Raw genomic sequence first — 137,796 nt, 5'->3', positions numbered from 1 at the left:
GTAATTTGAGTTTATACCTCCTGGGTTCTCTTTCCCTCTCACACATACTGGGTATTTCCTCTGGCGACTGCTGCCTTTCTCATCAGCGCCGGCTCTTCTGCTCCGTGTCACAGACGCTACGGAGTCGTAGAGGAAAAACAACAAACTCCACAAGGTGATTTAGCAGCTGTTGCTATGGAGGGACAAGTGATTACATTTCATCACCGCTGGAAATATCCATAAGTGTGCAGCAGCAGCGTTTTCTTTTCCAAGAGCATCTCCCATCTGTAGCTAGTTATCCCCTGAAGAGGACTTTAGTGTGTGTGTGTGTGTGTGTGTGTGTGTGTGCGCCGGTGTGTTTCCACCCAGCCAGCAGAGTTGGATTATATGAAGTTGGGACTTCCAGGGATTTAATGTGCAACATGTGCCCAGTAATTAGGCAGCATTCCCTGTTTCCTGTGTGTTGTGAATGTGTTTCATGTAGGGTAAAGGGGAGTGCGTTCGTGTGTGTGTGTCCGTGCTTTGATGTCCATCTGAGGACTTTGGGCCATATAAATTTAATGGATAGAAAGGAAGGCATTTATCACATTTTCTTTGACTGCAGGATTTAAAACCCGCTCCCAAACTGCCGCTTCCTACTCAGCAGTTGGGCACAAATAAGGTTTTAATTGGCCATTTTTTGACCTCAACCAATGGGATTACACTGTTAACACAGTTGGCTGCTTCTAGGCGAGGGCATGGACACCTTATATCCTATTTTTGTTCATATATATTAAGCCCAGACGGCCCAATGCAGATTTAGCGGCTGGGAATTTTCCTGACTTAAAATGAAGGAAAAATTCAGGAATAGGCCGCAATTTATACAGAAAAGGTGAGACAAAATCCTTCTAATTAGTCAGTTTGTAAGGTAATTTCCAGAGTAATCTGCTATTTAGTGAATTTAATTGGGGTCTTCAATAACACGGTGAGGGCAGGCGTTGAAACTGGGCCTTCTTATTGCTGCTTTTGGTTTTCAAAATGAGCCCCGACTACTGGTCTTTCCTGCTTTAATTGTAGTCAGTTTACCCAGCACCCCCCCCAACACACACACACACACACACACACACACACACACACACACAACAAGCATACCGATCAAGGCTCCGCCCACCTTTGTATGTGTAACTAATGTAAATTAATCTTTACATTCGAATGGGATATAAATCTTTTTTGTAAAATCGTATACCTAATTGTTAGTCCAATTTAAGCATTTCCTTTGTTGGTTGATAATGTTTATGTGAGTAATAACTGGGAAAAGATGCTTTTAGGTGCTTTTATTGCGTAGTTCTCTCTAACCCCTTTAACAATTGTGTCCATCTTGTGACTCTTTGCAGCCGTACGCATTTGTCAGCTTCTCTTTTTGTCCATCTTGTTTTCGTTTTTTATTGTTCTGTGTCTGTCAGTGCGCGACGGCCATCGTTAAAGGATTGACGTCACTAACGCGGCGAAGGGAGCAGCGCCTCGACCGCCCTGCAACCGCTTCAGTGGGTCACATGCATGTAAACCAGCTGACTGTGGTTTGTTTTCCTTCTTTGCCGTCCAATCGCGTTGCCGGCTTAGAGCCACCGCCCCCCCCCTCCTCCTCGTCGTATCTGGCAGAGTTTCAAAACATCAGCAGGCATGTCCATGTGTATGTTGTGTCAGTGGCAGCGAGCCAAAAGGGGTCACGGCTGCAAGAGGGCGGGGCGGCGTCGGAGTGGAGGGATGGAAAAGAGAGAGGGAGAGAGCGATGGAGGAGGCGGGGGGGGGGGGGGGGTTGTTTGTCAGAGATGAGTGTAGGTGTTCCATTAAAGGAGTATTGTCTGACGGATAATACTCCCGGGTTTGCTGGGATTATCCGTGCTGGTTTTACTGGGGGTGGTGCTCTGTCACAAACAGGCTAATATTACCGCCGCTGACGTTTCTACACAAGGGGAAGTTTGTTGACCGCGCTTATGATCGCTGATCACACACCACCGCCGCTGCCAAGAGCGCTTAAAGAGGGCGTGCACGTCATAAAATCTCACAAATGCTCGGCAGTGAGACTTAATGATAGTTTGCAAAACATTCCCACGAGAAAGACTTAAAAATGTGTTGTTTTTTTTTAAAAATTTTGCTTTCAGATTTCTTTTTAATATTTAGGACCTAATTGATTCATAAATCTACAACATCTTCCTTGTCTGTTTGAAGATAACTGTTCCATTTTTAATTTATCTAATAGCATAGTGTATTATACTCCAGTGCAGCAGGGGGCGCTGTGGATTCCATCCCCTCAGTCAATCTGATTTAAGTGGTCGACCTAAAGCAACACGAGCCTAAATTGCGACTCGGGAGCCATTTAGGAGATCCAATTGGACCTCCCGGCAAGTGAGCCGCTAAATTGGGGCGAGTTGACCTCCCTTTCTCTGCTGCTCCGGCACATTCAGATTTGACTATTTTTTTCCCTTTTTATTTTTTTTAACCTTTTCAGGTGCAAAATTCATTCAGATTCCATGGTAAAGTTCCCTTTTAGATGCATAAATACGGCAGCTGTGCTGTTCTTTCAAGGAGGTTTTGTCACTTCTGAAGCGGAATGTTTAAACATTAGACTAAACGCACCGTCTGACATCAGCCTGTAGGAATGCTTCGTGTGTGTGTGTGTGTGTGTGTGTGTGTGTGTGTGTGTGTGTGTGTGTGTGTGTGTGTGTGTGTGTGTGTGTGTGTGTGTGTGTGTGTGTGTGTGTGTGTGTGTGTGTGTGTGTGTGTGTGCGTGCGTGCGTGTGTGTTTAGCCACACCTCTCACACCTCTTGTTTCCCTCTGTTGTCATGCATTTAAGAGGAGCGCAGAGGTCTTAAGAGCCAGCGGCTGTTCTGGGGGGGAAAAAAGACAAAAGTTCACACCCTTTGCAAACAGAAGCGGGGAGAAGTATTTTAAAAACCAAACTAAATTTCTTGAATTAGTTAAACTCTTTCTCTAGGGGTCATTTCTCAGCAGCGGTAAAGAGGAATTGATTTTGATTCTTAAGGATGAAAGGGTTTCCATGAGTTTATCGACCGATCGGACCCCCCACCCCCCCACCCCCGGGCTCCTGCACGCTGCCGCTGGAAAAACTGTAAATCCCAGAGGAAACGTGCAGCTCTTACCTCATCTTTAAAAATAAGCTCAGGTTTTTTTCCTACATACTTCAGAGTAGGTCATGAACGGCGTTGCGCTCACGCAGTTCTGTCCAGAATAATCCTGCGTAAGATGTAATCTTTGACAGAAACGTCAAAATGACCGAAAATGTCGCCGTCCCTTTTAGTTTGCAGGGAGCAACTGCAGTTGCAAAAGCTAATTGGCAAAAAAGAGAAGCTCCATGATGCTTTTAAAGATTTTTCCAAGCTAGCCTGCGATGGGCACCCCCATTAAGGGGCCCAGATGAACACTGGGAGGAGTTAACCACGCGGCAATCAACTGATTGGATGTCAGAGAGCCGTGTGACACTTTTATACGGTGCAATTTACGGCCAGGAGATGGAGCGAGGACCCGAGGCCATTCGTGTTTAACACAAGCGTGAAGTGTAGCACGGATGACCCCAGAGGTGTTCCTTTGGTGACATTTTCTTCCTTTGTCACATGGCTCGTGTGTGTATTCATTGATGGATTTGAGATCTTTTGCAGCCTCCTGCTGCCGCCGTTTTTCGACGAATTACACGCTTGTTGCTTGTTTCCAGTGTTATATTCCAAGTAGAGACCTGTTAAATTAAGCAGGAAGTCACTGTGCTTGTGATGGCGGAATAATGAACGATGCTCTTATCTTTAGCTGCCATGCACTCTCAACTTTTCAGTTTAGGTCGAATTTTTCAGTCGTGCTGCCGTGGATGTTAAATTCTTTTTCTAAATTTGTGTTTTCTGACAGAACGCTGGCTTCATTTCCCAGAGCAGCACTGGTTTTTCGGGGACCATTCGCATTAAATATACCTCTGCACCCCCCCCCCCTTCTCCGCTGCGCATGCTGGCAGCGCGTGCTGCAGAGAGCGATTTTACTGGGCCACGATGCTCGTGCCCTCTCCCCTAGTTCCCAGTACCTCCATTGGGAGGGGGAGTGAACAGTTGGATGAACGCATGTAAATCACGGCCGGTCCAATCAAACTAATAACAAACTGATTTACGATAAGTTGTTGGCAAAGACAAAATGCGTTTGGTTGCAATTTTCCATCTTTTAATAACAGTTCTGGTCAAATTCTTTTTCTGCTGAAGAGAGTTTTTAAAAACTCATGCAGTTATTGGTGTGTTTCTAACCAAATCTGCTTAATAATTCCATTTTAGCGAGAGCTGCAACAGTAAGAGATGGCTTCCCCCCCCCCCGTTCCCTGTCAGCCCAGCAGATAATAAACTTGTAATTGAGGGGTGTAAATGGGGAAAAGGGCGACTGTGAAACATCCGGCGCTCTAATGAAATACAATAACTCACTCCCCCAGCGTAGCGGAGCCCTTCTGCTCGGCCTTTATAGCCCTCCGTGGCATGTTTGCTCCCCTTCCCTGCCGCCACTTTCGTTTCTACCTCTCGTGGCGGCCACGCCCTCCCGGGAATGCGCGCCTGTTGTGCCTGATGTATATTTTAGTAGCGGCGGCGTCGCGCTCATGTGCACCTGGCCAATGCTGGAACGTCCGAGAGAACTCCGCTGTGCTCTCTGTGGAATTTACAACTCTGTTGCCATGGCAGCGCACCTATCCTGTCTTTTACTGTTTGTTTTTTCTCCATACTTCATGACGAAACTGCGTGACGTGGTTGTAAATTGTTAGAGTAGCACAAGTAGCACGTAGGCAGCTGCACGTTGCTCTTATGGATGGAATAAATGGGCCAAATAAAGCAAAGAAGCCACTTTGATGGATGAAGATGAGAGGGAGGGGTGGGTAAAGATGGGGTCACGTAGAGAAAGAGAAGGCTCCTCTTATGAAGCGGTATCCTGCGCCAGTCGATATTATTGACCGGGGTTTCCGAGGGGCAGATGTGTTATGTAATCCTCAACCTTGTGTGAGCGTCGAGGAGCGCCATGTGTTCTGATAGTGTTTTGTCATTTTCGTTAACATTTTCCCATTTAGGTGGGAGCGTCCGCCTTGGACGGAATGGTTAAATCTAATTTTTAAGATTGTGATTGGAACCTTCACTTCCATTTTCTGTGTTTGAGTTTATGGTAGTGTTGCTATGGTGTCGCGTTACACCTGAAACCCGAGCTTAAGGTGTATGGTTCCCCGGGTGTTTTATATTAAAGGGATAATCGGGAAGTACGGACTTCTGTGTTTCAAAATAAATAAAAATCCATCTCTAACAATCTCAAACACAACTCCCTTTGTCCCGCTCGCTCACCAGAACCCGTCCATCTGCCCCTCTATGACTGCCTCGCGCCCCGCTGCTCTCCAACTCCCCCTGCTCCAGCCCAGTGGCATTCCTGCCTTTTGTGTGTCCCATCCCCTTGGAATTTCAGAGATGTCACTAAGGGTGGGTGGGTGAGGGAGGAAAGCAGGGCGACGGAGAAGTGCAGGACTGTTTATTTGTAGTTGGGGCTTGGCCGAAATAAACAGAGTAAGAAAAGAAGCAAAGGTTTGTGGAAGAGGTTGAAGGCCGAGAGGAGGAGGAAGTCAGATAAGAGGGGGAGGTGCGTGGGTGTGTGTCTCATCAGATTATACGGCTCCCCAAGGGAGCCGCCTGTATTGATGGATTGATTGCAGACCCCTCCCCATCCAGTGTGGTCTCCTGCAATCGGAGGCCATTGATCCGCTGTCTCTTTGGGATATGATGGCCTCTGCATATTTAATTAGGGCCTCGCTACAAACGAGGCCTCGGCTCGGCCCAGGTTACGTGGCGTTTTTTTTTTGCCTTTCATCCGAGTGTTTTTTTTTTTTTTTAACCAGTCATCAAGTGTTATTTTCATCATTGCTGGGCATTAAACGGGTTAATTAACCTTTACCGAGAGAGGAGCGGCATTTAAAAATCGCGGCTGTTTCCGGCTTTTCGTTTTAAACAAAGGCTCGGGCCCATCTTCACAGATGGCGTAAAAAGAGAGAAGACTTTGTATCGATTGAGTTTTGTGGTCTTTTTGTCCTTTTGAGCCTTCCCCGACTTCTTTTATTTTGAAGAAAGCAGCTCTCTGGGGTATTGAGGCCTCCATGGTAACGCATGCATACGAATGACTTGTTTATCATTCATGGTCTTTTCTTCTTAATTACATTTGTGTGTGAGAGAGGAGCTGAAGGAGTAATACTGTGACTAATGTGTTTATCCTGCTGTAATGAGGATAAATAAGTCATATTGATGAAGGTCAATATTGGAAGTCCCTGTCATCGGCGAGCCGGGTCCATTAGGCGCCATATTGTCCTCGTATCTGCACTATGACCGATAAAGTCGATCGCGAGATGTTCCGGTCTCCGTCTCTTCATTTTTCACCCATTACTCCGACCAACGGAGGCAGAAGCACTTTACACTCTATTCACATTCATGAAATGAGCTTTTGACCTGAAATTCCTGTGTTCGTCCAGGTGTTCCTGTTCTTCTGCGAATCCTGCTCGGTGCCTATCTGCAGGGAGTGCAGCATGGGCCGCCACATGGGCCACACCTTCGTTTACCTGCAGGACGCCGTGCAGGACTGCAGGGCCATCACCATCCAGCTGCTGGCAGAGGCGCAACAGGGAAGACAGGCCGTGCAGGTGAGACCAGAATCCAGGGGATAAAGGGGGAAATGTGCTCCTGGCTCATCCTTTTGTGTTTCAGCGTAACGTGATCTGCTTCTTATAGTCAAGGGTTCTGGAATCCAAAAGTGCTGTGAAATTCGTTTCAAATGCGACCTGCCGCTTTCATAATTTTATCAAAGGAAGTCTTCAGAGGTCAAACTGATTTAAGTCTAAGCCAAACAAAGCAAAGGGCTCTTCTGTACTATTCTCCAAGGTCGTAAAGGTCGAACCACACAAATCCGACCCCATCCATCTCCTGCAGAGATGGAGGAGAAGCTGCGCAGAGCAGATGTGTCTCTGAGACCTCCTTCAGCTCCCCGGGCCCGACTCTCGGAGGCCATCAGCTTGAATGTGTTTGAGAGTGACCAGTCCAGGGCTGCCGGGAAGCCCAGGGTTAGAGGTGTCCAGCTGGTCCTGAGAGGGGGCGGGTGCATGGAATGAGGTCTGGCAAGGGGCAGGGCTGAAGGTCAGAGGGGAGGAGGACTGAAGGGCTGGGTGGGGGATGGTGGCTGAGTTATTTAAAAGGTTTTCAGCTAAAGGAAAACTCCACATTTAAAAAAAAAAAAGAAAAGAAAGAAATGTAAGGCTTTGAACCCCCCCCCCCCACACACACACACACAAACACACACACACGCCAGTCAATTTCACACAAGCGCTCCCACTGCCTCACTTCATTTACGTAATTATAGATCGAGTGTCAGCTTCCTCGACCCCCCTCCCACAGGCCCAAACAAATATGCAAAATGGTCACATGAACAAAGCATGTGAAACGTGCATGGATGCACGTCCCAGTGCATTCCGACCACGCCTCTGTGTGAAGACTAGCATATTTTAGGAAATCAGGCGAAGGCTTTATTATTACTTCCTGTGGCAGTGCCGCTCTGGAACATGAAATACTAGCTGCCGTGAGGTCACGCGACGTGTTTACACACAGTATCTCCAGTCGAGTTTGACCTTTAAAAGGCAGACTGACACTTTGGACCTTGGCGGACGTGCGCTGGCCGCGGCACCCGTTAGATCCCAGACTCCAGGCCTTTCAGAGCGCAGCAAATAGTTGAATCGGAAAGCAAAACGGCGCCCTCTTTAATTGATTTAATGAAAAGGGTCTGTGTAGCCTAGTCACGGGGAACGCAGGCTACCATCTGGCAATAGGTTCGGCCACGTTTGGTGATCGTCCGTTTTGTCCCAGGTCACCATGGGAGTAAATGCTGACGCCAGATAACGTGTAAACACACACGCATTTCTCTCTCCCCGAGGTAGGAAATTTCCGCCCACTCTGCATCCATTATCTTGGCCGACCTCTGACCCTGGACTTGTGACCTCCTGGTTGGCCGGAGCTCTTTCCCTCTGCGGTCTGATTGGTCAGTGTGACCTGCTTTGTGTCCTAAGCCGTGCTGTTCTTGGAATGGTGAGGGGAAGGATGGGGAGAAAATGGAGGATTGTGAGGCGGAGTCACCTTCCCTCTGCCTTAAGTCTAAATAAATGGAAAAAAACAGGAAGAATTTTAAAATTTTCCATTCTCAGTCTCCTCCCCCCACCCAAAACTCCAGGATTTGCTCCCATGTTCTCTCTCTGGCTGCCCAACTCGAATGGCCGGGCTGGAGAGAAAAGGTCACTGTCGTCACCCTTTGTTCTTGCAGGAGTGGCGGCTGTGGGGGGGGGGCAGCACCTAAGACAGGGCTTGCAGATCATGGCCTGTTGAGGTTTAGCTGACCTCTGATCCCTGCGGCTGATATCACAATAAGAGCCTTATCCCACCTCCCATTGGTCCCTGTGAGGTCTGCCTCGCCCTGTGACCTCCCAGAAAACGCCACAGGAAAAAAAAGACAGATAAAAAAAATCTGGTGTGGCAGCGGGGGAGGGGCTGCTTTTAAGCCTAATTGTGGGCTGTAAAAGAACAAATCCTTAAGCCGCCGCTTTTCTCTATTGTGCCAGCCCCTAAATGAGCCAATTAAAACAATTTCACGTACTAGCATGTTGCTACAGGACTGAGCATGCGCTGCTGTCGGTGTGCAGCACAGAGGGAATCGGCTGACCCGGCTATCCAAGGAGTCAGCAAAAGTGGGTAAAGGCTATCTAGCATCAAAACGGAGGCGTTGTTCATTTATGTTCCAGGAAGATGTCACTTTGAAACCCTCGTGTTGCTCCACTTCCTGTTTCTGAGAGCGATCGCTATCCCCAACAAAGGGGCAGACACGGAGATACTTACTGTGTTTGTCCTTTGTAAGTAGAGATGCATTTATTTTCTACATTATATTACCGCCTCAGCAGGGTGAAGCCATCCATCTTCCTGTTAGCTGCTGCTTATCAGGATCACAGCGGGAGCTGGAGAGTATCCCAGCGGTCACTGGACGGGTCACCAGGACACACACGGGGGGGACATGTAAACTCCGTATGGAAAGCCATGTCTGGCAGGTTTCTTTGAGATGGACAGGACGGCTGTGGGCAGATGGGCCAGTGAGAGCTTGTTAAGATTATACCTGGTAGAAGATATCCTGCAGTAAGTGGAAACTGGTCACGGAATGCCCAGGTTTGACTGGGTAATCTGAATAAGACACAAATGTTCCTTTAGCTAACAGCACGCCACAGGGCTTTTATGTTGGGACTGATGTGGTCTTGTTTTCCGGGGAAGGATCCTGCTTTCTCTTGCTGTGTATCGGCGTTATCAGGTCGTCTACATGGACGGCCAAGCGTGCTGATGCAGCCTCCTTGTGCCGTGTCTCCTCAGATGAGCATGGAGAAGGTCCAGGCCATGGCCGAGCAGGTGGAAATCAAAGCCAAAGTGGTGCAGACGGAGGTGAAGGCGCTCGTCCTCAGGCACAAGAAGGCGCTGGAGGAGAGAGAGTGCGAACTGCTGTGGAAGGTGAGCGGCCATATTTTTGGGGGGGGGTGCTTCTGGAGGCTGCTTCTGTAGGCACGGCTGCTCATGAGATCACAAACAACTCGCGGCTCTGCGGGAAAAGCATCATAAAAAGGCCCCAGAAGGGAAACGATGCAACGTGGACTGTCAACAATAATACTTGCAGCACGCTGCTGACATACGGAGCTGTTAGAAACGGGGTAAAGGGTAAGTGATTTAAGACGAGGCGGGCGGCGGCGCACAGATGTAAGTACTTGTTCCTGGCCCTAATTATTGTAATGAAAGTGGGACTAAAGCTGGATTAGCGGTTGGGTGTCACGGCGGTGCGCTGCAGCTCACACTGGTGCATTTGTACTCGCGTGTTGATGTAATTGTGCTGCTCTGTGACATTTTACACGCCGCCTGTGCGCAAGCGTGAGCCCCTGCTGATCTGCTGCACTTTCTGGGGCATTCTCTACGTTTATTTTTTTTTTTGAAATCATAAAATACCGTCAGCAGTGCGAGCGAGTGGACTTTTGTGCATCTTTGGATAAATGGGTTAAGGCCAGACTCAAAACGTGCATCTGAAAGATCTTTTGTCACAGCCTCCCAGGTTTAGGGTTACTCGGAGAATGAGGGCTTGGTTAAAAGGAAGAGCAATCTTACCCGAGGCCCTTTTTACCCTCAAACCCATGAGTAATGGAGACAAAAAACCACATGAAGAGCAAACTTTTGGAACTGAATCTGCAGCCAGGTAGTAAAATGTTTGTTGACAGAGAGATGACACATTTAGTCCTTCCTGTCCTTTGACATGCAAGGAAGCTGCTTTAGTCACCCGCTTTGCATTTTTAAGGAAGCAAAAGTTTAGAAATAAGCATTTGGCACAGCTGTTTTAGAATGTAGGTTTGAGGACTGAAATGTGACAACGAGTAAAGGTTTTTTCTGTCTGCCTCTTCTGTGTGAAATTCATAACTTGCCGTAAAAACGCAGGAAACTAGAGCGGCCGTTAAAAAAACCATAATCCTCTTTGTTCTCACCGACCGTAAAGTGTAACTCTAGTCTCACAAATGCAAATTTCAGTTCCACTTACACCAGGATTGAACAAAAAGCCGCCTCTCTTGTGGGGTCTTTTGTTTCTTTTCAGTGCCTTTTTATGTCTTCATGCCCATAGAAGCAGTCAGCCTGTTGTTTTGTGCTCTTTGTTAACCGGCGGTGAGTAAGAGCCCAATCACTGCTCCTCGGGTTCTCCCATCCCCTCTGCTGGTTTACTGTAACTTTATCTGGCTTCTTACCTGACAGAAACGTGTCTTGCTAAACATTTTCTTCAACTATCACCTCAATTACTCACTTTACTCCTATTAACATCTGTTGATCCCTCATTGACCACATTGTGCATCAATGATTTGCAAGATTCATTTTATATTATTTGCACGACTATCCCTGCTTCATTTATAGCTATTAAACCTACATTCTAGTAAACACAAGCCACTGGTGTCCACTGAGGGACTGGTGCAGGACATCTCTCCTTCCAGTAAACAGGCCGCTATAATCGGGCCGTTGCTGCCACCCTGTGGCCAAATCTGTTAACAGCAGGCGGCGTCAAGGAGCGACTCGGTCTCACTGCTTGTTTAAATTCCAGGGTGATTTTCCCTTGTATTAAGAAAAGAATAGAAAAAAAGCCGACTCCGTGACCTACAGAGTAGTTTTAAAATATTCTGCAGTAGTTCGGAAGGACATTAATGATTTTTCAGTACACTGGCACCAATAAATTCACCACAGCAAATATTCGCAGTGCGGACTTTTTTTATTTACAGCTAAATTGTGTCCTTTTAGGTGGAGAAGATCCGTCAGGTGAAAGCCAAGTCTCTCTACCTACAAGTGGAGAAATTGCACCAGAGTCTGACCAAACTAGACAGCACCATCGCGGCCGTCAGCCAAGTGCTAGACGAAGGCCGGCACCTCGACCTGCTCCTGGCCAGGGAGCGAATGCTCACTCAGATCCACGAACTCAAGACTCTGAGGGGTCTGCTCCAGCCACAAGAAGACGATCGCTTCATGTTTACTCCTCCGGACCAGGTAAGCACTCTTGCAGACCCCCCGGGGTAAAAGTCGACCGCGGCGGTGTCACGTCGTCGCTGGTTGGTGAACCTCTACGGTTTGTGGTTTCACAGGCTCTCTACATAGCCCTCCAGTCCATGGGCCTCATCAGCAGCGGAGCCTTCGCGCCGGTTACGAAAGCCCACGGCGAAGGGTTAAAAAGCGCTCTTCGAGGCAAGGCCGCCACCTTCACGGTGATCGGATACGACCACGATGGCGAGCCGCGCCTCTCCGGCGGGGACGCGGTCTCCGCTATAATCATGTCGGTCCCAGACGGCAGCCTGTCCGCCGCCGAGGTGACGGACCACCAGAACGGCTCGTACACCGTCGGCTACCTGCCCAAATGCGAGGGAGAGCACCTTGTTTCGGTGCTGGTGTGCAACCAGCACATCCAGGGGAGCCCCTTCAAGGTGACGGTCAAGTCGGGGCGGAGCTACAGCTCCCTGGGCTCCAAGGTGTCAGCTTTTGGGTGCGAAGGGGAAGGAGATGGTCAGCTGTGTCGGCCCTGGGGAGTGTGTGTGGACAGGGAAGGATACGTGGTGGTGGCCGATCGCAGCAACAACCGTATTCAGGTGAAGCGCCGGAATTCCGCCTTTTCTCCGCCTTCCCTCCCTCACTTTGTTACACGCTAACTCGGAACTGGTGTCCTCCTGTAGATATTCAAGCCTTGCGGTGCCTTCCACCATAAGTTTGGCTCTCTGGGGTCCAGGCCCGGTCAGTTTGACCGCCCCGCCGGCGTTGCGTGCGACAGCCAGAGGCGGGTCATTGTGGCCGATAAGGACAATCACCGCGTGCAGGTACGGACGCCTCCTCCCCCAGCTGCGCTCCTCTCTGCCGGGTTCTCACGGCTCCCGTCTTTCCGGCAGGTGTTCACGTTCGAGGGCCAGTTCCTGCTGAAGTTCGGGGAAAAGGGCACCAAGAACGGACAGTTCAACTATCCCTGGGATGTGGCCGTCAACTCTGAGGGTAAGATTCTGGTCTCGGACACCAGGAACCACCGCGTTCAGCTCTTCACCCCCGACGGCACCTTTCTGAACAAGTACGGCTTCGAGGGGGCCCTGTGGAAACACTTTGACTCTCCCAGAGGAGTGGCCTTCAATCACGAAGACCACCTGGTGGTCACCGACTTCAACAACCACCGGCTTCTGGTCATCCGGCCCGACTGCCAGTCGGCCCGCTTCCTGGGCTCCGAGGGCACCGGGAACGGGCAGTTCCTGCGTCCGCAGGGCGTCGCCGTGGACCAGGAGAACCGCATCATCGTGGCCGACTCCCGCAACCACAGGGTCCAAGTGTTCGAGCCCAACGGGAACTTCTTATGCAAATTCGGCGCGCAGGGGAGCGGCTACGGACAGATGGACCGCCCCTCCGGCGTGGCCGTGACGCCCGACGGAATCATCGTGGTCGTCGACTTCGGAAACAACCGCATCCTCAAGTTCTAATGAGAGAAAAGCGGCGTCCTCTCCCTCTGTTTGACCTTCGGCGGTCCTGATTCCGGGCGAAAGGACACATCGGGGAGGGAACGAATCGGGCGCGACAGCGGGAGAGCTCGGAGAGGATTGAGAGCCCACGTGAAGGGAAATGAAACTGTCGATGATTACTGGGTTGTTGCAATCGCACTCTCCCAATCAGAAATCTGTGGTATGTATTTAAGACAAAGGGGACCTCTACAAACTGATAATCAGTAGAAATGAAGCGGCCATCGTTCCCTTCCTGGCTCTGGATTCTCTCTGCCGGCTCTCTTTAAGTATCCATCTCAGGGAATTTCTCGCTTTTCTTGAACTCTTGTCCCCTCTGCTCCACACCTACCTCATTTAGCTCTTTATGAATGTACTCACAGTCACCGAGCAGAGCTTTTAGTCCGTGAAGTTTTACAAAGAAGAAAACGTCTACCTCTATACTTTGTTATTTAAGAGAGACAAAAAAAAGAACAGACTGTCCAGTTGATGTTTGCACAGGATTAATGGAATTCTTGCTGTGCAGTTTGAGAGTGACCCTCCTGAATGTTGTTGCTGAGACAATACTCAGACCACTGTCGAGGCTGCATGTGGAGGGCTCCTCCTGAAGGGGGCGCCAGTGTCCCCTCCACCCAATGTTGTTGTTTTTTTTTTGTTTTTTTTTAAACTAGGCATTGCAGGTTTGGCCCGACTGGAACTGACACCGAACTTGATGGGAAATTCCCCCCCTGAATAAGGACGAAGCCTCCTTTAGCTCGACCGGCGAGCGAGACGATACAGCTACGGACGTAACGACCAAAATAATCCCCTTGAATTAAAATAGTCCCGAGTCCTCGTCACGGAGACGCCGTCTTGGATGGAACGTGACGAGCGCTCGGTCGAACTGCAAAGATTAGCATAATTGACTTTTGAACCCGTCTGTGATTTTTAACGTCGATTTGACGGCGGACACGTCACCTTTTGTGGCAGGTCGCGCCGCGTGACAAAAGCCCGGCGAGGAAACTCCCGATTTGGCCGTCCAGAGGACGTCAAATGGCATTAAACAGGCCGAAGATTCCAACCCTTTGGATTTATTTGGTGGCCAACGCCACTCCCTGCTGCTCCTGGGGCCAACATTTAATCCAGGGGCCTGGCAGCAAAGCCCTGCTCTATTTATGGATCCTCCGGAGTCAAGAAGACCCCTCCAGATCCAGCACCAGTGGGCTAGTTCCTTTAAGGACGGACGCCTACAGTGTAACTACTGGAGTCAACCAAAGTTTCTGCACAATGACCAACTGTAGATGGAAGATCAGGAAAGAAAATCCCCTTGAAAAAGCAAAGGACCTTGAAAAAGATCTTTAGTTCTGAAGGTTCACCAAACTCGGCCTTGAGTTCGTAGCACTGTCCGTGTTGGGGAAGGTCGGACACGGACGCCGTCATCCTGTGCAGCCCTCCTGTGAGGCGGGTTTTGATAGACCTGTTCGGTCTTTCTTCCCAAAATGTTCCTGTAGACGACAGGAGACTCCTGCACCAAAGAACCCCCCCCTCCCCCCACCCCTCCCGCATTTATCGCCTCCAGCCCTAGTTTAATCATTATTATAGCCAGCCCGTAGGCTCAGATTAGCGTCTCCTATTAGCCTTTGTATCCCGACCAACTGCCGCAGGAACTGTTCCCGTTCAGGTGAAGTGATCGTGGGGTTCTGAATCCCCTTTTTGTGTGTGTCCCACTGGAAGCACTAGACAATTAATGGTTATGTTAGCCACTTCCTTAGCCTAGCAAACAATCTCGGGACCTGTTAAAATACCCCGACCGGCCCTCACCTCTGAGGCGCGGGCCGGTCCGCACACGGTCAGGATTTATGACGTCATATCGCAGACTTCCTGTCCGGCAACGGTGATGTTTTTGCCTCTTATTTTTTGTGTACCTCATCTTCTAAATACCTCAGACGCAGACACTGGCTGCTACTCTGCATCTACTCAAATACCTCAACTTGTTTCTTGCTCTGAATACCTCATTTTGCGCTCTTTTGTTTTGCCGTACCTCGTCAGGTGGTTGTGTATCGCAGACTCGGAACCGTCTCGCGCGGCGGCGCCGGCGGCGGCGCTCGTCCCCTTAACTCTCGGACCAAAGATGACGGCTCCTGGCTGATTTTAAACGCGGAATTACGCCATTGCTCCATCTCCCAGCCCTCTGCTGCAAGCTAGCAGGCGGTCGAGGAACCCGTCAGTCAGATTCCCACGCGAAGAGCGACGTGCCAAAATGATCCGTGAGCGTTCTGTGCCAAACAGTGCTGGCATTCGGACCACGCCGTTGACGGCGCTTGATGTCACTGGACCATTTTTATCCTCAATGTGTAATCAGGCGGCGAGCAAGGTTCCCGCTCTCTGATTGGATGCACTTAAAAGGGCTGGGCCCCCGTTTGTCTTCACCCCGACGGCGACGGTTCCGCACCCACGCTGCACCAGGCGAGGGGAAGTGGGCGTGGCCTCTTGTAGAGTCAAGATCCTCAACGATCCACCTTTGAATGCACAAGAATTCAGCACAAGTTATCTGTAATTTTCACCTTTTTCATCGTCGTTTGAGACGCGTCCGAGCTGACCTCGGCCGGCTTTTCATTCAGGTGGCGCTGTTGCCACGACGACGGTGAGTCAGTTTGGGTCCATCCCCTCCTAAAACTAGTTTCACCAGTGATATTATTTGCTTTACAGTATTACACTATAAAATGTGCATTCACGTTGCATCTGATTTTTTTTATTTTATGTTTAACAATGCAGAGTTCTATCTTTAAGATCCTTAGGTCTTCACTCTTTAAGAGGGAAAAAAATGTATTTTAAGCCGTTATTTGTTTTTCATTTTGTTGCATGCTTTAAAAAGTCCTTGTATTATATTGAGATGGGTGTTGATAAACTCTGAACGGGGTGGATGGCGGAACATTGGGGTGGTTTGTACCGAAATATATACCCAAAGATCTGTGCGCGTGTTAGGGTTGATTTGGATGGATTTAACCTTTTGACCTTTGCGATTGTATTTCCTGTTCCTGGAGGCTTTGCAGAGCACAAGCTGTTCAGCCAGCCAGTTTTGATTTGGTTCTTCAAAAGTATGGAAACCGCAGCGCGTTTACCGAAAAAAGAACGTAAAGATGGACGACACGAACTCAGCAGACACTAGAGCAGGACGGATACCGCCCCCTGGTGGTTGCATGTGGTATTACAGTAAGCTGCACCTTTATCACAGTTAAAACTGGAAAATATATGTAGAGTTTTCGTGCATTTCCGTGAGATTAAGATGACGTGAAGTATTTTGACTGACGAAACATGACAGAAGTCGCAAGTTCACAAAACGAGCCGCTAATTTTTACTGTTTTCGGAGCAGAAGTGGCGTCGTCCATTTTTATCGAAATAATAAATTCTAAAAAAAATTGCTCGTGTTTGCGGTGTCACGTACAATCAGCTGCTGTCCTTCTTTTGAGAATCCTGGAAACGTGGTGATGGCCGTTGCTGTGTATGTGACTGCACTCCTGCTCAGTGGTTTTTTTTTTTTTTTTAACGTCAAATTTTTTGGGGGGCGCCCTGTCCATCCCCCCCCCCGGCCTCTCGGAACTTTAACAGAGAAAACGCAAAGGCTGTAGCTCTGTAACGATCGGAAACGCGAAAGAACGAAAGGAAAACGCGAAAGAATGAAAGGAAAAATGGATGGAAATCTAAAAAAAAAAGGAAAAATGAAATAAAACTCAGGTAGCTCTCAACAGCCTATTGAAACGTGTCCAGTTGTGAGGTTGTAGTGACTTTTCCCCTGTTAGGAATTCTCAGTGCTGATTCTTATTTGTGTGCCCATTTTATTACTAAAAAATCATTTCTAAATCTGGAACAATAAGGTTTTTGATTCATATCCCCTGATTTATCTGTCTTTTGTTTTTGTTTTTTGGTTTCTCTCTGGGTTTTTTGGCCAACTCTCTATCACAGAGTACAAACACCGCCCGCCGTGCGACGCACTTTGGCCCTTTTAGAATGTATTTTTGTGAAGAAAAGGGTCGGAGTTGCTCTCCACGACACACGCACGACAGCCGCCATCGATCTGTCCGCCGCGGGCATGCGCGCGGGCGTTTGTGCATCCATGTTGTCGAACCAGAAATCCACTGAATGTATCCTCCCAACAGTCCACGTAGGCGGGGGGGGAGCCGGGGTGGCCGGCTGAGTTTAGAGGGGTGCTGCTGGCGCTTCCATAGCCAGGTACAGGTGTGTGCATTTATCAGTCAATCCCTGTGTGTTTGTGTGTGTGTGTGTGTGTGTGTGTGTGTGTGTGTGTGTCCCCGCCCTTGTTACACACAGATCGTGCTGGGCTTTAGCGCAGATGTCAGGTCTTCAGTCTAAATAAGGCAGAGGAGACGATAATATATTTGGCCACCTGCTGCTCCCTCTGTACTCTGTGGACTTTAAACATTTCCTATGCAGTTTATTTTGGTTGCTTTTTTTTCGGTTTGTTTGTTTACACTTGATGAATAAAGTTGTATTTCTTTGACTTCACGGCTCGGGTTCATTTTTTCAAGTTAAAGGCTGTTGTCTTAATCTTTCTTTATCAGACCTTGCTCATAATTAAAGATGGCTTTAAAAAGCAAATACCTTTAGCATTTTATTAGTTTATACAATATAATTCATCCCAACCAAGTCTGTTGTCAACCCAAAGTAATTTAAAAGAAAAATGTTTTAAATTTAATATATGATAAGGAACTGACTTAATACTTACAGAAGCTTGACCTTAATGAGATGATGTGATGTGTTAATCTCTGATTCCTTATGGGGACCCGTAGTTATTTACTGCAGTTCTCGATCACCGCCGCTAGGCGTCAGCAGAGTTGCGTTTCAGATAAATGCAGCAGACTTGAAGATAAGGTGAAGGAGGCGGGTGTTCCTGTGCGGATGAGCCACAGCAGTCTCCCAAATTACTTATTTTTTTATACTAATTATTTTTTTTAATTAAAAAAATAAATAAATAGTGGACGGCCCTGAAAGGGCTCCCTAGCAGTGAGCTGGGAGAGCAGCAGCAGAGGAGCGCCTGTACCCCACCCAAGCAGATGGCTACGAGGACCTCCGCAGGTGTGTGTGTGCATGGGTGCCATACACTGTGTGAGCGAGTACCTGCGCTTGAGTCTCAGCGGAGCCAATTAGCTGCAGCAGGCTGGAGGCAGAAGCAGGCAGAGCCCGGAGATCCAGGCTGCTTCGCTGTGACACCAGCTGAGAGCGACTCTCACCTTTAATATCAGCACCCCTCAGAAAAGCTTTTAGTTATTTCAGCAGGGAAAATGGGCTCATGTCATCACCGCCTGGCCCAGCAGGCACTGGGTGAGAGGTCACCAGGCCTAATGTGCATGTGGAACCTGGAGCAAGCCCACGGAGACGTAAGAACATCCTCCACAAGGCCCACAGCTGGAGTAAGCCTTGACCATAGGCGAGGAAATTAGCGCGTGACATTAGTGGAACACCTGATTAATGAGCTTGTCTTCGCAGATGTGTTTTATATTCTGAGGCGTGGGCGGTCTGTCCCCGTGGACTGACGAGAGCAGGTGACGTCCGCCAGCCGAAGGGAGAAGACGGGTGGAGGGGGCAGACGTGACGGAAATGGAGCCGTTTCACCCTCTTTGAGCTGTCGTATTTGATTCAACCGACACCCAGGAATTCCCGAATGTCACGAAAGAACAACGTCAAAATGATTTATTGGTCTCGAGGCTCGTGTAGGCTTTTGGCTGTAGTCATGAGGTCAATATGGAACGCGCCTCTTGCCAGCGCTTAACTTGATTCCGATAGTTTTTCTTCTCCAGGTTTGATTTTACGCAGCGAGGGTATTTAGCCGATCCAGAACTCCACATTAGCAACACAGCTAAAGCCTCACCTCAGAGGAGCCTGAAGCCAAGGAAGTTTTATTGTTTTACGCCGACAACAACGGCCTCTTCCTGCTAAGGAAGACCAGGCTGACATGCTGACTCATCGATTTTAAGGTTTATTTTGGGTCCTTCCATAAAGAAGGAATGGACCGTTACCTGATCTCCTCGGAATAATTACGTCCACAGATGAGTCCGATCGTGACATCGTCGTCCCCGGCGCCATGACTCAGCGGGGGCAAAGCAAATGTGTCTTCATAACCTCAAATTCTGCCTTCGCCGACCGCCACTCCTGCGATCATCACGCATCAGAGGAGCGGATCACATGAACTCACACTGGAGCGGTGGAGCGCAGACTGATGACCGTACGGAGAGGCCGATGTGGGAGGAAGAGACGTAGGAGCTCCTTGACCTCTGCTCTGGTCTTCGTCCTACGCCCGCTGTCGCAAATTAGCCGCGCGTCCATCCCAGACTCGCGCTGTCTGAAAATTTCAAGCCCTTCATGCGTGCTAGCATAAAGAGGAAGAAACGGAGGGAAAGGACTCGAGGCTTTTTTCACTGAAGATACACATGAGAGAAGGAAACAACACCTGGGACCTACTGGGCTAAAACCTGCTAGCTGGTTTCATTGTTCTGATTGAAACGACTCAAGAGGCAAACTAGCATCGTATTATGCTGAAAAACACAAAAAAACAAGCTCATGAGCTTGTGCTAGCTAACAATGCTAGTGTTTCGGGGTTTTTTTGGTTAAAGCTTAATGGTAACTTCCCACAAGCTCTGAAAAATATATTCTAAAAAAAAAGAAAGAAAGAAAATTAACTTTTGAAATATTTATCTATCGATTTGTTCGGAGGCATTGTTGCCTAAAAGACAGAGTTTAATTCGGCAGCTTCGCGCAATGAGCCAATTTGTCGTTTCCTCGATTCCTCCCGTTTGTTACCACAACCTGCGGCAAATCTTGGGAGCTTAAAGACGCGCGTTGCCGTCGCTACGACGCCATGATAACATGATTTATTCATTTCACTTTGTCTTTCCTGTTGGTTTTCAGACACGCAGAAATAGCCAGAGGCCAATTTTGCATTTCCACAGTGTACGTCGCTCATCCTCCCCTCTTCCGCCGGTTCCATTGTCCTCCCTTTATCTCCCACTCGCTTGTGGATCTTTCTCCTTGATGACGGCAGCAGCAGACGCAGTCGAGGACATCAAAGTTTCACATCGGAGTGCAGGATTTTTTTTCTTTTCTTAATTTCAAAGCTCCGATTGACCCCTTTCATCCTCAGAGTCTGACTCTTACAACCAAATATGTTTAAAAAAAAAATCTTCATAGCTAAAATACATCATTTTATATCAATGCCTGGATCCACAGTGTGATAGAGATAAATGTCATAGATGCGTATTAAAGATGGGAAGTTCTTACTGTGCTGGTTTTGACCCCGGGGGGACGAGATCAAAGCATTTTGCACAGATTTCAAAGCGACGGAGGGGCCGGCGGCAGTTCATTGAACGGTGTCACTTTCCAGAAACATCAGATCTCAACGATGAAAGGAACCAGCAGTTTGACGTTTTATTTGTCACAAATTCAGGCCAATTATGAAGGCGCAGAAAGAGTAAAGAAGAAATGGAAAAGTTGTCCGCTTCAGCGCTAGCACGCCACGGCGGTCGGAAACGATAGTCTGGAAGCACCTTTGTCAGGTCTGTAGCTTCATTCATGGCACAGTGAGCCCAACAATGTGTGCTCAACGTTTTTAAAGCCACTAAAAAAACCTGATAAGTGGCGTCACGGCCGCGGCTGCCGTAACGATCGAGTCCATATCGGCCAGAGCAAACAGCCGTCGGTATCCGACACCACGGATCGACCAGGCGCTAATTCAGAAATCCAATATTGATAGGATCAGTTGCTACTTCATAGCTTGTGTATTTGTTTGCCTTATCTATTGTGTCCGCACCATATTTTTTTGTGCTTCTGCAATTAGCGTAGCCCTAAAGCAAAAATCGTGTCCCAACATGCTTCTTCTGTTCAAGCTGATGTTTGTGTTACTCCTCTGATTAGCACCTCCTCATTTACTTTGTGGGGTGTGTTTTAATCCCGCCCCTGCTCTGTCCTTCACCCACAGCTGGAGCTTTACCTCTTTTTCTTCTAGCGCCTTTGTGACATTTGTGTTGTTTTCCCGCTTGTTTTCCTCATCGGCTTTAAACGTCCCAACATGTAAATGATTTCCGCTCTGGATTCCGTCCCCGATGCAGCTCCTGATGCACAGTGAAGTCAGCTGTGCTGTAATTACACTCCTCTGGGGTTCTGCGTACAAGTTACACATGCAGGAAGGTTTCAAGCTGCAGGAAACTGGTGGCGAGGACGCATTTGAAGTGCAAATCTTATCTCATTTCTGTCAGCTCAACCTTCCTCTTATGTCCCCATCTCCGTCCCCAGAGTCCTCCTCTCACTCTTCCCCCGTTTTTTCTCTCACTCTGTAACAAAAGTTAATTTTTTTTTTCTTTTTTTTTAAAAAAGAGACCCTCTAATGAAGACCAGAGAGACTTCATAATCACAAATCATCATAAATGTCCGTTGGCGAAGACGGCGTGCCCGGGAGAAGGCTCTCCGCTTTAACAAATGTCGTTATCGTGATGATTTTTCAACTTAAGGAGCCCCCGAGAGGCTCCGGAGAAGGAAAGAGACGTTTCCTTACACCTTGAGATTGGTCTCGAGGCTATGTACAGTTTATTCTGGCATGCTGACTATCAGGAGATGAGCCGTAAGGCTGCCGTCAGCTACGGACAAGCGGCGTGACGCTGTTGAGGGACAGGAGTTGCTCCTAATGCGCTGCGAATGAAAGAAGTGTGAAGGCTTCCTGCGGCGCCGTCTCAAGGGCCAAAAACATCTAATGGCCGTTAGCACCATGACGACATCAGCAGCAGCAGTTGAAGCTAAAAAATTAGAGTCATTTGCACGTGAAAACATACATTTTGGCTTGATTTGGACATTTTTAGGGAAGCGCTACCCTGCCTGTAATTACCAGTATTTAGCTCTAAGGCTGCTCAGAAAAGGTTCTGGAGCCAATTGTGGGTCAGAGGTTACGGCGCCTGGAACCTTTGAGTGGAGATGTTCACCTTCATCTTCACGCTCGGCGTCCCCTGAAGACTGGAGGCCTTCGCTCTCAGGAGAACATCCTCAACAGGCCGTGTGGCTGCTTCAACCTTCCGTGTCTCATTGTTGACTTTGTCCTGTTGCTTGGTGTGATTGACAGCTGCTGGCGTGAATTAGATCTTAAAGTTGAGGTTTCCCCACCGTGGCATCCATGAAGGATTTCACCATATTAGTGGGTGAGTGAGGCGACCGAGGAAACGCCGATTCATCAAATCAAGACCAGTGGTCAGCCATCAATGATCTAATCCCCAAATTTAGTGTTTTTTTAGATCTAATCATTAGTCTGTTGAAGCGGATGCTAACGTTGATGAGGAACCAGCAGGTCACAGATGTTGTAGCTGACAGAGATGCTATCGCCCTCTTTTCTAATTAACAGCCTCTCCGACCTGATTGAGTTCAGTCTCGAGTGCTCGGGTTTCATCCACTCGGCCTGGAAATCGTTACGACTCTGGGCTGTCGGGGAGGTATTTTTGCACAAACATGTAGTTGAGACATTTTCTCATTATTTGGACTTTTCTGCTCATAGGATATTAAATTCATAGTGACGTCAACCTGCGTTGGGAGATGAGTGGTGAGGAAAGGAGGAATTTGGGCCATTTCTGCCACTCCAGTTGATTTTTACGGTCGCCTGGAGACGACCGGTGGGCCAGGATGGTGGAACCATACGTTTTGGGCCGTGTTTCCACTGAGAAGTCCGTTTCATTTGAGCCCAACAGGGTCCACTTGGAACTAAACGCCTTAGCTACAGGTGCGGTTTGGTGCCAGAAAAATCCAAATTTTGTCTCATTCCATGCAGGAACAAGAAGATCCCATGAGGACCTGGGCGGAGTGGTTGCATGTATCCCGTTGGCCTCCCTCTCAGGTTTTCTATCTCACGGGTTCTGCAATTTTTGTTTCTAAATCCCATTTCTAAATGAAATATTGAACCAGGCTCTGTGGGAGGTTCAGAAATGCGCCCAATTTATTCACTTTAACAAGAAACTTTTCTTTAGGTATTTCTTCCTAATGGTTGTAACAGGGATGCTGGTTAACCTCCGACCCAGTCACTCACACCAGTTACGGGCCTTTGGTTCAGTTGACCAGGCCGATGCCTGTTTAGCGCATTAGCATTTAAACCGCATTTGTCTCCGAAAAGCTTATTAAGATCGTCAGAAGTGAGGACGAAGGAACTTTTCCCGCTTCATACCCACGACCGGGCCAGACAGCACTGCCCCAAGTCCAGACGTTAATCAATAAAAGGTGACATCAAAAGCAGTGTTATACAATCCCCCGCTCTTCGCCCGAGTCTCCAGAATTTCTCACAGTGACAGAAGCTTCATTAGTACATCAAGGAATTTTGCAGCGTACACCCCCTTAACTGTTGTAGACAGAGCCATCTGGGAGAGGGGCGGCTTGGCTCCTCTCACATCGTCTGTCAAGCTTTAGCAAAGCCTCTTCGATTTGGCTCCGTCTCTGTGGGATTCTCTGAACATCCAGGTTCCTCTTTGCTTTTTATGTTTATCGTGGCGTCCGGCGGACCGTATGGCGTCCGTGGAATAGCTAATGTGACTCTTCATTAAGACCTCCACTCTGCAAGGATACACAAATGGAGTTTAACCTTTGGTTAAAAGCTTCTGTTCCACCAGCTGGGAATAAAGTCTTAAATTTGTATTTAAACTCCGCCTCTTAATGAGATCTCTTAGAGATTGTTGGCGAAACAATCGGCAAAAACCCTCTTGATGTTTCCTCCGACGAGGTGTGGCTGTGCGCTGGGAAAAAAACCCAAAACTTGTGGTATTTGACAAAACCTGGTGGAATTTGGAAAGCACTCGAGCAGCTGCGCTTGTGTTTTCCAACAGCAAAATGAATCCGGGACTCCCGGAGGTAAACACCTGCGGTTCGAGCCCACGAGGAAAGACCAAAACAGAAATTGGGAGGCTAAGATGCTAGCATGCTAGCTGGCTTAAGGTGCAGCTCAGATCCAGACCAGACAACCCCGAAAAACCTGCCGGTTCGATACACTTGGAGCTGGAGGTACAGGTGGTTCTCGCATCATTGAGTCCAGCTCTGACTGGTGTCATTAAACCTGGTACCCAGGCAGACCCAGGTCTGGTTCTGGTTCTTCTGCCTTGACTTTAACTCCTCTTGTATCTTTTATGCTTATTTACCCTTGTTTTTTCTCCTCAGGAGGCGTTTATTTTTAAGCCAGTGTCACTTCACTCATATGGTTTCTAATGGGCCATATGTGAAGTAACGTTTGCCATCCCCATGTTGGCAGCGCTCAACTCAAACAGCCAGTTATTTCGAGATTGGACAGTTGGATCTGCTCTTGTTTGAGACAGCTGTTAGCAAAGGCAGCACGTTTATCGGTTTTTGAGCGACTTCCCTGGTGGCCGTTTGGGGAACTGCTGGGTTTCGACTCCCCACTTCGTCCTTGCAGCTTTATAAAGTGGAACACGGTTCCAAAGACGGCAGAGCTCTATAAACGCAGGAGTGAAGAAGCTAGCAGACATCATGCTGTGAAACTGGCACATGGAGCGGGCCCCAGGAGACAATCGTGAAATATCACATCGTGACTTGCAATCACACTTTCATGCCTAAATAAAGCCAGACGATGACACCCAAACCTGTAATGTCACTTGGGCCCTGACCGCCAACCACCATTTCCATTAAATCTGCACACTTCTTGCTTCTTAGACTCGCTAATAAATGCTTTTCAATCACTGATTTCTTCTCAGAGGTGACAGCAGAAATCTGTCTCACCATCTCACTTGGAAGCTCACTAACCCCCCCCCCCCCCCTCTCTTTTTGTCTCCGGACAGTGCCGGTTGTCTCCTGAAGTCCACTTGGATGTGTTTCTCCTCATAATTGCCAAATTTGTGTCACGTTACAGCTTGGAACCCTCACAGAGCCAATGGCTGCCAACCCCACTAATGCCTAATGAATTATATATCCTTGGGAGACAGCAGTGTGTGTGTGTGTGTGTGTGTCTGTGTGTGTGTGCGTGTGTGTGCGTGTTGTTGATGATCATTAAGTCTCCCACTGCGTTCAGCATTCAACAAGTGTTTAAAAATGGATGACAGGCCGTGCGAGCAGTAAAAAAGAGGAGGGAGACGATGGCATCAGGGTGAGTTTAGAGGAGCGGCGTTGGTTTATCCGCTCAGGCGGGTGTCAGAACACGTCGGCAACCTTCACCCATTAACTGTCAGCTGCTCACTGGGGTTCAGCGAAGCTGGCAGCAAAACTAAAACCAACAGATCTGTTTTTGAAGCCAAACTATTAGAGGATTCTGTTTTAACACAGACGCGCATGAGCCCCACACTTTCCGCGCCTTTCACAGGAAGCTGATGAAAGTTGGTGGTCCCGCTCAAGGCAACTTCCTGTCGCCGCTGCTCGCTTTGCGGTTCCGGCTCCGGGGTTCTCCTTGATTTTACCGGACAAAGTCGATGTGAATGGAGGTTCTGTCGGATGCGCCTCAGTCCGCCGCCTCCACGTTCTGTTTCCTGGTTCCTCCGACTTCTTGAGGGTAGTTTATCATCACCTGGTGCCCGGTGGAGAGGCGTCCGTCGCGTCCTTCTACTTGGAGTCAGGTGGCAGATTGTACCTGAGGTGCAGTTCTGCCACCACAGGAGCTGTGAAATAAGCCAAGAACATGAAAATAACAGTGTTTACCTCTATCTTCCCGATGATTGAGGAACAGCAAACCTGGAGGAGGGCTGAAAAGCCCCATCGCAGGGTTAAATGTAAGCGACGTAATTACTCAGACTGATAGAAGAAAAAGAGCGGCAACACGCCGCAGCTGCAGCGGCAGCATCTTATCAGCCGGACGTTAAATATTGGATGTCCTCCGATACGTCGGCTTTTGAGGACTCAGAGTTTTCCCACCAAACCGCAAACGTGAATCTGCAAACGCGAAAGGAGAAACGAATGTGGCGATCAATATCGATGGCGCGCCCAAGCTTCCTTATCAGGCGATAGCCTCCGTTGGGGAGTGATAATGATTATTGTTTGTCCTCTATCATTGGCCAGTCCCTTCCTCGCATGCTCAACGTGCCCCTCGAGTACGTGAACACAGAGCACGTGTTCATAAATATGAACGACCGTTGTGGTTTGATTTGATTAATATTTAATGATTAGTCTAATGGATTCGTACTTAACCGCCGGGATGAGTAATAGAGCTGCATTAACACGCTAATTTCCTCAAAGAGGATCCCGTTCATGAAGAGGCTGACATGGGATCGGCTGTTCAGGGATGTGACGTTATTGATTGGAACTACCCAGCAGGGCGACGCTGGAGCCGGAAGATGTGGGAAACTTCTCTCTTAGATGGAGAAACAGTGGCGAGATGGTGAATATTCTAATGAAGATGGTAAAAATGCCTGGGGAAAAAAAAGCATCAACGGCAAAAAAAAGGGTGTGAAAAGGTGGTTTCCTTCCTCCAAATTTGATCTGATTTTATGGAAGTTTGGTTCTTTATTGATCTACTCGGACAACGCTAAAGCTAACTGAAAACAAAGGTTTTCGCCCGGCTGCGCTGCCTGAAGGACGACTCGGTTCTTCTGGTTTCCGAGCCAGGCGGCAGAGTCGTCTCAGATCTGTCTCTCCCGGCCGCATCGGCTCACTGGGAGTAACCTGTGTGCGCTCTCATCCGTCAGCAGTGTCGAATCACAGTGTCATTTATAATTCAGCAGCGAGGCCGAGCTGACGCACGCAGGGATCTGCTTCAGTCGCCACCACAATACCCCTCTCAAACTAAATCCAGGACGCGTGAACGTTGCTCGTCTTCCGCTTCTCTCACCCGCTTAAATGATGAATCCTCGTCGACTCAATTGGGCGAAAAATGCAACTTGGCAAGCAGCAGAAAACATGGCGGCCAATAGTAGCACTACACGATTTATGGGGGTGGCGGGTGGCGGGATGACCTGCCGGCCGTAATTAGGACGAGTTTGAACCTAAAGTGTCCACTAAGTCTCCTTAGGTGGACATCTTGTCAGATAGCCTGTCAGAAGTATTGATCATTCTTTATGGACAACAGCAGCGACGTCTTCACTGATATAAAACCAGCACGCCGAAACGTTTGTTCGCTCAGAGGCGTTAGCTTCGTCACGCTTGTGCCTGAAGATACAAACACTAACGAGTCGAAGCCGAAATGACCGAAATAGAGGCAACGGTCATGCAAATTAGCAGGAAGAAAGATCGAAACGACTTGCAGCGTGAGTTCGTAGGGTTAGCGTCAAAAGTGTGAGATTTGTCCCCCCCGTGTGTGAGTTGCTCATTAATAAAACCAACTATGGCATCACACCACCACTCATACCTTCTTCCTTCTCTGCTGGTGAGGAGTGAATCTGTTAGCCTGGGCTGAAACCTTCAGCTAATGACGGTGCACGTGGGCCTGTGTTAATGGATATTTACAACCTTGTTGAGGCAACAAATTGCCCCATTCATCAGGACCGCCGTCTTCTCATCAGCGTCCCGGGAGAACAGGATCCTGAGCTGGAGCACGACAACCCCGCCAAAGTGTGAATGGCAGCCTCCTCCACGACCGCAGTCCAATATAAACGTTATTGTGTTTGTTTAAAAGAAAAAACCCACTCTGCCCCTGCCTGCACCTGGAGCCTTCCTCCCTACCTCGTGGTTGGACTCCAGTTTGACGTTATCCTTCCAGCAAAGAAAAAAATAACTGATCGCACCTTTTAAATACAAAATCTTCGATTTACAAAGCTGGTTCCACTTTCTTCGGCCACGATGCAAAAGTCTCAGCCGTGACGGCGGCTTAGCGTGAACAGTCAGCTATTAATAGCCAGACATTGATTACCGCGCTTATTAAATCTTCTGATCATATTACTAAATAAAAGGTTTCGTGTGGGTGCTTCAATGCTGGTAATGAAGCAGCGTTATTGATTATCTTTTCCAAACTTGTATTCATTTTTATGCTGATCCTATCCATTGAGGAGATTAACAAGGACAGAGACCCGATTGCAGCAGATTGTAAATTTCTAAGGGACAAGGATCCGTCTCAGTGGACGCTGGTGCCGCTCAATGAGGATCTTGAGAAATAGAAGGAAAGGAGCAATTTGCACATGGAAATACGTGTGACTCTCTCCATCATAATGGGGCCCTTCACTGCTCCGAGGCGTGTGTCCTCTCAGCCCGCGTGTCAGAGCAATTGATGGGGGAGGCACAAGGTGTAATAGGTCTTCCTGTCCTGTCCAGATAGGTGCTTGATCTCCGGGGAGTTTCATTTGCATGACACCGAGGAGTCGCCCTCAGCCCGTGAAGGGGGGGGAGGTTCAACTTAATCTGACACGTCCTGCAAAAGAAAGTTTGAGCCAAGGATTATATTCAGTCTCAAATGGGGAATTTTAAGAGCCAGGCAAATGTGATTTAAAGATTAGCAGCCATGCTAGCAGGTAATCAGCTGTTAGCATTCACAGTCACGGTGTGTCAATACCTCAACACCGACGGCGAATTGTTGCAGCCCGATTGCTGGATTTTCATCAAAATTTGCATCCAAGTGTTGTTTTTATCACACTTGAAATGGAGCGCGAGAGCCGCTGGACACCCTCTCCAGAGACCACCAGCAGCGGACCGCGCGCTTGACGGCCTCCGGGGGTTAATGAAAGGATCTCATCCTGACGGCGAGGGGTCATGGGAATGCTCGCCATCAGGTGGAGGAAGACGTGGCGGGACGGGAGACAAGATGCAAGCGGATTCTAACAGCTCCTGTCTTCAGATCAAGTTTTCTGATGTTACCTGCATCTGCAGCATAAACATTAATGTCACGTAATGGAATAAAAGCATTTGCATACACACACACACACACACACACACACACACACACACACAAACGCACACGTCCTCATATAGAAGCTAACAGATGGGCGTGCAGTATGAATCTCCTGCTGTGCCTTTGGAGCCCGGAGTCGACTGAGAAAATAACACATGGAAAATAAATATTATCCACGCTTTTGAAGATGCAAACAAACTCTGGAGTCTAGTTCGGAGGGTAAATGGGTCTTCTGGCACTACTTGCGTATACATAATTGCGTTTGAGTCGGTGCCACGAAGACAGACCATATACAATAATACCCCTGTCCTGTGCATTATTACCCACTGTTACCCAACGGTGCTCTTATCTGTCCCTCGCCCAGTTAGGTGCTTTAACAAACCCCTTAAAGCTGCGATTTCACTCATTTTTACTGGTTGGAAGCTGAGTAGTCGTGTTCAACAGGTTGCTTAGTCTCAAATGTGAAATTAGGGAAAAAACAAAAATTCCACACAGTGGAAAAAAGACAAACACGCACATTTGATTAGCCTCCATACCTCCTACACTCCGTGGCTAATTAATTCTAATTTGAACAGCCGTGGCCTCGCCTCCTACACTCCTGCCTTCTGAGCGTGCCTGGAGAAAACGCTGCGCCTTGAGCGAGCCGAGGAAGACGGCGGCGACGCCGAAGCGAATCGACGAGGCTCGGTGCTCCTGTTGTGGTTGTTCCCATTGAGAACCATCAGCCATGAGAGGGAATGAAATTCTGAAAGGTTTTAACACCCGCTAACATTAACATGCAGCTTTCTCAGGCAGCTCTGTGTTAAAGCGATGCGCTGAAAGAGTCCGGAATTATCAAGGAGGCTAAAATTTGACCTCCCATCAGTTATAGATTATGGAAAATTACCAACTTGGTGTCATGGGTCACCTGTGGACTGTCCATCAAGGAAGGAAAACTGCTCATTAACACTCTCTGCTAGCACATTGCAGTTATCTCATGCAGCTATTTTTAGATGTCTGCAGCCAGGACGCTGAAAAGTTTCTGGTGGCCAAAGAGGCGGCTACGATCGGTCGAAAAGAACTTTTGCAGTTTATACACTTCTCTATTTCTCAAGTGAAGCAACATTATGTGCTAATTTCTTTGATATGTAGGTTGAACTGCATTCCACTGCATCCTAATGAATATTCTAACACTTTTATAGGCAAAGATATGTCAAAACTTGGTTCCTTCTTAGTAATATAACTATGTATATTAGGATAACAAAGCAGTCATATTTGGGTTTTAATAACTATTTCTTTAGCTTGTATCCTTTAGTGAAAACATTGTGTTTTTCATTTCTTTTGGCTGTGGCTATAACAAGTGCTGCATGTATCTGTCACCTAATTTGAGCTTTCCTCTCCTAACTGTTGCCCCCCAGTGGACGTTAGCCCCAGTTATTGGCCCCGCTGATGCTACACCGATGCTGCACCTACAAACCTCAATCCTGCGGCGCTTTAGTGAGCCGTCGGCTTCATTAATAAAAACATTGACCCGCAGCAGCTGATCAATAGCTCCTCACACGGGCCGACTGATCTCCTGTGCCTGCATCATCAGTGAGCTGGGTTAATCCCATGTGGTTACTGGAGGGGGGGGGGGGGGTGACAGGACATCTTAAGACCAGTTACCTGTTAAGCCCACAAAGACGTCGTGTTGCTGGACTTGTGCTGCACCTGTAGGTGCATAGGTGCACTCCCGACGCGCGTTAGGACATCCCATCAAATTCATCGTCATTTGAACCTGTGATGTAACATCTGAGGATGTTTTCTCCATATCCTGAACGCGTCGTTTGTCCTCGTTAGGACTGAAAACAGACAGGGTTCCCAAAAGATAACGGAAGCATGTATTGGTTCAAACACACACACACACACACACACACACACACACACACACGCACACACACGTACAGCTGATGATTTACAATGTTCAAACAGACAATAAAACTAAAGCTCATTGTTGCTGCTGTAATCGGAGGAAAGTCACTCATAACAGACACACAAACACTGCCAGAATCTACATCATGTAACACACACACACGCACACACAGAGTGAGCGGCGAGTATAAAAGGAGGGGCATCCTTCTCACTCAACAGAGAAGTGCTCTCCTCCGCGTCACACACTCATCTAACGAACTGATCCTCCTTTCTCAAGGTAAGAAAGCGGCTTTAGCATCGTCCATCAGCGCAGATACCAAACGAAGTGGATAACTAGATAACAGAAGTGGATAACTAGATAACAGAAGTGGATAACTAGATAACAGAAGTGGATAACTAGTCTAGTTTTTAACTAGATGTCTGTGAACGCATCACACTTTTGTGGATCGTATTTTTCACTGTTGTCAGACTTAAAATACAAATATTCTGTCTGCACCAGCGAGCCGACCTGGTGGCGTCGCTCCACGTTTAGGGTGGATGTACGAGCCAACGAGTGAGCCGGGGATTGGGGGGGGTTTCAGATGTTCGGACTTCAGGACCGCCAGAGACCCGCTCCTGTAATGGTCCTTAACCTTCTCCCCCCCTGTGTGTTTTAGATGACTGCGGGGTTGTGCGTGTGTGTCGTGCTGGCAGTCCTGTGCACCGGCTGCTTCGGGCTCCCCTTCTCCTCCCAGCTCCTCGAGGAGGGCCAGCGTTCCGCCCCCCCTCCCTCTGAAGGTACGGCGTTACTCAGAACCAGATTAACCTGGGCAGGGTCTTAATGATGGGCTCTGTGTGTCCAGCAGTGCTCTTCAAGGCTGACAGCCAGCGTCTGGAGGAATCCCACGTCCAGCACAGACGTTCTGCCCCCCAGCTGAAAGCTCTTCCTCTCTCTGAGGAGAACCCGGACTCCAGAGCCAACCTCAGCGAGCTCCTGGCAAGGCTCATCTCCACCAGGAAAGGTGTGTGTTTTGGTGTTCAGGGGTTGAGAGGAGTCCGTGCGCGACTTCTTGGGGAAAATGTCTGTCTAATTTTCAGAAACAAGGGCCACTTCCTTTCTCTCCCCTCCCCTTTGGGGGTCGGCTAATTACTGGAATCAGAGCACAAGCCCGCTTTGTAAAATGAATTAGCGGCTCCAAAAAGCTTTTGTGGTTTGAGAGAGCGAGTGTGTGTGGACCCTCCCGTCCATCCGGCCGAATCGCGGATTTTCGCTCAAGGGCCGCGGACGCTGGTCCCACCTCTCCTCGGACGGTCGTGTCAAGGGAGAGCAGGGAGGAATCGTCCTGCTTTGATGTTCATGTTGCTTTTATGTGAGAATCAAAGGGGCCAAACCGACCCGGGAACGCTGCAGTCAGCCAGAAAGTTGTAAAGTGTCAGAGGGCAGGTTGAGACTGCCATCGCCCGCCTGTTTGTCTTCTGTGCTCGTGGGCGTCTGTACTCGCACGCTTGCTGTTCACTTTTCGCGTCTCAGTGTGGGAGGTGTCGCCAAGCCTTCTGCGGTCGATCTTTTCGGCACACCGGGGAGCTGCAGCATGTTTATCCACGCGCGTGTGTGTGTGGGGGTGGAGTGCAGATCAGCAAACAGACTTCTGAGCAGGTGTAGGTCCCGCGTCCCTCTCTGGACGCAGGAGGCGAGGAGACGCTCCACGATGGCGGGAAGGTCGGCGGGGGGATCCAAATCCAGAGTTCGCTAATGATCACGTATTCCAGGGAATTGACGACCGATTTGTGCGTTTATTCGCGCGTGAACGCACGAGGAAGACAGGCTAATGATAGGTTGTCCTCTGCTGGCAGAACGTCCTCTTTCCAGCTGGAGAAAGCCTCCTCCTGGCACTGCTTCTGCCCCCCCCCCCCCCCCTGTTTTTCCTCACTTTTCCGCTTCTCCTCCCAGGTTCCGTGCGCAGGAACTCGGCGGCGAACAACAGAGGCGTGGGACTGAGCGCCAACCATCGGATAGCAGACAGGGATTACTTGGGTTGGATGGATTTTGGCCGCCGCAGCGCAGAGGAGTACGAATACTCTTCGTAATGCCCCCCCCCCACCCCCAAACCCCCTTCCTCACCCTCATCATGGTCACGCGAGAAAAACAGAAAAAAAAAAACAAGCACAAACATGCAAGCTGGCTGCTCACCATCTTACAACACGAGTCTATTTATGATGTATTTGTTGTATATTTGTTTGTAAAGCTGTAACAATGCAACACACACGCAGCAAAATTTTGCAGAAAAAGCTCTAACTCATCCCAGGTTTGTCTCATTCCCAGTCTCATCTGGTTTCTTTATCATTTCCAGGATGGTGTCAGGATCTGTTTAACTGGACTGAATAAAGATTCAAACTCTCAAATCTCCGCGCGTTCTTCCCGCTAAAAAAGGGTGCGACAATTTCAGCAAAAGCTTTGGAACATAAAGAACGCTTTGAGAAAATATTACTATATATACTATATATATTACTATATATTACTCTCTCTATATATAAAGCAGGAATTTATTCAGAACATCCACCACAGTCTTGGTCACAAACCATTTATATATAGATTTATTTTAATGCTACATTTGTACGATATGAAAGTTATCAGCCAAGCTAACGATAGATTAACTGGTCAGTTGGCATCATATGTGCGTAAATACATAAAAATGCATTCTTCCAAAAGCATAAAGGGGAAAAAAAGGAAGAACCCCCCCCAGTAGATAAAGGGTGAAGCCACTGGTTTTACAGTGTAATGAATGTGGAGGCAGCAGCGTGTGATGCAGAGGGAGAGAAAGGAGATGAAAGTCAGCGAATGCATCATTCAGGAGGATGGAGGACGCCTTCAGAAGAAGGACGAGATCATTACCAGCTCTGACGCGCAGCCGAAATTTTGAGTGTTTGCTGAAAGCGATGCCGGGTAAATAATTAAGACCCGATCGCCTTTGCTCTGACGCAGATAAATCCGGGGGCCCTGTTTGGTTTGTGGGAAAGTTGGCAGATGTTTTAAGATTTTGTTGCCTCGGTGCCGCCAACTGAAGCCCAACGCCTGCAGGGGTCCACCCCCAGGGGCCTTGGGCCGGAGCAAAGGGGAGGATTCCGCAGTGGTGGAGAATTGTGATGAAGCAGCCTATTATGCTGCCCCAGTGTTAAATGAAATGTGTGTGCGTGTGTGTGTGTGTGTGCGCGCGTGTGTGTGTGTGCGTGCAGACGTGTGCGGGTGCACGAGCGTACGATCGATGAGCAGAGCAGGCCTGGTGAATTATTCAGAGTGGTGGTTTTGGTTGCCTTGGGGGAAACTGGGTTTGTTTGTCTTATTATGGGTGTGTGTGTGTGTGTGTGTGTGATTTATTGAAGCCACTGACAGGGACTGAGGTTGGACTTGAATCATATATTTATGGAGGTTTGAGGGCCAGGGGAGTTGACTGAAACTTCCAGTTGAAAGCTCGGCTGAACGCCTCAGAGTTCGGGGCTCCAGGATGGTTTTACTGTCTCTGTTGGGACCGTTCCTAAACGTCCCCACGTGGTGATGAAAGTTCCTGTGACGCAAAGGTCAAACACCAAGTGTGAAGAGGGTATACGTGCGTGATTGATGGTACTGCTAAAGGTAGAACGCCGCTGACTGGCGAAGAGAGCGCCAGGTTCGATTGCGCGGCTGTAATGAAGATCCAGAGACGGCGGCGAGCAGATGGCCCCGGTCCTTCTTGGACCGTCCGCGGCGCTGGCTCGGATCACTGCCTTTTTATTCCACTTCCTGTCTGTCTGCAGCGCTTCCGCGCTTTAGCTTCAACCGTACTTTGAAGTTAGATCAAAGAAGAACAAGCTGGCATTTAAACCGTATGTTCGGAGCCGGAAAGTATATGTTTATTCGTGGTGACTGCTGAGTCAGCCTCAGAGCCGAGGCTAAAGCACTTAACTGTTACTCACATTCAAGTACTTGCTCATTAACTTTCCTGAGTCATTTCGCTTCATGTTAGCACGCTAACAGGGGCTAATGTGTGCTAAATCCATTTGCCAATGCCCTTGATAATCTTAAATTTGGGGGAATTTGAAGCTAATAACACTTTTTTGTGAAAGATCGGTACCCACTCTGTCATTTCTGAAGACATTTGCGTTGATGGACATATTTCTTCATGCTAAATGCTAATCTAATATTAGAATGAGACATTTCGGCTTGACACGAAACAAATGAGATTTCCTTTTTTCTTGGCCTCTGCGGCCCCCAGCGTGACATTCTGGAGTAATTGCTCATGTCTGGTTCATCCTGAGGTTTAATCAAGAACCTTCGTCATTTTGTCTGACAGATGTGGTTGACGGGAAATGAAACATGGCCGTTCTGATGGAGACTGACGCATAATTCGGCGCGTTTCACAAACTATTTCCAGTTATTGGTGAGCACCATCTGCTGGAGGAGGAAATTAAATGAATTCCTGTCTGGAACATGAGTCAGTCACAGTCTCAAGAAGGAAAATCAAAATCATTAATAGTTTACTGCGTTTTTAATTTAAAAAAACAACATTTGTCCAAATAGATGCAGTGACGTGTGGTTTTTAGTATCCAGATAGGTTAGTAACCAGTATTTGCACGTCTGTCAAATAAGTTTAGGAGCTTAAAATCATAATATAATGATAAATAAACACAACCGTAAATGTGCCTGTGGCATTTTTTAAGGTTCTATACAAGACAAACTGTTTCCTAATGTTAGAAACATAGCAATAATAACCAGTATCTCGCATCAATCGTCAACATCAAAGCCTAAAAATCGAAACATCAAAGACGAACGTCACCAAAACCAGCTTGGCAAGTTTGTTCTTAAATAATAAATGAAAACAAAACAGCAACTCTGTTAATCCGACAGCTGAACCAACCCCGTGTAAAACATCGTTAGCTTGCTCGCCATCCCGATAAGGCTAATGACCAAAAACATCAATGAAAGCCGCTCCGGGGCGCTGAAGACCGATGGTTTCAATTGAGTACAAACACCATCAGCGTAAGAAAAAGTTAAATACCTAAAGTTTTATTGACTACTTACAAAAGAAGGAAATAAACATGCAAAAGGAGGCATATTTAATCCACTTCTTATAATGACCTTCCTTACACTCCCACCACACCTTAAAAAAAGTTCCCAAAGTCACATAGAACCTTTAAGTGACAACAGAAAACATCAATAGATAAATAAATCCAGATGGCAGAGGCACTGTGTTGGGAAAATATTGCTTAATTGTTCTGACAGCTTCCAAAAACACACTGAGAGTGCAGCCTATTGATCGACCCCTTCAAGGGAAGCTACATCAGAGTCCTCCTCTGATGGCCAACTGGGAAAATAAACTGTTTATGCTCTGGAAAACCGCTAACAAAGTTCATCTCTTTAGTGACGGGGCGACTCGTCAAGCTCAGACATGATGGTTTAGGGAAGGAGAGAAGGAATAACTGGCTGGTTTTCAGGTTTTTGGTGAATTCTGCATTTATAATTTTAAAAAGTGCATCACAATCCATTAACTGAAGAAGAAATTAGACATTTTCAGCTGTGACAGGGATGCTACACAATTTTCCCATAGAGACATGTTTTCAGCCTGTAAAGATGAGTTTATGTGGAGATTTTCAGGCATTTGGGTTGAAGCTAATTAACTTTCCCTCAAGAGTGCTGCTTGAAGCTTAAGGCTAAGCTTTAGACACACAAAAACCATGCTAGTAGCTAGTAAGACATGTTTGCCAACTTTGTTAGCATTTGTTAGTCATAAAAAAAACATTAACAAAAAGCTAGAAAGAAGAGAGAAGGCATAAGATCAACAAAGCAGCTAAGCTAGCATTGAAAATTCAGTACCGCTGATATTCTTGCTTTATCTGGACGGCGTTGTGAGGGGATTGAAATGTGTTATCTGTGGCGTTAATGAGAAATTATTAGATGTCTGCAGCTTTATCGTACTCATATCAGGTCATTATTCTTTGCTACTGACGAGATTAATGCGTTCTCGGAGAGATGGCAGCAACTTCCCCTAAAATCAGCCATTTTAAATTAAATGATCTCATCAACCACAGGAAAGTGAATTCACCATAGCTTTCGCTTCTCCAGTCGTTCTAGTGAAAAGGGAGCTGAATTCAACCACCGAATTGGAGCACAAAGAGTTAATTGTGTCTGTGTGAAGCCACGGAAGCGATTGGAGGTCGCTGAGTCGGGCTCGTTGCCGTCGGCCAGCGTGAACAGTGTCGGCGTTGGGCTTCAGGCGACCGATCCACAGTCAGTCCTGCTCGGCTACTCCTGGGGCCCTGGGGCTTTCATGGCCATGCTAGCACCGACCACTGCTGGATAACTCCGGTTCCTCCTCATTCCATCGGGCCCAAAAGGGGAGCCGGATCTCCGCAGCCCACCCAGAGGCCCCAGGATGGGGCTGGGACTCACTGCTCTGCCCCCTGAAGCTCCAGCCACTCCGAGACGTTTCACCTTGTCCACCAGGTTGAGGTTGTGGATGGTGACGCTGACGTCCGTCTGGCTCTCGCAGTCCCTCCCCCTCTGCCTGCCCCTCATCCTCCCCGCCACCTCCTTCAGGATAGAGCGGGCCGGTTTGGAAGCCAGGAAGTTGTCATAAGAGGGGCTCTTAAAGTCGAAGCCCGCCGGCGTCGGCACGGACGACGCACCGGGTTCTGTGGGCGAGTTTGGGGGCGTAGAGGGACGCAGGGGGCCAGGGTTGGGGGGCGTGTTGGAGGCCACGGAGGTGCTGAACAGGACTCCTCCATTGCCATGGCAGTACTCTGGGCCCTGGTTCTGGTGGTACATGGCTGCTGAAATCCCTCTCTCTTGAAGAAGCCGGACTAAACCCAGGGAGGTGCTGGTGGTGCGTGTGGCGTCTCTACAAACAGGAATAAAAAAAGAGGGCGTCAGTGAGAGGCTGCTAAGGAACGAGAAGGTAAATATGGGATTTATTTGCCTGAGGTTAGTGGAGGATTCCGACGGCCTGAGACCGAGTCGGCGAGGCGTGCAGGGTGTAGCAGCAGGAGTTCCCAGGAGAGAGCTGGTCATCACACAGGAGGACGACGCTGGAACCGGGTTCAGACTGAAGAGAAGGAGGGAAGGCGCAGATCTGAGTCAGCAAATATCCCAGCGCTACCCTGAACAGTGCATCCTTGCTGCTTAAGGGGCGTGGTCTGACAGTTATGCCCCGCCCACACATTTCCACGGCATTTCCACGCTCGTCTCACCTCGGCGTGACCCGGGTCAGCTCATCGGTCGGGTGGAGGATTCTGCAGGTGGTGAAGGTGTAGGTTGAGCTGGTGTGGGCCATGCATTTCCCGGGGTAATAGGCAGCTGGGGGGGCACAGACACGCTCAGAGGACAGCGGCGCCACAGCGGCGCCTTTGAATGTGCGCTTAAGCGCAACCTCACCCAGGACATCGGTGTTGCTGAGGTGCGGCGACGCGGAGGGCGAGGGCGGCGAAGGCGGGGCCAGAGGCTGCCCGGGGTCCGGTTCACCCGTGGCTGACGTGGAGGGGACGGCTGGGGAGGCGGTGGCGGCGGCGGCGGTGGGCAGATTCTGGAAGTATTGCTCTCCAGGTTCCTCCTCCTCCAGGGCACCCCACGGATACGCCTGCGGAGGTCCGGTAGTTACCATGGCGGCAGAGGTAGAAGAAGCTGTGGTCTTTGCAGGGGGGTGCGGCTAAGTGTGAGTACAGACTCCAAACATCACAGACCTGCTCCAGCTCCAGCTCCAGCTCCAGCGGCCTGTAGCCTTTCGACACCACTCCTGGCCGAGCATCCAGGATCACGCCGAGGTGAGGCTGGGCCAACTGCTGCCAGTGGTGCAGCGTGGCAGAGCCTGGTGGAAGATGCACAGGTGAACCCCAGAGAATGCAAGGTTTTTATGGATTCTCATATTAGCAATGCTCATGGATGTGTGTAAATGTGATGTCATAAAGTGGATTATTTTAAGGCAATAAATAATAATAATGGGTTGCAAGTACCCGTATGTATGGTTTAATTGGCCCATAACCACTTCTCGCTAAATATTTAAAATGAATAACTGAAGAAAAATGATAAAATGATCCTGTTAAAGGTGAGAGTGAAGCAGAGGCAGTAAAAAGTGACAGATAAGATGACAAAAATGAAAAACAGGATCAATTAGAATGAGAAATGAAAGGTTTTATTAGTCAGCTGGGGGATTTTTTTTAAATCAAGGACAGAAGGTGGAAGAAAATGAAATGAATGACAATAATAAAAACAGACACCGATGGAAAATGATGCTTGTATGAGGAAGGAATAGGCAGAAAGAGTTTTAGACTCAACGAGATGACTGATGGGTCAACTGGACTTCAGTGCGATGTGAGCTGGTACCAGCAGAGGGCAGCAGAACACCACTGCTGCCGCCTAAATGACTTTTGAGAACAAACTGGGTCCGGTTGGTTCTTCTAAGCTCTCCAGAGTGGAGTTCAGGCATGATTGATGTGTCGGAGCTTTCTCCCACTGTGTGAAACCATTAAAGCTATAGAATGCTACTATTTTGAGGTGGTGCGGTCATTTGAGTAGCGGAGGTATTGGATTCTGGTTTACACAGCAGCGCACTCCATCAGGAGCGGATCCCAGCTGTCATTGATGATCGAGTGGTTTCCATGGACCCCGTGATCCGGATGGGGACCGTGTGTCTACAGCCACCCGCGGGGCTGCGTGTCTCTGTAATAGCTGTGCGGGGACGTGAAGCTACCCGACTTGTGGTGGTGCATCAGAGACCAGAAGGAGTTGAAGAGCATCAGCGACAGAGGTCTGTCCTCCCTGTCTCTCGCTCCTTTCACCTTCCTGCTTCCCGCTCGGTCCCTGGCCCACCTCCTCCCTCGCTCCCTCTCTATCCCGGCCACGGTCTTCCGCGCCCACCCCCAGCCTTTCTCCCTTACCCCCTCAGGTGCACAGCAATGACCGTTGTCCCTCCTCCTCTCGCCCTCAGCACCCCACCCTCGCTTGCTGGCTTTCTTGGTTCCCACCCCTCTGAATCGCTCGCCATCCCACTTCCTCCCCACCTTGCAGCCCACCCCCGCCTTCCTTTCTCCCTCACCTTCAAGGGGTTTGACAATCTGGAGCTTGTCGGGGAGGTAGGGCCCCCGCGAGGCCCAAACATGGATGTTCCCCAGAGACATGATGCTTTCTGACGGCGTCATCACGCTCTCGTGATCCAGGGTGTCAGGCACAGCCCCGTGACCTCCCCGTCTCCTGTCCCTCTCCTCCTCAAAGAACCGTCTCTCGCTGAGGTTGTTTTGTCGACGCAGAGACAGGCGGCGTAAGGCGAGACGCAGGTCCTCGGCGCCGCTGGATTTTTTCTCCCGTCCTTCCATGCTGCTGCCAGGGCAGAGGGGCAAAACTAAATATCACAATTCTAGAATTCTCTTAAACAAACGGTAAATATTGGACCCAAACCTGTCCTGATTGGACGCCGTCTCCATCAGAATGCTCTGCACCCTGTTGTCAAGTGCTAGGCTTTCCCCGCTGATGTCGCCACCATACACGCTGGAGTGAGGAGAGGACAGCCCGCTGGACTGGGGGGAGGTACGGGACGACAGCGACTGGTTGGAGCCCGGGATGTTGGAGTTGGTCGGAGTCACGGAGCGCTGACGGACCGTCTGGTTGACGTTCTTGACCGTCTGGAAGACGCGTTTCCGGTGGCTCCTGCACGCAGCGGTCAAACACAAGTGCGTCGTGGTTATGTCAATGTTTATGTCAATGTTTAACTGATGCATCCAGCCAAGAAACCAATAAAAAAGAGCTGCGAGCTGCCAAAGTTGTGCAACACACGCTGGTTAGCGTGGCTGTTAGTCAACATGCAAACAATGAAGTTTATGGAACTGCAACATTAGAACTTTAAAAGGTTTCAATTAACCAACCTGCAGGTTCCTGCATTAAAGAAATCTGAAGATATGTACTTAATTATTTAAAAGGAACACTCGAAGAATGCACACTCATGCTAGATGCTAACTGTCTGCTTTGCTCCGTGTTTCTACATTAACTCCACATTAAGCACCAAATCAAATGACAGGAGGCTGAAGGTTGATGAACAGCTACATTACAGGGTAAAATACACGTACTTTTGCTCCTTGCACTCGGGATCGTCCAGGCTCAACTCCTTCCTCATTGTTCCCTCAATCTCAGCTGCCAGAGAGTCCTGGAACATAAGAACCCATGAGGGATGTAAAATGCAGAAGTGAGCACACGCAGAAAGGCGGGTGCGCTCTCACCATGGGATACAGTCCCAGCGGGTGGTAGTGCCGAGGGGTCCCCGCGGGATAGTTCCGGTTCCTGAGGTTCTTCAGCTCCTCCTGGGCTTCGTGCAGCATCTCTATGCACTCGGAGTATTTCTCCTCCAACTCCTGGAGCTGCTCGTGAGTGTGAAGGTAAATAACTTAGAGCCTGGATGTGGAAGAACGACGATAGGTGCAATGAATTTACCTCTGCTGTTAGCTGCCTTTGGGCATCTTTAGCCGCCACCAGGTGCTGAGTCAGCTCCTCGTTCTCCACTGCATACTGCACACACACGAAGGATCCGTAAAATAACCCCACTACTGTGTCGCCGTGGACCTGCGCGATGCAAACTCACCGATTTGGCTTTCTTTTGCAGGTCGACGATCTGAGAGAGGAGGTGAGTGATCTCCTCCTGCTGTCGGGAAGCATCCTCGGTCTTACGGGCCAGTTCCTCGGCTATGGCCGAGATTTGGAGGCTGGACAACCCTGAGAGGTCAGAAAGCTTAGTCGCGCGGTCCGAGTTCGGTGAGACAGGCAGTTTGGACTCACGGAGACTCACTGAGTTCCTTCACACAGTCGTTGACCAGCTGCTGCTCCTTCTCCTCGTACGTTTCGGTCTCCGACTTCAGGTGGTCCGCCTCCGAGCGCAACGACAGGTTCTCCTCTTCCAGGTCTTTCAGCTTCCTCTGCAGCACGTCGCTCACGATGCCGCCCGAACCCTCCGCTTTGACGGCCCTGGCCCTTCACACAAACACACGCACAGTCAGACACGCCACACGCAGTCCAAGAGACGCGTCGAAGAAGGGCTTCTGACGTCGGGGAGCTGCAGGACTCGTCCTCGCTCTCCTCGGCCGCGCTGGTGTAAAACTGCAGCAGCTCATCCTTCAGGTTCAGCTCGTGGTGCAGCTGGGCGACCTGCGAGGAGACGGCGCGTTAAGTCCGTTGCCATAGCAGCATGTGTGGAAGCCTGGTTGACGGTGCCGTCGCTGGCGGCGCACCTCCTCTGCGATCTGCCCCACGCGCTCCTCCAGGTAGTCGTTCTGCTCCGTCAGAGCTCTGTTCTTCTTGAGAAGCGACTGGCCGATCCTGGCGGCCAGCTCCAAATCTCTCTCTTTCTATCGGTTGGAAGACAGCAAGAAACGGGAGGTGGTGAGTAAAGATTCGGGTCAGCTGACGGGACAGGTGAACGCGGAGCATCCAACCTCCTCCAGTAGGCGTGTGACGGCGTCGATGTCATTGTAGGTCTTGGTCATCTGGCCCACTCTGTCTGCACATAGCACTGTGGGAGCAGGAGAAGCTGGAGAGTGATGGGATGTGCTGAGCGCCGCGTCGCCACGCTACATAACACAGCCGGGGCGGTCGCCCTCTCAGAGGTGGCGGGAGGGTCGTGATTAGCATGCAAGGCGTTATTGACGAAGCGGTTTTCCATGGCACACAAAGGTTGGAGCTGTTGCCCCGGGGTGAGTGTGGCGAGCGCCAGCATTGGCGCGGCGGCGCCGGTCAATGACGCGCTGCACAGTGTTATTGAACGCTGGGTGTAATCGACTGCGATCACGCCAGTCGGACAAGCAGCACCAACTTATTGCAGAGGGGAGGTTTGAAAAGAACGACCCTGGCGTCCATTTACGCATCACACAAACATCACGATAGATATAAACGTCTCCTTTGACCGCAGTTGCGCAACCGAAGCGGCAGATTAAAGCTCAGGGGTCAAAGAGGAAACTAGTGTAACAGCATAAACCGAGCGTAGGGACACCGGCCAGACAAAACTTGACAGTTAATCAATAAACAGGGACACGCTGTGAACATCACGTTCTGAGCTGGACTGGGAGTCGGCCCAGTCGTGAAGAACCAGGGAAAGACAGGAACGAATGCCTAAGATGAAAACACTCTACCTCCGTTGTCCTTCTCATAAATCCAGTCGTCCCTCGTTAATTTGTCCATCCCAGTTCTGCTCCCCCGAATGGCTAAATGAGAGGAATGAGCAGCTCCAAACACACATCCATTCTCTCTCTCTCTCTCTCTGAATCACCCACCCCGACGCCCACGTGGATGCCCCCTGCGAGAGACTGTGAGGGAGGCAGAGCGCGGAGCCGGAGCAGCGCAGTGGATTTGGAAGGCGGCGTCTTTCGGTTTGATGACACAGAAAGCCAATCAGCCAATCAGAGACTCCCTTCGTCAACGGCTAAATAATTGGCAATCATTTTGTTGCAACTCCCACATGTCTCTTCCCTACCTTCCTTCCATCCTCTCACTCCTGTTCTCCTTTGAATCTGCCTCCAGACACCGTTTCCATGGTGACCCTCCATTAATCCAAAAGTATACTATGTAAATCTATCTATCTATCTATCTATCTATCTATCTATCTATCTATCTATCTATCTATCTATCTATCTATCTATCTATCTATCTATCTATCCATCCATCCATCCATCCATCCATCCATCCATCCATCCATCTACCTAAGTGGTAAAGTATGAGGACAACAAATATTTATTTTAGTTTTAGATGAACTCTACGTCTAAATCTAATCTTTTACATTAAACATGGAACCCTTTTTTGAGGCTCGGGATACGGAGAATCACCCCACCGCAGCTGAACGCCATTAACATCACACCCGTCAGAACTGGAACGGCGAAGACCCTGATGGGTGTCCTGAAGGCCAAAAGTGGCAGCAGTGGCAGCACTGGGACGCAGAATCTCCCGGCAAACTTACAGAAGTACTTGAGGGTCTCTTCGATCTGCTCGGCGGTCAGGTCGAACCTGGCGTCTGGCGCCACCAGGGGAGTGTGGAGCCAGTCATCGTGGTCGTAGCCGTAGACCGTGTCAGCCCGCAAACGGTACACTGGCAGCTGCTCCTCCAGAAGACTGATGATCTCGAACTCCGGGAGGTCGGTGCTGTTGCACACATCTGGCGGGGGAGAGAGGAGAGCGTTCACAGCGCAGCCGAGAGGGGACCGTCGCAACGCTGTCCAGCAGTGGCCATCGCCATGGAAACCAAAGCCACATGCACCTGTGATGGTTTCAGCGTCCCTGCAGTCAGGCGGCGCCGTGTCCAGCTGGCCGAACTCGCCCTCGCCCACATACTGCTCTTCGCGGACGTGCCGCTGGTCGGACTCGGGGTCCGGGTCCGGGTCCAGGTCAAAGGTCGAGGAGGCCAGCTTGGCTCACCACTTACTAGTTAAGTGATAAATGGGCCATGGGCCTCAGGAGCACTGCGGGATGAACCTGGCAGCAACCTGGAGGAGAGACAGACACGGAGACATGCGCTAGTGATGTTTGATGTAGCATCCGGAGAAATCGATGCGCCTCTTTCCCCGCAGAGTCTTTAGCATCAAGTGCTGCCAGCGTCTCCTCCACGCTGCCTGCCAGCGTGCTGAATAAACGGAGGACAAACCACTTTATTACAAGCCAGACGGGAGCTGAGAGCAACTTTTGAGAACAGCACCGTGCAGCGAAAGCGTCCGCCTACGGGAAACACTTCACCCGCTGGAGCTGAGACAGCAGCAAAAGTCCCTGCTGCAAGTAGTGAAGAAGAAGAAGGAGGAGGAGGAAGAGGAGGAGGGTCTGTGTTATGTTAGACTATTGAAGTGGTCTCAGGTCCGACCCTGGCCACACCATTCTCCGGCCCTGAACACAGCAGTGCACGTGCATGCTGACCTTGCGGGGGCCAGGGTTGGCAGCTGCAGTCTGCATCCGAGCTACAGACCTGCGCAATTCATCTGCGTGACACATCAGAGCGCTAGCAACGGGCGCAGAGGTGTATAAATAGAAAGGGAGCAGACGTCTCTCTTCTTCACAGCATTTGTTTCACACATGAAACACACGCGTGACACTGACACTTGTGCACATGCTCCGTCCTGTGAAAAGAGACCCTTCATCCTTGGAATGTCTTCCCCACTGGAGCACAATGCTATATTTGTGTCAGCCTCTCCTTTTTCTTTTCTTTTTACAGCTAATCCGGAAGAGAGACACCCCCAAATTTAGAGTTGAAATCATGGAAAGACTCCAAAAGCTAAATTTATGCACCATTTAAGCTACGAACCTAAAAAAACAACAACAAGTCAACCAATTTACTCGATAGGACCACACCACGGTTATTAAAGATAGATCTGAGCGCACCTTTAGGACGATTGAGATAACAAAGCCGGTAATAACTCAGAAATTAGCATCAGTGCCTGCATGTTATGGACGCTGCTTCTGTATCCTGCGTAAATAGGTCAGGGTTCATTCATGCATGTGGAATAAAAATGCTGCGTGGATGATGTCTGAGGGTGGGGCTTCATCAACATCAGCGGATCCGTGCGTTTACGCGTCCCCGCAGCAGCTCAATCAGCTGACCTTACGATGCATGACATTGGCATTAAAACTGAGAAAAGCATCCGTCTGAGGTGGGAAATCAGCACCGGAGCTGCGATCTACTCACAGGTTCGGGTGACGGGTGATTCCCTTCCGTCCAAAAGATGTGTGTATCCTAAAATCTGGCAATAATCCTGCGGGAGGGTAATCTGCTGATGGATGAACGTGTCGCGGATGAGGAGGTAAATGCGGCGACAGCAGGATCCCCCGGGCGGATCGTCTCCACAGCGGATCCAGATGATGACGGTCACCCCTGTTTGGGTTCCACGGTCGTTCCTGACCCGGTCCGTCCTCTTTCAGCCATCTCCCTCAGCCTCTCACTTCAGCCTCCCTTACCGTCGAGAAGACAGAAGGGAGAATAGTACTTCCGGCCAGCGCCTTCAGAATAAACTCCCTGTTAGAGCCAGCAAGGCCAACTGGGATGGATGCGTTTAGAAAATTAAAAATAAAAAGCATAAACCCAAAGAAATGGTAACAATATTGAGAAATGTTCTGGAGAGCAAGTAATCTTTCTTCAGAAGTGAACTTTATGCCACAACAATAGTGTCGTTTACTCTCATCACGTGACCACATGCACGAAAACCTTCCTACGTTTCAATTGACGGCACAAGGCTATTACCTGTATACGGAATATTTTGTTTCAGGGGTGTATCGTGTTACTCACGCCGTACATGTAAACTGTTTGCTTTTACTTATGTCCGTTTCCGGGAGGATATGATCTGACTTGACAGACGCTCACGAACCAGTTCCAGCGTCGGTGACGTCACAAGCACCCACCACAGGAACCGCACAGGAAATAAGGGTTCCATTTACAACCAGCTAGAAGATGTCTAAAGTTGTATTTCAGTTGATTTGTGTTTTTATAATCACAGACTGTCCCCCCATAAATAGAGGGGATGCTTGATTCAACGAATGAAAGTCTGACGTTAATTAAAAAGGATATCCTAAATCAATTAGATTCATTAGATTAGATTAGATTCAACTTTATTGTTATTGCACATGTACAGGTACAGAGCAACAAAATGCAGTTTAGCATCTAACCAGAAGTGCAAAAGAAGCAGCAAGTGAGGATAATAACTTAATAAATACCGTATGGCGGTTATTTTACAATTGTTTACCGGGTTGTGCTATAAACATATTTTACAGATGGTGTTTACATTAAATGCCTTGGACTATAAGTGCAGGAGCTATTTAGCTATTTACATAAGATAGAGGAGATGTGCAAATTATAGATTACGTGTATACAGATACAGATGATAAAGTGCATGAGTGCGCAGGACAGGTTTAAACAGTAGCTACATTGGTTACTAAGCTAGTGAGTTGTTGTGTCAACTGCTGTAGTGTAGTGAGGTGTGGAGTGTGTAAGGGTCAGCAGGAGTTTACACAGTGATAAAGATTGATTGATTGATTGATTGATTGATTGATTGATACTTCGTGTTTCGTTGAGGCAAATGGATTGAGAGAGATGCCATGTGTTTTACACTGCTTTTTCTTTTGCAACTCGAAAAATGAACTGTCCCGTGTGTGTTGCCAATAAGAAGAACAAGGGTTTGGGGTCAGAAGGTGAAGGTTAGGGTTTAAACCCCCCTGTGAAGGATGGTCTAATTACGTGTCTCAAACGAAGGATGGCCGCAGAGGGTTTTTCATTGCTTTTTTCGTGATTTATGCCCCCCAGCGCTAAAACTGTTAAGCAACAGAGTTTTGTAACTCGGCGGGCTGCATGGCTGTGCGCCATTTGTCGCGCATTTACGGTACTTGCATTTTTCCTCCGTAAAATCTTCATGGAAACAGCTGCATTTACTTAACGCATGTGATTTCGTTTATAACGCCATATTAACATAATTGCCACTACAACTTTCACCCTCTTTGAAAAGTAGTTCCATTTGTTGGGGCACTGGGCTGAGAAATTTAGGGTTTCTGGTTAGAGCCCCGATGCGGCCAAAGCACGGAATGTGTTCTAGTACTAAGGGAAGGTGCTAGGATACCTTCAGCTCACTGCCGGGGCACCCTTGAGCAAGGCAATGAACCCACAAATGCCCTGTGATGAACTGGTGACTAATCCAGGGATGCACCCTGCCTTCACCTATGTGCGTAGCCCTGTGACCCATGAAAGGGAAAAAAGCATTCTCTGCTTTAGGTATTCCTTTATCATAAAAAGCAATTTTCTTGCTGTTCTGCGGCTCCTAATCAGAGTGATAGTGCTTGGATGGATGGATTTCGCGCAATGGACACCGTGCGATGCGTACTTGGGGGTTTTCCCTCCCGCATGTAATCAGAATAAAGTGCTATGTGTACAAGTAATATCATATATCTCCAGCACATCCAGATATTTATTATAAAGGAATGTGAAGACAGTGCTCAGCACCAGGAACCCTGCTGCGCCGACACCGTAAGGCCGCGACAAACCGCGCATTCAAAATCCCAAAGCGGCATATTTGAGGAGCCAAGCAGGCGAGGCGGCTCACTCAGTCGCGGTTGTGTGTGAAGAAAGTGGGGATAGTCTCTCTTCGGGTCCCTCCCCACCCTCACAATGAATTTCGACGAGCTCATCTCCACCATCGGAGGCTTTGGCAAATATCAGAAGCTATTGTACATCTGGATTTGTTTACCTCAGGTTCTCCTCTCACTTCACATGATGGTGAGCATCTTCACCGAAGCCACACCGCCCCATCAGTGCCGGGGGGACTCCGGGAATCACTCTCTTTTCATCGCCACGGAAAAGGTGAACTTTAGCCTCCTGGAATTGTCCTGTGCGCCTCTGTCACCATTGAGGAACCGGACAGAGCGCGTCCCATGTGGGCACGGATGGGTCTACAGCCGGGACACGTTCCAAAGCACGACCGTGACAGAGGTAAGCTGGATAATGTGTTCTTAAAAACGGTGCAACGGCTCATGTGTTGTCTTTAAAAACGCAGATCTCGGTGCTCCAGATCAATGATTCGAGGAATAATTGAGCCAAAAGTATAGAAGCGATCTCACCGCGCATATTTTATCAAAAAGATTTGTCTCCTGCACGGCGTTACGGGAGGTTAAGAGGAAATTACTCCATACATTATGAAATACACCTGAGCAATATTACATAACATACTAGGTTGCTTTCAGGATCAAAGCCACGTGGCTCCAGAATCTGGAACATCACAAAAAAATCGAATGAGGTCTTCCTCAGCCCACGAACATTTTTTTAAAAAACCCATTAAAATCCGTTTATAACTTTTTTAAAGTTAGTTTTTGGTCGCAGTCAATCAAAACAACAACCCAGCTGTCACATAACCACAACCCAGCTGTCACATAACCACCTGGTGGAGGTCAATAAAATTATCAAAACACGCCCGTTCTGTAACTCCCACTGTAGCCGCTGAGCATGGGAGTGATCATTCTAAATCACAGCATCTCTTCAACACGCTTTTTCTGTCACAGTGAGACTTGTCTCCTCTCTTTCAGTGGGACTTGGTGTGCGACAAAGCCGGGCTCGACAGCCTGGGTTCGTCCGTCTACATGTTCGGTCTGCTGGTGGGGGCTGTGGTGTTCGGCTCCATGGCGGACAGGTTGGTGTCGCTCTTCTCTCCCAGCAGGATGTTAACTTTTGCCCACTCCTGCCTCTCTCCCTCTCCCCCCCCCCCCCCCCCCCCGACTGTCGAAGGTATGGCCGCCGCTTTGCGATGCTGTTGTCCATCGCCATCCAGACTGTGTTTGGGGTCGCTGCAGCTTTCGCCCCTAACTTTCCTGTTTATGTGGTCCTTCGCTTTGTTGTCGGCTCAACCATATCCGGGGTCATCATGAACGCCTTTGTGCTGGGTACAGACAGACTTGAATTTAAAAAAAAGACCAAAATGAATGTGAATGCCTTGCATCTTTGTTTTGCTCTACACAAACGCAATAAGCCATTCCTTATCCTGCAATTCCAGTTCAACCCTCCCCATGATTTCTCCTCTCTCCTCTCCTCTGCTTCCCAAATCCAAACTTCAACCTCAAAGGCACGGAGTGGACCTGTCCCAAGAACCGGATGCTAGCTGGCATCATCACCGACTATGCCTTCAATATCGGCTACATGCTACTAGCGGGTGTAGCGTACTTGATACGTGACTGGAGAAAGCTTCAACTGGCCATATCAGCCCCGGGATTTCTGCTTTTCTTCTATATATGGTGGGAACATGTTACCTTCTACTCATGTCTTTGATCCATGGTGATTTACCCCACTCTTCTGTATGCTAAGGGTGGTTCCTCAGTCTGCAAGATGGTTGCTGACCAAGGACAGGAAGGAGGAAGCTATAGCGCTCCTGCAGAAGGCTGCACGTGTCAACGGCCGGGTCTTGCCTCCAAATCTACAGGTGCCTCCTGGGATTGAAGTGGATTACGCATTAAAGTCCAAGGGTTCATATGTTGACACATAAATGACAAAAGTCTGAAAAAATTGCATATCTTAAGTAAACTGAATGGTGTCGCCTGACTAAAATGACTTGTCCAGGTGGAGAAGCTTGTTATTGGCAGGAAGCAGAGCCTTTCGGCCTTGGATCTTGTACGGACGCCTCAGATGAGGAAGCGGTCTCTCATCCTGTTCTTCGCCTGGTAAATTGGACGTGTTAATTAAAATTAAAAACGCATTTTAATTTGTGCACCGTCGTGATTTTCCTTAAATTCTCTTTGTTCCCACACAGGTTTGTCAACGTGCTGGTGTACTACGGCCTCTCGCTGGGGGTGTCCAGGCTCGGGACGGACCTATATCTCACCCAGTTTATATTTGGGTTGATTGAAATTCCTGCTCGCACGCTCGTCCTGTTCGTGCTGCCCTACAGTCGGCGACTCTGTCAGAGCGGATTTCTGGCTACTGGCGGGCTCAGCTGTCTCCTCATGCTCGCCATCCCTGCGGGTAGTCAAGTCAGTTTTATTATAGAGCTGTACAAGAGGTTCAGACAAGCTGAAGGTGTGCTGTGGTATCTGGCACCAGGATGTTAGCGGCAGATCCCTGAAGTTTTGTAAGTTTGGAGGCGGGGCCTGTGATTTCGGAGTCAGGAGGGTTGTTCCAGAGGGAGGGGCCACGAGCCGCTGCATTATGGCAGATCTTATGTGTTGTGTTATGAGAGGAAGGTTAAAGTGAGCGTCAAAGGTTCGTCACACAATCTACACCCATCTCTCTGCAGATGCATCCAAGGTCCGGACGGCCCTCGCCATGTTGGGGAAGTTTGGGATATCGGCTTCCTTTGCTGTGATCTACGTATACACTGCCGAGATATTTCCCACCGTGCTCCGGTAAGTCCACACACGTCTACCTCAATCACACCTAATCCAAAGAGTTTTACAGTTTGGAGTCGGTGACTCTCGTTTCATCCGTGATCTACAGGCAAACAGGGATCGGAGCATCAAGTATGTTTGCAAGGATCGGTGGAATCTTGGCACCCTTAATAAACCTGCTACACAACCAAAGCTCTGCTATACCACAAGTCATCTTTGGCGCCTCCGCACTGCTGGCTGCTGGCCTGGCCCTGGCCCTGCCCGAAACCGCCAACAGACCTCTTCCAGACAGAGTGGAGGATGCTGAGAACTGGGATCTGAGGTACGAAAATCACTGTAACACTGCTCCTGTGCCTTCCTAAACCTCTTCATTTTGGTTTTGCTGTTAATCTGCTTGCCCCTGGTGACCTTGTTCTGTTGTTGTGTAACACCTTTTTTGGCTGTCTTCCAATAGAAGCAGCCCTCAGACATCTGAAGACATCCATCAGTCACGCAGCTGCTCAAAGGAACGGGAGCTCCAGCACCTGGCAACCCAGGCTGACAAGAGTGTGTGACAGGATATGTGTTCCCCATTATTCGAATCATCCAAGTTTAGCTATATTGCTAATTTCCGTCTCCTGCGAGTTATACTGGTGTCGACATATCCTGTAAAGCAGTTAAAGAAACAAGGATTTCAAGCACACATCCGGGACAAAAGTGGATGCGTCAAAGGGACCAATCTTGACATTTTATGCAGGACTCTAATTTTGAAAATTAAAGATAAAATAAACCCAAATTCAGTGTCTTCTTTCTTGAGGAAATGTGACTTGGTCAAACTTGAATCAGGGCATTACTTCAGTATTACAATTTCTGCATGGTTTTTCTGTGGGTTCTCAGGCTTCCTGTCACAAACTAAAGACATACATTTGGGAGATGGGACACTAAACCAACTGTTAATGCGAGTCAGTGGTCCTTCATTGCTAAATGTTAGCCCTACTATTACTTTGTAACCTGTCCAGGGTGAAGCCAGCCTCTTGCCCAAAGACAGCTGGAATAAATTCCAGCTCCAACAATACTGTAAAGCAGTAAAAGATCGATGTGCAAGTTGAACCATGTTGGGCTAAAGCTAAAAATCATGGGACAAAGGAGACAGTTTGTTTACAGGTCTAACCGCAAAGCGAAAACCTAATTTTACATGCAAAATTCCATTTCAGGAGTTCAAAAGCCAATTGTATGCTGATACGAGTTGAATATTCCCCCGACGCTGCGGGACATTTCAGACTTGATTATACATTTATGAAGAAATCACAGGATGTCATGTGACTGTCCTGGACCTGTCCTGCTGCCAGGATCTGAACAGTTGTTATAAGTTCAGAAACAGAGCATTGTGTGTTCAATGTTCTCAGAACAGCAACGTAAAGCAACATAGAGCTCCTTTGCCAGTGCCCCCCCCTCCATTAAAGGGGAGTTTTCCCCCTTACTGGTACAATAAAAATTGTAACAGACTCAAAATAAATGGAGATGATTTGATTTTGAATTGTTTATAAAATTCCTTTCATTCCACCCCCCAAAAACAACAACAACAACAACAACAACTTGATTTCAAGAGATAAAATAGCAAAGCTTTATTACTTTAATTCCAGCTTGGTACATCTAAAGGGCTCAATTGAACAAACAAAACAGAAGACACAAAAAAGGCACAGGGTAGAACTCTCTTGATTAAAAATAGGAAACATCTGCATGCGAACTGTGCAATTTCACTTCCATTTAAGTGTATCACTAAATGATGTCATCACATTTTGCATGCGCCGTCGCGTTGATCATCAGAAATAATCAGGTTCATGCCAGAGTAACAAATGTAGCGTCGGTGGCGACGCCGCAGTTATTGTCCTTCATTGACATGAGGATATAGCCATCGTTGCCCCAGTAGGTGGACCACGAGTTCTTAATCAGCCAGTATGGTTCACCATTGAGGTTCCCGTACCCTACAGCGAGGACAGCATGGTCCAGGTCGTCAATGGTGCTGCCTGGGGAGGGAGAAGACGGCATATCGTAAGGAGGAGGACGACTGTAAAAAATACAAAATTAAAGTGAAACTCACCACAAGCAGGTTCGTAGTAGACGCCGTGGCTGTAGAAAACAAACGAGCGGTGCGAAGCGTCGATGCTCACGGCCACCGGCCCGTGTTTAAAGAGCGCCAGCTTCAGCGCCATTGCATCTCCAGAAGTTACGTTGGTGTAACTCTGGATCTGTGCGACAAGCTCCGATGAGTTAACGTGGCAAAAGCCATTCTGGAAAAGAGAAAAACTAGTCAAGGATGTGAAGAGGAGGAAGCTCCTGCTGAAAATGTAAAAAAAAGTAGTTGGCAGAAGTACAAACAGGCTGATGGAGAAGCGAACAACTTGATAAGGAATGTCTTCAAATGTGTTTGTGTGAACAAAACATTGTATGATTTGACAGGTAGGAGACGTGACCTCACCATGCCCATATAGGGGCCGTAAGTTTCTGCCAGGGCAATGCCGCCGTGTTTCATGATCCACTCGTACGACCTCCACTCCTCTCCGCCGTCGCAGGCGTTGTTGCCGAACCCCCAGGAACAGTCCATCAGAATCTGCTGGGACAGAACCTGCAGAAAGCCCGTCTGAAAGACAAGGATGAGGCGCTGCATCACGTGCTTGCTGGAGTCAGGTTTATGCAAGTCAACTTGTGTATTTGTGTAATTACATCCAACTTTGTGTCTTTTTACTGCTTTTTTGGAAAATCTTGCATCTATAAATCAATTTTGTCACTCCCCTTAATTTAACACATTTACAGAAATTAAAATAGATTAACAGAGATGTGAATCTAGTCCAAAAAGAAGTTGCAAATGTCATCAATGGTGACATTTGAAATGAAGCCTGCAAACGTGACATAACTTTTACCTTTAGGAAAAGGGCGCCCTCTATCGTCCCGGTGGTGGCAAAGCTCCAGCATGAGCCACATATAGCCTGGTCTTTGACTGGGGTCACAGCACCATAAAGCCTCCAGTCGAGGGAATCTGGCACTTGCACATTTTCATATAGTTTTAAGGGGAAGGGGAGCCCTCTGTTAGGGGTCTTTCTTTGCTTTCCCCTCATGGTGCCCAACTCAGACATGGTGCGATCAGAGAGGGAGTTCAAAGCCAGAGTGTAGGACAGTCCTGCTCTGTTCTTAGAGTGAATGTACCTGGAGGAGAAAAAAAAAAGATATATATAAATATAAAGAAAACAGCATCTATTCCAGGTCGCAGCGATACGACTCCTTCAGTCGTCTCACCTTAGATTGTGAATAAAAGCTTGCTGCCTGATGTCGTGTTCTTTGTCGTCTTCATACCGACGCTGGAACTTTTCTTTGAAATGACCGAAGATGCGCTGAGAGTGGCCCGATGCCGACGTGTGGATGAGGTCTTTCATCGGATTGGCCAACATGTGGTGCTCGACTCCTGGGCCAGGAAACCCCTCACAGGTCATACCTGTCAGGAGATATGAATGAGGAAAACCCACCACACCTTAAGTCTTTGTTGCTTGGCAGTGAAGCACAAACCTTCGGGCAGTGTGAAGATTTTAGGGTCCACGTGAGTGCTGAAGTCTTTGTAGTCGACCAAGTATTTATCATAATGGGACCCCAGGAGGGTGTTGTAACCCATCATCTCGTAGTGGACGGGCAGGACGGGACTCTCCGTGCCGTTGGTGGCCCTCTCTGCACGGGTCACCCACAGGGTGTACGTGTTCTTCTTGTAACCCACGTTGGTCACGTTCTGCCAGACTTCACACAGGGAACCGCTGTAGTATTCTACCCTCAGGAACTAGGAGAAAAGGGTTGGAAAATCACAAGAGGGTTAAATCTCGCCGCCTTTCTGCTGATAGTTTCTGCTAAATAGATGGTACAGCCGTCATATCTGGTCGTGACGACAGGCTAACGATGCATTTCAAGTCTAACAAACACACCTGGAAGCCCTGCAGCTGCGGCAAAGCCGCCTGTGGTGCCACGGCCTCTTCCTTTGTTCCGTTGACCTGAAAACACTTCATCACATTCTGCTCGACCTCGTTGGTCTCCGGCGAGATCTTGTACGAAGTGCCCCACTGCTTCTCGCCGCCCAGCTGGTACGTGGACACCTGGCCTGATCATGAGATATCGTCAGATCATTGAAGTTCCTAAAGTTGATAAATTTCTGTCTTGGCAATGGCAAATTCTTCTCAGTATGAAACAGGAAACTGTCATTCATCAATTTTCCTTATGATAAGTTGTAAACCTAAACCCGGCTCCCATTATGGGGGGGAAAAGCAACGAGAAAGTGATCGTGTAAGACGAATCAAAAGTTTTGCAAGCAAGCTTTCTTTTTCACTTCATTGTGCAACTCGTGGTTCTCTCTGGCCATTTTATTTGATACAACAGGCTGTTAGTTTCACATCACAAGTCCTCCTAAGCAGACAAGATGCAGAGTCAGTTCTTTTTTTCCCTTACCGTGGTAGTAATCTATTCGGCTGGAGTTTGCCGTTAGGTCAAACCAAGCCTCAAATGGCTCCTTTATTTCAGCATAAGGCAGCGAAATCAGTCCTGTAATAGCAAATGCGGCACATCTGAGCAAAACGTGATGAAGAGAGGGGTTTAATTTTTAATCTTATGCACGTCTCACCTTTAACATGGTAGGTATTCCCAAAATTTGGAAGAGAGGGGATAGATTTTCCCTCTGTGGCTGAAGGAACGAGTGGAAGAAAAATAATATTCATAATCAGTGTTATGGCAATAATTACAATGACATATGTTGGTTCCATTTTCCTCTTTAGGAATGAATATTGTCCTTTCGTGTCCTTAATTGCGTGTCTCAATTTGAATATACGTTTGTATAATAAACAATGTACACCAGATTACTCAAAGACATGCATGTTACATATATTCTAAGAACAGTTAGTTGTCATCATAAAGTAATCACAATGTAAACCACACCACATCATACAGAGGAAAGAGGAAGCGTTCTAATTCTGTTAGCTAAAAGGGAAACAACTTATAAACGTTCCGAATTACCTGAAACCCACAGAATAACAGCTGCAATGTATAAAAGCATGGCTTATACCGCGGTTTTAGAAGGGTAATAATAAAACAGACGCGACTGACAAAAACTATCAAGCGAACCGCATGACTACAAGTGACTTTTGCACAATAACGTAATTAAAATCACCGGAAATGTAGGTTTACTGGACCAATCACATCGCAGCATGCAGATGTCTCGTCCAATAGAATAAAGGGGCGGGGATTATTTATTGGATGTCATGTGACAGGCGTCACACCAACATTGTGTTTAGATTAAATCAATTGATAAAATCAGGAAGAGGGGCTGGTTTCTTTGGGGAATTAAAAATCCTGCGTGATGTTTCGAATTTATATAAACTTTATATATTTCCGAAATTCCATCCCCAAAACGTTTGGTGAGCCCTCGTTCGGTCTCATCAGACTGTAATATGGCCATGGCATGTTTTGTGATTCTGACGCTAAAGTATTAGAATCCTCCAAAATTATTTTCTGTATCCGAAATTCTCCTTTTCGGCAAAAAGAAGAACCATAGAACTTGTAACCCAGGAATGATAAATGGCCTTTAAAATACAGTTTCACTGCATATGGATTTTCAAATCAATCGCAGGTATAATTGTGGCAGAAGTTTTAACAATTTCACTAATAATTAAAAACAAGTTTATTTTGCAAGGCCGCACTGACTTCAGATGCAGATCCCAGAATAAACGCTAGATGTCAGTATAATGCAGGACGTCAGGATAACGCACAGGTTTACTCTGAAGAACTGGAGCTCGAAGGACACAAAATCTTAACTCACTTTTTGGATAACAGTACTAAATTTTATACCTTTAATGTAACCTGAGTAAAGAACTTATACGTTGCTAAATGTCTGACCTCTAAACCTCTGGTTTTGATGCAATCAGAACGACCTTGAGTAACTCATGTCACAGACAGATTTTATTACTTCAAAATAATAAAACATGACATAAATGTAGGATGTGTTTATTTCTGACTATTCTGTTAATATCAACAGTAACCATGGAGTGTTATAGATATACAAGGACAAGGCAGTATAAATATAGAATATTTGTCTCATAGGGTAATATTGGAGCACAAAAACAATCACTCGAGCACTCACACCATGTTCATTCAATCACGCCTTCAATCATTCGATGGAGCTACTGACCGCCGATTACTTTACATTTACAACACAACAAACACATGGACATGTTAACACTATTGGAGGAATAAAACAAACACTGTCTGATTTCTTAATGGCACATTACGGATACGCTGTTTTGGCAAAAACAGAAGTAGTGAAACTGTTCGGTTCAGCAACAGGGAACGTCCTCTTGCAACAGTCAACCAATAGTATGAAGAGGCTGCCCTGTTTCTGCCTTCATCAGTTCGATGGGGCTTTGACAATGTTCTTACTGTTACTGTATGTATTGACATTTAAATACACGAAATGTTGCACCTTTAAAATGACGCCATCTGACGCTCAGATGATAAAGGAAAGCAATGGACTGTCAGTTGGAGCTAAGGTCCTTTTCCCACTTTGTCTCCTGGAACACCGCTCCCAAGTTGTCCAGGTTGTCAATTGATGGCACCTAGACGCCGTTGAGCAGCAGAAGAGAGTTGGTGGCAGGAGAGGAAAGTTCAGGGTTCATGTGAGGGGGGTCATCCCCTGAGTCCCCTTCTTCCTCTTGTGCTACAGTCAAGGTGAGCTTGTTCAGACTGGATTCTAACGTGGCCTCTGCTCCCTCTGCTCGGTCACCTGCAGACAGGAATAAAATGTGATGACATGGCTTGAATTTCCATTTTAGAAACAAAGTCAACCTTAATTGTAAACTAGAAAACTGGGGGACCTTTAAGTGAGGATGGGAGGGTTAAGATAATGGCACACTGAAGGGCACTGTTTTTGCACTTTGATGGAATTTCATTATATTTTGATACTGCAAGGAAACGCTGGAGAGGATGTTACCAAATGCTGTTTTCTAGGATCAGACCACAGATGGACTCATATCTCATTTTGTTCCTTTGGATGGACCCCAGACGGATTAAGTTGGATTGTTGGATTATGTATGGCAATAACATTTGTCTGCAACAGGTTCACGACCCCTGGTCACCTTGTGGTACACCTGACTACCATTACTGTTATGTGTGGTAAATATGTGCAAATATGTGCTAACAGTTTTGATTGAATTGTGACAACACACACACACACACACACACACACACACACACACACACACACACACACACACACACACTCACACAGATGTGATGAACACACACACCTCTCTCCTGTTCACAGTCTGGAGAAGACGCCCCACTGCACTGGCTGCGGGGGCCCAGGAGAGGGGAGACGTGGCCTGAGCCACAGACTGAATCTACATCATGAGAGCTACAGGGACTTTCTAAGTCCAGTGCACCGAGACCAGTGGAGGGGGGGGTGGAGGGAAGGTAGGAGCAGGGGCTGCAGAGCGAGGGGGACAAGGAGGGGAACGGGGAGGGCATGTCGAGGGGAGAGGACGGGGTAGTAGACGAGGAAGATGAGGCTCGGGGTGAGGAGGTGGTGAGATTATCAGCCTCATCTTCTGAGCTGTTACTGTGACTGCCCCCTTCATCGATTGACACGGACATCACTGAAACACAGATAAACACATTAAACATGCAGACACACGGATGAAAAACCAAAAAACCAAAAGCACAAACATCAAACAATGTTGACACGGGGCCAACGAGCAGACGGTTCCTGAGATACTTACTTGACAGCCCGTCGGACTCCATTTTGAAGTTGGCGATGTCATCGTCGCCTGCGTCCCCCTCTGCGCCTACACCCTGCTCCCTGGTTCCCATGGCGAGGGACCGTCGCTGGGCGTGGATCTCCTCGGAGATACTCTCCAAATTGCGCAGCGCTGCACGGTACTCCGCCTTCGCAGACACGAGTTTTGCCTGACGCTCTTCCACGAGTGGCTTCAGTTGCTATGAGAAATCAACAGAAATGTTGTGTGGGTGTCTTAAGGCGTCGCTTTAACTGTTAGCTTTAACTGTTCTACAGTACACACCTCAAGCTGCAGATAATACTTGGCTTTCAGTTCAAAATATGGCCTACAGGGAGAGAAAGTAGAAGAAAATCTGAGACGGGTGGAGGAAAAACCAGAAACAGGAATAACAGTCGCCCTTGAGCAGCTACATTCCTTCAGCCTTACACAGGGAATACACCCAAGTACTACGCAACCGTGCCATGAAACATCTGGGTTGCATCAGATGACATAAGTGGGCCTTACTTCTCACACACAACCACACTTGCGCAACGTAAGCGTGGAAAGGAGAGGGGGGCGAGAAAGCAGAGGCAGACCTGGATTTGTTGATGGAGCGTTTGAGTTTCTTCTCCAACTGCCTCATGTGACTGATGCAGGAGTTGTAATTGGCTGCCGTCTTCTTGTGCTCAGCTTCGCTGCGCGTTCTCGACTGCTCCGCCTCCATCACCTAGAACAATGAGGGAATGTTTTTCCACTTTCTCCATTTCCTACATCTCCGCCTGGAGAACCGAACCCGTTATTTTCTAGCGGCCCGGCGCCACATGTTTACCCTCTGAGTAGCGTGGTTAAGCATTTCCTGCCAAGCGGAGTCGAACTGACGGCTGTCCTCCTCTAGCAGCCTCTCCTCGGCCAGAGCGATGGTCTCCTTGGCGGCCCGCAGGATCTCCACAGCCCGCTGGAATTCCTGAGTGGCCTTTTGGGCCTCAATCTGAGCCTAACAATTAGAAGCACAGTTAAGGCTAAAACAGGGTCACAAAGGTCAATGACTGAAAATGAACAATGCTAGTAAAATAAGCGTCCTTGTAGGGGTCATCGGTGATTTAGGGTTTTACAATTCTTCTCCACAGCCTCGGTGTTTGCATGTTTAATCATCTTCTGCGTATTTCTAACAAATGTGGTTTGGCCTGAAGAACAACAAAGCTTTGTCAGTATGTAGGTTTGAGTTGAGCCCACTGTCAGAGTCCTGAAATTTCCATCATGCTGGACATTGTTGGGACCCACTCTGTCCTCTCTGAGAGGCTCGACTCAATCAGACGTCATCGTCACCGCCAATGTCGCAGACTTCACAACAGGAACAAGGCTTTTTTTCTTTTTTTTGGACGGAGCCATTTATTTAAAGTCACCCTGGAGACAACCCGAGGTGCGAACGCGATTCTAAATTTAGAAGGACAGATTTAGTTTGTCTAGAAGCGCTTTGAGAAGAAAAACAACAGCGACGAGGCTGCTGCGTGAGTATATTTCAGATATTTTCAACTGGGAAGGTCACTGTCAGCATCTAGGCAACAGTGTTTATTCATTCTTTTAAAAAAAGATCTACTTCCTGGAAACTCGGTAAAAAAAGAAATTGGAGAAGTTGTTGGCATCTTATTTGTTCTCTGAGACAGGGACCCATTTGACATGACCCCGCCCTCCACACACACACACACACACACACCCACGCACCACCCCTGCCCCTCATCACTGTCACTCCTGCTAAGATAGAATCTCCAACAGGTCTGTATCATATCCAACCAAAATGGGTCTTTTTGGGGGCGGGGTAACGCCATCTTATCTGCAGTTGCACGAGCCTGGGCTGGAAAGTCAAGAAGAGGAGGAGGAGAGTGGGACAATAACATGGCTGCTTGGGTGTTATCTGCCGATTCTGTCCCGCCGTGACCCATTTCCCAGTGACGGCGATAGCAGAAGGACGATGATGGATATTTGATGAGCAGAGCAGAGAAGAAAGCTGTTTTTCCAGCAATACTAGGTCACGGCCCTGCAAAGAACCTCAGTTTTCCATTCCACCGCTGAGTTTGTGATTATTCCCAATTGTTCCACGACCCCAGCGCACAATTCTGTCGTCATGAAAACCAAGAAATCAGACAAATGACGAACCGCAGCCTACAGATCGAGCATCATATTCCATCAGCTGACTCAGTGAGGCAGAGGTGTGATGACGAGGTCATGATTTGAGTCTAAAATGACACGACACACACTCAGCGTGCACGTACATGTTTATATAACACAACGCTCAGTGATTGTTTGTGTCGTGTTTGTCTTCAGGTGCGCAACGCTGGACGCTGACTCACGGCGACTTCCTGCACCAGACACTCCCTACATTTCTTACACTTCTCTGTCATGAACTCGCTTCAGGGGTTTTTTGGAGGTTGCAGAGGAGGAGAGGGATGAGTGGCACTCGGGGGGGGGGGGGAGGGAGAGGGGAGCCAGACAGACAGGCAGTGGAGCAGAAGGGAATGCTGGGTAAAAGGGACAAAGAGAGGATAGTAAAAGCAATTCCTACACAACCTCCCCCAGACTACAGGAATGAGTGGTGGGAAAACATGTGTGTGTGTGTCTGTGTGTGTGTGTCTGTCTGTCTGTCTCAGTGTGTGTGTGTGTGTGTGTGTGTGTGTCAGGTCAGTGAGTGTTTAGCATTTCAATCCCTTTAAAATAGGTCATGCAATAAATATTAAATATTCATCCATAAATCATTTCCAGCACCACAGCAGCACCCACACGTGCGCACCTCTGACAGCCAAATGCCAACCACATGATGAATGGCACACAACCACCAGGGCTGGATCGCACACATCGGCGCTGAAGAGCGTGACCTACAGGATCGGAGGGCGGCGGAGGGCGTTTACGGCTCCGACCGCTGTGGAACGTTGCCCTAGTTTGCATCCATCTGCATGAAGCCACAGTAAAACTTCCACCGCACTACAAGGGGATCCAATCAGATTAGGATAAGTCGGAGGAGTTTGAGGCTGACAGCTCCTCTTCTTCGGCTGAATTGTGGCACTATCGCAGCGCGCCGCAGGGTTTATAAATAGACGTCACATGACCCGGCTCCCTTTAAGCAGATATAAACTGAGCCCTGTAGCGTTCTCCTCACTAAATTCCCAGACAAACTCTCTTCTCTGGTGACTTCCCCTCCCCTCGGGCCCGTCCAGCGTACCTGTCTCGCCACTTTGCGTGCTTCCCAGTACGGCTTGGAGTCGTCCACCGCTCGGCCGAGCCTCTTCGCCAACTCGTCCAGCTTGAACGCGGCTTCCCTCAACACGGCACGAAACCGCTGGCGGCAGTCCTGCACACAAAAATTATGCCAGCTTTTATTCAGAAATTTGTCACGGGCAGGGAAAACGGAGGTTTATTCCTAATGACTTTCCTAATCCCGTAACATGTCCACTAATGGCATCATCAGGGAAGAAATTGCTTTTTTTTTTTTTTCCAACCTCGTAATGACTTACAAATTCAGCTCACACCACAGCGGTGCCCAGTACAGCCCCAATCAAGCACCTCCTCATCCCAGTCAAAGCTGCAAAAGCCATTGAAAGCCAAAACCAGTTCAGGGCTAAATCTGGTCTGTTTATTTCTACGTCTAAGACCCAATCACGATTATCCTGCAGATGGCGCCGATTAATGTGTGTCAGCAGTGGAAGGTTGGGTTCTGGTGCTGCAGCAATGAGTAGAAGTCTGTGAATCATTTCCATCCCAGTATAATAATTAAAACCCAAATATTATTCCTATCGACTTCCTGCTCAAGGTCATGTGACAGCAGCAGCCTATCCCAGCAGGCATTGGGCGAGAGGCAGGAATACATCCTGGAAAGGTCACCAGTCTATCACAGGACACACACAACATGACCTGGACTGTTTATTTCAAATTTAAAACACGCCGAGCAGGGATAGTTGACAGCAGCCATGTGCTGATATAAATAAACCAGGTTTTTCAACCAGCTCTACAGGCGTCTGCATCCTTTTGACGGAGCATTTTAAAAAGGGCAGCATCTGCTTCCTGTTCATAAAGCTGAAGAAGGACGAGGCTGCTGGAGATAGGCTGTCACAGGAAGCACAATTTCTGTGACATCATTGCAGTTCCTGCATTTGTGTTCCTGAGACAGCTCGCCATCTGACAGCTTTATTGTTGTTAACACTCTCAATGGCCACTCAATGCCACCCAAGTGTCTCAGCTATGACTTTAATCATCTCCAGACTCTTCAGGAAAGCAGCCGGCGGCCCCCCAGCAGCACATTTCACCTCAGCCCAGCTCCCTAATTCCAGGACGAACGGCCTTCAGTGCATCTACACGACACAACGGCCATTTATTCCACCACGTCAGATGACTTAATAAAACCCCCCAGCCTGTAAACTTCATAAGGGTTTAACAAATGCTGTCTTCTTCAAATGCAGCAGATTTCCTGTGCTGCCAAATTCGGCGCCAGCTAGTGGCGAAGATCTAATGAGTAACAGGAGAGACCCATTTTGGCCCTCGGAATGCATTTTGCTTAACAGAAAGAGAAAAAACCCACAGGTTTTAAACCAAAGTCAAACTGATCTCCTTCTTTGGTTATATGGCTCTATGGTGGAACTGTCACACCGTTTAACCGGATTACAGACCTGTCGGAATCAAAAGGTCCTCTTTTGGATTAAAAAGCACTGCTGCCTGTTGGTGATAGTGTCTTACCTCCAACTCACTCTCCCATCTGTTAATGTCATCGGTGGACTGGTTCAACTTCTCCAGCTCTCCCTGTTTACAGTAAACATCACACAGAAGAATCGCATAAAAACAGGCAGAAAGAAAAAAAGTTTATCTGAAGGTTTACAATAATACATCTCATTTCTCCCGTAACTTTCTCTTTTTTTAATATTTCTGACAGTTTTCTTCTTAAATCAGAGTCACTGCCACTTCTTTTTTATTATTCCCGAAGGAGAATCCCACCTGGATTCTTGGATCAACCTCTTCTTCTTCCTCGGCACACTGCGAGTCCTCCTCGTTGAGTAAAGGGTCCATTTTCAGGGGTTCCTGGGATGTTTTTGGGGTGGTGGAGGGCGGCTGCAGACAAACCGCAGACAAAGCGACACCCCTGGGCGCTGGACACACAGGCTCGTCCTGCAGCGGTCCTCCCTCACCAGCCTCTGCGATGCATGGCCCTTTGTTTTGAAAGGTTCGGGCAGCTTCGAAAAGTCCAAACTGTCCACAGTGTGCAAAAGTGTTCACCCGCAGGGGGATCACGAGGTGGATCTCACCCTCTGGGATCGACAACAGACTGACCTGGCTGTGCGGGGAGAGGAAATCTAAAACACCCGTAATCACCAACACGACTTCTGGTTCGGCCTTTCAATATAAATGACGGTTTAATGACTCACCGGACGCGTAATAGTAATAGTCATATTACAATCAAGGAGGAGATCTGGTTGATAGATGCTGAATATTTAACACATTGTATTTTTAAATTCAGATTTCAGCAAAAAAAATTTAAAAACCTTTCACTTTTTTCACGTATTTAAATCTGTTTTGGGCTTGTCGACAAATAAGGTAGAAGAAATAGCAATAATAAAAAAAAACATTTTATTTGATCTAGTATAATCAGTCGTTGACTTTTATTTTTAAACTCTATTTTAACTATTCATATATTGAATTATTAATATGAAATAACATGAAAGAAATGTGATTGAGAGTGTTGCATCATAATATTCTATTGAATAAAATACATTGGGATGTTCCCATAATTGTAGCTTTTTTGTTTTCTTGAAGTCATTTGAAAAAGAAGCAGTGCTTTTATTTTGAAAGGTTTTGTTGTCACGGTAACGGCACCGGAATAATGCTAAACCGTTTTAACTTGACAGATGTCTGGAATAGGGTCGTAAACTGGTTTGAAACGCCCCCTGGTGGCTTTGTGAGGACCCCTGCGTGAGGATATGGTTAAACTGGAGTCATGACATTCAGTGGCACTGGGCAGCGTAACTGGTTCTAAACTAATACGAATATTAAAAATAATAAGTTTTAAAAATAGTTTTGCTCGTCTTTTCATTTTTTTTTTTTGCAGATATCGCGACAATTGCTGCAGTCGCTATTGCGTGACATTCATTCTTTTCACTTCATTGGCATCCTGCGCGGTGTCAGCCGGTTCAAATGATGCGGTAATTGTGTCTCGCACTGGGCCCGCACGCTGACTCGCAGTCAGATATGGACGCCTGCCCGGCTTCACTGTTCGTCATCGCGTTTTTTCCAGCGTCCTCCTGCGTATGCATGTATGCGAACGACGGGCTGATTTCATAACGTGGTGAGGAAGAGGGGAATGGGGCTTTGAGAGCGCCTGTGCACCCGGCAGCCTCTCTTATATCCGCGTTCCCGGGCCATGCACTAGAGGTGATGTGGTAGTGGAGGCTGCAGATGCTGCTGTCCGATCAGCTGTTTTTTTCTGTCTTCAGCATCATCGCCGCGACGGCCAGAACGACCGAGACCAAGCTCCGGAGCCAGGGACGCCACAGACTGGAGGATGGAGTTTAAGAACCTTGTGGAAGCGGCGGAGGAGTGGTGCTCCGGGAACCCATTCGACCTCATCTTCGCCGAGGAGGACGACGAGAGGCGAATGGACTTTTACGCAGAGCCCGGCGTTTCCTTCTATGTGCTGTGTCCCGGCGGCACCGACAATTTCGTAAGTGAGCCTTCTGCAGTGCCTGTGTGTGTGCGTGTGTGTGTGCGCGCGCTGTTCTGGTTCTCCTGGTTGGACATGGAGATGGGAAGGCTTTGGGTGAGGATTAGGGATGATGTAATTCCAGTTTCGGCGCACACACTTGGAGCCATCCCACCCATCCGGCCTGCTGAAGGTGTTTCCCCCCTCCATCATTCACTGCGATAACCCTTTGGACCACAACACCATCAAGTCAGAAACAGGCCTATAATTTTCAAAATAAAAGCGCTGCAGACCGTATATATGTAATGTGCTGTAGCGTTAAAATAATAATGAATAAAACGAATCAAATTTTCTCATAAAATATTATTTTTGTCACATTTTTCCATTTATTTAAGTAATCATGCCGTCAATGAGTAACATTATAAACAACAACATTATGAACAATACTAAATATTTTACACTATTCCAAAAAAGAAGAAAAAGCAATAAATACAATGACACACAGTCTGTCCTGATGTGCACCATGGCCCAAAAATAAACAAAATAAAATAGGGGTATTTTAAAACATTACCGTAACACAATAGTTCTGGAATAAACAATGTAGGATTTGGCGACATCTAGTGGATACAATATATATTACACAGAATAATCACCTGTCACCAGTCCATCCCATAGGAGTAAACCCAAAGGTGGCTGCCAGGGAACGGTATATTTATTTTATTTATTTATTTAAATAACTGCCTCGAGAATATTTATAATAATTTAGGACTGGAATTGAAAAAAAACTTTTAAACAACCTCAATGGTTTACAAGATATTGTAAATGATATACTGTATATATATGTTAAAAATCCACACACACGTTAAATCGATCTATCTAAACTTTTATTTAAAACCCAGGTGCAGGTTTATGTGTTACTGAAAAATACACACTCTAGATCTTTAAAGCAATAAAAAGAGCTCTAATTACCTTAACAAGTTGTTCCAGTCAGATGGGATATTACATTTTAAAACACATAAATGAATTTTCCTGAAAAAGTAAAACGGATCCTCAGTTATGTCGAAACCCATGTAAACCATTAAACTGGTATTACATGAAACAGACATGCAGATACTATACCTTTTTAAAATAACCTCTGAGTTTTTCACAGATGTATAAAAAAAGGAGCCATTTGGTCCTCCACAAAGATAATTATCAATTATGAACTGACCTATTCCCCTGAAATCCCTCAACAACTAAGGCTACAGGAACGCAGATCATCCACGATCATTTATCCATGGTGTCTGCTTAGTAACATATTATGTCACTCCGAGTGTGTTATGTGACTGCAGGCTGATCTGTCCTGCAGACAGCTTAAACTGGGACTTTCCATCTGCTGTGGAAGGAAAAAAAGGCAAACGTTTGTTGTAAACATGACCAAACGGTCTCAAAACAGTAGACCTACCTAATATTCCAGACATGTATTTCTGTACATGTAACCCCGACACACACGTAAACACAGTCAAAACAGCGAGGTCAAGCATGTTTTTCAGCATGTTTTCCCCACTCAGAAGTCATTGACTCGCCTGTCCACTAGAGGGCGCTGCGGTAGGCCATTCTCACCCAGGCTGCTGGTCATTGTTTCTAGCGCTGCAGTTCCATTCAGGGAGCATGTGGGTCATTTTCAGCGTCATGTGACGCCTTGTTTTTTAAGCAACCGAGGTAGAGGAGCTGTTGGATAAGAAGAGTCGATTATCGCCAAACTGGGACGACCATCCCTGAGTGCTGGAGCACACTTGGCTCTGTTTACAGTCATGTGGACAGAGGCAATTCAGTAAAAGCAGTAATGGAAAAATGCAGACTATGTGGTTCCGTCTGGCTTCATTTACATCATATTTCACCCTTAAATGTCCAAATACTGATTAAAGAAGCGCCACTTGTCAGGAATTAGTTTTACACTTAAATATTCTGACTGTATACATCTGTGTTTGCAGCATGTGTGGAGCGAGAGTGAAGACTGCCTTCCATTCCTCCAGCTGGCCCAGGACTACATCTCCTCCTGTGGGAAGAAGACCCTGCTAGAGGTCCTGGAGAAGGTCTTCACGTCCTTCAGGCCTGTGAGGAACCACACACTCCTTTAAATGATAACCTTTGTCTGCAGTGTCCAAATGCCAGTACCACTTGTTGTCCCTGCTGGTGATAAATCAAACCAAACTCCTCCCAGAATTCAACATGTACTTGATCTATGACTGATTTACAGATTTAACAGGGGTAGGAATCCCAGTGCTACAACCAGACCTGGTTTTCTGTCCTACCAGGTAGGAAACTGGGATCCTGGTGGAAATGCATATCTGGTAAGACGGAAAACTTGGTCCGACGGTGGCACTCGTACCACTGGGATGCCCACCCCTGCATCAAAGCCATATTCAAAGAAGACTCCATTACATCAGCACTTCTGTGAACAATTTGAAACCAAAGGCCTCGTGAGTTCTTTGTAACCTTCAGCTTCTTCCCTCGCAGCTGCTCGGCCTTCCAGAGTTGGAGGACGACAGTTTCGGGCATTATCACGCTGACATGGAGGGAGAGCCGGGACCTGACCACCAGCAGATGGGGGTCAGCCAGCAGTGATGAGCCCTGCAGCCGGGGTGCAGTCTGCCTCTGAAGCTCAGCGCATCTCACTCTTACACACATGCAAACACACAGACACACACAGACACACACAACAAAATGCACCACCATGTTCTTGAATGTCTCAGTGGCTTTGCTTCCAAAGGGTGCACCGTGTTGTCCCCCCCTTCCCATCCACCCACACACACATAAACATGAGGGGCTACGTGAGGTGTGGCCACGTACGATGCAACTCCCACAATCATTCACCGCCTGGTTAGTTAAGGTTTCATAGCAATATTACATCAGCTCCAGCCAGCTTTCGTTACGCAGAGATACAGCCAGACGTTACCACGGCGCACATCTTCCCCGTCGCTTTGGTTACAAACGTGCCGGTTAATGTGTTTTTTTTCTCTCTCTCATGCGCATCTGTTGGCACAAATGGCGCAGGAGTCCAAAATGAGAGGGTAGAGCGGCAATTGGAGCGTTGCAGATGAAGAGTTGGGAGTGAGGAGGGTGGGAAAACAGCGCCGAACGCAGAATTTGGATGCAATTCCGGATTAAATTAAAGCCACGGAGGATGGATCAGCTTCAGCCTGATCGAGAAAAAAGAGAACATCTGTGGCTGAAATCGGATCCTTTCCACGCAGATTGTCCACATGTAATCAAATCAAATTTGCCGCTCCAGACGTAGCCATCCACGTCGAATGGTTGCCTTGGTAACAACAGAGGGACAACCACTTCGGAAGCAGAGAACGTGGCGGATCGCGTTAGTGGGTCATTCCCAATTACAGCGTCGCATTTCATCTGATTAGGTGCACGACTTAATATGGGAGAGAACTCTCACCGTCGCCCATCCTCGTCCTCATCGCCACCTCGTGTGCGCAGCTTCACAGCAGCATGGACCACGTGCTGGGGTGCGGCTGCGGCGCCTCCAAAAACACATACCTCAGATAAAGTCACTTTATGAGGAATCTCAACCACGTTACAGTCATAAGGACCCACATTAAAGCTTAAAAGCTTAAGCCCTTCCCCGGTTCTGGGCGTCTCATCATCACATGACGGCCTATTTCTGTGCTGTAGTCTTCCTTCCTGGTTGTCAGTGGTTCCCAGTTTTATCTTTTTTCTCTCTCCGCGCGTGAGTTGAGTTTGAGTTTATTGCTCATAACTAGAAATGTAATAAATGCACAACCCAGGCAGAGAGGACGATTGTTGGCGTCATGTTCGGCCTGGCCTCTTCCAGCCTGTTGTTGTAAAATTAAAATCCCACCTCCAGCAGCGCTTTGACCCCCCCCCCGCCCCTTCCACAACCCACATACAAGACTGTTTCTTAAACCCTTTTACTTTGGCTTGTAATAATCTGTCTTTTAATTCCCTCCCCACCCCCCATTTGAATGTTTCTAATGCAGTGTGTTTCAGTTTCTGCTGTGTGTGAAATTATTCAATAAACTAAATAAACTGTTGGCTCTGTTTTTCTTTTCTTCTCATTGACCTGGAGGTCCACAAAGCAGCAAACATGGTGGCTCCGCTTATCAGACAGCGCACCGCCGACCTGCTGACTTGCGTCACAGCGATCGAGCGGCAGACAGGAAGCTGCGGCCACGCCTTCAAAATAAAACCACCTGTACGGCAACGTGCGTTGGGGGGGAAAAGAGACCAAATCTCGTAAATTTGAAAAAAGGCTTGAAATTAAAAGTCGCTTAATGTGACAGGTGTTCAGACACAACCGCCGAGCTTCATATATTACGAGTTTGAAGTCATTTGTGGATGCAAATTACCCAGTTCTACCCTAGTATTTGTCTTTGAATGAGTAGATTAGATGGAAATTTCGTTTTTGGATTTGCAACAACTAAATGAATAAAAACAAAGAACCCAGAATGATATAATGTAGACAAAATATCCGTTATTAAATTAACAGTGCTTTTACTTTGAATCCCGGTGAATTTAAGCAGCTGACGGAACTGTGGCACGGGTGGGGGGGTGGAAGGCAATCCCTGCCTTTATTTTTCCTCACAGCCGCAGTTGAGCACAAAAACAAACTTGAACCGGATCGGCCGCACTTGGGCCCGCAATCCTCTCCTGGCGGAAAGAAGCAGAAAACGTGTAGCTGAAGAGCTTTCGCAATTTTTTTCCCTATTGCCTTGGGTAAAAAAACAAGGAAGTGTTTGGTCAAGAAGGAGAAAAAAAATCTACCATTTGGAAATTAAGTTATGCCTCAGTTTGAGTGCGCAATTTACGCACGGGCGGAGCGCGCAGCGAAACTTTAAGATGTTCGCCTTTGTTGTCGATCGCGTGTTAGGCCTCTCCTTTGTTGTTAGATCTCCAGAACTCTCTGTGACCATGAGTCTTGGCTAAGAAACAACTTCCGAGCGCGACTAAAACAAAGACCTGAGGTTTTGAACTTGATCATGGGAGGCAAGCAGAGCAGCCCAGTGTTCGACGGCAGAACTCGGGCTTATTCCAGCTCCGATCTCCCATCTGGAAGCGATGGGGAAAGGATCGCGGGGTTCAGGTACACCAACGGCCCGGATGGTCCCAGGATCCGGTACACAGGGGCTGGACCAACCAGCTCCGGTCGCAGTATACCGGCCAGCGGGAGGTCGGGGTCACGGGTGCTCAACCAGAGCCTGGATGGCACGGACGGCGACGAGGAGGAGCAGCTGCCCCCTGAGGGCCACAGGCTGCTGATAGGATCCCTTCCTGCTCACCTGTCCCCTCACCTGCTTGGAGGTAAGACAGGGTGATGGAGGGGGAGGGGGACACACCTGTTGAACAATTAAACGTTCAAATAACTTTGAATTAACATGAATAGTTTAACATGAATAAGTCATGCCATCACCGGAGCCTGCTTTTCAGGTGTAGGTGAACATGCTAATCTCGTGAGCAGCGACACCACTTGTGCTTCACCACAGTTAACACAGCTGACTTGTGATTTCGGCCACATTCACGTCATCCCGCCGTGGCCGCCAGCGCCTCCGGGCCCGCGCTGCCATCTGCCTTGTTTTGCCCCTTCGCCGTCTTGCAAAACGGCCTTGTTTTTCCGGGCAAGCTGAGAGGGAAGACTGTATTATGTAGGTCAGCAGATAAGAGCTTCCCGCTGGTTACACATTGCAGGACGTAGACGCGCCCGCTCACACTTCCTGAAACCGCCAACACCTTCTGACCCGCGGCTCATCCCCTGGCCAAAATCAGGAAGAACTGGATTCTAATGACTGTAAAGAGGAGCCTGTTCTCCAGATGGCCAACTCTTTGGTGATGCCCTCATCACATTTTATTTGCTTGTCTCTGGAGCTCCACGTTCCCCCATGATGTTTAATCATTGATGACCTCATTAGGGGCCTTTGCTTAGCACAACTGTAACGGTGACTCTGCAGGTTCTCGCTGCTTAGTCCGACTTCCTTCAGCGATCATCACCTCAGACAAGTTCTTGATGCACGGGTGGGGCTTTTTGGGTCCAGCATCACCTGGCCCAGCATCACCTGGCCCGTTAATCCAGAGGCGGCGGAGATGCGCAGGGTCTCAACTATCGGGGTCAAATGATTAATGAATATGTGGTTTGCTAATTCAGTCCTTTAAATATTAATGAATCGCAGCCTTTGCCATCTGGAGATTACACGCTGCTAATCAGATTGGAACGGACTGTTTACAACTCTCCAGCTCACACAGGTGCCAGATCACGTCCGAGGTCGGCCACGCCCGCGTCGATTACAACCGCTGAGCGATAGCGGGTCTGGATGCTCACGCTCTGGTCTTTGTGTCGTCCCCCTCAGGTTTCCACTGTCCCCTCTGCTCCAAGTTCATGGCGTCGGATGAGATCGAGAAGCACCTGCTCAAGTGTTTCAGCAAGATGCGCCTCACATACAACAGTACGTTCTCCTCCATTTTCCACAGCAGTTGTGACAAAACATCAAAGCAAAGGCGCTCAGTCGTGCAACATCAAAGTGATTTTCTCATTTGGGCGCTGAAGCGTGAGATGTAACAAATCAAATAACACAAGCTGGTTCACTCTGTAAAATGAACAAGTTGATTTGCATTTTAAAGAGTCTTAAGGCTAAATTTAAAAGGTCACTGAACTTGAAATGTAGATAACGCGGTTATTTTTGTGAACATTTTGGGTTAATTGTGAAACAGGATGCACACCAACCTGCTGACATTAGAGCAAGTTTAGTTTTTGGTTCCGTTCATCCCACTCTGTTTTAAAGTCCATTACACCCTAAGGTGTGATCGATTTCTGGGTCTTTAAATGTAATTTAAATGTCCGGCTTTTGTTTTTTACTGAGATTGCCTTTTTAATCTTTAACAAAAAAGCTGTATCCGCACAATAAATACTATAAATATTTTATTCCATATACGCAGTGCTTGATGGACCAATATTTCACAATCACCAGTATGATTGGTTAAATCTTTGGTGAAAATGTTCCAAAAACCATGCTTGTTGTGTCGGATCACCAGTAGTGAAGCATCTGCATGAGAACATGCAAAGAACATGTAGCGTACACCAAAGGGCAGCGCGTGTTTACGTGTGTTGCTGCAGACTTCCTGTGGAAAGACGTGCAAGATCTGCTGCTGGGTTTTAACTTAAAGTGTAAATGTAGCACACACCTGACAGGAAGTGTTCTACAATCCGTTCACTTGTGTTATGAAGCGGGTAACAGTTCAGTTAGTCATCCGCCTCAGGTATTGACAGTAGGCTAAAAATGTGGGTAAACATCATTAGCTGCAGTTAGATCAGATGAGAGAACAGCCTCTCTGCAGGCTGCAGGTTAACAGACAGCAGCAGCTTTTCAGGTACCAAAGGTTAAACAGATGGTTAGCACACTTCGCTGCCTGAACTGAACCTCTGATAAATGATTAGACTCCCTTTATGTCTGCTGTATCTCTCAGAGGACATCCTGTCCAGAGACTCTGGGGAATGTTCCATCTGTTTAGAGGAGCTGGAGCAGGGTGACACCATCGCAAGGCTGCCCTGCCTCTGCATCTACCACAAAGGGTGAGAAACGCACACGCAACGCCTCTCTGGAGCATCCTGAAGTACGACAAACACGAGCTGTCAGATGTCTGATGGCGAGAGGAGCTGCACTTCATGGCAGCTCATCTCACATGCTGGCTAGCCTAGCTTAGCACACATGATGAGTATGATGGTTTGGTATGAAAATTCTTCATGTTAAGCTTGCCTTTCTTGCACATCTTCTTATTACTAAAGTGTTAAACAATATATGCCTCACTGTTTCCCTCCTCTCCTCCATCCAGGTGCATAGACGAGTGGTTTATGGTTAATCGCTCCTGTCCAGAACACCCAGCAGACTAGACACTTGCAGCCTGGCCTACCTGCAACACATCCCAACAGTGTCTGTTCACGCCAAGCTTGAACGCTCCTCAGGGATTATAAGACAATATTGTGAAAAAACTTAATTATGTTGCCTTGTGGAATACCAATGAACTGTGGACACAATTTCCTGAGCATCACGAGACGTTCAAAGCACCACTGGTGGAGTTGTGGCATCTCCAGAAACACATACATGAATGTTCCTTGTGCCACCTGCTGGCCTGTTGGGGTGGGTTTTGCACCCTGGATCCAAACTGAACTGTTTTTCTGAGCGGTGTGTGGGGACTGATCTCACTGGGGACATTTGTGTCATTTCAGCCATGATTTAGCTTAAAAAAACAGAAGCTTTGTGTGGTGCAATGTAAAAACAGCCATAAAAATGATTTCAGCTTTAAGGGATGATTACAGTGTTGTTGCTAGTTAGCAAGCAGAGCTTCGTGTTATTGAAAAATCGACTGTGGTTAAACAATCGCTCTCAGCCAATCTGTCTGTGAAACAGTCTGTCAAGAGCCAGAGTAATGTGATAGTGTAGGTGGCAGAATTAAAAATAGGGTTAAGACATATCTGATCATAATTTGAGCCCTCTATAGGGAGTGCCATAATATGCTGCTGAGTCATAGACTGGAAACATTTCTTTTACCTTTGGTTATTGAAATTTCTCTTTGTACTGTAATGAATTGCACAACAATAAATGTTTTGTCTCCTATCCCTTTTGCAGACAGCAAATCGACATAAGATCAAAAAGGAACATCTTCAAAAAGAGGTCAAACCATTGAGCGAAAGCAGATGACAGTTCCTTGGTCAAAAATGTTAATGCACACCTGCAATGTATAGAGTAAAATATAAATGGCATACAACTAGCATATGCAACAGGATCAACCTTGGGGGTAAAGTGCAAGTTTCTACTCGCACATCGGTTTATAATTTATATGTGTAAAATTATTCATAAAAGTTGATACCAGTTGCTGCAACTTTGACATTAATGTCATCTTGTACATACCTAGATGGGGTTGTATAAATATAAAACTGATACAGTAGTTTTGTAACAAAGACAAAAGTTCTGGTAAAACTTGTGTTCCATGCAAGGTTTCGTTCGTCCTCCGAGACAGGTGGTGGCGGTAGAGCGCTAAAGGAAAAAGACCAACTGCCGTAAAGCAGAAGAAAAGGAAATAAAGAAGAAGAAACGACAGTAACAGAAGCTACCGGAGAAAGCGTGCTTTTATTCCGCTGCAAAACACTTTTAGCAATACATTTCTTCTTTTAATTTTATGGTGAGCGCAATATTATCGAATGCCTGTTCAAAATGTTTCCAGTTTCAGTTTCTAGACTTGCATAATGAACTAAAAATAGATAATGTGGATATAAGCTAACTACTTAGCACTGTAAACCTATTTTCAAGAGTTGTTTACTTTCTGATTGTGATGGAAAATACAGCATAAACAAAGAAATGGTATTATCAGCAGCATGTTTGTGATTAAACAGGTCCTGTGTGGATTTAAACTAACGTTTAGATTATGCCAAAGGAAACGAAACGTTGGACCGTTCGACTTCCACGACATGATACGTTATGTCTATTTCTAACCTCACTATATATGAAGTTGACATTAAAGGTTTTGTGTTTTAGCTTTGTAGTTTGTCGTCATGTCGTACATGCTACCGCATCTCCACAATGGCTGGCAGGTCGACCAGGCCATTCTGTCTGAGGAGGACCGAGTCATTGTGATCCGCTTTGGCCACGACTGGGATCCGACATGCATGAAAATGGATGAAGTCCTGTACAGCATTGCTGAGAAGGTGCGATCTGCTCGCTCTTTAACAGCATTAGCACTGCAAAATTCCTCTCAAACGTTACCATCTTGTCTATACTTCACAGGTAAAAAATTTCGCTGTCATTTACCTGGTGGACATCACAGAAGTGCCAGACTTCAACAAGATGTATGAGCTGTACGACCCCTGCACCGTCATGTTCTTTTTCAGGTAGAACGAACCCCCCCCCCCCGCTGTTGCCAGTGTGCCGTTTAGGTGTCAGAACCTCATGTTTTCCATGCCTCTGTTTTCAGGAACAAACATATCATGATTGATTTGGGCACCGGTAACAACAATAAGATCAACTGGACGATGGAGGACAAGCAGGAGATGATAGACATTGTTGAAACGGTGTACAGAGGGGCGAGAAAAGGACGAGGTCTGGTGGTGTCGCCAAAGGATTATTCTACAAAATACAGATATTGATTTTTCTCTGTGACACGGAACACTGACTATGTGCAGCACGAGTCGAGGATTAAAAGCATTTTTTTTTGTGACAAAAGGACATTATTTGGTTTACCAAATGATTTTGTTACATTGTGGTGTTTGTTTTTGGGGGGGGGGGGGGGGAGGTTGTTTTTTTTTTAACAACTATTTTGGACATAATGAAAAAAAAAAATCATATTTAAAAGTTCAAATAAATATGGAACAATACACATTGTAAGTTTTTGATTTATTCATTGTTACTGGAGGAGAAGATATATTAAAGCTGTGATGTTGAAGAAAATCGTACACTTTGATTTAGTACTGAAATATTTTTTACAGACTGAAAATTGAGGATTAAGTATTAAAATTCCATCAAAATAGAAAATTTAGTTAGTTTACAACATATTGGGTGAGAGCCTAAAGTGTCCACCAGGGGGAGACAGGTGTATTTGAGAGACATTCTGTGTCTTAGAAATGCACCAAATCTTGTCACACAAGTTAAGTTTTGGTCAAGAACTTCAACAACTGGAGACTGCACAGAGAGAAACATTCAAATTGATTCACCAATCCTTTATTCAGCACACAAAAAAGGCTGTATGTAACGCTTTATCCAAACAATAAACACACAGTCATGAAACAGTCATGAAACACACAGATCATGACCTTGAACCCAACGCTACATAGATGTCCAGGACCACTCAGTCTCCTTGCAGTTAGGCATTTTACAGCTAATCTGAATAAACCTTGAATTGCTTAAAGATAGTGAGTGTGAGGCCTGGAAGGTGATGAGGCTGTGCACTGCGGTGCCCCTTCAGCTGCCTGAGGGGGTAAAAAGGGGCAAAGTTTTCCTGCTAAAATAAACCCCTCCTGACAGCGGTCTATTCACATCGACGCTGTATTGATCTGAACAGGAAATTTGTTCCGATTCTCAACAAACACCCCCCAACCTGGGTCACATGACATCGACTGCCAACAGACACACTGGCTTAATGTAAACATAAAAAAAGGATAAACAGCTACATATAGATCCAGAGGGGGGTAATTCTTCTATTTGTGCCCCCCCCCCCCCCCGGGCCTTTCATGTTCTTTCCACTTGCATTAACTTAAAGTCTGGCACGCTTTTGTGTGCCAGACCTGTCCCTGCGGGGGCCGTGTCTTCACTAGAGCATGGGGGGGGGGGGACCAGGGTCCATTTAACTCACATTATCATGTCCTGTTGCTCATTATAACTGTTAATCTGGGCCTCGTGGGGGGGAAGTGAGAGGTCTGAATGGGGAAGTTCCAGTCTAGACCCAGACGGGGGGGGATTTGGGGGTGGGGGAGCGTACAGTTAAGTGTGGGAGAATTGTTGGGAATACGTATGCGTGCTCCTAAACCAGGATCTGTTTTCAACTGATAGCGTTTAAACGGACGGCGTGGATCATCCGGCAGCCGGAGGGGTGGGGGTGGTGGTGGGGTGGGGGCGTCTTTCCCCGCCTCTCCTCCCTCTTCCAGTCCGCCAGTTGCCATGTGGTAGCCTGACGGGCAACTGCCAATTTCTGGGACGCACCACCCGGACCGGCTTGGCACATTTACACAAATATTGTGTTGAACCTCTCGCTCTTTGCCCGGCAACTGCGGCCGCAGCTCAAGCCGCAGCCAATAAGTCCCGCAGCTTTTAGGGACGGGGGTGGGTGGGGGGCTCACAGTTGCCGAAATAACCAGAAATACACTCTAATCTGACCCGGGTTGCTGTTTATTTCAACGGTATGTGGTCATCTGTTTTAATCCCGCCCACTCTGCCCATTGCCGCTGATGGGAGCAGCCCCTCCTACCTCAAGGTGCCACCGGCAACGTTTTAAGTAACTTGTTTCACATCTGACACCCGTCGAGGACAAACATCAGCTGCTCTCGTGTCAGAAATGCCTGTCTGACCTCGTTCCTCCAGTGTACGGCTTCGTTACACGCGAGAAAACGTCACGTCTGGTCACTTTTCATTCACGACTTCTTCACAAGGGAAACGGCCACCAGAGACAGCTCGTAGACCCGAGCGCCGCTCACAGGTCGGTAAAGATTAACAGCAGCAGATGTTTGATACCGATAACGTTCACAAACGTGGGAACGGACTCCATAACGACTCCTGTTGAGTCGCCCCCATCCTCGATTCACACAGAGACATGCTACTAAACCGATTTGCATCTCTTCCCCTGCATCGCTTCCTGGAGGGGCTTCACTGCTCGGACCTGCCTGCACCCCAAACCAGATCCCCAGAGGATGCGTTAAGACGATCCCAGAGTCATGGAGAAGCAACGTGATACCGCTCCCACTTTCATCATCTGCTAACAGACGAAGTGAAGCCTCTGTTTTGTAGCAGAATTCTCCCCATTTCGAATTGGGGCATTGGGGGATGGGGGGTGGGGGGGTCGGGGTCAATTATTCAAGGACCTTCGGGCCCAAATATCACAAACTCCGGAGTGCTGGCGTTAGCATCCTCCCCAAAGCTAATCTGTGTATGGACGTAAGAGATGCCGCACCACTGGTAAGGAGTGTGTCTTTTCTGCTGATGCTGCTCACACACACACACACACACACACACACACACACACGCACACACACACACACACACACACACACACACACACACACACACAGGTTGCTTCATTCACCACTTTCATGTCCATTCACGACTGGTGTTTCCATTCAAGATGCCTAATTAGCACCTGCCCAAACCTCACAGGAAAATCAGGCCTCCTCCGACTGTGTTGATAAAAGCTCCAGCTGAACTAACACACGCACGCACGCACGCACGCACGCACGCACGCACACACACACACACACACACACACACACACACACACACACACACACACACTCACACCTCTTTTCTGTCACCCAGCATGCCTTGCTCTCTAAAAATGTTATCAGTAGGTTTCAGGTAAGCAACACTTTGTTCCACGGACCCATCACCCCCCCGGCTATTTACTGGCTGTTTGTCAACTGTTTCGTCTTGAGTACTGTCAGGCTTTAACCTTGTTTGACTCAGTTTGACGACAGCAGCATGATGTGAATTACTGAGCATCTTCAATGGGATTAAAGCCCTTCGCTGAACAGCTGTTTAGGTCGTTACAGGCGGCTGCATCAGTCTGTGGGCAAGGAAAAGGGAGGTTGATATAAAGAAAGCAGAGGTTAGATGAAAACACCACAGCAATTAGTCCCCATAATATGTAGAACAAATATAGGCATTACAGTAAAATCCATTTGTCACTGTTTGCCCCCCTCCCTGTCGCTGCCTCGACATAATCTCTCTCCTCCTGTCGTACCCCTACCTGCCTGCGTGAGCTGGTACGGCCCCTTCTGTCAATGCATTTTGCCCTTATAAGGAGAGAGCACGGGCAGACTGTACTATGTGAGCTCGGCAGGGGTGTACGCCGACCGCGGCGGACGGTGCGATGGGGTGGAGGACGAGCAGGATGAGGCAGGAGCGGTGCAGGGTGGCGAGCTACCTCAGATCTATCGGTGACTCTCAATAAGGCGACAGAAATAGACACTGAAGAGGAAGAGGAGTGGCTGAAGTTGGGAGGGGGTGGCGGAAGGTGAGGGGGGGGCTGTGTGTCACTAATGTCACCAGACTATAGAACCTCAGGTTACACACTCATCACAATAGCTATTTCAGTGTTCATTAGTGTCCATCACGTCTTTTTTGGGGAGAATTTCCTGCATATTGTTATTTTTCCACATTAATGCACTCCTGTGTGTGTGTGTGTGTGTGAGAAGATGTTGAATTTTGCCGTGCACGTTGCCAGCTCATCGGCTGCCCACACACTCATCGTTAGAGGAGTCGGAACATTCAGTCGGTGAGAGCGTGTGGGCTTCAGTACCAGCGTCTGTGCTACAACGTGACTGGTCCAGGCCTCAGATGTTCTGTCCTGTGATGGGAGGAACCACGCCAGTGTAAGACCAGAACCTGGGCCTCCAAAAATAATGCCTGATTTAAAATCATCACCGCTCATTTGGTGAGGTGTCATGGGAATGAATCACATTTTGCCCCCCTTTTTATGTTGTTTTTCAATGCTGGTGCCACCAATAATAGATTTTGATTTATGTCAGCCAAGATCTAAATTCAAATTCTTGATCAGATTCTTTACATTGTAATGAGAGGAATCTGAGTGCCCTGCTAATTACAGATATATGCTAACCAGGCTAACAAGCGGGTTAATGGTTTTGCTTGTTTGTAATATTAATGAATTCAGCATCTAGCATCTGTGAAGTGGGACCTGTTTTAATACTTAAACAATTAATTTACGCCTCAGATCCTTGAAATGGAAAATAATAGCATGCATTAGATGCAAACACCCTCTGCTTCAAAGCCAAGCTCCAGCTAAATTTTAGCCAAAGATAAAGGTAAATTGCTAGCCTGATGATGCTACATTCAGTTAATATGTGAAGCTTTACACATTGGCATTCACCGTTGTAACACAAATGCTAAACAGGAAGTAGTTAAATACTAACTTTAGCTGCACCAATTTGCTCTTATGCTGCTTTGGCCTGAGTTAGAGCATGTCAAAACATATAATGATTAATTAGGGAGCAGGAGAAATGACAGCACCCTTTAGGAAGCAGAAAAGATGCTAACGCAGCAGGCTAATGCTTGACAGGCATCTTTCCATTCATCGACAGCAAGCAGGATGGAATAACTGACCTAAAAAAAAAAGATGCCATAAATAATCCAGGTCGGCCTGAAAATATTAATATTTTAGTATTTTTTGTGTGCTTTCACGTTACAGGTATTAAATACACAAGCTGTGCTGATTAATCGATACAGACGGAAACTCAGAAGTTTGACCTTTGCAGCAGGATTTAGTCAGTCAATGAGATAAAACAGAGATCTGGGTGCAGTTAAAGTTAGCAAAGGGGTTAGCATCCATTAAGTCATACTAATCCATCTCACTGGAGGCAAACTTTAGCTTATGCAAATCATCCATCCGTATCCTTGGATACAAGTCATGTGCTGGTGTTTTTCCCCCCTGACTGCTGATATTCTGTCTTTTTTTGTGTGGCAATTTGCAGCAATCTGGCCAACACAGCAACGCGAGTTTAACAGTGCGGTGAGAACAAATGACCTGGAGAGCTGGTCAGGAGGGTTCAGCAGCACCAGCTCTGAGATCAAACATGCTGTTTATTCAACAGTGGCCAGGCTGAGCTGGCCGTCCTGTCTCTGATGGGCCGGGTAAATACATAATGGGGGTCATTTTCACAGGGTTGGTCCCACAGAAACGTCAGACTCTGGCGTTTAAACTGCTGCTCACCAGCAGCGGCATCTGTCACCATTTGTTGGCCACCAAAGAGTCGAATTTCACGATCTGTCCGCGGGACCTGCAGCAGCTGTTCACTTTACAAATGGGTGCAGGCCGAGCCGCCGCTCCGTTCGCTGCTCCAGTCATTTTACAATTAAGAGGCAAGCATCAAAGGTGGGCCCATTATTCACATAATTCAGGGAATGTTCTGACGTTGTCGGCCTAATTTTGAACATGCACGACCCTAATTTTACATTTTCGATGAGGAATTTAGAGGATGTCTGATCAAAAACACAGAAACCGACAGAATTGCGGGATTTAAACTCAGGAATCAGAGGAGGGAAACTCAGAACTAATCCCAATCCCAAGAGGTTCAACGTAGACGAACCAAAAATATAGAATTATTATCGGGACCCCTCATGGACACGTGCGCGTCAGCATCTTTATTAACCTCCCACTTGATGGCCTCCAGTGACTCATGTCTCCCCCATCCCTCAGACTCATCTAACGTCGCCGTGGAAACCAGCTCCCCTCCTCGAACGTGCAAACCGATCCCCCAGCACGAATGAAACTTTGCCTTTCATCTCCGTCACCTGATAAGGGGGGGGGGGGGGGTCAACCCTGCGGCGACGCTTCCAAGCTCGGGTTCGCCTCCTGTCAGACGGAGCGACACAGGTGCATCGTGGTGTTTGTAGTCTGCTGAGGATCCTAAAGAGTTTGCAGACTCTTCCTGCCTGCCCTCGGCACATTTCGATGGGGAAACGGAGGTAGCGTGCAGGCGACGCGTGCAAAAGTGATGTGAAAGCGCGAGTCACAAGATCCACTTCTCAGACACCACTGCGAAAACAGGAAGACCCATTTTAAACTCCTCCTCTGGTGTTCATGTGGCCCCAACAGCCGGCGTGGAAGCCGCAGCGCGACCCGATGAAGTGGACCACCGTATTTTCTCGCAGCCGTCATCACAAACCTGAAACAACAACCCCAGTTTTGTCGCCCCTCTTAATTAGAAATCGGGATTTCAGCTCACTTGATGTAAAAGTCCGGTTTCTAGGCTACAGTCTGAGGGCACCTTCACAGTTATCTTGTCTTGTGACCCCACCTGTTCAAACAAAACACACAAACGCGCACGCAGCCGCTAATTGCCCCCCCCACCACCATTTTTAATGAATGAGACCCGCATGGACACCGGCTATGCACAACACTGGTAATGGTGTCAGCTCGTATCATCGGCCTGGCGCACGCACCGCCCGAAACTACAAATAATGGACCCCCAACACACACACACACACACACGCACACGCACACACGCACACACACACACACACACACACACACACACACACACACTGCAGCACAGAGGCAAGCGATGCTCGCCAGTCACCCACACAAATTGCAAAAATATCCTGCTGCACATCCGCGCGCACCATGATTCACTTTCACGCCGCGTGGACAGAAAAAGTCACCGCACAGTTGTAACGATGTCAAAACAATACAAGAATGCACACACACACACACACATGCACGCGCGCGTGCACACACACACAGAGCGGCGCCCCCTCCTCTTATTGCCAGCAGGCTAGTGGGAGACAAAGGGGGAGGGGGTGTTGTGAGGACATGCTGAATGCATGTGAGGTGGGGGTCTTTGTGAAAGAGCGAAGAGGAAGGAGGGGAAGGGGGGAGTGTGCGTGAGGGGGGGGGGGGGGGGTGTTGCACAGTGTTCTATTTCTCATAGACCAACAGCTGCTGCCTTCAGTGCGGAGAGAGAAAAGGAAGAGGGAGGGCTGCACGGCGTGAGGCGGTGCGTGTGCTCAGTGTTTAGGTGAATCTACAGCCCTCTGGCTCACAAGGATAAAGGAGTCCCTCCGAAGACCACGGAGGAGCGCAGCACCAGGAGCTTTTCTACCCCTGCTTCATTCTTCTGCCCCCGCCAGCCGAGCCTGCCGTCGACGTCGGCATCTTTGCGCCTCCTTTTGCTCCGCTTTTGTTCCGCCGCAACCGTCCGCGTCTCACCTCGGTCCGGAAAGGAGGAAGGAAGAGCAGAGGCATCATCTTCCCCTCCTGCACACCCAGCCGGTAAGCAGAACCAGCACTCCCTCTCATTTCCACCTCTCACCATCCCTCCATCATTCGGCACTAATAGCTTCGCGCTGTTGCAAGGGAGGCAGGATCTCCTGGAGGTGGAGGCTGGAGGCTGGAGGATGGACGGCCGAGCGGGGATGCTGTGGGTTAGAGGGGCTGGACCGGTGTGGGACAGGATCCCAGGGTAGAGGCGGATGTGTCAAACCTTCTGCTGTTACACCTCCTTCATTCCCATTGACGGACGGTGGCGGACGCGTGAATATTTCAGGTCCGCATCAGCACAAAGAGGGAGGCAGGATGGAAAACCTGAATGGAGGAATGAATGAATGAAGGTTCTGGTGGGTGTGCGGGGACAGATGAGCAGACAGGAAGAGCAGCGCTCTGCAGCTCTTCTTTGTGTGTGCAGGTCAGACGGAAACAAGAGCAGCGGTTCTGTAGCGGGAGAGGCGGATTGATGACAGGGGAAGCGTGGAGAAGGCGAGGGGTGGACGGAGGGGTGTGTGGCTGAAGGATCCGGGGACCCGTCTGCCCCTCTGGGACCTGGTGGGAGGAATTATCTGGGTAACTCACACGGTTCCAACCCCGATCATTGACAAAATTATGTATAAATGGAGAGAAAGCACATTTCATCATGTCAGCATGCTCATGTAAGGTTACTGATTGAGCCACTTGACTCTAAATATGCAGATTTAAACCCATTTGCATGTGTGAATACACACAACGTTACACTCTCTCTGTGTGTAGATGTTTTTTCCCCCTTCCATGTCGGATGTTACCGTGGCTGCTATGGTATTTACTCCGCTGTTGCTAGGACACTCCCTTTGAACATTTCATCCCAGCCTTTTCATTGGCTCGCCGCGATGATGCAAGATTCCCTCACCCCAAATCTTTCCCGAGCACCCATAGAAACATGCCAGTCTGCACTTCCTCTCGCTTCCTCCCACCCTTTTGTCTCTCTGTCGCCCTTCTTTTTTTTGTTTCCGTGTATTTCTTTTGCCTTTTTGGCACGCCGTGCCGCTTGAAGGTAGAACACCTGGAGGGGCTGCATCTTAGCATTAGCATCTCCTTCATCTCCTCATGGCAAAGACACACAACTTCCTCTACATCCAACACCTGGTGTGTTGAAGGTGTGGGTAGGGGTGATTGGAGTGTGTGAGGTGGAAACAGGATGGGCCGTGCCGGTCTTATTCGCAGCTTCGGAAGTTAATTGCCACCGCTAGCACCCGAGCCCTCAGCTGTAATGGCGTTTAACAGCCTCCTTCCCCCACAGTTTGCAGCGTGGCCCCAGCTGAGAGCGTCAGGATGAGGAGGATGACTGACAGGAGCGACAGAGATGCTCCGTAGTGTCTCGGTTCGAGCCCGGAAACAGGCTGTCAAAAGCATTCGGAATGGGAGCCGTTTCCCGTCACGTGCGCCGCCTCCCTGTGCCCTCGTTACAAGAGCAGCAGTGATACGACGGGAGATCTCCAGCGAGGAGAAACTTCACGTATTCTTCTAAACGCTCCTGATGGGCTTGACAGATGTTCCCGTCTGTCCGACAGGAACATCTGTCTGTCGCGCAGCTGATCAGACCGGTCGGCACGCTGGCCTGACATAATCTCATCTCTGGCTGGTAATCTCGTAATTTTTAAAACAGTATTGTCAGGAATTCCAGATTATTCCACGGATTTGAGATAATCCTGTTAGAGGAGGCCCGTGTGGAAGGAGGGTCGAGGAGCTCCAACATGTTTCGGATTTTTTTTTTTATCACTGATACACATAAACGAATCAGATGTAAATTCAGGGGCAGAATATAAAATATCTGCTTCCAAAAAAAAAAAGCCAACCTCCCGAAGCTCCAGCTGGTTGCTTGGCAACCCAGCAGGACTTGTTGTTTTCGCATCTTTGTTGGCGAGGAGCTTCCAAACCGAAAGCCGAGAGTCAAACAGGTCCCACAAAACCTTAAATCAACAGGGGTCCAATGTTAACATCGATAGCACCGCTGGAAATCAGAGAGGAAATCGATGAGCCAGCGCGCTGAAAACGCCGGCGCCGAGCCGAACAACGACCACAAATGTTATAAACGGTGGGCTTGGGCCTCGTCGGCCACCTCAAAGTGTGTCCAGAATTGGTGATCATCGGTTGGTTCCACCGCTGCTGTAAATACCGCGCCTGCTCGGCCATGAGAAGAGGAAGAGGAAGTTGGGTCGTCTTTTTAATTTTAGCGTCTTTGTTCGTCGTCGTGAACGCCAGATCCACCACGGCCGCTCGGGGATGCTGGCAGCCACGCTCGCCTCTGGCGTTTGATCAGCCTTGGGAGACACAGATCTCCGGGTTTCTCCCCGCTCTCGACCGCATGCGGGCTAATTAGTGCAGATTGAGTCGGCGAGGACGCTGCCGCACATCTCGTCCCCTTTGCATCGAAAACAACATGTATAATGAATCACACGCAAACATCCACGATCCAAAGATTCGCACCAGGGATCCGATGACTGCAGCGCGCTCTCATCCCGTGCCAGCCCGGCTCTGTTTCCTCTAGGTGCTGCGATCAGGCCCCTCCCAGTGGGACGCGGGGTAACGCAACGCCGCACCTTCCACCACGCGAGACTCGCCGTAACCCCACGCCACCGTCAAGGACAGGTTGGCTCCGGCCAGCGAACAAAGCCAGGGTTGCTTCGTCACTCTCAGCTGATAGCTATAGATTCCGGATCAGGCTGAGGTCAAAGGTCATCCTATTCATTTTAATTATGCTGCGTTCAGTGTCCCTCTTCCACACGTGCAGAGCCGCGCTAAATATGTCCAATAACTATAGTTGTTAGGACCACAACTGGCATATTTCTGTTCATCCGTCATAGAATTTAGAACCGATTAATTATTTAAAAATGGAAAAGTAGCAGAATTGATTTGAATGAATGAATTAAAAAGAAAAGGTTAATTTGAGCTTTTAAAGTTTAGCTGCAGCGCTCATTACTGCATTACCCACTATTTTTCAACGACAATCGTCTGTTGACGGCCAATCGGCGTCGTTATTGTCGAGTCGTGCGCGCTGATGTCTCTGTTCGGAGAGCTGCTCTGATGTCTGGCGTCGCCATGGAAGCTCTGACATTGCCAGCGGCAGAAAGTCAATTCCAACCATTCTGCGGCCATTTTTATGTGCAATCACATCTCAGGGGGGATGATGTCATCACTTCATGCTACCTTCAGGACAAAAACCCGGTCTGGATGTCTGCTAACACATGCTAGCAATGCTAAGTATGGAGGCCTGATGCTTGAGGTCCAGGGATTCCCAAGTGTTCAGCCAGTGACGTCATATTGTTCACCATGAGAGGGAATTAATGGAATTGTGCAGCGTGGAACTTCTTTCAGTGAGGGGGGGCTATTATCTGTAACATCATAATAAGGACCGGACCTGCACGAGGGAGGTGATATTACAAATCAAACGCCAGTAAAGATTTCAGATGTGCATAAGTGTGGCTGAGGTGGACGGAGAGCGAGACGGAACACTGACTGTACTGAGAGCGAAGGAGAGTTGAAGGAGAGAACGACCGTCACGAGGCTCAATTTCAAACCGCCTTTATGTGCAGCTTTATGGTGCCCCTTTGTCACACACACACGCACACGCGTGCACGCGCATGATAAAATACTACCGCATTCATGTCGCTTCCCCCCAATTAAATTTTATTCTCTTCCCAGTGAATTTCAGATGCTCGCTGCTGGGACGGATCCGAACCAGCGTGTAGGCGGTTGGCCGTGGACAATGAGCGTCTGCGCAGATGTTTACGGCTCCTCTTTGTTTACAGAGAGCAGCGGACACGGGGTAAAGGGGGGCGGGGGTCGTATACAGCATCAGATCACGCACAATCGCACATGAGTGGAGCCGTAAAAGTCTACAATGCTAATGCTAATTACCGTCGGAGACCTAACAGGAGCCGTGCGAGCTTCCAGCTGAGAAAATTAAATTCAAAGTCTGCTTTCCCAAAATGTCCCTGAGATGGTCCTTAAATATTAATGACGACACAAGTTCAACGGTGTCTGCAGACGGTAAAACCTTATTCACAGTTTTTACGAACAAACAATTCACTTCTGTGAGAGACAACAGTACCTATGATTGTGATTGTGTGTGTGTGTGTGTGTGTGCCCTGAGGCAAACTGGCTGTAACATTCCATCTTCAGTCACTCTTTAGCGATGGTCTGGCTGGGTCTGACGCCGCCACCTCCCATTACTCTCCCACAGCTGGCTCTTTGTCTTGTCTCCTCATTACTCCTTCACCTTTCTCCTGCTCTGTCTCCTTCCTCTCATTAGCCTCGTCTTCCTCTCCCCTCCCCTTCTTCTCCGCTGTCCGGCGTGCGTATTATTATACTTTCTTGTGAATTTGAGCTTTTATATCAGACAAGATCGCCAACGGGCTCAGTGGCGTGGACCGCCTCCCGCCCTCGCCATCTCTTTATGACAGACTCGGAAGATGCTGATGAAGCAAGTGTATTTAAAGAGCAGCCTTGGAAGCGGCGGGCCCTCCGCTCCGGGGCCTGATCTTTGGAGACGACACCGATTCATAAATGTCAGTGCTAATATCGGCGTCACCGTTAATACATTGATTGGTTTAGACTGATGCTGCTTTAATGCTGGGTGGACTGGCGATCGCCCCCCAGCTACGCTAAAGGAGGGAGCTCTTGGAGTTAATGCTGATTAGAAACAAAAATGGAGCCTAACTTCACCTCATTGTCTTAGCCCAGGTATTAACCTCTGCTGACCTCTGCACCCTATCCGTTGGTCGACCTTTGCCCTTTTACTCACAGGAGATCAATAGGCAATAGGTGATTTACTTCCATCAAATCTAAGGAATGGAAATCCTGAAGGAGCCTCCATCCATCCATCCATCCATCCATCCATCCATCCATCCATCCATCCATCCATCCATCCATCCATCCATCCATCCACCCACCTGTCCACATTCAGTCCAGTTCCTGGCAACCGTCCATCAACGGTGGCGTCCGCGTCTGCACTCTTTCTGATTAGATCGAGGAAGCGGCAGCACACAGGGCACCTTTGGAGGTTCTGATCTTGGGGAAAAAGTGAAACCACCACCGGCTGTTGACGGGTTCCTGCCAGTAAATGTCATAAATGCTGTTTTTGGTGGGTGCTCACATTCAGCAAAGTTTCCAACCACAACACGCAGCCGTTTAAAGACCGAAAAAGCCCGACGATGCCACAAAGTGCAGCGCTGTAAGGCTGCACGGGTTAAAAGTTGAAACAACTGGATATTTCATATGTAAGAACTTAAAAGAAATGGGACTCAAGGCATAAAACTTGAAGAGCACTACTTGCTCCTGCTCCCCAAATGGCCTCTCACTGATGGTGCATTAACATTAGTCCAAAAACAACAATATTTTGCAAAAAAAGGTGACAAAACTGCACAGGAAGTGTGTCAAACGAGAGACGCGTGAAGAGTTTTGGCCGTCTCTGATGGTCTTTGTGCATTTTATTGTGTTTTCTCCTCTTTTGTTATGCCCCGTCTTTATCCGAGCATTGCCTGTTAAAACGTAAACTGACAATTTCAGCGTTTCTGCATTCGCGCACTCCACCGAATTTTATGCTAATTCCTCTTTTCTCCTTGTGTCTTTCTGTCCGCCTCCCTGTCAAGTTGTGGGTGCTGATGCTGTAGCCACTGCGCGGAGCCGAGAAGCCCTGGTTGATGCAGTGAAGTGTTCCGGAGGGATAAACACAACGAAGGTAGGAATGAGCAACGGGGAGTGGCTACAGGTGGGGACGGGAAAAGTCAGTCAGTGTATCCGGGTCTGCAGGAAGATAGACGGATCGCTGTGGGACAGATAGAGGAGCAGATGGAGAAGAGGGAGTTGTGATGCTATTATTGGTGAGTTAACAGAGGCTGGACTTGGCAAAGATGAGCGCAGCTCTTCCTCTGAGTGAATCCACACTGATGGAGCTCCTGGTCCACAACAGGAGGAATTTTTCAGGGAGGGATAAAAGGAAGCTGAGAGGCCTCACTCTGCTGCCAGCCTGCACCAGGGTTGCTTTTCAGACACCACGTGGGAGCCCAATCGTGTCTTTATTGGGACTCAAAGAGCCCCTTGGTTCATTTCCTGCTGCCAGACTACAGATGAGAGCAGCCCAGTTGCGTAAGTGAAGAACTCTGCGCCGCTTTCGCACCGGCCGGCTGCCAAAGATCGTCTGTAGGAGGAGCTGCAGCCGGCAGATACTGTACGAACTCCCCGATTCATAGAATTCCACGTCTTCACGCTCCGATCTGCACCACGCTGGCCCGGGCTTTTGCTTTCAACCAAGGAAACGTGCGTACGTGCACGCATTGTGCCACTTACTCATTTGCACCTAAGGGCCACCGGCGAGACTGGCGTGACGGAGATGCGCCGTGACAAGACGAGGCCAGAGCAGCGGCGAGAGTGCTGCTGAGTGCCCAAATGGAGAAGTGAGGCAGAAAACAAACAAGAGGGGACTTTTTTTTAAGGAACCCAGTCTGATGTCAGAAAAAAAGGGAGAAAGGGAGTAAAAAATTATATTTAAAAAAAAAACCCCAACTTAAACCAGGGGAGGAAAAGGCAAACAGTTGAAGTCAACCCGTTGTTTTCTCAGCCAACAACCACAGGAGGATGCATCCTGTCTCGGAAAAACAACATGCAAAGGGCAGCATGTGTAGAGCGAGTGGGGGAAACCGCAACGTTTGAAATGACAGAAAAAGAGAAGTGTGAAGCGGACAAAAATACTCAGAGAGAGAGAAGTTTACACCAGTCGGCGGGGAGAGCGGTCTTCGCTGCATCCCTGGATTCACTCCCAAAGAGACGGAACCTCGGCCCCAGAGACGGAGAACCACCTCCTGACCACCAGGGTAAGAGGCACCAAAATGCTTGATTTCTTCGGTCCCGACGCTTCAGACGGTCGAGCCAGGTTTGAGCCTCGATGCCCGAGTGTGTGTGTGTGTTTTACGCTTCTCATCTTCCGCTGAGACCATATTACCAGGCCAACGGTAACCTGGCAACCGCCGGCTGAGATCTAGACCGCACGCCGGCTCGATTCAGCCTCCGCGGCCTCCTCAATGTGAATCTGATATTCATGTATTCACGGCGTCCTGTGGTCCTGGAGCAGGTGGCCTGAGTCTGTGTGCATTAAACATACATTACAGTAGGACGACGCTGGTCTGTCCTCAGCACCGCGACCTGAGGAAGGACAGCATTTTCCCTTCCGTGCAAGATGGCAGCGCCTCACCAACATGCACGCGCTGCAGCCCAAACCGCTGTCTGCTAACATCGCACACCGACAGCCAGGGCGCTGCAGAGGAAGTGAAAGCTGACAGCTGTGTAGATTTTGCCGCGGAAATCCATGCAGTGCTGAGGGGCCGGTGCTCAGTCATTTCTCCGATGTGCCTTCTTGGAATTGGAAGAGTCGGCTGGGGTAGATTGATCACAAGTGACTGATCAAAAACACGAATAGATTGCTAATAGAAACAGATTAAGCTACGTTCCTGCTTCTGTCCTGTTATATTCCGCCCTTCCTGGCACCTTCATGGAAGGTCTCATGGAGACGTAACCTACCTGCCCGACCGGAGTCTCCACATGAACATCAGTGTGAGAAGCCTAATAAAGAGAGCGTCTTTCCATGTGTCTTTATGGAAAAGCCTGAGGTAGAGAAGATTCTGCGTGGGCAGAGAACAGCACCAGGTTGCTAAGCAGCAAAAAAAAGGACAACACACAGGGCAATTTAGAGCCTCCAATCAACCTAATGCGCATGTTTTTGAGCTGCGGGAGGAAAACTGGAGAAAACCAGCCGAGGAGCATCAAGGAGGTGCAAACCGGAGCCGGAATGGAACCTATGGAGCGACTGAAGCGGCAGGAATGCCGGCATTTTATCTCATACAACATATAGCACGTGTTGTCTTCATCATACACGAAGGCTGCAACGCTGACCCGCTGTTTAATCCCATACAGCTCCCAACGCGCTGGCATCCCACTGACGGGCATAAAGAGGTTGTCCTGGATCTATAGCCTGTGGAACATGAAAGGCACGAGGAGACAATTACATTTCAGGTTTTTATTAGGTTACGATAGTAAAATAATTGGATTAAAGGCATTGCTGAGCTCTAGTGAGAGAGCTTAATGATTCAGTTCTGGATTCCGTCCGCCCCCCCCCCCACTGATCGATCGAGCATTTGTTGTGCGCGAACCTTCATCAGTGTCATTTACAACCAGGATATCTGACTCAGACATATTGTTAGGACAGAAGGGTGGAGGAGGAGGAGCCAAGAGGGACTCATTATCGGTGCAGATGGGTAAAATAGTAAAAATAAACCCTTTCTGTTCTCCGTGTGCAGGCTGTGTGATTTCAAGCCCGTTTGCCCGGTTCTGGTACTGTATGCGTTCTGTTGTTTCCTCCCGTCCAGGTCGCCAGCCATGGGGAACCTCATTAAGGTCCTTGGCAAGGATTTAGAGAACTGTCCCCATTTTTTCCTGGACTTTGAAAGTAAGTGAGCGGCGGGGTGTGTGCACGTGTCTGTGTGCTTGGGATGCAAAAGAGCACGTGCGTGCGGCGGAGGTGTGCGGTGCTGGGAGGGGTTGGGGGTTGGGGGGGGGGGGGGGTAAATCTGGATGGAAATGTGGGTGCGGTTCGTCATTATCAGATGTTCTCTAGTCCCACTCGTAACCGTTAGCTTTTAGCTTAGCGGCGACAAGAGTTCACACTGTTCACGCTCATCTTAATTAAACAAGAATCTGCTCTCGTGCGTCTGGGTTTACCCCCCAAAACACCTTTAATAACTCAGGAGTGGGATTACAGAAGCTCTGTGTCCGTGTTGCCACATTTCACCCAGGACATACTTCCATCACAGCCTCACCCAGGCCCCTCCCCGAGGCCCCCACGCCACGACACCTCCTCATCTCACCGGCCCCACGCACACAAGCAAACACAGGCGCACCGCCCCGACACCCGTCCCCTCATCACCCACAAACTTCTCCCCTCTCTCTGTTCCAGGGGGCTCATGGGAAACCTCCTGAAAGTGCTGGCTTGCACCGAACTTGAGCATGGCCCAATAGTTTTCCTTGACTTTGAACGTGAGACCATCCGCTGCTTCTTTTTTTTCCAATTTATTTTTCAGTTACCCCTTTTCTCCGCGTTGCCTTTGCTTTGTTTTCACCCCCATTCCATCAGTCTTAGCTACCCATTGTGTCATCTTTACATCTTTATTTACCCCTCTCTCCCCTCGGCTCTTCTCCTCCTCCTTTTGATTTGGGCTCCAGGCACTGGCATTTGGCTTCGTTCTAAAGGAACGTATTCTCAGACGTCACATCTCGGTAGGTGCAGACAGCTGCACAATGTCATGGCGACTTTCCTCCAAAACGATGGAATATTGCTTTGATCTGGTCTTCTGAGGACAGGAAGTGAAGAGAATGCCAGTTTCTGTTGCTCGGGGATGACGGCGCCTCAGAAAAGGCCGACCGTCATCCCTTCACGTCCACTTCTGTACATCTGAGCTCTGCGTGCGAGTGCAAATGTGCGTGCAAGCGAAAAGGGGGCTGGTAAATGACACCACCTCCATCTTTCCTTTCTCTTTTCCCCAGTCGGTGAATTTTAAATTTCCATTTTAGCTCTCGAAATCTTCTGTCACCTACTTTTAAGAACAAAAAACGCCACCAGAGGTAGACACAAGGCTGGCTCCTCGAGCTAAATGCTAACATACACATGCTAACAAATACAAAAACAAAGATGGACATCATTTAAGCACCATGCTATAATTCCTCAAGTAATTGTGTCAGCTAAGCTCATTTTAGCTCCTCTCTAATTCCTCTTGACGGATCATGAGAGTCTTTCTACCTTCTTCTTAGCTGCGCCTGCAGGAAATCATAATAAGTTTATGTAGAAATGTGTATTTAAAAATATTCATTTTCAGCCCACTAAAACAGCCTGATGATCCCAGTGGTCAGTGCTGTGATTTCACTTCCCGGTTGCTAAGTCACCTGATTTTGCAGTCCTGTAGGTCAAATATTTTAGTTCCATTTTCCTACGCCATGGAGGAAGTGGCGACACAGTGTCCATATTTATTCTATATGAATGATGTCAGTCAGACTTGACTTATCAGTTAATGCTATGGTTTGGTGGTTTGTGCTAACTAGCAGCAACATGTGTTGTAGCTGACTGACGCTGCAGTTTTTTTGGGAAGTGACAGAAGGTTTTGCTGCTGAATAAATGAATCATTGTAATTAACATATTTAACATATTCTGCCCTTTTTGAGCTGCCTTTCCCACACGACGCCACGCTTCCTCTTCCTGAGTGTTAAAGAGCGAGAGCTAATTCCTGGCCTTATTGATTCCGCTTCTCATTCACTTAACTTCAAATTGACTGGAATGAGTCAGACTCGTGTCAGGCTGTCCGACCCCTCCACTGATCTTATGCCATCTGCGAGCTCTCCTCAAATCCAGAGACGCAGTCACCTTGGTCACACAGCTCCGGTTTGAAAGCCGAACTAGCGGCATCATGCTAAATGCTAATCACCGTGCTGCGTTTCCTCCGATTGGGAAAGCAAGGCTTCAATTCTGAGGGTGAAATTAATTATAATGAAAATAAGAAAACAGCAGGGACTCTGATTCTAAAGCAGGCAGATTTTTCCTCAATCAGAGGTTTGCAAGATCAGCACAACCTTAAAAACTCAAAACGCATTTAAAACAAACATTCTGCGATTACTCCCTCCGCAGGGACGCAGAAACAATCTGAAGCAATCAGAGCCGAGTGGGCGCTGCCACTCTCACCCTGTACCTGAGTCTCACGTGCAGACTGAAGTCGCGAGTGCAGAAAAACACGTTGGCGACTCGAGGGGATGTGTTCAAATCCCTCCTGCATGCGTGCTGCCGCGCCACATGGGCAAACAAGGCAGAACACTGGGAGGTGCCCTGCAGCAGAATAACACAGCACCTTAATGGGAATGCAGGCAGAGAAGGACGCCCAGAGGTAACCCCCCCCGCTGCTGGTTTGTTTTAACATTTCTCCAAATTGAACCCCAAAGGGGGGCAAAAACAACGTTTACCAGTGCTGAGGGGAGGGGTAGGGAGTGGGAAACAGATGGATCGGGCTCCACCATCAGCTCGATGGGACAATAAATTCCCACGGTGTGAACATCTGAGGCGGTTGTATTTCAAGAATCTGAGACTTTAATCCAAGAATTTCAATCCGCACCGTCCAAATGTTGAAGCGTCGGCCGTAACTTTCCGATCCAAAGAGCTCTCTGAGGGGAATCAACTTGTAGTTTTCTTTATTGGGGGTCACCGTCCCCTCTAATCCAATCTCGCTGTGTGACAGAGCCTGACTCGCTGGTCTCCTCTCCTAATTCCCAATTAGATAATCAAGCCACGAAAACACGATGACACCTTCTTTATCTTTACCGCTAACCTTTTTCCTCCCGTATTCTTCCTCTTTTCAACCCTCCCCATCTCCAAAACATGACCTAACATCACTGCTCTCTCTTCCTTGCTCCTTCCTGTCCGGTCCTTCCCTCTCAGATGCCCAGCCCACCGAGGCAGAGACGGCCGTGTGGAACCAGGTCAGCGCCGTGCTGGAGGAGGCTCATGGGATTCTTGCCGAGCTGCAGTCCTATAACGGGGCGGGCCAGGAGATACGAGAAGTGAGCGCCGCCACCCCCCTCGGACGCGATAAGCAGTCAGAAACTCACATAATTAATTCACGGTGGGGAATTCAGTGGAAGAGGATCAGTGTCGCTGGAAAAAGGGTTGGAAACCTGAGGGGAAACCTAGAATTTGGACTCTAAGTTGTTTTAGAGCCCGGTACTGACAGAAAGGCATGGAAATTGGTTCTGCTTAACCTTTAACAGCAAATCTTCTTCAGATGATGCCCATATTGATGCCGCCAACTCTACAATCAGACTGCAAGCACATTTAAACCCTTTAAAGAAGAGCTACTTAGGCAGATTAGTAAAGTTTATCCCAGTAATCCTTTTTTGTGTGCCTTTAAGGCTGTTTTTTTTTAAAATTGCTGTTTTGAGTGTGCTAAGAAATTCAATCTCACTCGGTTTGTTGTCCAACTGCACTTTCAAATTGAACAAAACAACCTCACCCTGTACAAATCTTGGATGATTTGAGTGCTGTGTCAATCGTAACTCAAGTCAAGTGTTGAATTTTAGATCGTTTGTGCCGAGTAACATCTGCGGTTCCTCCCTCGTCTGCAGGCGATCCAGAACCCAGGCGACCTGGCTCTCCAGGAGAAGGCCTGGAATGCAGTCTGCCCCCTGGTGGCCAAGCTGAAGCGCTTTTATGAGTTCTCCCTCCGACTGGGTGAGGACGGCTCTTACACAGTCGGCATGGTGACATCAGGCGATGCAGCACACTCTGAGGTGCTGGAGGGAAGAGATGAAGGCCGCAGAGGGTCGGGGTTAGGTGGAGGAGGAACATCTACAGGCTCAAATGCACCAAAGCGTGAAGGTTTGCCGATGTCGTTCGGGTCGGCCCGAGCCGGTTATACGTCAGGGATGCCGAGTGATTACAGAACGGAGACATGTCGCTCCTGAACGGTCAATGCCTTAATGTACCAGCAGTCAGTGAACACATCGCGGGCTGTTCTTCACTATGTGGAGATATTATAATGGCCTCCCCGCCATCTACGCAGCATCCTGACCCAGCAGCCAGGCAGCCGTTGCTAGGGAAACTGCGGTACATGATCGTCCAGCAGCGAGAGTGAGAGATGGAGAGAACAGAGAGAGCAAAGTATGAGCTCTCCCGCCTCTGCTCTGCTTTCCAATAACACTTCGATCTCATGGACATCATGTTCTCAGCTTACCAACGAGGCGGGGGGCTAACTAATTATTAATGCTAATGCAACAGCACTAATGCGCCTATATAACGCAGCAGACGCCCTCTTTATCGAGGGACAGAAATCAAACCTCGCCCATTAGCTCAACACAAACTCGACCTTCATTTCGGTTTCACCCGGAGTGGTTTAAAATGTGCAGCGAGCCATCAGACTCATGAATCAGAGCGCCGGACAGGGAACATGAGCTAACATCAGGCGGGGGGGTGTGGGGCTTTTGCTCAGGTCCTTTAGATGAAACACTTCAGCGGTGTATTTATAGAAGAGTCTACATTTTTAATGCAGAGGAAGAGACTCTGGGGACTTGGCTTCTGAGGCAGAGCCATCGCATCGAGGTCCAGCAGCAGTGTCGCAGCCGGGATCAGTGGATCTCTTGATCTCTTGTAGTGGTAGCGGCCGTGATGATGTCTGCTGTGTGGCTGCTGAGAGTGGAGAAAAGGTCACAGAAAGTCGACCGCCTTTCACCGTGACGGATAAAGGTTACGACCTAAGTTGGTCAGAGGGTTAGGGATTCTAAAAGAACTTGTGAGGTTAAGTGTGCTTTTAGATCCGGAACGTCTCCAAGGGGTTGTAGAAGATCTGGATCGTTCCAACGCAACAACCCAATGAAGTCAATGAAAGTGGATATTATCCTTTAGAGACATGCTTTTATTTTGAAATTCATACAGCTGTTATTAATGGTGAAAAAACATGTACAAATAGGCTTTAAGAAACCACAAGCGGTAAATTTTGGATTCTAATACATTTTATCTAATATTAAGAGGTCACAAGGTCACCTGATGTGTTGCTTTCAGTGGCGATGAGCCGCTACACTGACTTCCTGTTTCATACAGGAAGCGTGTTTCATACAGACGAAGCATGCCACTTCTGTTTTTTGTTGAAAGTAAATGAGTTATTTAGGGTAAACTGGCAAAAGTGACTAAAAACAAAGAGGCTGCCAGGCCGAGACTGAAGCTTTTGGACTGCGCCTCCGTGCAACAGCAGCATACAGATTCCAGCTGCAGCATTAACATGTCAGACACGTCCCTGCAGAGAACGCCCTGCGCAGCCTGCTGGAGGCACTGACCAGCCCGCCGTACGCTCCCATGCAGCACCTGGAGAGAGAGCAAGCGCTGGCTAAACAGTTTGCTGAGATCCTTCATTTCACGCTCAGCTTCGACGAGCTAAAGGTGAGAGGATCCGCCGGTGAAGCTGGAAAAATCCAGTGTCTCTTTTGGGTTGAAAGGCTGAATAAAGCTCTTCCTCCGATGTACAGATGACAAATCCAGCCATTCAGAATGACTTCAGCTACTACAGGAGGACCATAAGCAGGAACAGGCTGAACAACCAGCAGGTGAGGCCTCGGCGAGGCAGTCGCTCACCTCGCCCGAGTCTGTTATTGATATCGCCTGTGTGTCGTCGCGCAGCTGGAAGCAGAGAACGAGGTCAACAACGAGATGGCCAATCGGATGTCCCTGTTCTACGCCGAGGCGACGCCAATGCTGAAGACACTGAGCAACGCCACCACCAAGTTTGTTTCAGAGGTAGAAATCTTTCAGCCTCTAATAAGACGAGCTTCTACACGTTGCTTATGGTTAAAATGTGTCCAAGCTAATAACACCAACCTTTTTCTGGCGCTTGTGAAATATTATCATCGTTCCTGTTGCTTTATCTCAAAGGAAGGATTCCTCCAGCTATGGGCTTTCTTATTATATTTGTTTATTTTTACTCGTTATATGACTCTCTGCTCAGTTCGAGCTAAGCTAATGCTTGGTGTAACTGTCAGAAGTCACTTTCGCGGAGCACAAGTCACCTCGTCACATCAGGCTTCTGCAGATTTGACAGGAAGTAGAGGTCACGCTCGCCTCTCAGCAAACTCTGCAGATGTAGTCTAGCGCCCCCTTGTGGTGTTGCCTCTGCTCAATAAAGGCATTTGCCTCTGTTTTTACTTGCGCTTATGTCTCTCTCCTTCTCACAGAATAAGACCTTGCCCATCGAAGACACCACGGACTGCCTCAGCACCATGGCGTGCGTGTGCCGTGTCATGCTGGAGACCCCGTGAGTGCTCCCATTCTGTCGTTCTTCTCATTTTGTCCCAAAGATAAGAATTGCGGATGAGTATGGGGCCTTTCAGACTTTCAGTGTCCAATCCAATAGATGCGAAAACGCTAATTTGTTGAGTGAATTCCTCATCGGTAACTATCAAAGGCGATGGCCAGCGACTGGACCTCCCCCTGACCGCCAGAACTGTCTCCTCACAGGGAGTACCGCTGCCGGTTCACCAACACAGACACCATGTTGTTCTGCATGAGGGTGATGGTCGGAGTCATCATCCTCTACGACCACGTCCACCCGGTCGGCGCCTTCGCCAAGACCTCCAAAATCGACGTGAGCGTTCTTGGTTTTGATTTCTGCTCCCCAGAAGTGTATAAATGCGCCTGTTTGGGTGGTCCCCTCACCCGGGCCTGGTTATTTCTGTGCTAATCGGTCGTCTGATACCTGCAGATGAAGGGCTGCATCAAGGTGCTGAAGGAGCAGCCGTCCAACAGCGTGGAGGGTCTCCTCAACGCACTGAGGTGGGTGTGAGCGCCTGCGTACCGGCGGCACGGAAACGCCCACATGTCTCACCGTATCTCCCCTCCCTCAAGGTACACGACACGACATCTAAATGATGACAGCACCTCCAAACAAATCAGGGCCCTCCTGCAATGAAGGAGGCGGCGAGGAGGCGAGAGAGCGGAGGAGGAAGAGGAGGAGAGGAACGCCTGAGGCTGATCAACCTGATTGTTTACAACAAACGATGAAAAATCACCCGCGGGTCAATAGAAAACCTGTTGATATTAGGAAGAAGAAAATTATTATATATTGTCAGCCGTCCATCATTCTGTCTCTCATTTTGTAAAGTAAGAAAAGAGAAAAAAAAAGCCAAGAAAATATAGATATATATTAAGAACAAGCGGAAAAAATAAAACAAGCAGATGAAAAGAAAGTAGGATTAAAGAGGAAGCTATATTGCAAAATTTAAACAGAAAAATGTAGAGTTTTAACCTAAAGGGGGTTTCTGTTGCAGCAGTAGGCAGACGGGTATTTTGCACACAAACATCTCCCCCCACCCAGATCCGACCCTAAACCGTCACCTCTCTCCAGCCGACCTCCTTCAGCTGCGCCGATGTCCGGCAGAAACAGGGCGACGCTCGGAGCAACATGATGGAGCCACTCCGGAGGTTTGCTCCTCGCCCCCACGCCCACGGCCGCTCTGTCGGCGCAGCTGAAGGACGGCGGGGAGGTCGCCGGGAGCCTCGGCCCTCACCTCCACCCGTCCGACCATCCCTGCGTGTTTCCCCGAATTTCTGGCTTTACTTGAACACCCATCCATCCTTTTCTTTCGGTGCTAACATGGTAGGTTTATCACGCCTTGGAATTATTCTTTTTCCCCCTCCCGTGGTGATCACACGTGAGACGCGGTAGGTTTCATGACATCGTCGCGCCAGCTTGGAGAAGCGGAGGTGAGGGCCTCTCGGAATCACCGAGACGAGAGCGTGACCACGAAAGGCACAAACAAGAGCTCCTAAAATCCAAATTACAGGGGGATTTTAAAAAGCGTGCTGTACTTTGGATGTCTATAGCCCTAATTTAATTTGATCTTATAATATATTTTCTATACAGGGGTATGTGCACAAACATATTCTGTATAAATATATAGATGGCATGTTGTAAAAGTTCTGACGGAAATGTGTAAATAAGGTGTTTTTATTCATTTTTAATTGTTCAGTGATGCTGAAATTGGGTACGTGTCGTCTCAGAATTACCATGCGTTTGGCTTGGACCATTGGACTTGCCGTAGTCACACTGTAGGTTTTCAGAACTTCAGCTTCATTGTGGCAGAGAGAGAGAGCGAGAGAGAGAACCCTAACATATGAGGGGTGGGTGCGGGGGGAGAGGGGTGGTCCATTTGCTTGTTATTTTGTACATTTTGTGCAACAATAAATTTCATTTCTGACATTCAAACTCTGCTTCTTTGATGGCACGACAGCTGCTTTGATGTTAGTGGTAGACAGCAATGAAAGGAAGTAACATTTACTCAACTGCTGTCTGATTTGAAGGTATAATACTTAAACGGCATTCATCTTGTTTGAAATAAACTGTTAAGGTTAATTTTGCAATTTTACTCTTTAATAACTTGTTAATATCTCCATATTTATTGGAACTCCACACACGCTCCACACACGCTCCACACTTAAAGTTATTATTTAAATCTGTATGTGAAAAATAAATTCAGCATTCAAACTTTTAGTCACCTTTACAGTCATTTTAACCATTTTGGTTGGAATTGAGTAAAATTTGGACCAAAATCAAACTCAGGCATGCAACACTAATTGGATCCTGAATGACACTTTGCTGGAGCATTCCAAAAGCAAGAAGGTTATGTTATAATAACTGTAGTTATATGAAAAATAATAGGGTGAGCAACTTGAAAACAACCATGGAAAGAGTTAATAAAACTTCCTCCTGCCAGAAGTTCCTGGTACAAATTATTCTCTTCCTCATTTGTCGTGTGTCCACTTCACCAGTAGGGGGCACTCAAGGACCAACAGTCCAACATAAGCGCGTTGTTTCGGATGAATAAACACTGGATCACCTGTTTTCACCAGGCGAGGAGGACAGATCCAGCTCACCGTAGACTGTCAGAGTCCCTCGGAGTGCCAGTCTTAGTTTAATGTTCATTAGTGGGGTTAAAACATCAAGATGTAGACTGATGCTGAGGATGCAGAGTGATGGGAGATGTGAAACAGGACAGGGGCGACACATGACGGGTCAGCAGGTCGATGCTGAACCATCTCACCAGCCCCATGCAACCACGCGTGAACCAAAAGGAACATTTGTAAAAGATAACATGTATATCTTTTACATAACATGATATCTAGAAGTTTGTTTGCCGAGTGTGTGGCTGAGTTTTGGCTCTCGGCCCTAACTGTCGTGTCATTAAAAAAAAGGAACCAACGCCTTATTTACTTCCTCAATGGAAAGCAGAGAAACAGCAGACATTCATTATTACTCACAATCAACAGATTGCTGCCTTACGCATGAAACCAGAAATAAAAGCGCAAACAGGTCTTTCAAAGAGGAAAGTCATTTACAATAAATTTCATAATAAAATAAGACGGTTAAATATGCAAATACAAGCTGTCGGATCCAGAGATATGAGATAGGTGCTTATTTTATTTGTAAATTGTGGCGCAAAATGAGCGCGTAAACATGCCCCTCAAGTTGACCAAACGCTTCCACTATTGACCGTTAACCGCTCAGGGGAGGGAACACCTTTATCAGCAAAACACGAGTGTGTGTGTGTGTCAGAGGTTTCACTCTGGTGCTTCCCCTTGCCTTTCACAGAAGTATGAATTACCACACACCTCTTTCCCCCATTTTACTCCCTCGCTCGCACCCAATTAACGAACGCGTAGCCTCTCAAGGCCGGCGCCACGTCAGCAGACAGACCGCTGAGACCGCCGGACTTGTGTGTATCGACCTGGACGTCCAGGAACACTAATGTTGGCTTCTTTCTGTTTAGACATTTACCAACATCAAATGAAAGAATTCTGGACACTTGACCAACAACACAATTATGGAGAATATTTTAGCCAACTTTGAGACGTACCAGAGATCTTTTTCCCAGAGATCATTACCTAAGAGGCATGTACTGTTCTGGACGGCATGATATATTCTCACACCTACTGCAATGTGAAGATTAGACAGAGAGAATCAGAAATATGAGGAATGCTAAAGCCTCTAATGAAGGAATGTGAAAGCTGAGTGCAAAAATCGTAAACACAAAAGAGTCCCCATCCTGCATTGCTGCTTAGTGCTTCGAAGCACGCAACTTCTCCGCAGAATAGGGCCCTTTGTTTCAGGCAGGGTGTGTGAGCACATGTGTGTGCGTGCAGCAGCTGCTTTTGGTCTACATGCCCGTCTTATGTTACGCTGACTTGCATAACATGCTTAAAACATGTGAGACATGTCGGGGAACCTAAAACATGGCCGGGAACCTCGATATTTTAGCTACTCAGGAGGAGTTCATGTGGTTTCAGAAGCATCTTTGTGCAGCAAAGTTATAAAAACATCTGCAGTGCCCTGATGCTAAGGTCACAGAGGTCAAAAGCAGTCAATTTTGGAGATATTCTCAGGCTTTTTGGTGTTAAAATGTCCTCTAAACTCACTAATTAGAGACTAAAGCCGCTCGGATCAACTGTAAAACGCTAAAGACGTTCTTCCTTTGGATGTTCTGTGGACAGAAGGGGAACACAGAGGGAACGTCTGTGACCTCCAGCCTGGTGCTGAAAGTGTTAAACGCTGCAGTGTGGGAGGCTCCTGGCCACGCCCACTCTGGGCTCATTTGCATATCGGGCGGGAAGCGCCGTCTCTTTGTTGCCGTGAGTCCAGCCAAAGCCACTCCCACAAAAACGGCGTACCGCGGGAAAATGCTGGCTCCAGCGCCTAAGCCACCGACAATGGAGAAACCCAGACACATGCACACACACACACACACACGGATACTCACCCACCCTCTTTGTCTCCCATGCGGGGCACTGCAGAGCACACACACACACACACACGCACCAGGCATTCAGGCCACACTGTGGGTCCATGGCAGGCTGGCACACCCATTTCCTGTCTGACCTTAAAGGTGAAAATAAGTGAGACAAACAGATGAGCAATGGAAGAACAGGCTGATGGGAGAGGGTGTGTGTGTGTGTGTAAAATAAAGATGAGCGATAACACACATCCAAAGTGTGAGGGGACAATGGTATTTATGTGGCATGCCAGAAGGAGCATGAAGGGGAGTCAGCTTTGTCTAAAATAAGCACGGTACACAGATATGTGCCAACAATGTGTGTGTGTGTGTGTGTGTGTGCACTAAGTGTTGCCCTGGGAAAAGAGTTCACTGGGTTGCTGGAAAAACAGGAAGGCATGAGGCATGACATGCTTTGGATTGGGAGGGCAGAAGAAAAAGGGGAAAAAGTACCGAGCGGCCCCCGCATTACATAACCAGGCAGGAAATATGCAGCAGAGAGGGAGAGAGACAGGGAGAGAGAGAGAGAGGGAGAGAGAGAGGGAGAGAGAGAGTATAGGAGGACGTGCATCCTTCAGACTTATGACACCTTCCTCAGAGGCTTTTAACATCTCAGCTCTTCACAATTCTGTCGTGCTTCTGCGAAGGCTGGACAGAGACAGAGAGAGAGCTGCCTTAAACTCAGTGAACCCAATTCCCCCCCTCCCCCCACACACACACACACACACACACACATCAATAAATTATCGTCTACACCCTATACACCCTGGATGGAAACACAAACTCACTGAGAAAACATCTCTGGCCTGGATCAGGCTGCAACACACTCCTGTGTGTAATCCACACAGTTTATAAGAAACACTAGAGCTGATGTGTGTTTAAGGGATAATGAAACACGCAGCCACACACACTTCTCACATTTAACGCTGCAGATTAAACTTAAGGAAAGCGGCAGCCTGCAGGCTGACCTTTACCCACGCCTCGCCGTCTTTTCCGCGGCAGCAAATAACATTTCTCACATTCTTTGCAAAGTCCTCCGCGTCTGCAAAAGCTTCTAGCGCGAGATTAGGGGACGGTGTGGTGTCTGCCAAGGATCTGGCCTTGCGTTTAATCGCGAATGGAAGAGCCGCCTTGGATGTCGGCGGCGTTTCTGGCCACAGCTGCCGGGCTATCTGATTGGGTGCTCGCAGGTGCGTGCGAGCGGGTTTCTTCGCCGAGGCCAGATGGCAGGGAATGTTTAGTCAAATGGGATTAGAGATTTGGATTAAGTGGACTTCAAATTACCTCTATGCACAGTCACTGGATGACACATTACTCCGACAGAGCGCCCGAGGCGGTGGGGTTCAGCGGCAACGGCGGCACCAAACACGGACAAGGCGGGAGCTGCAACGAAGGGATGCCGGAGCAGCTCTACTGCCCCCTATTGAGCGTCTGTAGCAAGAGTAGACGGAAAATCTCAGATTATTTGAACCATTTTGTTGAAAGTGTGACGTAAACGACCGCATCCCAGATGGCGATCAAAGATGGCCCCTCGTGACGATCAAGTTTACCACTATTCTTCTTTGAGAACATCTTTCCGAAATCAACGAGACCCCTCAGTCGCGACAAAGTGGGCCAGTCGGTCCTCTAAAGGGAGGATAAACTAATCACATGTTTTCAAAATGTGTTTGTTTAACCCCAAAGTCCAAAGGTGCCAGAGAGCAGAGCAAAGCGAGCAGAAATGTACATTTTAAAGGGAAGTTCCCCCTATAGAGGGCCTCACATGAGGGACAGAGTGTGCTGTGTGTACAGAAGGAGAGAGTTGAAAGAGGCTCACACACACGCTCTCGTCTATATTACAAACAGGGGACTATCAACTGAGACTTCCTCACAGAGGACCATCAAGAGGGGACCTGCAAACACTTAAACACATTCAATCACCCCTGAGTGTGTTTTATTTACCTCTCTCTCTCTCTCTCTCTCTCTCTCTCTCTCTCACACACACACACACACACACTCTGAAGCAAGCCAAGCACTTGTATCTAGAGAAGCAGTTCTGTGTGTGGCTCCAGATGCTGGTCTCCCATTTCAAAGCCTTCGTGTTGTGTTGACGCTTTGTGTCTCACCGTCGGTCAGTTACTGACTTCCATTGTCCAGCGTGCGCGAGCACACGCACACGACAGCAAGCTCGAACTCATGATGATCCACTAGATCTCCATGCACAAATCACTAATTAGCCTTGTGACCATGGATGCTGTCCCAGTTCTCCAATTGTAAGTGCACCCGCATGCATGTGTGTGTGTAGTTCACAAGGTTAGTGAATTGCACAAGGTTCCTTTCTTAAAAAGTGGAATGATTGCAGTGAGGTCAGTGCCTGGAGGTGCCAGCCTAAACACACTGAGGTGCTCCAGATAAGAACATACCACACATAGAGTTGCCTAAGCGGGGAAAGAAGTGCATCATATGACTGACGATATTCTTATTCAGAGATCAATTTTATTTTTAAACGGAAGTGACGGAGCAAGTGGGGGGGGGACAAAAATCTGCAGAGATAAAAGAAAAGACAAAGAACATTTCCAAACACAAGAAAAGGCTGTCAGTATCAGACACCAGTTGCATGGTGACCTTTACTTCCAGTGCGACTCGCGCCGCACACTTTAATCCCCCAGTGAGCTCCAGGCCTGACCCAGTTTGGAGAGAGAGAGAGAGAATGTGGGGCGCTTATACACACATTTCCAGCTATTATATGGCTGGAAATATTTTTAGTCTTGGGGATGGGGTCCGGGAGCTACTGCTTAAAAAATGTGTCTTCTTGCTGATGCAAGGTTGGTGGAGAATGTGGAAACGGCGCCCTACGTCACATGGTGATCGGATAAAGTGGCAGGTGAATGGTGGTGGCGGGGGGGGGGGGGGGGGGGCAATGAAAGAGCCTTTTGGATCGGTTCCAGGTATTAAGTCATATTACTGCGAAAGGACGGGAGCACCTTAGTTTAAGAGTGGCTCCAAGCATTGTTTTTAGAAAGCTGCTTAAGGAACACACACCAACACCCCCGCAGCTGGGCCGGCAGGTTTGACAGCTGAGCCGTGTGCACAGCTAATTGTTGGTCATTAGCAAACTGGGAAGCAGGAAAAGGCACTTGACAAACACAACTGGTGGCCAGTTGCCAAATAAAGTGCGAGAAAGAGACGCCATCAAATATGAAGCCAAATGAGAGTCCTGCAGGGTGAAGGAGAAATATGTAGTCCAGAGGCTACACTGCTCTTAAAACGTCACGGGGACTCCTTTGTGTATTGTTCTGTCGTCTTGGGAAGATTCCTGAGAGGTTTCACTGCAGGCAACGGTGGCAGAGGCGTCCTCTGAGAGGCCTGCACAGACGGGGGGGGCAGAACTAACCTGGGACTGGTCACCGGCTGGGTCAGACCTCTTTCTTTTCTTCACATGATAGCGATGCTTCTTAGACTTGAGGTGAGCTGTGGAAAATAGTGAAAATTGTGGACACTTGAGGCTTTTTTGGATGATTTCTCCCCACTGAATCCAAGTAATCAGAGGTTTTTATGTCCGTACACTCGGTCGATACCCCCACCTGTCCACTCGAGGTCTCCGATGATCAATTTGTCACACAGGTCACAGGTATGACGGCTCCGTTTGTTTCTCTGCTCTGCCCCCTGCACTCTGATTGGCGCGATCGCCGGCTCCTCGCCCTGATCGATGCCGCAGGAAACGAACGTGACCAAAGTAGCTCCATCACAAGAGCGATCCCAGACACGCTGCATGCCGATTGGCTCGCTCACAGATTAAACCGCCATGTATCAAAATTTAGCACCGACATTTTTCTTAATTGAAAAGTCAATGTCACCGAGCTCGAGCGGTCCTTTTATAGCATTTTATTACAAAAAATAAACAGTTGGCTCGCCAGTATTTAGATTTTACACTTATCCAAGGTAGTTTACTTTGGATACAATGACCTGGATGACTGAGAATTTACACAGACATTTTACACTTTTTTTATGGCAGAACAACAAAGGAGGTCAGGGAAGCCTCACCTTGCTAAGACGGTCCAAAATCTGCAGTGCAGGATTCAGCACCGTCTCCGCCCACCTCGACACGTCTGTTACATCCAGTCCGTACACGGACGGCACGTTTTCTCCAGGTCCTATACAACAAAACACACAACCACGCACACAAAGGGATCAGTTTAATTACCATTAATCCCGACATTACAATATTCCATTTCATTTAAAAATCAGTCCTAAATGTCTCTATTGGCAAATTTTTACTCTATTTAATATCTCTGAATTCGCTTTGACCCTTAAATGTCGGGAACATCCATCAAATGAGCCTGGAGATAAAGAAGACTTCAGGGGAGCCACGCGGCAGCAGCGATGTGCCAGAACCACACCCTGAAGCTCCGTCAACCTGCTGACTCACACCGGCTCAATAATGTCTCCTTCCACCCCCCCCCACCCTTCTCTCCCGTCTCTCACCGTCACTCTCGCTTCGGCTTCGACTCGCTCCCTCTCTTTACCCTCCCTCCATCCGCTCCACCCCCGTGTTTCTGTTTTGCATCAGTCAGCAGTCTGGGGGCCGGGCCTCAGCACTAAACAACATCAACCCAGCACGGCTCATCTGTCCGTCCGTGTGGACCCGCTTGTGCTAAAGCCCAGGACTGTCTTTCCTTGCTCTGATGTGTGGGGCGTTCATGCGAAGTCAAATGGATGTATGATGTAAATGATAATGGACCAACCATCGATGTAGTAAAAATAAACTTCACAGGAAAGCAGCACGTTTTTGTTGGCTCATTTGCCGGGACATTATTCAGGTTTATACAGGTATTTTAAATGACATAACTGAGTAAACGTGAAAAGAACTTGCACAACAAAACAGAAATATCTAGAACTTTGAGCATTTACTGCTTATAAATTAATTTATACATCTAATAATGATGTAAAATGGTGATTCAATGTCCCTTGTGAATGAATATCTATTATGTTTGCAAGGATGATGGTCAATAGATTAAATAATGGTTATTAATACTGTTATAGTGGAGAGTACACATGTGGATAATATATCTGGATATTAAACTACCCTCATACGTAAGTGCATTACTAGACACTTCATTTGCATTATTAGATACGTAGGAGATACTTAGATTTCCTTAACAGAAATGATTATTTATGTAAATTTCATTAAAAAAGGTTTCTCTTATTCACTTAGCACTTTGGTGTTTGCCGTTTAGCGATAAATTGATGTAAAGATTAGGAACAAAGAGATACCATTGGAAGAATTTCCTTATTTAAATATCAATTTGTAACACACTCTCACACACACAGACACACACCCACAGGGTAAATGAATCCCATTAACCTGGAAGGCACAGTTAGCCAACTCAATTATGGCTAATCCTCTCCCCACACAGACAGAACTGTGGGGTTGAGGGCAGCAGACATCCTATGGATTGACTTCAGTGACTCTTCTGGGAGAAGTCTGGGACGACATCATCATTATTACAGAGGGAAACAGAGTCGCAACCATATAACCGGTCATCTGCAGAAGAACCCATGCCGACTGTCAGAGCGTGCGTGTGTGCACCGAGCTGTAAACTTTCAGGCTGGGATGCTTCTTGTTTAATCACCTGACTGAACGGCTGACAAAGAGGGTAAAAGCAAACGCAACTAAACCCGTCCGGCAACGGACGACAGGCACCTGCATTGTTTGGTTTTATCACTGCCCGCCACTGATCGCGCCCCGTCGGCCAAGTGTGTTTGCATAGTGAGACAGAGGGTCAGTGTGGCTTTACAGAAACAACTGTGACTGTTAATCAAAGCTTCAGGTTTCACAACAGCAGTTGCTGTGCAGCGAGTGTGTGTGTGTGTGTGTGTTTGTGTGTTGGCCGGTCTTTTGTGTTTGTCGCACAATAGCCGGCAGGTGCTGGCGGCGGGCGTCACCTGGCATACCTATACCAGACCCGGAGCCGTCGCTTTATGCCTGTGGTCTATCAAACACTCTCTGCGTCCCGCCACCCCCGATGCCTCTCTTCGCTCTCTTAATTGTTCTTTGATCTCCATCAGCTCCCTTCTGCAAGTTCCAACCTCCCACCAAGAAGAGATGGTAAATGAAAGGGAGGCAGGCTGCTGTGTGGTGGGTTGCCAGATGCCTGACGAAAACAGACTCCTTTGGGATTCCAGTTGAGGACCTGGGGAAATTTGACTCTCTGCTGTGGTGAAGGAGGGTTGATAAGAAACACCAAAGAGACAAAGAGCACGGTGGTCCACACACACCCACACCCACACCCACACACACACACCCACACGCACACACCCACACCCACACCCACACGCACACACCCACACACACAGCCAACACTGCACACTGCGAGCATCGCCTTTCAAACACTCTGGGGAGCTTTGCCAACAAGAAAGAGCATCCCCTGTCGCCCGGCAGCTGCTTGCCCGTGTGTGTAAGTGTTGAAACAGTAGTCCACCTGTTGTGCAGAGGAGTCATTTACTACGCTACCCGCATGTTTGCCGAGTGAGGACGTGTGCCTTTGTGTGCTCTGCCATAAAAAAAAACAACAACTGTGGCTTCATGGCGTCACCCGACACCAGCTGTGCTCATATGGCCAGAACACAAACGGTTGCTTCTACTCACTTAATGGCCCTCCTTTTTTTTTGACATTCCCCTTCCACTTTCTCTCTCCATCACAAACCAGAAAAATGGGCCTTAGGTTCTCAGGGGAGTTCCCCTGGTGGCCGGACTCTGCAACTACACCAATATGACTGATCAGAGTGAAATGTGTGTCTTTCTCCTTCCATCTCTGGTCAAAACAAGATCTTTGTCTTTGTTGTAACGCTGCAGCTGCTCTCAGGTGTGTGTGCGGCGCCTCCTACTACATTTTGTCTTCAGTGAGTCCAGACCTCTCACGCCTCCCCACCCCCTCTCGCCTATGTAAGCCGAGGGCTGTGCGTTGTAACCGCAACGTTAACCCTGGACGGACTTCACAGGGTGAAGTTACGTTTGTGTGCCTGCGCACATAAAAGCGCCGCACTTGGCTGAAGGCTCGGCTGTAAACTTGGGTAACACCTGTCGTCGCAGCCGCATCCAATTACCTTCACTCGCCATCAAACCGAACCGACCCCATCCTGTTGAAAAGCCTAAACCTCACAGCCAGAGTGTGGAGTCTGTGGAGAATAAAAGAAACTCAGAGTTGCACATGTGTCGGCGTAAAAAAGTGCCACGTATTAAGACTAATATAACCTCAAATTACCACTAACTTTACAGGTAATTAAGTGCACTAATTAAACATTCCCCTACAACCACACAAGCACACACTCCATAAGCAGACACCCACGTACAGACCCGCTTAAAGTCCAGCAAATTAAGCTTGATTTAATTTGAGCTGACTGACCTGCTGCCTTAATCCCAAGTGCATCGAGTGCTCTTTCCAGCTGTAAAGTCGTTTTCCTGCATGGGGGCCACCAGCCCCCTAAACTGTGAACTTTGTGCCATCAAACCATATGATCTTATCATTTACTGATATTTGCAGTCAACATTCAGGATGTCATTTTTATTTTGCTTACTGTCTGACACAGCCTCCATGTCATGCCCCCTCCCCATTCAGTATGCATGGGTAGGTCTGCGTAGCCCCACTGGCCCTGTTTGCCCGCATTTGTGTGGTCGGGGCGAATTCCCGGCAGCTCTGTAATGCTTCGAGAGATTAGCCTCTTCAGCTGAGATGTGTGAGATTGCGCGTGTGGGGCTCAGACCGCCCCCCCCCCCCCCCAAAAAAAAAGAGGTCAGTGGTCGCGGGGCGCCAAAACGGTGCAGACAGAAAGGTGGGAGGGGCAGAGTGGCGACACTTGCAGTCGGTGGTCATGCGATACTGCGATCGTCAGCTCAACTGAAAAAATATTTAAGAATGATGCAATCTCAGCAAGAGGCTGCAAACTGTGATCCGACAAAGATCATAGCTGCCAAAAACAATCAAAGGTTGCAAATTCCGAAGAGGACGGCATCGTTAGTGGGGGGGGGGGGGGGGTTGTGGTTAGAACTCTGCTAACAGACAAGTGGATCCTCCTCTACGCGATCACAATCTCGCCTTCTGCTCATGAATTAAATAATGGGGTCAAAAATGAAACAAGCCCCTCTCATTTCAACCATCCCATAAGGCATTTACTGGCATTTCTGTCACAATTATGGCACAAATACATGTGTCAAAAAGCCGTCGCAGTGAACCGAGGTCAAGAATATCAAACTGTAATCACTGTGAGACCGAGTGAACACTGGTGCAAGATGCAAAGAATTTCCCTTAATGGCTTCTGAGATATCATGTTCACAGGAATGGGACAGATGGACAGAGCGCATGAAACACAACACCTCCTGCCACAGCCATCACAAGAGTGGCGACAAGAACGTTTAAAGGAGCCCTTTAACTGCGCGGCATCTGTGAACTTTACAAGCAAGAAAAGCTGTAAAAATACTAACGAGAATGAATATCGGCCCATCTGCAGGTACTTCTTGAATGGTTCAATTTACGTGGGGCACCTCAACGCCCACAACTTCAGACAGATTACCGCGCATGTGAGTGCGCAGGGACAAAGACACCACAACCATATGGTGGGTGCAGCAGAGACATAAGCGGTCAGAATGAGCAGCAGTAAGGTTTAGGTGCTGGGAAGGCCTAAGCCATTTGGGCCTAACAGGATTAAGTAGCTGGGTAACTAAAGTGCATGTTGTGTGTGTGTGTAGGGGGGTGGGGGGTCATAAAGGCCAGGATTCATTTGGGGACAGAGAACTCAGCCTGTATTAATGCGCTCCAAGTGAGATTTCAGCACCTGATTTCAACTGTAGTGGTTTGATTCGTCCATTCTGCAGCGAACAAAAGTGTTTCTGTGGTTTTAGACCATCGCAGCAGCTCTTGAAACACAACTAATCAATGGAATGAGTAGATCAGATCCTGAGGATTCATTCAGCGACAAACCAAATGAGATGATTCAGCATCAAAATGGCAATTTTGGCCCCATGGAAGCGAAGCCGAAATTGTAAGTCCATTAATTGATTAGCCCGTCAGAAAAAAAATGAATAGGCGGATGTTTTTTAATCAATAGAGTCGGGCATCACAAACATATGCTGATTTCAGCGACCTCGGCGCTTTTTGTTCCAATTTGTAACAGCCAAGAAAGAAGCAACTTTAGTCAATAAAAAAGAAAAGACAATTTGCTGCAGCCATTCGTAACATTTCTATTTTTTGTGGTGTTGCTTTGGATTAAACAATTAATCCACAATCAAAGGAAATAATATCTGTATCTGGAGATTATAACAATAGTAGATTAACAGCTCAACTACTCGAAAAACAATAACACTTCTGAAAATAAAGCAACTGTCAGATATAAGACTATCATATTTGAAATTTAAATAAAGTTTACAGGATAAAAAGGGCAAATTTATGTATAGTAGATATTGCATCATCCTAATTTTTATGTGGGTGGAAAATAATTGGCCAATTTGGGGCTAAAATGAATGGAATCATAGGTTTTAATCATGGAAAATCCAAAATTGAAGAGAAAACAATCACTAAACTGTGATTATAAGGGAAAAAACCTATTCTGAAACATAAATGCTGATGTTCCTATTTGTTAGAAAGAAAACAGCCTATAATTATTGTTATGAACATGATATCACACCTAATCTGCTGTGTACACAGACTAATGAAAACACAAATGCACACACACCAAACCAAGGTTGAGAGGCTTATTGTGCATCAATAGGCTACATAAATCTCATCTTATTAAAGAGAGTCTATATAAACAAACACACGAGGTGGGCGAAGCGTACTCACGCTTTAGAAAGCGATTCCGGACCCATTTATTCTGTTTGCGGGCGTAACGCTTCGTAGCGATCTTCAAAGCTTCTATACCTGCACAGAGTTAAAAGAAGGACATTAAAGCAGATGAAGGGGGGGCATTTCAATAAGATTCCAATCAGCTTGGGGAAGTTTTACCACCCGACCTTTGTCTCGCAGCGAGTCTTTCTCCTGCTCGGTGGTGCATTCAGGGACAGTCAAGTAATCATGAAACTCCTTAAAACCTATCGACTGGAAAATCCCATGCTGATAGTTCTGGCTGGAGAGGCGAAGAAAGGAGAGGAACATTATCCACCAGCAGAAAAAGAAATATAAAGTTTCAGTTTCCAGCATTTCCAGACGCCCAGTGACTCATTTCACCTTCTCAGTCCTCTCTACCCGTCTGTAAAAAAAAGTCCGAACAGATGGGAGAACCTTCAGGGTACAGAGCGACAATGGCATGAAAAAAGGAACCCATGGTTGCCAAGACCGCCATTCTGGAGCGACATCAGGTCACAATAGACACGGTCGCACCCTGATTTGACCCAACAGGGTTTTTCCCGTGAAATTCTACATTTTATTCTCAACCAGGGCTGCGACTGTAACAGAGTCGCATCAGCTACCTGCAATACCAATGAGCCACGTGGAAAAAGATGAGGCTAAACATAAAGTCTGTTTTTATTCCATTTGGGATGGTGCAGGACACGTGCACATCCCTGTTCTGGATAAGAAAGGTTCTGATTCATGGTTCAAACTAAGGCGCTGATGCAGAAGAACGTCCGAAGCCGTTCAGATTTACGAACGACAGCTAAAGGCGCCGTTCATTCCAGTAATCTTATTGACAGCCATATGATATATTATTAATGACCTGAGGGGATTTAGCTGATGTTAGCTCAGAAGAAATGGACAGAAATTGTTGGTCAAAGGCCACAAAGACCTCACAAAACAATGATTGGGAAGAAAAAGCAGAAACTGACGTCGATCTGACCATTAAAGTGAACTGATAAACGAATCTTTGGGGCTTGATTGGTGGCTGCTCTTTGCAGAACCTCCCAACTGGAGTTTACACAATGAAAAAAAATCTCCAGAACAATATAGCAGAAAACAATAATGGTCATTTACATCCCCGACACACACTTGACCCAAACAAGAACAGGAAATGAGGGGAAAAAATAATTTGGGCTAGACGCGCAGACAGAAATCTGAGAGCAGCGGCAGGGCGCCGGAAATGTAGAGTCAATGGAGAGAAAAGGAAAGGCAGAGGGAGGAAGGGTAAGAAGGATGGAGAGATTTGACCTTGATGTCTGGCTCCAGCAGCCAACCAGGGCCAGGGATAGAGACATGAGGGCAAAAGAGAACGACAGACGGGGAGGGGGGGGCTAAAGTGCTTGGGTGATCAGATTGCTGAGAGGGCAACGGTGGCAGAAACGGAGGGAGGGAGAGAGGAGGAAGCTGCTGGCTGATGAGGTAGGATGGGGTGATGAAAGAAAGGAGGGAAGGAAAGAAGGGCAGCAGTGGCCTCCAGTGCAGCAGCGATGCATCAGCTTCCTGCAGCCACGCCCCGTCGCACAGACACAGACACAGCCGCAGTCACACACTCTGAGAACCGACGCAAATACCGATCAAGATTTTAGTCAAATAGGAGCGAGTTTACGGCACAGTCGCTCCCATTAACACACTACAGCACCGCATTTGCATACGGTATCAGCGTATCACGCAGTTTTTCACGAGGGAACGGGGGCCACCGAACACACGTCTGTCAATAGGAGAGAGATTAAACATTTACATGACTTCTTTCCATGCAAACCGCTTCCATTTTCCATCATCAGCAGGTACAGGGAGACAAAGTGAATCGGTGCACCAGGAGTTTAACAGTTGCTGGGGAGTAATTCACGTTATCTGATGAGAGATAGGTTTTCTGACTCCCCCGTTGGTGGCAGCATCCCCTGGAGGGGAGCTAATTTCTGCAATTATTAATGATTGCTGCTGGACAGAGTGGGCGGCATGTCAACCGGCCTCTGGGCCTCAGGGGACAGAGCAGAGCGACCCGTCGGCTCTGGGGGGAGAAACCAACCATGGGGATAGCTGCTTGACCGAGTTCACGTCACTCCTGTTGCCCCGTTTCCACGGAAGAGACGAGTCAAGTCTGGGTCCTCACTCCTCCAGTCTGGATCGTTAATTTAGATAGCAGGATGAGAACGTGTTGCTGACTTTGTTGCACCGACACTCAAACGATCAAATGGGAAAAAGCGAAAAGTACGACATCCTTTCTTTGTTGGCTGCACTTCCACACCACCTTTCTCTGTCGTGTGAAGCTGGAATCGACTCGATTTGGCAGAGAAAAGGGTTAATGTAACGCAAGACGTGCAGCCGGCATGTGAAGGGAGGGGACGTTACATTTCCCGTGGGCCATTAAAGTGCCGTTGCGCTGATTTTAAACATCAAACTCCTTATAAAGCTCTTGATAGTTTTTAATAAAAACCTTGATAACACCCCCGAGGCTGCGACACAAGTGAGAACCCGATATAACCGTACAAGTGTCACTTCAGTCTCTATCTACCGGGTCTAAGAGACTACGAGTCTGAAAATAAAGCAAATCCGAGGATATGGAGTCGGACGGAAGAATGGCTTCAGGCTAGCAGCTGCATGCTACATTTGCTGCTGCTGCCATTAGCTGAAGGAACTCTGGGCAATCTTGTTTTATTGAGGTAATATAGCAGCAGGAAGTGGCAGAAGGAGGAGAAAGCACAGGGAAATGTCTCATTCTGCAGCATCAATTTTCATCCTTTTATCAACCATGACGCTGATGATGTAATAAAAGCAAATCATAAAATCTATTATGTTGCATTAAAAATCTATTTCCTGCATGGTAAGATGAACAATTCCTTCTGCTTGTGTTTAGCTACCCGTCCTTCTGGACTTTCTGCTGATTGAAGCGGGCGTGGAAGTCTCTGAGCTCGTCGAGGAGTCCAGCAGACAGCATCTCATCCACACGGGCGTCCAATCGTTTTTCTAGAACTGTGGATGGAAAGGGAAGCAGTGCTTGTTGCTGTGCAATTAAAGGGCAAGAGAAACACTGACAATTAGCAAAAGAAGGAGGAAATCACTCTGGGGACGGTTAAAGACGCGGCCTTGATAATTCCAGCGAAGAAGATTCATCTTACCGTCCATATCAGCGTGCAGCCAGAAGATGCAGGGGTCTGGGAACCTCAGAGGCCCTCCCAGCCCGTCACCCCCCTCCTGCCCCCTCTGCTCCTCCAGCCAGCGACTGTGCGGGATGCCCGTCTCTTGCTGGATTTGAAGACTCCTATAAACATACAGGCAGATGTACCTTCAAATATCCAACTCCAACTGTCTCGTCACGTGCTAACGTCCACACGTGCTGCGAAAGGTGAACCAAGATCAGGCGAATCAGGCATCCACTAAATCAAGTGTGAATGGAAATCCATCGGCCCTTATTAGGTGCACATGCAGCTAAGAGCAGCGATGATAAATTCAGGAGACGCGATGGGAGTAAAAAAGAATCCCATAGATAAGGAGAGGAGAAATCCAGACGTATTAATCACAACGATGATGCGAAATCACTCTCCCAAAAGGTTAAACTGACTTCTTGGATGTGGAAATTAAATAGGGTAACCTAACCTGCTGAAGTAGGCTGACTGTTACTCATCAAACACGCGTGCGTGTGTAGACGCACGGACCAGGTTGGAGAACAACACTGTGACCGTCAGGCGTTGGAGCCATTCAGACCCGCGCTCGCACAAAAAGTGATGTCATGTTATACTGGATGTATTTTTAAGAGCGTATGGTTAGTCGTTTCCTATTAAAGAGGTTTGTGGTGATGTCATTTAAACAGTCTGATGGTTCTGGCAGTGTTGGCGGTCCACTGTGCTGCGCTACCTGGCCATCTTGCGTCTGTCGTTGGGGTGCAACATGGCGGCCATTTCGGGGTCCACCTCGGCCAGTCTCTTGTGCAGCTGGGCTCCGTCGAGTTTCTCCAGCTCCGATTTCCTGTCGGGAGCTCCCTCTGCACCATCCGCCGAGTCAGCGGCCTCCTGCTGCGGGACGCATTCCAACACCGGGTTGACCACAACAGTCAAATCCCATTTCCGTCGAGTGCCACACGCGTGAGCTCACCCCCGTGTCCAGCAGGACTTTCCACAGCAGCGACTCGATGTAATAGTTCGTTCCTCCGACAATGATTGGCAGCTTGTTTCTGCTCTGCATGTCATCTATGTCAGAATGTTTTAAGGAAAATAATCAAAGTTTTCCAGCGTGAGTTCATCTGTGGCTGCGTTTGATTGTTTTTGCATGACAACTTTGAAAAGCTGAGCCGACTATTGGCTCAACTACAGGAACAGGCAGACAGGGGGCGTGGCTAACGAGACTGTCAGCTCTTATTTAACATAAACACAGGAGTTAATAAGCCAATTATTAAGCAATTTATGAGAAGATTGTTAAAATTCTTTGCTATAAAGCAACTGAGAGAGCAATTAAAGAGGTGCAACTAGAAACGGAGAAGACTTTGAGGATGTAATGCACAGTTTTTATTTCTCCGATGACCTCGTCCTCTGTTTGAATGTCGTCTCCGCAGTCTGTGTTTTCAGATGTTGCTGTTCATTAAATTAGCAACTAAGCGCTTTAACTCTCACCAGACACAAGGTCGTAGCCTGAGTTGTTGTGCAACACCTGATTTAAGTCCGTCTGGACCCTCGAGGCTTTTTCACAAGTAAAAGTGCTTGTTTTAAATGTAAACTAAGAAAAACAGAAAATTTCGGAACACCAAGTGCGTTTCACACATTTTATCTGGGATTGTCCCACAATGAGACACTTGGCTTTGTTCTTATTGTTTGCAGAACAAATGATTAACAATTGAAAGAATCATTAATCGCAGGAAAAGGGCCAATATTAACATTTAATCACAAAGTCAACTTCAGCTCAAATTCAATTTGGTTCACGTCCAAAAACAACACATAAATGTTATTGAAATGATGGCTGGTCGTGCAGACGGAGCCACACCTCACACACACACGCACACACACACACTCCTGTGTCCTGTGTGTCTCACCCTGCTCCTTTCCTTCCTTCTATCCTCCTTCTCCATCCCCTACACTCAGCCATAATCAAATGACCACTAAAACTGGATAAAAGCCCACCAGCCATCGACACTCGCCCCCCCGATCACTCCATCCATGTTTGCAGAAAAAAGATGGGAGAGTGAGGGTGACTGCTGGCAATCAGTGGGCAATGATGAGAAGGAAAACAGAAAGATTTAAAGCAATTATTGGATTTGGAGGGGGGGTGTGAACAGCGTGGCAAGCGGGGAATTTATAGTTGATGACGCATCATTAAGTCCAGGGTGGGTGTTTTCAAGCTCTTCGCTCCTCTCCAGCGACCACAGACACTTTTCTCCCGTCTGTCGCCACTGCCGAAACCCTCCAGCCTGCTTGGATCCCACTGATCTGCATTCCTGTCTTCCCTTCCTCTCTCTTCCCAATGGCACCGCTGCACCGAACCTATTCTTGGAACTACCGCATGTCCCTGGCCGTGCTGGTGAGAGTCTGGATGCGCGCCTTCCTGATCTATTAATACCATCTCTAGTTATCGCCTCCTCTCTCCACATCTGTGCGACGGCCGCTGTCTGCAGGAGGGTGTGACTGCCCAGAGTGTGCAGCGCGCGGTGCATTACAGACTCTATATATATCATCTCTAGTGTTTGTTCTCTCTTCTCCTTCTCTAGGAAACATCGCCAGACAGACAAAACAAGAGCAAAACTGCTGCTCACACACACCTCTCTGCCCTTTAATAATAGCCAGACTAAATTATTTAGTGGCTTCCCAAAAGGAGGCGTCTGTGCAAACAGGTGAAAGGATATTAGAGACAAGGCTTTGTCTCTGAAGTCAACCACCGTGTAGCTCGTAACCAACGGGTCCACAAAACTCATCATATGATGTGGGCACTGTGCACGCTCCTCATCCGTCACTTTATTGGTGATGATGTCGAGGCCTCGGTACACCTGGGGTGGAGTACAGAAAAGGAAAAATGAGAGAAAGATACGTCGATAACAATATTTACCAGCTTCAGTGCCCTTTAGCTGCATCTGGAGCTTGACCTCCTCTCTCAGGGTCCAACTAATTTCACTACAAATTTCTCACCTTTAATTTTATTCAGCCTGATATGTGTGTGTGTGTGTGTGTGTGTGTATGTGTGAACTTCACACACATTCTTCAACGTCAATTATACGCTGCACAGATGTGAGAATCTCTTGTGGAATTTGACACTTGGGTGTCCCTCGATAGTTTGTCACTATTTTCATTTTCGGACACATGCTGTGTCAAGAGCGGACGGTTTTGGAGGACGTCTTAATAAAGGCGGCATTGAATCCCATCCACATTTACACTCTTAGGTTTTCCCAACTCAATTAATATGGCTTACACATGCTGGACAGATAAAATCTAACAGTTTTGCATTCAGATGGTGAAAACATTAACCTGAACAAGAGCGGCCTGTGAAGCTGAACACTACACAGTTTATAATGGTGCACACAGCAGCTTTACCCCGTTTTCGCAGGAATACTGCCACCCTGTCTGCTGCACAGCATCTGTGTGTAGTCTACAATCATCCATTCAAAGTACGACTGTGTCAGCGATCGCTCAGCTCAGGCCTTCCTTTGCCGTCGCAATTTCATTTTCAGCACTAAAGATCAGAGTCAAATGACGCCGCAGCTGCTACAATCAGGCACTAAACAGGACGTCTAAAAGGAGCGTAATGTTTAAGTAAAGCCATAAGGCGCGTTAATGACCATTTGTAACTTTGTGACCACCTTCCAGCAGCCTGGATCTTATATTTCACTTCAACAGAATTACAGTCTGTTCTACAAACATACATGTGCCGAGCAATCGATAAAAGCCGCGCAGATTATCGATTGCATCCTTTGGTGGAGCCGCGTGTGCACTGCCAAATGTTCCTCAGCGCCATGGCAAGCCAAAAGTGGGGAGAACAACCCAGTGTGATGAATTATTCATGGCTTCTCTGCACGACACTACTGCGAGCTGAGGGAGGGATGGAGGATGCAGCGGATGGAAGGACGAACAGATGAAGAGCAAGTGAAGAGGGTTGAAGGGGAGAATGAAGAGAAAAGGGATGAGCGGAGCACTTGTCGCAGTGAACATTAAGCCTGCTAACACGCCTGCACACATTCACCACTAACCCTTCATACTTAACCAGGGAGCCAGTGAGGAAGATCAGATGATCCCAATACTCTCTACGGAGCAGATAATAGATGGTTACTGTTTAAAGATCGCTTTATTGTTCACTCTATTTTGTTTTATTTCTCCTGTAGGAGTTACCAAGCAAACTCCAGCCCATGTTCCAGTCATTTTGGCAAAATGATTTTAGTTCTTTCCAACAGCTCTCGACTCAAACTTCCTCCTCCTCATCCTCAGAAGCCTCTCGATTCATCCACTCTTTCCTGCTAGCAAAAGCGACCACGGCCATTATGTAACTACAAAACACAGGCTGCATTTTATTTTAATTTTTGCCTTTTAACAAGGAACAAGGAGACCCGAGAGTAAAAGACAGGCAGCAGAAGATGACTAGAAATAGCCGCTCGAGTGGAAGATATGGGGGGGGGGGGCTTTGAGCAGGAGAGGAAGAATGAGAGCAAAATTAAACACTTTGGAGCCCAGGCGACGGAAATGAGCGACAAATTACAGCAACGTTCAAAGTGACTCATTACAAAATAACCATCAACGTGTTTTGGCCATCCATTGATTAAGCGATCAGGGACCCGTTTCAAGCAGAATCCTCCTGTTTTGTTCCTCAGGACTCTGCCCATCCTCTGCAGCTGGAGATTACCTGCCTTGTCACTCTCTATCTTCCAAACTACTCGATGCTAATCGCACCCATATAGTACGGACCAAACGTTAAAGTAAAACACCTGTGCAGAGAGATATCTGAGCATTGTCTGACTTCTCCAGGTTGACCGGTAATTATATGATCAATCATTTGTTTTTTGATGCTGTGATGTGCATATATTTCCAACAATTGGGTGATAGAATGACAAATGACGCATGCAAAACCGCACCCAGGTGATTTGTGCCGATAACCACCCGTGCTGGGATCCAGAAAAGACGAGGTCACAGTTACATTAAGCTTCTCTGATATGGAAGGTCAGAATTCACAGGGGACACATCAATAAAAACAAAATGAGTTCAGCTGCCTACTCCTTCCTGTCTCGCTTTTAGATGGGCATGAATGGACGTGACCGCGTTTGTGCGTGGGTGCGTGCGTGTGTGAGCGAGTGAGACAATGAACTCAGTGTTCGGGCTCTGCAGCGCCTGCAGCCAGCCTGCCTGGCTAACCTCGTGCCCTGCACGAGACAGCTGTTCCTCTGCCACATAAAATAAAGGCCGAATGGAAGAAAGAGGGCGAGAGATGCAGAAAAGGGCAAGAGAGCAAAAAAAAAGACAAATAAAACAAATGGTGATTGATTTAAAAGAGGCGAGAGCGGGATAAAGCCGAGCTGGCAGCGTGAACTCGGGTCAGTGTTTGTGTTTGCAAGTATGGATGATTGATTAAAAGGGCTCCACTTGATGGGTCGGTATTCCAAATGGGAGCATAATCTGCTGAACTGTTGCACTTCCTGGACTATATGACATGGCTTGGACTAGCCAGCATATTCAAAAGTCACTTACTTTAAGTTGTATCGATGACTTACCTGAAAAGAAAAGTGCAATCAAACTAATTTCTTTTTACCCCTTCCCCCTCAAGATGCCATCCCTTGACAATTTATCTCTCCATCTTGCTCTCCTCTCTGTGGGGAATAGCTCAGTAAGCCAGACCAATAAATCATGGATGGCGCTGTCTTCTCCCTTCCTCCTGCTCTTCCTCCATCCTGCCATCAAAGCCCCTCCCTGCTCCATCCAGTGACCACATCACCACACCCGCAGACCGTGATTTGCACACATCAAAAACAAGAGTTAATCGACTCTTTTCCTTTTGGGTTGAGTCCTACACAGGATTAGAGCACTTCAAAAGATGCATCGCAAGTCGGACGTGGGCGGCGGCATCGCCTCGGTAACAATACAAACAGATACGTCAAAGCCCAGACAGGTCGTAGCTGCACCAGACAGCGGCGGTGGGAGGAGGAGGAGGGATGGATGGAGAGAGAGAGGGAGGGAGGGAGAGATGCACAGAGGCAGAAAGAGGAGGAGGGATGACTACAAGCGAATCAGAAGGATGTAACACATAGCTACACAATTTCCCGTCGTGGGATGTGTTTCATGCGTAAATAAGCAGCTGGTGTGAGTTTACGTCTGTGCAGCCACATAAAAAAAATGCCGCTTACTAAACGAGAATGAAGAGAAAGCCCCCCCCACACACACACGTGGTAGGAACTGTGCGAGTCTGCAACTCCAGAGCACTTGTACTGGAGAATTTACATCTTATTCCACTTGCCTGTTTTAACTGTTACTCCATAACACCACTCTAAAAGGGTCACACTCGCGCGCTTTTTGGCCAGTTTCTCACATTAGACTTAAAAACAAAACACCAGCCCAACAAATCATTTCCCTTTGTTGCATTTTTTTAAACTTGTCATTGTCTAATTGAAAGAAAACAGCAACTCTTTCTTTCACACTGGCATAAAGCACGGGGTCACCGACCACCAGTGCTCCCTACAGTCCCACATACTGAGGTAATGGTGCATGCGTGTGCATGACCTGTTAAATTGCCCCTCATGACCTTTGGTGGCCCTTCAGCATGATACCCCTCACTCACCCCTGCGGTGAAAACTGTTCTGCATCATTTAAACAAATGGCACCATAAATCTTCCTCCTCCACCTTTCACATCAAATGAATGGATAAATGAATAAATGCAGCTATTCATTCAATTATTCCACATAAATTATGCCCACTTTAACACATCATGTTACTGCAATCAGGAATTTGATGGAGGAGAAGACTAAATCACCTCTGACTGGATGTTAAGTTGGCAGAGGTTTCTTGCTTCCGGCTGCTTTCAACTAAAATCGCACATCTTTCTGCAGATTATGCAAAAAGGAGAAAAAAGGAGACAATAAAACAGTTTCCACACATTCAAATGAAGCTTAGAAAACACTGATTTGGTCTGAATAATGTGAAGGTGAACATAAGTATATTTTAATGGGTTGTAATATCGAGCATGCACGAGGTCCTGCTGAGCATACAAAATGTAAGAATTAAATAGAATTCTAAAGGACTGTAAAAGAAATATACAAAACCGCAAGGGATTATGGCTGAATTATGCAGTTTTTGTCCTTCATAGGCTCCAGTATAAACATGGCAGAATAACATTAATCAATGGAGGGGGACCCATGTAAATAATATTTTTCTTCTAAATGAATTTCCGGTCCAAGTTTATCATATTTAGTTATCTTCAAATTTCTGCAGATTATAAATCTTAAAGATGAGCAAAATGTTCATGAACTTAGCAACCTGCTAATGCTAGTTTACGCTGAGTTCGATCCTAGCTCATATTACACAACTGGCTCCAAACTTTGGTTCAACTTAACCAGCAGTCACCATCTGAAATACTAGTAAATAACAGGCTGCGCTTATCTGACGCTAGCACGTCTACTGGATCTTAGAGACCTCAGCAGCCACATTTTGCTGTAACCACTTCAAGCTTGATATCACACTCACATACTTTCCCATAATTCCAGCTCCAGGGAGTGAGACAGGTTTCCGTGGAGGGATGCCCGCTGGACCCCCACGTTGGGAACCGCGGTTTGAAACTATGTGGTAATGCCTCATTCACTGACAGCTTGTGTGTGTGCCATAGATAGCATGTTCATTTAATGAGTGAATAATATCCCCCTGCATGTCCAATGAACTGTGGGTTGGGGGCATGGGCTGTGAGCAGGAGGAGGGGGGGCAAGTGTAACACAATAGGAGTGTTAGGGAGTGTGGGAACCAATTCTCCCCGGGACAATGAACACTTCCCAGTGGCCACAGCGTGCCCATTCACTATTAGCTGCCGGGCCGGCGTAGCGCGGCGCTGAGTATGCACCAGCTCAGCACAATGCTGCTTTCTCCCAAACAAGACCAGACTGTTTCCTATCCCAAAGACAACACAGGCCGGCTCCAGCCCATACACAGCCTCATTCTCACATAAGCGGTCCCTCTCCCTCGCCCTGCTCCAAGTTTGCATGTCGCCCTCTCTCTTCACTGTCACACACACCAATGGGAGCGTAGCAACAAGGCCGGAGATGGTGGAGATAGGCTGGGGCTGCTGTGATCAAACTAGGCCACACTTTTCTCTCCACCGGTGCTGCCGGTCGCCGAGATATTCTGGGCTGCGATGTTATTAGCGTAACCCAGTTTACCCAGTACCAGGTGATTACTGGATGAGGCGCTCCCCCGCAGGGACCCACGCTATCAAGGACAAGGAGGTGGGAAGGCAGAGAGGAGAGTGGTGGCTGAGGGAGGAGGGAAAAAGCCGATGAGAAGCTGGACACAATGCGAGAAGATACTTTAATTGTGCCGTCAGAGGGATCACCGCTGGATACAGGGACGCTTCAGATAATGCTGAGTGTGTGTGCGTGGATCTGAGAATCTGACATAATAAAGAGAGACACACAAAGCTGAGAGTTTTCTTTTTTTTTAAAAGACACCATAGAATTTCAACCACCTCCTCTGCTGTCAGATAGCGCTAAAGATAGACCGAAGACTCTATCTCTATATATCGGAAAACAACTCAAAATAGACACAATAAAAGGATGCTGGTCAACTTTTAGACTAAATTTAACTGCTGCTGAAACTATGACTAATCTCCACTATAATGTCTATTATAATATGACAGAGTTTATTATTGCCGTGTCGCATGAACGGTCCAATCAATACAGGCGGTGCAAAGATTCTACATAAATACTTCATGATATGGGCACCACAGTGGTGCAGCAGTTAGCACAGTCTGCTTATAGCTGCCAGTTTCCTCCCACAGTCCAAAAAAGCACATTATAGTTGACAGGAGTCTCTAAATTGCCTGTAGCTAAGAGAGTGTGACTGGATAGTGTGTGTGTGTGTGTGTGTGCATGTGTGCTGGGATAGATTCCAAGACCACTCACAAAATCCCAGTGACATTATCTGCTGTGGCAAATCATAAAAATGTCATCAGCAAATGAGCAAACCTGCCAAGGTGAACTACTTTTTAAGTAATTCCCTGAGGGGGAACTGCTGTTTTAATCATTTTAAACACAACTGTTTCAGAATTCCCGCACCAGAACAGGTAAACGGAACTTGATCACAACAAGGACCTGATCTATCTTCTGCCTGCCAATACAGAAGTCTGTGCATAAGATTAGTTGGACAACAATATCACATTATACACAACTGCTGACAGTGACGCTATATTCTAATGATATATAGCGTATATAATGGTGGCCATGTGACCCACTCTTGAGTTCAAATGTCAACTCTCATGTTTGCATGGCCCATGTAAATTACTGTTGCTTGCTTCAACACGTCACTCAGTTTTTAATGAAAACTAGATTAATTATTTGGTTTTATTTCCCTGTAAATCTTAAGAAATGGTTGCATTACCCAGAAAAATATTCCAAAAACACCATGTTTGCTGTTGAGGATAAAATAATGGAGCAAATGGATAATTTTTCCACACAGAAATGGCCAAAATACTAAAGAATTGGTTAAGTTACTTGAAATAGATTTCATCTAAGGAACAATTAAGCAGAAATAAAGCTAAACGTGGGCTAAAAGTGCATGTTTATCTTGTTCACTGCAGCTGCAGGGTCTTATTGACGGTGTAGATTGTGTTATAAGCACATTTCTGCTCTCCAAAGGTGAGAATGAGTTTAAAACACTGGAGAAGACATGCAAGAAATTATGTGTTCATGGTTAATGTGCAGGTTTTATATTTACATAATATTTAATTCCAAAAGGGAGCTTGCGCATTAAGGACTAGCTAACGCTTGGTTGACACATTAATGCAGCTTTGATGCACGGGATGACAGAAGGGTCTTCTCACAATCTAAACTCACTAAACTTCGCTTTAAACAGCCAAGATTTATTTAATCTCTACTCCTGTGTGATGGCTCCCATGTCCAGGCACGTTCCCTCGCGTTAACAGCCGTCTTACCTGCATGGAATCGGCGCTGATAATTTCCCCCTGAAACCGTTTCCCGATCTCGATGGCCAGTTTGGACTTGCCGGTACCGGTGGCTCCCAGAATGACCAGCACCGACGGCACCATCGCCCTCCGCAAGACACACTTCACGCTGCCAGCGGACGCCGCCATGATGACGCTTTCGCTACGTCCTACCGACGGCGTTGCGCATGCGCAGTGAGCGCAGAGGTCGATGGGCGGAGTCTGTCACCGGGCAACAGGCAACCGTTACTTGGGAGACGCAATAGGGGACCATGTGGAGGGTTCCTCATCTTCTGACACTAAATAAATATATTTGTTACATGTTTTTACTCTGACTGACGCAAATTAAGTAATTTAATCATTGATTATATGAAAAGATCAATAAAACATCTACTGGTAATTATTTTATCTGCTGATGGTGTGACTGACCAAATTATTGATGGCAGACTGTTGATGGATGCCTCTACATGGAGGACACTTGCATAGTTTCTATGGAAACTGTTGGGTCTCTGCAGCAGTGAGAAAAGATGCTTGTTGCCATGGAGACTACACTGCACATGTGACAGCGGATGGGAAGACGATCACTCACACAGGTGGTTCAGTGGCTCTTTCTCACAGTTATCAGTTCAGACCAGATATGATATCAAGCTATGTGCTCGCCAGATAAGAAAAACAAGACATTCATGACATCAAACCAAATTTTATTATTATTCTGACTTACATAGACTGATGAGGTACATAAAACAATAAACAAAGTGCAGAGACAAGGCGTCAAAAATCACCATAAGCTGAACTCCCAAAGAAAGCAGAAACATCCGCTGCTGCAGCAACTGTGCTGACAGCAGAGGCCAGTGACAGATACAAGTCAAACCAATGCAAAAAGAAAATGGCAAACCACTGCGGCGTCGCACCCTATTAACCAAAACCAGGCCAGCAATGGTGTTTTGTGTTGGTTTTTGCTGAATTAATCTGCAGAGGGAAGAGAACTCAGGGGAAGGAGATGGGGAACAAAGATGTCCTGAAGCATTTGGTCAAACGATAAATCCGTTTGTCACACGGAGAGGTGTCGTTAACGCACAATGGTGGCCATTACAGGAGCTACACAGATACACCTGGGAGTTTCCTGAGTGCTGGTATTAACAGAGTATTAAATTTACAGTACTGTTTCCAGAGCTACAGCGTTCTGTGGCATGGCTTAACGGGACAATGTGAAGCGCCGGGTTGATAAAAAGACAGAGCGAAAGCAGGGAACAATAAGGTCACTGAAGGCGACACCCAGAAAGAAGTTTAATCTTTTAAGATCCTCTTAAGACCACCCCCACCTCCTCCTGCTGCAGATTTAAGAAAGTGCTACAGCTAGCGTGGCTGGATTTGAATACAAGAACATTCGGGTGTTTTGCACTACACGGCACGATCAGAACATGCAGGCACCCCGACGTAACCACCGGTAAAGCCCTGTGGGCTACAGTAACAAAACAGTCAACGCGCGCTGAAACAACTCCGTATGAAAATATAGTATAAAATTTTTGTCAACTGACTTGTACAAATAAAAAGAAAACCACAGAGACAAAGTCAAGTAGGCAAAAAAAAGTGGTGACAAAGTGGCTAGTGTGATCAATGTTCAGTAAGTGTTTTATTTGGACTTTTTTTTTTTTTTTTTTTTAAATAATCATTTTATTAACAAAAATAGAAGCTTTGAGTTGTCTTTGAAAAGCCAGTAAGCTTGGCCCTGGTGTGTGATCCAGGGCCAAATGAAAAACCAGGATGAGTATAGTAGACTTTGGAAGGGACTGTACAGTAAGGGTATATACACGACATCCAATAGAACAATCTACATACACCGAAAGGCTTCTAAAGGCTTTACATTGAATGCAAAACAAATGTTATAAATATCTTAAACAGCAAGATATAGTTGGAACTCCGCAAGCTTCATCAAAACCAAGCAAATATTGGCATCAAAAAAAAAAAAAAAAAAACCTTTGACATTGAATTTTGTATGAGTTTTTTTTTGGTTGATCATCTGAAGCTGACATCTGCCTTTAAGGCTGCTCTCCATGGCACGTCAATAATGTTAAGGAAAAACCCGTCTTGGTGTGTGTGTGTGGGGGAGGGGGGGGGGAATCACTCCTCGCCTTTACTTCCAATATTTCTACAGGCTGCAGCCGTTAGCGTGGCGCTGCCTTTGGGACATGTGCGATGCAATAGGAAAACGTTTAATCTGAGAAAGTGTGTAAAAATTAGCTGCTTTGAGAGCGCAACCAGCAAACACCAATAAAAAATAAACAAAACCAATACTACAGAGAGGTTGAGAACTTTAAGAGATGAAACCGCTGTGCTAGCATATCGTAGCAAAGAGCACATCAGACCAAAGCATGCAGCTGCTAACCGCAAGTTGTTCTGTAGCAAGCGAATATTTTTTTTTAGCAAGGGGAAATAAATATCTGATATGGAGTAACCACGGACTAACTACCTGCCTCTAAGATGCCCTGCGAGATCAGTCCCTAGCTCGCTGTCCTGACCAGCTTACAGTCTCATCATTCACCCAGAAGCTAATGTGCAAAACACACAAAAAACAAAATGAAAAAGGAAATAATCCACCCGCACGAAGCCAATGTGACCAAATCAAAGTGAACGCTAGTGTCTTTTCTCCTTCATGTCGTCCCGCTCAGTTCTGCGAGTGTGCGTCCGCGAGCAGCCACCCGTATCGCTCAAGATCGCTTCAGTTGCGCCAGCCTCTGCAGCAAGTGCAGCTGCTTGGCCTTCAGCTGCTTCCTCTCCTGAGTCTTCTGCCGCTCGCTGGCGTGCAGCTGCTGCAGGTACTCCGTGGCTCTGGTCAGGATCGCCACCTTCGGTGTCTTGGGGCAGTCCGCCAAGCCCGGGATCTCGTCCCGTAAAGACAGGAAGCGAGAGCGCAGGTCGTTCCTGCGCTTGCGTTCGAGGAAGTTGTGCGCCTTGCGTTTGTCTGTGTCCTCGCAGTCCGACGACTGTGGGCTGGAGAGGTGGGACAGGGGGTGGGCCTTCGTGGGAGAGCTTGTGGAGGAAGGAGATGAAGGAGACGTCGAGGAAGTGGGAGAAGACGCACTGGGGTTCGGGGATTCCGACCGCACGCCGGCCATGGTCACATGACCCTTCCTGCTGTCCAAGTTCAGAGGGGCGTGGCCCGGCCGGGGCTGATGGTAATGCGAATTGTGGTGAGGTTGCGACGCCTGGGAGGGGGGCTCGTGTCGGACCCTCTTCCGCGGCGGCTCGCATGGCAAAGGGAGCGTGTCCGGCGAGGGAGCGGCGTAGTTGTGCTGCTGTTGGTGGATCGAGATGTGGAAATGCTTCATTCCGGGGTCCAGAGGGTCAGCCCGCACAGTTATAGTCACCGGTTTACGGGAGTTGACCAAACGACGAGGCTTGCGTTGCTGCTTGTGCTCTACTGTCACCACATCTATCTCCTCTTCCTCCTCATCTTTGTCATCATCTGGAAAAAGAAAGAAAGCAAATGGTCACTTAATATGCCCTTTAAAACCCATTTGTTTAGGTCCCTCAACCCAAAATCCTCAGGAAGCCTGAGCTGTTCCTGGAGGTAACGTTTCCCCGCCCGTTGACGGTCTTTCTGCCACCAATTTATTGCTCACAGAAGAAAAAATAGAAAAAATAGTTGGGCCGTTCAGGCAGGCTGAATAGTCTTCAGAACGGTTACGTTTAAAACCATTTGCTGCCGTTTCCTGGAGCGGGAAGTTGAACTTGAGCGAAGGCTTTATCGACCAGCTGACGAGACCCTTGGGGGAATTTTCAGCGCTCTTGTAAATTGAAACACTTGTACTGTAATTGTGCCTCTGCGTGTTTGGCAGCGGAGAAAAGAAGAATCTCTATTTGAATAAGGCTGGGGAGGGAGTGTTTGATAAAGCTGTTGGCAAAAAGATGACACACTGTTGCTGGGAATGCAGAGTCAACTCCCTCAAGTGGCTCTAAAATGAACCTTTATGGAAACTTAGGGATACTTTTAAGACTCATTTTGATCCATTTGGGCTCAAATCAGCCCCTGAAATTGCTGTGAAATACCGCCTGAAACCAACGTCAAAGAACCCTGCAGGCCTCATCGACCTCCTGAATGGCTAATCCTGTTCTATTCACAGCTCCGGGCTGGCTCGGACCAAATCCACCCACTGACACAATTGGCGCTGCAGCCTGTTGAGGGGAGGAATGCAGCAACAAGTTCCCTTTGTGACATTCCACACACCATTATGTATGGTCTGAGCTCCGCATCACATGCCGGCAAACTCAAAAAAACGCAGTTAACTTTTCAGCCTGGACTGGAAACGGTTGTCTCGTGAGAACCGGGAAGCAGGGTTTGATGCTATCACCAGTGTAAGTGGAGGAACAGGGAGAAGCAGCAGCTGGTCTGCTGGAGGGCCGCCAGTCAGCAGATGTTTTAATGGGCGTGTCACACTGGAGCTGGAAGCATGTGTTGCATGCACCAAGGTAACGCAATGCAGTCGTGTGCCATGCCACCCGCCACAGGAAGACATGGCCCCAGTTAAAGAGTCGACTTTGATAACGATGAAAGATTACATTTAAAATAAAATAAAAACTGCAGATGAAATCTCATGCTATGAAAATATTGAGTTACTCTCAATTCTTTCAAAAGTGTGATGCGTTCCCTATTCTTCAGATTCTACTGACCTGATGAGTCGCTGTGGGACTCCGAGCCAGAGTAAACCTGCTTCTTGCACCCGGTCGCTGATGGAAAAGTGAGCACCGCCGCTGGGTCCACGCATTCCGCCGCCAGCGCGCCGAGGGCTGACGCGTCGGCGGGGCCACTCTGCGCTCTCCACGGAGACGGAACGGCAGAACCACCGGCGACTTTGGCAGCGGCGGCAACGGCAGCAGCAGCCCCCGTCCCGGGACGAGGGGCACAGCGCTCCCCGACAACTCTCTCCAGCTGCTGTCCGGCAGAGAAGCCGCTCCACATGCAGTCCTGAATAATTATGGAGCTCAGATTCCCAAAGGTGTCCCCGGCTGGTGCAAGCTTGCAGGGCACTTCGTGCTGCTGTTGCTGCTCGTCGTCCTGCCCCAAGAACTGAGAGACCCACTCCAGCTTGTCTCCCAAAGTCGGGTACAGCAGCCCGACCTTGCCCGGTCCTTCCAAAGCCCGGATAGGGGACATGGGCGGGGTCGGCACAAGCTCGAATTTCTTCCATATGTCCTCGCTGGGGGCCGTGGACTTGAAGAAATCCTCGTCCGGGTCGTGGTGATCATCGTAGAAATAATGATGGTAGTGATCGAGGTGGTCCATGTCCCAGTTTTCATAACGAGGCGCGGTGGAGCTGATGCCCGGCATGGGGGCTGGCAGGCAGGGGGGCGAATCACTCCGCGGTCCCTCTGTCTGCAGGCAAGACAGGCAGTTGAGGACCGAGTTTTAATCCGAGCAGAAAAAATATGTTAAAATAATCGCAACCCTGCCCGAATCTTTCCGTCTGGGGAAAATGTTGATGTAAATTGCGGTTATTTCAAATGAATTCATCCCAATCGATTAACGACTAATTAGATTAAATGGGATAGTGGGGAAAAACTCCTCCACGAAGGTGCGACATTCATTAAATGGTCTACCTGCTTTGGAACATGATGTACAGACAGAGCCGGAGCTGAAATCAGCAGCAACTGCGGTCAGTCCGCCACAAACTGAACACGCATGTTACAATCACACTAAGTTAAGGCGCATTTAGCGTGTGCGAGTGAAGAGTAGCTCTAGTTTCGCAAGAGTTTCATTACATAACAATGTTTTAGTAGTATACTGTGACAGGGAGCAAGAGAGGGGAGGGCAGGGGTTTCTACTTTCTGCTGACTACTCGGCACAAGAGTCAGAGAGAAATAAATAGACTAATTGGATAGGCAGGTGCCCGGCAGCCTCCAGAGGAATCGTATGTAAAGTAGTTTAATCCGACTCCTCCTCGGTTCTTATCAAGCTCAAAGATTTCAGCTGCGGCCGCTTAAAAAGCAGCGCCAATTAAGCCACAGACGCGCTGGAAACCTGAGAAAACGCTCAACTTCCAGTGCGTAATTTGTCCAATCAGTGAGTCCCTGACTTGCTGCGAGATACTTGTAATCAAATGGAAGGAGTTTTACCTGGTGCTGAGAGCGCAAAACCAGCCCGCGTCCTCATCGATCCACTGTGCGCAATTAAAGACTCCGACACACGAAGCAAAAACAACACCCCCCCCCCCCCCCAATAGAACAACAGGAGCGGCCTCAACGTGTCCTTTACGCAGGAGGTCAGAGCTTCGGCTTGGCTGTCAGGTTGTAAACAGTCCGCTACATCACAAGTCCAGACACTCGCCGAGCTGGATGGGGTTCGGCCCGAGACACTTTTCTGTCTGTAGTGACTACAGCTCCAGCCTATTTGATCAGGGGGAAGGACAGACGGCTATTATGCATAAAAGGCGTGTCGTAGTAGGCGAGCCACGCCCACCGTTTAAAGGCGCAGCACGCTTAAAACACGCACGCTGCACCGCAGAGGTTGTTATGAGAGGCAGGGTTACATGACACTGATTTCATAAGATGTCGCTGTTCCATTTTTACATATAATTATGCTGCAAGCTGCTCTTCACACATAATTATTGTATAATTCTGAAAATTGCTCTTGGTTTGTGCATATAGGACAACCACTGTAGGCATGAGGAGTGTTGGCTATAAAACAGGGACATTTGGGACACTTCTCACAAAGCGAATAGGTTGTGAGGGGTTAAAATGTCAAATTAAGATGAGGATCAGTTGATAATCACACCGCAGCCTTCCAGCAGAGGCCAGTAGAGACGCCATCATGCAGTTGGTGGTGTCCTGTCAAAGATAGAAAAATAGAAGCTGCAGTATCTGATGGTCTCCGTAATCAATATCTGGCTTATATCATTGAGCCCCCCCCTTACACACACACACACACACACACACACACACACACACACACACACACACACACACACACACACACACACACACACACACAGAGCCCAACTGCTGACACGCATGTTCCCGACAAGGGCCTGTCTCCATTTGGAGATTGAGAAACATCCTTCCTATCTATAACTACAAGTCTGCTGTCCCTCCTCCAGCCTCCTCAAAACAGTGTCAGCCCCTTCTCTGTCCACACACACACACCACACACACGCACACACTCACTCCTCCTGTCCTCTGTCACTCATCTACTAGTCCTCAGTGTCTTTCCTGCCCACTTTTCTGCCCCCTCCTAGCGCTTTTATCCTCAGTCCCTTCCTGATCAAAAAGATCTTGACCCTGCATGAATTGGGGAGACTTTGGAGGGTAGGGGTGGGGGTGGGGGGGTGAAACCCTCCTCTTCCCAGGAGGGAGCCTACAAAGGCTCAGACCTAAAAGACAGCAGATGCAGAATCTTTCAAAATGCTCCTCCAGGATCACTTTCTCTCTCCCTCTCTGCTTCTGATCCCTCTTTTCTCTCGCGGTGCTTTCATCCCATCATTCCCTGTCTTCCCACTCGTTTCATACACTTTGAGATGCTTAATCTGCCTCCCCTGTTTTGAATTAATCATTAGACGTGAACGGGAGCAATGGACCCGCCCCTCAAAAATCACAAAAAGGGAGAGAGAAAGCGAGAGAGCGAGAGGTATCTTTTTAGATTAGACAAAGCCAGTAAGGGAGTTTTACTGCTCCCCCCTGTAAATAATTGATCCCGTTTCCTCTTGAAAGGCATTGATATGCAGATATAAATATGATTCCAGATAACATTCTTTCATGCAGATGCGCATGTGGATGTGTTGCTGAGGCGCCTGGGAGCGAAATAACTCATTTGCCGCCGTTCCTCTGTGGATTAATGAGTCTTGTATGCACCAGGGAAGGAAGGGGGGGCACCCCTGATCCCTCCCCTCGGTTTATTTTCCTGTACATCCACTTCAGACACAAACAAACAGTCTGTCTTGGGATTAGTGAAACATTATCACTGGTAAAGTACCAATTAAGCGCAACTGTTGCCGCACCAGGAACCCTGTTAGAGGCAGATCTTCACTTTGCATTTTGAAACTGAACCCCTGCTGCTGCCAAACATCTCTAATGAGGCGTTTGCTGTCTGAAATATTGGAATTTTACTGTTTACTCAGGGATTTTACTCACTTCCTCCCCCTTTGTTCTTTGCTTTTGAGCATTTGTACATTGTATTTAAGGCAGAAATTAGGTCAGTTTAAGAAAGTTTTAGTTGTTTTGCAGGAAAAGAACAAAAAAGCAAATGTTTCTTCTTGTTCAGTGTTGGTTGTTAGCAGGTTTTTTGCTGCTTTGTCGCGTCGAGGAGACGTCTCTCTTTTTTTTTGGGAGGTCCCCTATTAAACATTATCGTTTATGCACAGACGCGCCACCTCAGCCTCCAGCCTTCAAGGTCACCACTGACTCCAACGACCCCATTAGCGTTAGCAGCAAAGTCTAGGGTGTGACTTAATGGGATCAGATGCCCGTGCCACCCCCTCCTTAGCGTGAAGGCTTCGGAGCAGGGCCGTCACCGTCCACCTGAGCGGACTTTGACCGGTCTTCTAAAAGAGAAGGCTTCTGCCGCTAACTAGAATGATAAATGTTTAGCCTGCAAAGATCATAAAAAGAGCCAAGAAATGTGTGTGTTGACCATGTGCGTTGATTTACAGACAACAAATGTATAAACAAAAGTAAAGTAAAGCTGCCTCAGTGCAATTTAGTAGCGAGCAAACACGCAGAAGCTTTTATTGCTTAGTAAAGTGAATCAATTCATCCTGGGGGTTTAATATTCAGAGGATAATCCAGAAGGAAAAAGAATCATGGAGGTGAGACACATCTGCAACACAGTTGGAGGTAAATGACTTTATGGAACCCTGCCCACACACACACACACACACACACACACACACACACACACACACACACACACACACACATTCTTTTTTCACAGGTTGTATTAATGAGTGACAGGTTTTAATTTTACTTTAAAGCTATTGTTTATTTGTCGTCATCCTATCATGGGAGCCATGTTTCACTTTAGAGATGGAGATCACACACTGACCTGGTGGCAGAGCGAACAGGATTAGCATTGCCTTTGATCAAATCATTTAAAATATAAAAAGGGAAGCCTTTCCACATAAAGCAAAAAAAGTTTTCAACTTCCCTCTTTATTCCTTTTGATGCCTATATATTTGAGGACGTTCTAAACCTGCTGATGATGTGCGCTGTGTGGGGGAATTTTGAGGAAAGTCACGTTTGCTGGGGTGGAAATCTACGTCCAATCAAAGGAGGAATTGATTTCAATCAATCAGCAGCACAGCTAATGAATCACACATCAAGAAAAAGTTTCAAGATGGTCGGAAATCCATTTAACACACGCACAAAATCTCACACACACGCACTCACATTGACGGGTCCCTCAGACACTCATCTTTAACCATTGCATTCTGGGTAAAAAGTCAATTCTCAAAGTACAGACTGTACCCTTAAGAGACAGATGCAGGTGTGTGTGTGTGTGTGTGTGTGTGTGTGTGTGTGTGTGTGTGTGTGTGTGTGTGTGTGTGTGTGAAGGAACAGGGTAACAAGCTCAAAGGAATTGATAGATAAATGTGCAAAATAATGAAGAGGTAAAGAGGGAATAAAGTGGAGGAGGACGTGAGGATGAGGGGACGATGTCATGGGGAACATGATGGCGATTTATCGGGAGGTGAAGAAATCACACTTCACAGGAACAGACTTGAACAAAATGAGGCGATTACATAAGTGATATTTGGCAGAGCCGCGTTATTGAGCTTTCTCAAAGGATTGCACACACACACACACACACACACACACACACACACTATCACACACTCTCTCTCTCACTCACACACACACACACACACACACACTGCGATGTAGCGTCTGGCAACACACGGCACAGATAATCCTTCGTATAAGAACACAAACCACTGTGAATAAATACAACCAGCGTGTTCTATTCTTGTTTCCATGGATAAACATGCTGGTTGTTTTGCATTTATGTCACATGATATGTTAGTGTGTGCGTGTGCATGTGTGTGTTTCCGTGTGTGTGTGCGTGTGTGTTATAGTGCACTGCTGCACTGAGGCCATCTCTGTTTTGCTTTAGTTGTCGGAATATATCGAGTGACAGTCACATGTGAAGCTTAATTTAATACCTCTTCTTAAAAATAAATCAGTGATTTAAACAGTAATGATCAAAAAAGGACAACTTCTGCTTATGAATATATGAATATTTAGATCCAGTTTCAGGGCAGAAAACAATCAATCAATAAATAAAAAAAACAGAGTTCCTTTCGTGCATCTGTGCATTTTAATTGTTAAAATAAAGATTCAGACACAGCAATGTGACAAAGTTACCGTACTGACAACTGTGAACCGCTGCAGCGGGTCAGAACCAACTGCTGGGTGTTAAAAATGCTTGAAAAGAGATTTTTTTCCTTCAGTAAAACCAACAAGTTCCAACAGGCATCAAAAAGCATCAAACTACAAGAGTTGGGGGCGGAGCTTAAGGGTTTAGAATGACATGGGTTAAAGGTCTGAGGTGTAATATTTGGTGGAGGGCTGGAGGGGAATGGGGCGGGGGCAGGTCAACAACTGCAAAAATAACTTCCCAGAAACCACATAAAGAACGATATTTTCTGGACCTTTGTGTGATGTGAACTGTAACAGCGGGACCGGCGCGCACGCTGTGGCTGCTCTAGTTCCTCCTTCTGTGGCCTTTCTTTCTTCTTAAATAAGAGAAAAACGCCACATTTGATCCTCCACTGCAGCTGCTGCGGTGCACAGATGGTAAACAGGCTCAGCCTTTGCTGGCTAAAAAAACAAAAAAAAAACATATTCTGAGTTCCAGCATTTTTCCTCCAACAAAACATACAATTACACCATTCAGCTGTGGCAGGTTTCCCTCCTTTTGATGTAATTTTGTACCAGAGTCCTTCCTCTTGTAAAGAAAGTGTTGGTTGGAGCTCAGCCGGTTCCCTTAGCCTGAGGGCCGGGAGAGGCTGGGGTGTGTGGTGTCCTACAGATGGGCGTCTCAGATGGGCACACACACACACACACGCTCGGAATCACACAAAAACTTCCGGAAGAGAGAGGACGAGGCCATGCGTGTTCTTCCCTGTCTAAAGGCAGCAAAGGGGGAGTGATCAGAAGGAGCTCATGTTTGCCAGGGAGAGTAACTGACGGCCGGACTCATTTCCATTGATGCCGCAGCAACTTTTACCTATTTGTAATTCAAATGAAGGAACGCTGTTAACTGCAGAAGGTGGGGGCGTGTGTGTGTGTGTGTGGGGGGGGGGGGGGGGGGGGGGGGGGGTGACCGCGTCTGTTGTCTTTCTCCACCTGCTATAAACACGGTTGCCCACATGGCGGAGGAGACCGAGCAGAGATGAAAAGGGCCGCCCTCGCTTACATAATTATTCCTAATTAAGATGATTCGCCTTCTGAAGAGCCCAGGGTAATCCCGATTGGTAATCCCGATTGGCCCAGGGTGGGGGCCCACTAGGGATTTCCCAATGCAAAGATGACTCGAAACAAGACTGGAAACACTTTACCTCATGCTGTAGGGCCTAATTTGTGTCTGTATACAGGCGGATTAATCCCTGAAACCAGTGATTTCTAGGAAACCACACAGGTGATAGTTAACGTGTCCTGTAAAAAATCTCATATCGTGAATATTTTTTGCACATTCATGATTAACAGGTCACTTATTTACATTAAAACCTTATTTCCAGACAGGTTAGAGCATTTTTGACTCCCCGGTGACGCTGTATGATCTAAAAAAAAATCCTAATTCAGGATGAGTTGGCAGGACGGGTGCATAATTTCAGTCATTTTAAGTGGTTTTCTTCTCAAAAATCATCATATTTGGCATCAAGAATTAATCAAGAGTAAAACTTCATTTGGCCACAATTATGTGCTGTTCTCCTGATCCTTCAACTGTCAATCAAGAAGAGTCTGGTTTGTGGACTCTGGGGGGGTGTCCTGGACTTTGAAACACTTTTGGTTGATTTTAACCCATCTCACCCTCTGTAGCCAAAAGCTACGGAGACGACCTCAGGTCTGAGCTGCAGGAGGTACGCTGAGTAGATTTCCCATGATGCTACAGGGCCGATACACTGTGAGCGCACACTCACTCTGCCACTTTAGCCTATATATTCATTGGCTCTCCTTTCACCCCTCTTCGACACGTCTCCTCCCACTCCCTGGATCCCAGGAACACCCAACAATTGTCTCTGAGCGTCCCTGCCCAGCGGGGCACAATGGGTAACTCTCAACAATGTGTCCTCTCACACACAACCACTCAATGTGTTCACTAATGTGTGTATCTTCTCCTTGTTCTCTGTGGAACATATGGCCTTGTGACATGAGACCAGGAGGCCAGAGCGGAGGAATTTATGTCGCTTTTGGGAGGAATTTTCAATCTAAGTCTTTATTTTTCCGTTTAGGGGGTTGTCTTCTGCACATCACCACGATCACTGACATGTCCAGCCAATCAATAATAAGCATCCTGTTACAGCTTCCTTAATGGGGGGAGGCCATGGGGGCAGGGGTGAGGAGTAATCAAAGGTGTTGTGGAAGGTGTCAGAGGAACAAAAGACATGCTGAAGTGGAGAGATGCCAAAGAGCTGTGTCAAATATTTAGGAGGGCTGTGTGTGTGTGTGTGTGTGTGTGGGGGGGGGGGCAGTGAGAGGACCCCAGGGAGATGCTGCTGCCGTGGGCACATCTGGGGCCTGCAGGTTGGACCTGAGCAGTGAGAGATGTCCGTCTGTGTGACGCAGCAATAATGAAGCACTAATAGAAGCTCCTACTTGTGTGTGTGTGTGTGTTTGACAGAGAGATCCTCCAGGGATCCCTGAGCCTCACAATCACTGTGATTGATCAGTCTTCCTCCCCTCCCCTCTTTATTACAATCATTACTCCCCATTGTCCCCCCCTCTCCGTCCTGGTGATCAATCACTCCATCAATCAGGCAGTAACCTGTCAC

General features: G+C 47.7%; 12 protein-coding genes across 22 annotated transcripts in view; 7 read left to right on the top strand and 5 right to left on the bottom strand.

Moving 5' to 3' along the window:
- The window catches only part of trim71 (tripartite motif containing 71, E3 ubiquitin protein ligase), a 21,964-nt gene extending 4,387 nt beyond the window's left edge, over nt 1-17,577 (top strand). The window contains exons 2-7 of the mRNA XM_003969015.3: nt 6,495-6,662; nt 9,415-9,549; nt 11,359-11,601; nt 11,697-12,194; nt 12,279-12,419; nt 12,489-17,577. Of these exons, the coding sequence (XP_003969064.1) occupies nt 6,495-6,662; nt 9,415-9,549; nt 11,359-11,601; nt 11,697-12,194; nt 12,279-12,419; nt 12,489-13,061 (1,758 nt within the window). The 3' untranslated portion in view covers nt 13,062-17,577. The remainder of the gene's footprint in view (nt 1-6,494; nt 6,663-9,414; nt 9,550-11,358; nt 11,602-11,696; nt 12,195-12,278; nt 12,420-12,488) is intronic.
- Nucleotides 17,578-30,902: 13,325 nt separating this feature from the next.
- Nucleotides 30,903-33,115, top strand: LOC101063439 (cholecystokinin-like). Of its 3 annotated transcripts, none has more exons than XM_029845129.1 (5): nt 30,903-31,009; nt 31,389-31,509; nt 31,575-31,733; nt 32,663-32,780; nt 33,063-33,115. In XM_029845129.1, the coding sequence occupies exons 2-5, from the start codon at nt 31,389-31,391 to the stop codon at nt 33,082-33,084; spliced, it is 420 nt and encodes a 139-aa protein (XP_029700989.1). In that variant the 5' UTR covers nt 30,903-31,009; the 3' UTR covers nt 33,085-33,115. The 3 variants fall into 3 exon arrangements, with proteins under 3 accessions (XP_029700989.1, XP_029700990.1, XP_003969006.2); XM_003968957.2 differs by having other exon boundaries at nt 30,904-31,009; nt 31,578-31,733; XM_029845130.1 differs by having other exon boundaries at nt 32,663-33,108.
- A 2,107-nt stretch (nt 33,116-35,222) lies between these two features.
- LOC101076280 (trafficking kinesin-binding protein 1-like) lies at nt 35,223-44,116 on the bottom strand. 2 transcript variants are annotated; one of them, XM_029845499.1, is made up of 17 exons: nt 43,965-44,116; nt 43,668-43,862; nt 42,154-42,230; nt 41,950-42,066; nt 41,766-41,866; nt 41,511-41,692; nt 41,307-41,437; nt 41,159-41,233; nt 40,948-41,085; nt 40,798-40,874; nt 40,133-40,381; nt 39,774-40,054; nt 38,420-38,546; nt 38,117-38,322; nt 37,933-38,038; nt 37,662-37,787; nt 35,223-37,583 (listed from the first exon to the last, which is right to left on the bottom strand). In XM_029845499.1, exons 3-17 carry the CDS (start codon nt 42,202-42,204, stop codon nt 36,989-36,991), a joined length of 2,562 nt encoding a protein of 853 aa, XP_029701359.1. In that variant the 5' UTR covers nt 42,205-42,230; nt 43,668-43,862; nt 43,965-44,116; the 3' UTR covers nt 35,223-36,988. The 2 variants fall into 2 exon arrangements, with proteins under 2 accessions (XP_029701359.1, XP_029701358.1); XM_029845498.1 differs by lacking the exons at nt 43,668-43,862; nt 43,965-44,116 and adding an exon at nt 42,847-43,655 and having other exon boundaries at nt 38,117-38,318; nt 38,422-38,546.
- Nucleotides 44,117-47,745: 3,629 nt separating this feature from the next.
- LOC101076506 (organic cation transporter protein) lies at nt 47,746-51,307 on the top strand. The gene is made up of 10 exons (XM_029845128.1): nt 47,746-48,161; nt 48,752-48,855; nt 48,951-49,105; nt 49,285-49,453; nt 49,524-49,638; nt 49,776-49,876; nt 49,966-50,177; nt 50,449-50,557; nt 50,649-50,861; nt 50,994-51,307. Exons 1-10 carry the CDS (start codon nt 47,841-47,843, stop codon nt 51,091-51,093), a joined length of 1,599 nt encoding a protein of 532 aa, XP_029700988.1. The 5' UTR covers nt 47,746-47,840; the 3' UTR covers nt 51,094-51,307.
- An 807-nt stretch (nt 51,308-52,114) lies between these two features.
- On the bottom strand, nt 52,115-55,712 carry LOC101063660 (digestive cysteine proteinase 1). The gene is made up of 10 exons (XM_003968958.3): nt 55,562-55,712; nt 55,173-55,232; nt 55,001-55,093; nt 54,484-54,656; nt 54,080-54,341; nt 53,813-54,008; nt 53,440-53,722; nt 52,998-53,159; nt 52,620-52,809; nt 52,115-52,545 (listed from the first exon to the last, which is right to left on the bottom strand). The coding sequence occupies exons 1-10, from the start codon at nt 55,599-55,601 to the stop codon at nt 52,358-52,360; spliced, it is 1,647 nt and encodes a 548-aa protein (XP_003969007.2). The 5' UTR covers nt 55,602-55,712; the 3' UTR covers nt 52,115-52,357.
- Nucleotides 55,713-56,481: 769 nt separating this feature from the next.
- sh3bp5a (SH3-domain binding protein 5a (BTK-associated)) lies at nt 56,482-63,654 on the bottom strand. 2 transcript variants are annotated; one of them, XM_011609034.2, is made up of 9 exons: nt 63,292-63,653; nt 63,037-63,099; nt 61,529-61,657; nt 59,144-59,308; nt 58,911-59,041; nt 58,618-58,660; nt 58,318-58,534; nt 57,847-58,194; nt 56,482-57,323 (listed from the first exon to the last, which is right to left on the bottom strand). In XM_011609034.2, the coding sequence occupies exons 1-9, from the start codon at nt 63,361-63,363 to the stop codon at nt 57,157-57,159; spliced, it is 1,335 nt and encodes a 444-aa protein (XP_011607336.1). In that variant the 5' UTR covers nt 63,364-63,653; the 3' UTR covers nt 56,482-57,156. The 2 variants fall into 2 exon arrangements, with proteins under 2 accessions (XP_011607336.1, XP_029701295.1); XM_029845435.1 differs by lacking the exon at nt 57,847-58,194 and having other exon boundaries at nt 63,292-63,654.
- A 663-nt stretch (nt 63,655-64,317) lies between these two features.
- mturn (maturin, neural progenitor differentiation regulator homolog (Xenopus)) lies at nt 64,318-69,039 on the top strand. 2 transcript variants are annotated; one of them, XM_011609036.2, is made up of 4 exons: nt 64,318-64,636; nt 64,785-65,011; nt 66,964-67,086; nt 67,490-69,039. In XM_011609036.2, the coding sequence occupies exons 2-4, from the start codon at nt 64,853-64,855 to the stop codon at nt 67,595-67,597; spliced, it is 390 nt and encodes a 129-aa protein (XP_011607338.1). In that variant the 5' UTR covers nt 64,318-64,636; nt 64,785-64,852; the 3' UTR covers nt 67,598-69,039. The 2 variants fall into 2 exon arrangements, with proteins under 2 accessions (XP_011607338.1, XP_003969008.1); XM_003968959.3 differs by lacking the exon at nt 64,318-64,636 and having other exon boundaries at nt 64,644-65,011.
- A 506-nt stretch (nt 69,040-69,545) lies between these two features.
- On the top strand, nt 69,546-73,608 carry LOC101076962 (E3 ubiquitin-protein ligase ZNRF2-like). The gene is made up of 4 exons (XM_003969019.3): nt 69,546-70,306; nt 71,347-71,442; nt 72,461-72,566; nt 72,827-73,608. The coding sequence occupies exons 1-4, from the start codon at nt 69,985-69,987 to the stop codon at nt 72,882-72,884; spliced, it is 582 nt and encodes a 193-aa protein (XP_003969068.1). The 5' UTR covers nt 69,546-69,984; the 3' UTR covers nt 72,885-73,608.
- Nucleotides 73,609-73,904: 296 nt separating this feature from the next.
- Nucleotides 73,905-75,435, top strand: txnl4a (thioredoxin-like 4A). Its single transcript, XM_003968960.3, has 4 exons — nt 73,905-74,173; nt 74,527-74,696; nt 74,776-74,879; nt 74,963-75,435. Exons 2-4 carry the CDS (start codon nt 74,544-74,546, stop codon nt 75,132-75,134), a joined length of 429 nt encoding a protein of 142 aa, XP_003969009.1. The 5' UTR covers nt 73,905-74,173; nt 74,527-74,543; the 3' UTR covers nt 75,135-75,435.
- Nucleotides 75,436-82,145: 6,710 nt separating this feature from the next.
- On the top strand, nt 82,146-99,291 carry fam49al (family with sequence similarity 49 member A, like). 5 transcript variants are annotated; one of them, XM_011609037.2, is made up of 12 exons: nt 82,146-82,480; nt 88,108-88,196; nt 91,464-91,543; nt 93,984-94,105; nt 94,667-94,772; nt 96,337-96,473; nt 96,560-96,637; nt 96,711-96,827; nt 97,262-97,341; nt 97,545-97,671; nt 97,789-97,859; nt 97,932-99,291. In XM_011609037.2, exons 3-12 carry the CDS (start codon nt 91,471-91,473, stop codon nt 97,993-97,995), a joined length of 975 nt encoding a protein of 324 aa, XP_011607339.1. In that variant the 5' UTR covers nt 82,146-82,480; nt 88,108-88,196; nt 91,464-91,470; the 3' UTR covers nt 97,996-99,291. The 5 variants fall into 5 exon arrangements, with proteins under 5 accessions (XP_011607339.1, XP_029700803.1, XP_029700804.1 ...); XM_029844943.1 differs by lacking the exon at nt 91,464-91,543 and adding an exon at nt 90,877-90,956 and having other exon boundaries at nt 97,932-98,915; XM_029844944.1 differs by lacking the exons at nt 82,146-82,480; nt 88,108-88,196; nt 91,464-91,543 and adding exons at nt 88,221-89,328; nt 90,877-90,956.
- Nucleotides 99,292-104,306: 5,015 nt separating this feature from the next.
- trit1 (tRNA isopentenyltransferase 1) lies at nt 104,307-124,993 on the bottom strand. Of its 2 annotated transcripts, none has more exons than XM_011609041.2 (11): nt 124,805-124,993; nt 117,545-117,685; nt 115,807-115,905; nt 115,570-115,724; nt 114,834-114,976; nt 114,576-114,687; nt 111,837-111,949; nt 111,667-111,744; nt 105,875-105,984; nt 105,415-105,532; nt 104,307-105,301 (listed from the first exon to the last, which is right to left on the bottom strand). In XM_011609041.2, exons 1-11 carry the CDS (start codon nt 124,961-124,963, stop codon nt 105,093-105,095), a joined length of 1,437 nt encoding a protein of 478 aa, XP_011607343.2. In that variant the 5' UTR covers nt 124,964-124,993; the 3' UTR covers nt 104,307-105,092. The 2 variants fall into 2 exon arrangements, with proteins under 2 accessions (XP_011607343.2, XP_011607342.2); XM_011609040.2 differs by having other exon boundaries at nt 115,570-115,727; nt 124,805-124,992.
- Nucleotides 124,994-126,455: 1,462 nt separating this feature from the next.
- On the bottom strand, nt 126,456-131,220 carry myclb (MYCL proto-oncogene, bHLH transcription factor b). The gene is made up of 3 exons (XM_011609038.2): nt 130,928-131,220; nt 129,485-130,187; nt 126,456-128,279 (listed from the first exon to the last, which is right to left on the bottom strand). Exons 2-3 carry the CDS (start codon nt 130,140-130,142, stop codon nt 127,522-127,524), a joined length of 1,416 nt encoding a protein of 471 aa, XP_011607340.1. The 5' UTR covers nt 130,143-130,187; nt 130,928-131,220; the 3' UTR covers nt 126,456-127,521.
- Nucleotides 131,221-137,796: the final 6,576 nt, after the last annotated feature.

Source organism: Takifugu rubripes, chromosome 12 (genome assembly GCF_901000725.2).
Source record: "Takifugu rubripes chromosome 12, fTakRub1.2, whole genome shotgun sequence".
In the NCBI taxonomy this organism is placed as follows: Eukaryota; Metazoa; Chordata; class Actinopteri; order Tetraodontiformes; family Tetraodontidae; genus Takifugu; species Takifugu rubripes.
This window is presented reverse-complemented; position numbering and strand designations above follow the sequence as displayed.

Coding starts and splice junctions, on each gene's coding strand:
- myclb (XM_011609038.2), bottom strand. CDS start 130,142: ATGCCGGGCATCAGCTCCACCGCGCCTCGTTATGAAAACTGGGACATG. Junction 128,280..129,484: donor GTCCCACAGCGACTCATCAG/GTCAGTAGAATC, acceptor TTCTTTTTCCAG/ATGATGACAAAGATGAGGAG.
- trit1 (XM_011609040.2), bottom strand. CDS start 124,963: ATGGCGGCGTCCGCTGGCAGCGTGAAGTGTGTCTTGCGGAGGGCGATG. Junction 117,686..124,804: donor TCAGCGCCGATTCCATGCAG/GTAAGACGGCTG, acceptor ACTCCACCCCAG/GTGTACCGAGGCCTCGACAT. Junction 114,688..114,833: donor GCTGCACGCTGATATGGACG/GTAAGATGAATC, acceptor TTCCATCCACAG/TTCTAGAAAAACGATTGGAC.
- LOC101063660 (XM_003968958.3), bottom strand. CDS start 55,601: ATGCTTTTATACATTGCAGCTGTTATTCTGTGGGTTTCAG. Junction 53,723..53,812: donor GCTTTTATTCACAATCTAAG/GTGAGACGACTG, acceptor TTTCTCCTCCAG/GTACATTCACTCTAAGAACA. Junction 52,546..52,619: donor CTACTACGAACCTGCTTGTG/GTGAGTTTCACT, acceptor CTCCCTCCCCAG/GCAGCACCATTGACGACCTG.
- mturn (XM_011609036.2), top strand. CDS start 64,853: ATGGAGTTTAAGAACCTTGTGGAAGCGGCGGAGGAGTGGTGCTCCGGG. Junction 65,012..66,963: donor CCGGCGGCACCGACAATTTC/GTAAGTGAGCCT, acceptor CTGTGTTTGCAG/CATGTGTGGAGCGAGAGTGA. Junction 67,087..67,489: donor TCTTCACGTCCTTCAGGCCT/GTGAGGAACCAC, acceptor CTTCCCTCGCAG/CTGCTCGGCCTTCCAGAGTT.
- LOC101076280 (XM_029845498.1), bottom strand. CDS start 42,895: ATGGACAAATTAACGAGGGACGACTGGATTTATGAGAAGGACAACGGA. Junction 41,867..41,949: donor TGGGGCAGATCGCAGAGGAG/GTGCGCCGCCAG, acceptor GTCTCCTCGCAG/GTCGCCCAGCTGCACCACGA. Junction 40,055..40,132: donor ACGGCGTCCAATCAGGACAG/GTTTGGGTCCAA, acceptor CTGCCCTGGCAG/CAGCATGGAAGGACGGGAGA.
- sh3bp5a (XM_011609034.2), bottom strand. CDS start 63,363: ATGGACCCTTTACTCAACGAGGAGGACTCGCAGTGTGCCGAGGAAGAA. Junction 58,661..58,910: donor CGCTCCATCAACAAATCCAG/GTCTGCCTCTGC, acceptor CTCTCCCTGTAG/GCCATATTTTGAACTGAAAG. Junction 58,535..58,617: donor AGTATTATCTGCAGCTTGAG/GTGTGTACTGTA, acceptor GATTTCTCATAG/CAACTGAAGCCACTCGTGGA.
- txnl4a (XM_003968960.3), top strand. CDS start 74,544: ATGTCGTACATGCTACCGCATCTCCACAATGGCTGGCAGGTCGACCAG. Junction 74,697..74,775: donor TGTACAGCATTGCTGAGAAG/GTGCGATCTGCT, acceptor TATACTTCACAG/GTAAAAAATTTCGCTGTCAT. Junction 74,880..74,962: donor ACCGTCATGTTCTTTTTCAG/GTAGAACGAACC, acceptor CTCTGTTTTCAG/GAACAAACATATCATGATTG.
- LOC101063439 (XM_029845129.1), top strand. CDS start 31,389: ATGACTGCGGGGTTGTGCGTGTGTGTCGTGCTGGCAGTCCTGTGCACC. Junction 31,734..32,662: donor GCTCATCTCCACCAGGAAAG/GTGTGTGTTTTG, acceptor TTCTCCTCCCAG/GTTCCGTGCGCAGGAACTCG. Junction 32,781..33,062: donor GGCCGCCGCAGCGCAGAGGA/GTACGAATACTC, acceptor TATCATTTCCAG/GATGGTGTCAGGATCTGTTT.
- LOC101076506 (XM_029845128.1), top strand. CDS start 47,841: ATGAATTTCGACGAGCTCATCTCCACCATCGGAGGCTTTGGCAAATAT. Junction 49,877..49,965: donor CTCATCCTGTTCTTCGCCTG/GTAAATTGGACG, acceptor GTTCCCACACAG/GTTTGTCAACGTGCTGGTGT. Junction 50,178..50,448: donor CATGCTCGCCATCCCTGCGG/GTAGTCAAGTCA, acceptor ATCTCTCTGCAG/ATGCATCCAAGGTCCGGACG.
- LOC101076962 (XM_003969019.3), top strand. CDS start 69,985: ATGGGAGGCAAGCAGAGCAGCCCAGTGTTCGACGGCAGAACTCGGGCT. Junction 70,307..71,346: donor GTCCCCTCACCTGCTTGGAG/GTAAGACAGGGT, acceptor CGTCCCCCTCAG/GTTTCCACTGTCCCCTCTGC. Junction 71,443..72,460: donor GATGCGCCTCACATACAACA/GTACGTTCTCCT, acceptor TGTATCTCTCAG/AGGACATCCTGTCCAGAGAC.
- fam49al (XM_011609037.2), top strand. CDS start 91,471: ATGGGAAACCTCCTGAAAGTGCTGGCTTGCACCGAACTTGAGCATGGC. Junction 94,773..96,336: donor TGAGTTCTCCCTCCGACTGG/GTGAGGACGGCT, acceptor ACGTCCCTGCAG/AGAACGCCCTGCGCAGCCTG. Junction 97,860..97,931: donor GGTCTCCTCAACGCACTGAG/GTGGGTGTGAGC, acceptor CCCTCCCTCAAG/GTACACGACACGACATCTAA.